This window comes from Gastrolobium bilobum, unplaced genomic scaffold (assembly GCF_033153095.1).
Source record: "Gastrolobium bilobum isolate Gb01-03AN ecotype WA unplaced genomic scaffold, APGP_CSIRO_Gbil_v1 utg6649, whole genome shotgun sequence".
Taxonomy (NCBI): domain Eukaryota; kingdom Viridiplantae; phylum Streptophyta; class Magnoliopsida; order Fabales; family Fabaceae; genus Gastrolobium; species Gastrolobium bilobum.
The window spans coordinates 74,628-218,806 of record NW_026897355.1 but is presented as its reverse complement, the minus strand read 5'-3'; the positions used below and the strand labels follow the sequence as shown (position 1 = coordinate 218,806).

The 144,179-nt window shown below is 33.0% G+C and overlaps 12 protein-coding genes across 21 annotated transcripts; 7 read left to right on the top strand and 5 right to left on the bottom strand.

The window, feature by feature from the left end:
* The first annotated feature begins 11,800 nt into the window (after positions 1-11,800).
* Positions 11,801-15,912, top strand: LOC133306202 (BEL1-like homeodomain protein 1). Of its 4 annotated transcripts, XM_061506492.1 has the most exons (8): positions 11,801-11,985; positions 12,296-12,397; positions 12,499-12,548; positions 12,875-13,002; positions 13,190-14,030; positions 14,155-14,528; positions 14,633-14,693; positions 14,792-15,912. In XM_061506492.1, exons 5-8 carry the CDS (start codon positions 13,221-13,223, stop codon positions 15,605-15,607), a joined length of 2,061 nt encoding a protein of 686 aa, XP_061362476.1. In that variant the 5' UTR covers positions 11,801-11,985; positions 12,296-12,397; positions 12,499-12,548; positions 12,875-13,002; positions 13,190-13,220; the 3' UTR covers positions 15,608-15,912. The 4 variants fall into 4 exon arrangements, with proteins under 4 accessions (XP_061362476.1, XP_061362473.1, XP_061362474.1 ...); XM_061506489.1 differs by lacking the exon at positions 12,296-12,397; XM_061506490.1 differs by lacking the exon at positions 12,296-12,397 and having other exon boundaries at positions 13,111-14,030.
* Positions 15,913-17,972: 2,060 nt separating this feature from the next.
* On the bottom strand, positions 17,973-20,478 carry LOC133306199 (BTB/POZ domain-containing protein At3g05675). Of its 5 annotated transcripts, none has more exons than XM_061506486.1 (3): positions 20,009-20,478; positions 19,569-19,737; positions 17,973-19,469 (listed from the first exon to the last, which is right to left on the bottom strand). In XM_061506486.1, exons 1-3 carry the CDS (start codon positions 20,018-20,020, stop codon positions 18,427-18,429), a joined length of 1,224 nt encoding a protein of 407 aa, XP_061362470.1. In that variant the 5' UTR covers positions 20,021-20,478; the 3' UTR covers positions 17,973-18,426. The 5 variants fall into 5 exon arrangements, with proteins under 5 accessions (XP_061362470.1, XP_061362469.1, XP_061362467.1 ...); XM_061506485.1 differs by having other exon boundaries at positions 17,975-19,737; positions 20,009-20,068; positions 20,293-20,478; XM_061506483.1 differs by having other exon boundaries at positions 17,975-19,737; positions 20,009-20,068; positions 20,324-20,478.
* Positions 20,479-27,747: 7,269 nt separating this feature from the next.
* Positions 27,748-29,033, bottom strand: LOC133306191 (protein ALP1-like). Its single transcript, XM_061506471.1, has 3 exons — positions 28,503-29,033; positions 28,183-28,408; positions 27,748-28,076 (listed from the first exon to the last, which is right to left on the bottom strand). The coding sequence occupies exons 1-3, from the start codon at positions 29,031-29,033 to the stop codon at positions 27,748-27,750; spliced, it is 1,086 nt and encodes a 361-aa protein (XP_061362455.1).
* A 7,288-nt stretch (positions 29,034-36,321) lies between these two features.
* Positions 36,322-36,909, bottom strand: LOC133306190 (probable polyamine transporter At1g31830). The gene has a single exon (XM_061506470.1). The coding sequence runs from the start codon at positions 36,907-36,909 to the stop codon at positions 36,322-36,324; it is 588 nt and encodes a 195-aa protein (XP_061362454.1).
* A 14,320-nt stretch (positions 36,910-51,229) lies between these two features.
* LOC133306189 (E3 ubiquitin-protein ligase PUB22-like) lies at positions 51,230-52,477 on the top strand. Its single transcript, XM_061506469.1, has one exon. It carries the CDS (start codon positions 51,239-51,241, stop codon positions 52,475-52,477), a length of 1,239 nt encoding a protein of 412 aa, XP_061362453.1. The 5' UTR covers positions 51,230-51,238.
* An 8,796-nt stretch (positions 52,478-61,273) lies between these two features.
* LOC133306201 (uncharacterized) lies at positions 61,274-84,412 on the top strand. Its single transcript, XM_061506487.1, has 27 exons — positions 61,274-61,583; positions 61,670-61,764; positions 61,929-62,028; positions 62,558-62,662; positions 62,856-63,018; positions 64,790-64,910; positions 65,104-65,166; positions 65,272-65,352; positions 65,477-65,571; positions 65,690-65,840; positions 66,538-66,624; positions 66,746-66,865; positions 66,944-67,072; positions 67,171-67,268; positions 67,369-67,492; positions 67,703-67,810; positions 71,365-71,506; positions 73,236-73,346; positions 73,469-73,593; positions 77,475-77,660; positions 77,779-77,889; positions 78,463-78,627; positions 78,722-78,880; positions 79,115-79,348; positions 80,138-80,305; positions 83,028-83,140; positions 83,267-84,412. The coding sequence occupies exons 1-27, from the start codon at positions 61,424-61,426 to the stop codon at positions 83,811-83,813; spliced, it is 3,861 nt and encodes a 1,286-aa protein (XP_061362471.1). The 5' UTR covers positions 61,274-61,423; the 3' UTR covers positions 83,814-84,412.
* Positions 84,413-87,550: 3,138 nt separating this feature from the next.
* Positions 87,551-89,028, top strand: LOC133306209 (syntaxin-121-like). Its single transcript, XM_061506499.1, has 2 exons — positions 87,551-88,094; positions 88,595-89,028. Exons 1-2 carry the CDS (start codon positions 87,551-87,553, stop codon positions 89,026-89,028), a joined length of 978 nt encoding a protein of 325 aa, XP_061362483.1.
* Positions 89,029-91,918: 2,890 nt separating this feature from the next.
* On the top strand, positions 91,919-93,659 carry LOC133306207 (syntaxin-121-like). Its single transcript, XM_061506497.1, has 2 exons — positions 91,919-92,438; positions 92,828-93,659. Exons 1-2 carry the CDS (start codon positions 91,919-91,921, stop codon positions 93,181-93,183), a joined length of 876 nt encoding a protein of 291 aa, XP_061362481.1. The 3' UTR covers positions 93,184-93,659.
* Positions 93,660-95,014: 1,355 nt separating this feature from the next.
* On the top strand, positions 95,015-99,216 carry LOC133306204 (uncharacterized). Of its 2 annotated transcripts, none has more exons than XM_061506494.1 (12): positions 95,015-95,060; positions 95,154-95,174; positions 95,267-95,367; positions 95,814-95,871; positions 95,963-96,006; positions 96,099-96,179; positions 96,464-96,534; positions 96,652-96,762; positions 97,276-97,358; positions 97,782-97,998; positions 98,190-98,273; positions 98,661-99,216. In XM_061506494.1, exons 1-12 carry the CDS (start codon positions 95,039-95,041, stop codon positions 98,725-98,727), a joined length of 960 nt encoding a protein of 319 aa, XP_061362478.1. In that variant the 5' UTR covers positions 95,015-95,038; the 3' UTR covers positions 98,728-99,216. The 2 variants fall into 2 exon arrangements, with proteins under 2 accessions (XP_061362478.1, XP_061362479.1); XM_061506495.1 differs by having other exon boundaries at positions 95,039-95,066; positions 95,151-95,174.
* An 882-nt stretch (positions 99,217-100,098) lies between these two features.
* On the bottom strand, positions 100,099-102,605 carry LOC133306203 (33 kDa ribonucleoprotein, chloroplastic). Its single transcript, XM_061506493.1, has 4 exons — positions 102,034-102,605; positions 101,795-101,896; positions 100,587-100,895; positions 100,099-100,478 (listed from the first exon to the last, which is right to left on the bottom strand). The coding sequence occupies exons 1-4, from the start codon at positions 102,445-102,447 to the stop codon at positions 100,350-100,352; spliced, it is 954 nt and encodes a 317-aa protein (XP_061362477.1). The 5' UTR covers positions 102,448-102,605; the 3' UTR covers positions 100,099-100,349.
* Positions 102,606-105,468: 2,863 nt separating this feature from the next.
* On the bottom strand, positions 105,469-114,222 carry LOC133306198 (nuclear transcription factor Y subunit A-10-like). 2 transcript variants are annotated; one of them, XM_061506480.1, is made up of 6 exons: positions 114,035-114,222; positions 113,095-113,425; positions 107,240-107,349; positions 107,080-107,148; positions 106,807-106,947; positions 105,469-106,329 (listed from the first exon to the last, which is right to left on the bottom strand). In XM_061506480.1, the coding sequence occupies exons 2-6, from the start codon at positions 113,354-113,356 to the stop codon at positions 105,925-105,927; spliced, it is 987 nt and encodes a 328-aa protein (XP_061362464.1). In that variant the 5' UTR covers positions 113,357-113,425; positions 114,035-114,222; the 3' UTR covers positions 105,469-105,924. The 2 variants fall into 2 exon arrangements, with proteins under 2 accessions (XP_061362464.1, XP_061362465.1); XM_061506481.1 differs by having other exon boundaries at positions 113,095-113,400.
* A 25,773-nt stretch (positions 114,223-139,995) lies between these two features.
* On the top strand, positions 139,996-141,866 carry LOC133306210 (agamous-like MADS-box protein AGL80). Its single transcript, XM_061506501.1, has one exon. The coding sequence runs from the start codon at positions 140,108-140,110 to the stop codon at positions 141,725-141,727; it is 1,620 nt and encodes a 539-aa protein (XP_061362485.1). The 5' UTR covers positions 139,996-140,107; the 3' UTR covers positions 141,728-141,866.
* Positions 141,867-144,179: the final 2,313 nt, after the last annotated feature.

Sequence of the window (144,179 nt, the reverse complement as noted above, 5' to 3'; positions counted from 1 at the left end):
GAAATTATCTCTATTTAAACCAACTCCAAAATGTCTAATAAAATATATATCTCCTTTACGAATTTTATTCCGAACATGTAAAGAACCTTTCACAGTAGCATGGATCATTCCACCTAACAAAACGCACACATTTAATGAAATAATGAAATTAAATTATATCATTTCACAACAGTTATGCCAAATAGAAACCAAAAGTATTACCTTGTTCATCCAATAGAACCATCTCCATATTATCATCAAAATCTTTTCGATACAAATTAGGAAACTTCCAAGTCCTAACCACCCTAACATTAATCCTCCACACCTCCTAGGTAGGATTAAGATATTTTATAAAATTATGTTTGGAATACATAATGCAGAATAACAGCTAGAGAAGAAGAAGAAGAAAAAAGACATAGAATAGAAGAAATATGTGCACAAAAGCCAATTTTTCAAAGAATGGAGTAATTTTCGGCTAGGGTTTGGGATGGAGCAAAGGGGAAGGATATTCTGACAACCAAGTTGTGTTACTACCAAGTGACTACCAATCAATCTCACCGTTAGATCGATTATGTGGATCCAACGGTTATATTTATTTTCATCTTTGTATGGTCATGATTCCCCATATTTAAAGTGAAAGCATTAAATATGGGAAATCATAATCATACAAAGGTGAAAATAAATATAAAGTATTAAATATGGGGAATCATGACCATACAAAGATGAAAATAAATATAACCGTTGGATCAATATAATCGATCTAACGGTAAGATTGATTGGTAGTCACTTGGTACTAACACAACTTGGTTGTCACAATATCCTTCCCCTGGAGCAAAATTAAAAAAAAAATGTCTCATTTAAATAAGGAAAAAGGGGAACTAAATATGATAGCTAATCAACCCCTATATTAGCGTCACATCGCTTCCCAATTATAGTGGGCAATTTCCTTCTTCTTTTTTATCCAATATATCCAATTGATTGATTTCCCTATTTTTAGTCAATCAATCTAATTAATTAGTTTCCATAATTTTATACAATCAATCTAATTGATTGATTTTCTTAATTTTCTCCATTGTCATCAAATTTAATTTCATGATTATATTTAAATTCAAAATTCCAAATTAGAATTTAAATTGATTATGTTGCACCATGCATCAAGTCTCACTTGCCAATGATGCATATAGTTTAATTTTTTTTTAAACTTGCTTAATATGAAAAGTTTACACTTTTCAAAAAAATCCAAACGTTATATGAATTACACGTGGCAAAACTTTCCACAACAAGCAAGAGGTGGCTACGTTGTTCCAAGAACGTCGAACTCCCGACACCTTCCATGTTAAACCCTAACCCCTTTAGCTTGTTTTTCTTTAGCTTTCTATCGCCCACTTTATTTTATTTTAATTTTTTTAATACTGGCCTTAATTAAAGAAAAACTTGTTAAGTTTTTTTTTTTTTTAAGAAAAAGAATCTAGGGAATATTATATCTGCGATAAAACTCTTCATATTCAATTCAGTATTGGAAAAAGATCAGAAAATATGTCAAAGTTCGAAAATGTGATGGCCACGAAGGGACAACATATATGAATCCAGGATAATTCACTCTTCATAATTGGCTAAAACTATGACGTAATTCACTTTTCATTGCACTAGTAACACTACTTCGGATCACAAAACTAATATCAACTTATATATAATATATGTTGTTTAAAGTGAATTTTGGCTCTAATATTATGTCAAAGGTTAATATAAAATTTTAAAAGAGAAAGTTTGTTAAAATATATATATGATTCAACAACCCTGTGACAACTGACAACTATAAATAAAAAATAATCTAACGTTAGAAGGTTGGAAAATGGGTGACAACAACTCAGGTCGCTCATATAGAATTTAAAATTGGAGAAATTAAATGGGGAAAAAAAGCACTTGACTTTCTTTTCTATTATTTTTTACTTAATAGAAACGAATTAAGGAGCTGTATTCCAAAAAAAAAAGATAAAGGAAATAAATAACTCAGAGAACAAATTGTAAACAGAATGAGCCAACTTTAATTTTTATTTTGCAATTTCGGAAATACTATAATCTCATGTTCTTGTTCTCTGTCTATTTGTTAAGGGTTTAATTTGTTGAAAATAGATAATTGCACTACACACACAAATTGAAAAATAAAAAAGAGAAAGAAAAGAGAAAATAGATATAATAATTTACTCTAGTTCATCTAACATAGGCTACGTCCAATTTGTCTATACTATATTTACTTCACTATCACTCGCTACAAGCCACTCAGTTTACAAGGGAATATAAATAAGATTTAGAAAATCCTAACAACAACTTTTTATGAGTCCAAACCCAAATTACTAAGAAAAAGATAAAATACAATGACTCAGCAATAAGTCATTAAAAAATCAAAGGCCCGCAACAATACTAGGGCCACCCCAGTTGGTTTTCCGCTAACGCCGTCAACAAAGTTTCCTCATCTTAATACTATGAGTCATATCTAATATAATTTTGAGGAATATGTCATCGTTAAATTTAATTTGTTTTCCTAATCTGTCATAGTTGTTATGTACGTAATTAAAGGAATCCAAAATGAAGGAGAGTAGCAGACCATAATTTATTATTAACCAATGTTCCTTGCTTTAGTATGCTCCTCTTCATAAAAGTGTGTTTGAGTATCTCAAGCCATGAGACCATAATCCATTATCAATCAAGGTTCCTCATATTTTGTATGCTTCCTTCAATGGAAGCCTATTTGAGTCCCCCCAACCTTGCCTCTAGCCAAATGGGGCTTTAAAGTCACTCTCAAATGGCGAAGAGAACCCAAAACGGGGAAGACCACATTCATATCCTCAATAAATAAACTGACATTCCAAAATTTTAAGGCATTAGATGTATGGATTCTTTTATTTCTACATTTCTTGCTCAGTCCATTTCAATCCAATTCGGTATTTTATCACTCACCCTTAAAATCCTAATCACAACATCCAAATAATGTAATATTATTTTCGTTTCTCTTTCTTATTTTCCTTTTATTTTCGTTTATCCTAGTCTTAATTATTATAAGGGGGGGGGGGGGGGGGACCATGGAAAATAGAACAACGAAAGTTGTTATAATTACATTATCAGTTTTTTTATTTTTTACACAATTCCTTCCCTACTCTTCGGATGTAGATTTTTTTATTTTATTTTTTATTTTTGGATTACTGAGGAAAATATGCATGTAGAATTATTTGACTGCATATAGTTTTGATTTCCGATGTGTAGGTGTTAATATCACTGCATATAAAATTCTTATCGCATACAATACAGAGTCGATTAATATGGTAAAAAAAAAAATTGTAAACAATTAATATGGTAATTAACTTGCTTTAATACCACAAACTCATAGCAAAACATTCCCGGTGATATGTATATATAAGAATTCAATATTTTTTTTTAAAAAAATAGCTGATGGTTAAAAAAATGTAATTGGTATCCATGTGTATGAATAATTAGACCACACTATTAATTTAGGTGTTTTTTAAACACTATTTTTATTATTTATTTGCTATACTCTCACGGGGCGTGAGGCAACCACTGATTGAATTTGTAGATAAGAGGAGAGAGAAGGAAGGGGAGGGGGAAGCGAAAGCAAATACGAACACAAAGATTTTTTTTCTTTTTTCTTTTAAGTAAGCACAGAAGCACGCGTGCCTCATTGAAAGCCATGTTTATTCCGGAAACAGATTAACCATCTCTTAACTTTATTTTATCTTGTTTTCCGTTTATTTATTTATTTTGTTAGGACGAATCATGCCTTCTGTAATTACTAATTAAGCATAGCCATGCCATTGCTAATTTGCTATTTAGTGAATGCGACGATTGATCTGAAGGCAACAAGCATATGAACAGTAAGCCAATGTCCTTTTATTGTTGTCCTAATGAAAGCACATCACATGTTCTATGAAAAGGCTACATAAGCGGAAGCTGTCCAATACTTGCCTTGTTCCAAGTTTCAATGGGTCATGGGTCCAGCTTTTGAATAAATATCAAAATTTGAAAAAATAAAATAAAATGGAAAGTGCATCCGTATCAAAATTCGTAGAACAAAATGAAAAATTCTGTGAAAATTCGGGCCTTTTTATTGTGTTTTGATTTTTTTGTTTTAAAACTGTTTTGTAAAATAATTATGAAAACAGTTATTTTTTATGGTTTTTTTTATTTTGAAAGTTAAAAACCAAAACAGAAAACAAAAATAACTCATACAAGTTCTCTAAATTTGATTTTAAAAACAAAAAAATAGTTACAATTTTTTAAATATTTTTTACAAAACAAGCCTTACCCAATGAGTTTTTTTATTTTTTTGTTCTGAAAACTAAAAAACTGTTTTAAAAAATAGTAATCAATCAGAGCGGAAATAATCTGTTCTGTACGACTGTAGCTACTCATTCACTTAAAATACAAAGTAATCCCATAGGATTGCACGTGTTTATACAAGTTCAATAAATTTTTAATTTGTGTACCAAAAAATATATATTTAAAAAGTATATATTTAAAAAGATGATATATTTAAAATTAAAAAAGATAATCTGTATAATTATGTTTAAAGAGAATTTAATTTTCAATTTTAAAAAGAAAACTTAAAAAAATAATATATCACTTTCCTAGACAAATTACAATGAAAAATTAAGCCAACACTTTTAAATTAATATATGTTATAAAATAAAAAAATAATGAGAGAGGACGAGAGAGTGACATATTACAAGACTAAGTCAGAGAGAAGACAAAAGAGGCAGATATAATACTGATTTTTATTCCATCAAAAAAACCAATACAAACAATGTCTAAATATAAGATTACAATAGTGGATAAAGGAGTAATGCTCCCTTAATGTGGTAGTTACAAAATCATAATGAGAGATAATTACACCGTTAACATCATCCATAATTGCACTGTTATTGCCAACCGTAACGTTATCCATATTTTACAACAATATATTCTAATTTAATAAATAGGTATGCATGTCTGTTTTTTTTTTTACCCATGTCTGAATCAATGTGGTCTTTGTATCTTTAATTTTTCGTTTTATTTTTTTATTTTGTTGATTCGCTGTTGTGTTGTCTATCATTTATTAAATAAACAGAAGGGTTGAAATGTAATATTTAACTATAGAATATTAGTTATTTTCATAGAAATTTTAAATTTTTAAATTTTTTATTGATGATATAATTTGATTCTGTGAACTCGTTTAAGATAGAAAAAGGTACCAAATTTTTTTAAGATACTTAACAATATATTTATATCTCTTCTATATATATAAGTCACTCCTGTTTTTGTTTTCATCATAACAATGAAGACTTGTACATGTGTTTAAGTAAACCCAATCTTTTTTTCAAAAAAATTTAAATATTGTGGAATCTTTAGTGTAGAGAAAAAATACAACATTCATCGAATGATGAGATTTGACTGTTTTATGATGAGTATAGACAATTATTTCATTCGGGAATTTCAACTTCGTTTTATTTCCCCCGTCTTTCGAATAGCATAATTCTATATTTCTAGTTAGTCGTGTAGAATAGGATTAGAAGAGTACTCCTTAGTCTATCAAAAGAAGAAGAAGAAGAAGAGTACTCCTTAAGAATCCAAAATTAGCAAAAATACTTGTAAAGGGGACAGGGCAAATTTATAACATTTTTGTTGGGATGGTCAAAGAGAAAAGGGATTATTTATGAAGGGGTTAAATTTAAAAATCTGTATTTTTTTTCTTCTAAAAAATTACACGTAAAACCCTCTCAAGTCTCAAACAACGCATAGGTCCGCTCGTAGAAGAGGAAGGCAAGATCAAACCTGTGACAAAGTACACAATACCACAAGTCCATAACGGACCAAAAATTTGTTAGATTATTTTTTTTTGCTAGAATATTATAACAACCAATTAGTATTACTATTAATGTTACTACCAATCAATTTTATCGTTAGATCGATTATGTGGATCCAACGGTTATATTTATTTCCAACTTTATATGGTTATGATTCTTCATATTTAATGTAATAGCATTAAATATGAAAAATCATAATCATACAAAGGTGAAAGTAAATATAAAATATTAAATATGGGGAATCATAACCATACAAAGATAAAAATAAATATAACTGTTGGATCAAAATAATCGATCTAACAGTAAAATTGATTGGTAGTAACATTACTTAGTTGATACAGTATCCTTCCCCTATTTTTTTATATTTTTGTATTAATTGTTGATTTAATTTTAAAAGAGTTGAATTTAGTGCTAGCTTCGTTAATTTTAGAATCATAAATTTATTTTCTTTAACTCATGGAATGAAAATTTTTAAATGATTCAACTTCATTTAAACCACACAGAGTTATCTCAGACTATTAAAATTTATCCTTATATCTTAGACTCATACTCCGAGGGTATGATGGCGAACGACATTGAGTAGAGATACCTCTAGATTACATACCAAAAAAAAATTTATCCTTATAATTACCTCGTTCACTAACTTATACCTGTTTAACTAAACCATCAATGGCTAAAATGACACTAGTTACTAATCGTATCATTTAACTTTTGTCACACTCCTATAAAAATGAGTGGGTTTCTTTAATTTTTTTTCTTCTCTTTATAATGAAACTTATTCATTTTTATGTAAGTATGATAGAAAAAAAAAATTACAATAAAAGTAAAAACATTAAACCCTTTATGAAATTAGAATAACCAACATAGTGTTTAATTTTTCAAGTATTGAAAATTGTTATTGCTTTTGGCGTTTTGAATGTTGCATTTTCATCTACTTTAATCAATTGAGTTGTGTTGGAGCGATTAACTTATTTTTTTTTTCCCAATATTGATTTTAGTATGCTGAGGACAGGGACAGGGTTAGTCCAAATAAATGAATAAACAAAAGGATGAGAGTCATGCCAAAATGATTCAATGAACTTGACACGGCTCTCTATTTCTATAAGCCAGTCGTTCCTCTTGACTTTTGAGTCTTGACGACACCCAAGGCACATCATACCAATCAACCAAACCACAATTTGAGGTTGAATATCAAAACAAAAGGCAATGGGTAGGCAAAAGTTGGGGCATAATAGCCGCCTGCTTTAGAATTACACGACCATACACACAGATACATAAACACTTATTATATATGAGGATCTCCTCCATTAACATCAATAATTAATTCCATTAAAAAAAAGTTAAGGATCTCAAGGGAAATTGTATTTTTTTTTAGTGCAGTTACGTGCTGATATATAGGCATATAAATATGGGTATGTTGTTGGATAAGCCCCTACAACATCCACATATTAATTGGGGCTTATATTATTATATAGATGCTGGTGGCAGCAAGTGGTGTGAGTGGGGTCGAAAGTAGGTATAACGTGGGTCCCATTACTTTTGTAGCAATATTAGAGGTCTTTTATACTCTGTTTTTCACCCTTTCAGCTGCGTCCGAGTGCATACCAAAACCCAATAATAATTGTTGCGTCTTCGGAAGGGTATTCCTTTCATCTAAGAACGGTGAATCACAAAGTAGAGATCACGAAACATGGGTCCACTGCTGAAATACATGCACCACCACCACCTATGTAGCACCGATACCGACACGAGACACGTAACACGATACGACAAGACACTCCGACACGTTAATTCTAAAAAATGTTAGATTTCGACACGTTAGGATACGTTTTGATATTAAATAATATTGTTAATTTATATAGTGTATATTATATTTAATATTCAATAATTTAACAAAATGTAATATAAACTTATAATATTCATAAGTTTTGCAAAGAAACATAAGATATCTCAAATATTTATATTAAAATCAATAAAATGGTAATCGTAAGTCAACGAATCTAATAGTTGAAACTAAAAACTCAACACAACGCAACCTTTGAACTTTTTTTTGAATTTCTATAACGCGTGTTGGAGTGTCGGGGAGTGTCGGAGTGTCCGAGAGTGTCGGGAAGTGTCGGACACGACACATCAGGATTTTTGAAGTGTCGGTGCTTCATAGACCACCACTGACCCCGCTTTGTCCTTGCCCGGTCAACAATCTCACGTGACACACTATATACCATATGCTGCAATGTAGCCGATTTTTTGAATATGCTGACTTAACCCACCTGATAGAGACTAGAAATTTTAAATCCACTTTTAGCACCCCCTTTATTTTTTTCAAAAGAAAAGAAAATCACATTATACTTTTTCTAATTCAAATTTTTGTAGACACGTAGCACTACTTATATTTTTGAGAAATTTGAAGTAGATAATATATAAAAAGACTCTCTTTGGTATTGAATGGCGGTTTTGATGCAACGTGCTAGATCTTAATTATTATGATTGTTGCGTACATATTACTTATTCTTGTATCTATTTCCACATACCGACTTTCACCTTTGAGATCTTTTTTCCCGAACTCTTTTTGACATATACTAACTACATAGAATTGTTTAAGTAGGAAATCTAGGACCTTTTTTCAGTGTTTTCTTCTGTTGTAGTCATTTTCTTCAGAAAAGAAATTGGAATAAGAAAAGGGCGAGACAACCATCAGTAAGCAAAGAGTCCCATTATAACAATATTGAAATAGATAGAGTACACATACAAAGGGACCATACTATGCCACTTACAAAATCCCCTTTTATATTATATATAGTCACACCTCACACCCATAAACATCGACAGTGAGTGAGTTCAGTATCATCAGAGACCCTTGGGGTTTATATGATGTGATGTGTGCCTCTTACCTATTTGGTTAGTTCAAAATCAACAGAATCCAAATCCATTTTAGGGGACAACAGTACGGGGCTTGTACAGGTTTTGCAGCTTCCATGATGTCTATTGTTATGATAAAAACTTGGGTTAAAAATTCAATGTCCTGATTATAACTTAAATTGGGAGATTTTGTAACTAATAATTAATTATATAGTTGTTTAATTACTATATCATGTCTTGCTTCTCGATTGTTTCTCTAGGGAACATCATATTCAAAGCAATTGAATTCCGCGTCACCATCATCATGGTGATAACCTCTACCTTCTAGGATTCTATATATATATAATGGTTTTACTTTTACATATCATATACTATGGAACATGCATCCAATTATATAACACAAGTCATCACTAAATCCAAGGGGGGAATTTGAACCATCTAAGTTACTTTTTCCTTCAATTTATCATTGTGTTACGTTAGAAAACATTAAAAGTTATTAAGTTATATTACAGAGATAATAATGATGGAGCATTGTTATTTAAAAAAAAATTGTGGGATCAGCATCATTATTTCTGTAATATAACCTAATAATTTTTTTATAACATAACATTCATAAAAGCCTTCTTTAACTTTTTCTGAAAAACCATATTTATATTTTTCTTCAGTGTCTCTCTTATGAAAAATTAGTGAATATAAATTGTGGACTTCCGAGGGCGAAGTAAAGCAACCAAATTGAAAAAAAAGCAATTATGGTATAGGCAAATATCTTCAATTGTTGTTCTTTATATTATGATTATGATTAATATTAAAATAGTAAATAATTAACCCGTTTACTAGATTATAATTCCTTCTCTTACATCTGGAACATATTTTATTGAAATTAGAAAATATAAAAAATTAATTTAACTCTAAAACTTAAATTGATGGATGAGGTTACATTAATGATTTTATATATCTCTAATTGAGGGACGGTAAGGATCGAACCCGTGACACGAGATACTAATATTATGTAAAGAATCAATTCAATCCAAAAATTTAAATTAATGGATGAGACTACATTAATAATTATATATATATCAAACAGAAAATGTTTCAATCACATAAGATATTTCATGACCACAAAATAAATCTACTTTTTTTTTTACACTGAAATTTTCATGAACACAAAAATCAATAATTAACATATATAAAATCATATGGATCATAATAAAAGTGTAATTATCTCTAAAAAAGTGTCATTACATATATCAATTGTAAATTTAAATAGCTATGATAAAATTAAAAAAAATTATTCATATATTACATTTCTGCACTATATTATTGCACCTTACCTTTATGGGGGGGGGGGGGAAATATAGTTTTTCTTTTTTCTTTCTTAAAGAAAAGTGTAATGTAAAATCTGATATATACAAAAAAAATTATTGGAAGAATTTCTCCAGTTTAAGAGATTAAAAAAGAAGAAGGAAAATGACCGAAAAGAACCACCTTACCGTCAAGATCATTATGTACTTTTTAAGTACACCCTGAGCTAAAGAGGCTTCTGACATATGAATATTCAAGAGTAACTGAGCATACGCTTTTACTCTCGTGTTTACAAGTGTCCCGGGAGATCTAACGTGCTTTTACTGCCTGTGAAAACTGAAAATATGGTTGTTAATGCAACTTGAGTGAGAACAAAAAGTTCCAATGAGTTTTCATGAAAGAATCCAAGAGAAGTATGAAATAAATACTATTGACATTGATCTCTACGAGAATGACAGCTTGATGATAAAAAGTTCATTCATAGAAAACACCTCAATATACACAGTATACAAATAGTCCCTGCCACTGTTTTGCTTTCTGAATGGATGATACCTACCTGCTATAGCTACATGAATGAATGTCCCCAACTACGAAAAATTGTAGTCCTATTAACATCACAGTCCTTAAATTTATCACTGTTTATTCTTACACAATAATAGTTACTGATGGTGATTGAGAACTTTTAGAGGCTGGGATGTAGAAAATAGCCGTTGCAGTTCAGAATTTTAATAAATATGGTTATTCTGTGTCTTTCCATGCATGTGATGGGATTACCTCAAACAAGCCGGAAAGGGTTGTTTCTAATTATTTATTGGGTCGTGCATTTTCATCTTTGTCGATCTCCATTCATGCTATAGTTATTGAAGAGAGTTATATTGTTTACAAATTATATTATATTTTATGAATAAGATATTTTTTAGTGAAGTCTTATGGATAAGATGTAAAAATATTTGTCAATATAATTTTTCTCCTAGTTATTTAATTTTATCTTTATGCAAAAATAAAATAATTATTGGGTATCGTCAAAAATTATTGACAAAGTAATAAAAAATATTTTGAAATTGGAAAATTTTTATTTTTTGGGATAAGAAAATGAGGGAAGCAATAATTTAAAAAAAAAAAAATAGTAGAAATATTAATATAAATAAATTATTGACCTGCAGTTATTTATTTTATTGATTATTATGATCCGCTGATGTCTGCTAGTATAGGTCTGATGCATGAGAGCTAAGGCGGGACCACTTATTTAGGGGCTTATGATTCGTGTACACATCATACATGCACTTGATTGGGACCGGTTACTTTTCTAGCTCTCTCTTTTTCTTTTCTCTTTTTCTAATTACACTTTTAATCTGCTAAATTTATATACCAAATAGTAATATAGGTGAAATTTAAGAGATAATAAAAAAATAAATTTAAAAGATAACGATTAAAGGGAAATAAAAATGTAATATTTATGGAAAATAATATATTTTGGGGTTTGAAAGCATTAAAGTTGGTGTTACGGTGGTTGGTTCTGCGTTCCTTAGCAATTTAATTGCTTTATCTTGAAACTCAGGCATCCAACCACAAAAAATTCCGAATTAAGTTGATAAGAAAAATATGGAAATTGTGAAAACGACAAGAAGATATTTAATGGATAAATGAGCAATGAGATCCCTCCACCCGCTTCTTGTCCATCATCATCCTCCTTTTCTTTTCTTTTTTCTTTTTCTTTTTTTCTTATTAAACAACCAATTAATTAAGCTTTGTAGAAGGAGACGTTTCCTCGTTTTTCAGCTGTTTGTATCTTCTGACACACCTTGATTGCATTTTCATATATATTTTTATAGATTACTCAGCACAGAACCGTTCTCTCTCTCTCTCTCTCTCTCTCTCTCTTCCCTCAAAAATTCTTTGTTACTCATCACAGGGTGCTTGGCTTGCATCAAATGATTTGAAAAGAGAGGGTCAAATCAAAAGAAGTCCTCCTGTTTTGATCTATTCACAGGTACTTCTGAAAAAAAAAAAAAAAAACACTGAAACAAAGTTAACTTCATTGCTCTCAGAATTACATATATTAAACACTTTTTTTTTTTTTTAAAGAAAATGGTAATGAATGTGTGGATAATGAGGTGAATAAAGATGGGTATCTTTTTCCCAAGTCTTTTTTAACCATCTCTCTCTTCAAGTCCTTTTTTTCCCTTTTGAGTTGGGATGGAATTGCAGAGGATTTGAGTCTGACAGAGAGCTTTCCTCTTTGTGTGTGAAGGGACTGATGAAATCCCAAAGATAGATAGATCACATAAGCACTTTGATAGGTGGGTTTGATGCATCTATGTTTGCCTTTGATGTATCCTTCCTTCTATGTATGTTAGCCATATATAACTGTATTGCTTCGGTGGGTGAGACTAACTGTGCGTGTGCGTGTCTATGTCTCTCTCCCTCCCTCTCTTTGTGTGTCCAAAACCCGTTTCTCATAGGTTTCGGGTCATTATAATTGAAAATCTTCTTTCCTTTGCAGTTCAGAGATGTTCATGAAGCACGTGCGCACTCCAATTTCCCTCACACCAGGTATACTATAGCTTACCCTTATCATTTCACTAACTAAAATATATATAAATAATGAATTCTCTCCTTTTCTTTCTTCCTTCTGTCTCAATCTCTCCCTCTATAATTTATCCCTCTTTCTCTCTTACCATACAATATCTCTTTCTTTATAAAAAGCCTCTTCACTTCATATATTTCCTTTGCTTCTCCTCTTTCAATTTTCAAGTTCATGGGACACGACTATGACAATATAAAACCATGCACAGAAGAAGAACGGATTCCACCTACAACTTAATTTTGCAAACATACATGACATCAAATATTCAGGATGTTGTTCATGGGTTTTGCAGATTCATCATCATTACTTCTTCCACTTCACTGTTTATTTCCTTCTGAGAAGACTATAGCATCAATTATCGAGAGTGATTTGATGGGTTGATCCCAGAAATTATACCCCAGATTCATCACAAGGCTGAAGGTACTGCACAAATAAGCATGTTGTGTAATTTATATGTTGTGTCGGTTTACAAGTACATGTGTTTGTGAGGTGCTTGTTTTGTTTTTGTTTTTTTTTGTTTATTGTTAGGGACATGGGGTTGTGGTATGTCTTGGAATGTGAACTTTGATGAAAGGCTAGCGTAACTAACGTACCAGTCTCTTTTCAGTGAAGTAACAATCTTATTTTACCCGAAACCGATGGCGACGTACTTTCATGGTAATTCGGATATCCAATCAGCTGGTGCCGATGGACTCCAAACTCTTGTCCTCATGAATCCTGGCTACATCCACTATTCTGACGCGCCGCCGCACCAACCACCTTCTCACGCTTCTCACGCCACCGGCAACCTTGTCTTCCTCAATTCTACCGCAGCCTCCGCCGCCACAACTACTAATGTTGCCAGCAACAACTGCTTCACCCCCCACGCGCCACCCACTCACACCCAACAATTCGTGGGCATCCCTCTCCCCGCCGCGTCACAAGAGCTTAACCACCAGTCCATGCATGCGCATCACGACGTCTCTGCCTTGCATGGCTTCATGCCCCGCATGCAGTACAATCTCTGGAACACCATTGACCCCAACTCGGCGGCGCGTGAAGCACCACGCGCCCAGCAGGGTCTGTCTCTGAGCCTCTCCTCCCAGCAAGCAGGGTTCGGGTCTTTCCGGGTTGATCGTGAGGGTCAGGCGCCTGCTATGTCTGGTGGGTCACCGTCCTCGGCTTCTGGGGTTACAAACAATGGTGGTTCGGGGGTTCAGAGCGTTCTTCTGAGCTCAAAGTATTTGAAGGCAGCGCATGAGCTTCTAGACGAGGTGGTGAATGTTAACATTGAACTGGCAAAGAAGAGTGGTGGAGTCACTAAAGTGATTGGAGAATCATCCGCAGCAGCTAGTGGAGACGGTTCAATAGGTGGAGAAGGGAGTGGGAAGCGTAGCTCTGAGCTTTCAACTGCTGAAAGACAAGAAATTCAGATGAAGAAAGCAAAGCTAATCAACATGCTTGATGAGGTATTAATTTGTAATTCACTTCAATTAGTATTTTTTTGTTTTGTGATCTTAATATGGAACACGAGCCTCAGAGCAATGAGTTTGATACTGTTTTTCTTAAATTTTTTGTATTGTTGGTTTGAAGGTGGAGCAAAGGTATAGACAGTACCATCACCAGATGGAGATTGTGGTTTCCTCGTTCGAGCAAGCTGCAGGGATTGGCTCGGCGAGAACTTACACTGCCCTTGCACTGCAAACAATATCTAAGCAGTTTCGGTGTTTGAAAGATGCCATAACAGGTCAAATTCGAGCTGCGAATAAGAGCTTAGGAGAAGATGATTGCTTTGGAGGTAAAATTGAAAGTTCAAGGCTCAAATATGTTGACCATCAACTAAGGCAACAGCGAACTCTCCAACAATTGGGAATGATCCAGCACAATGCTTGGAGACCCCAGAGAGGATTGCCAGAAAGATCTGTTTCTGTTCTTCGTGCTTGGCTCTTTGAACACTTCCTCCACCCGTAAGCACATCCTCAAAAGAACCCCATTTTAAATTTTGATTGTGAGTTCAAACATTCTGGATATTGTCAAATTTGTGCTGAAATTACTGACTTTGGTGCTTCAGTTATCCCAAGGATTCAGACAAGCACATGCTTGCTCATCAAACAGGGCTTACTAGGAGCCAGGTAACTAATATAGTATTAGACTCTTTGCTCTTATGTAAGGTTCTTTTTTCTTCTTAATTTTGGCATTCATCATGTTATTAAGGTTTGGAACGTAACAGGTTTCAAATTGGTTCATAAATGCTCGAGTTCGGCTTTGGAAGCCAATGGTGGAAGAAATGTACTTGGAGGAGATGAAGGAGCATGAAGAGAATGGGTCTGAGGATAAATCAAACAAGAGCAATGAAGATCCTTCTATGAAAATGGCAGCCCCACAAGAGAAAGGTCCTGCCTCTGAAACCGAAGCAAAAAGTTTCAATTCCAAACAAGACGTTTCCAAAAGCCACAACACTCCAATAGTTTCAGTTTCAAGACCATCAACATCACCACTTGGGTCAAATGTTAGAAACCACTCAGGATTCAGCTTCATTGGATCATCAGAACTAGAAGGGATCACACAAGGAAGTCCCAAGAAACCAAGGAACCATGAAATTATGCATTCACCAATTAGTGCCCCTTCAATTAACATTGATGTCAAGCCCAATGCGACAAACAATGAGCAGCTCTCAATGAAATTTGGGGATGAGGGGCAGAGCAGAGATGGCTACTCTTTTATGGGAAACCAAACGAACTTTATTGGTGGTTTTGGACAGTACCCAATTGGTGATATTGGTAGGTTTGACGCAGAGCAATTCACACCAAGGTTTTCAGGTAACGGGGTTTCCCTTACTCTTGGTCTTGACTCATTACCAGGAACACATCAAACATTTCTCCCAAACCAAAACATTCAACTTGGAAGAAGCCTGGACATAAGTGAACCAAACGAGTTTGGTGCCATAAACACTGCCTCTCCTCACTCTACAGCTGCTTATGAGAGTATCAGCATGCAAAACCCAAAGAGGTTTGCTGCACAATTGTTGCCAGACTTTGTGGCCTAAATAAAGAAAGATATTGAAGGGTGAGTAATGTGGTAGCACACTAGCACTCGCTTTTTCCCGGTCGTTCATAATTTCTTCTATTCCCTCTGCTTATGATGGGGAGTACTGAAAATTTGTAGTTTAAAGAAAGAAGGAATTTTACTTTAGTATAGGTTTATACTCTGCATAGAACCATTTGAGTTCTAAGATAGCTTAGGATTTGAGAGTATATGGTTGAGGTTGTATATTATTTTTGTAAGTTCTGAAGGTGGGATAGATGGATTGATGTCATAAATTTTAATTTGGTAAAGATACCAATATATCTTTGATTGAATATATATGTTGTGATATTATCAAAATCCTCCGTTGAAGAAACCAGAACCAATTACCATTTATTTTTGCAAGAACGATCACCCTTGTACGGTGGCTTATTTGAATTCCAAACATAATCTAGAAATATGTAATGAATGAAAGCGAAATATAGAAGGGTTATGTGGTTACAAAATGAAAGTAAAATGTGAAAATGTTACTAGAGATTTTTTTTGCTCTTTTTGTTAAGTTAGGAACGAAAGCAAAATTCTCAATACAAGAATTCTATTTTTAATGGGCCAAAATGATAATTCTTTCATTAATGGATCAAATGATAAACCACAATAAGTAAGCTGACAACAAATCTCAACTCAAAACCGACTGCAAGTTTATGGATCTTTTGTACTTATGTGATCCCCACTTAGTGTAAATCTAGCCTATATAAAACTTACTTCGTTACTGCTCACTCACACGATTATTTCCTAACATTAATCACCAAAATGATGTTCTTTTGACTAATATTGCATTTTTGGCCTATAACACGAGAATTCATGGAACAGTGACTAAAATGTCACTGTTCATCAATTTTTTTATCTAAATGCCACGCGAACAGTCTTATTTTTCAATCTGCCATGGGGGCGAGTTCACTACTCGGTGTAGCGAACTCGGTTTGCTGACGTGTCACGTTTCTAGTGGACACCAAGTTCGCTACCCTATATAGCGACCTTCAAACATTTTTTTTTTTTAATTTGGTACTTGTTATCCACTAGAAATATGACACGTCAGCAAACCGAGTTCGCTACACCGAGTAGCGAACTTGCCCCGTGGCAGATTGAAAAATAAGACTGTTCGCATGACATTTAGATAAAAAAGTTGGTGAACAATAACATTTTGATCACTATTCCAGAATCCATAGGATCAAATTGTTATTAAAGATTTTACTTATTCCTTTACATGTCACTTAAACACAAACATACATAGGACACCCATATGACGAATGTCCAAAATTGGCATACAATAGCACGCGGCTCGAACACGCAGTGGATACCACATAAATTTGTTTTGACCAAACTATATGTTTGTTTGTTTTTGTCCTGCTCCATTCCCTTTTCCCCCAATATTCGTTTCTGCTTTTTGGCTCTTTTTTATTTTTACTCTCTGCATTTTAAGTACCAAAATTATCACCTTTAAATCCACTGTAGCAACATTATTCTCACTGAACTAAAATTTCCAAGCTAAATAAGATTAACTGCCAATCTATTTCCCTAAGCAATCCTTCTGACATGATGCTTTGAAATCTCTCGACTTGGCTACAATTCACTGCAGATTATCACCGCCTATTTCCCTGAGCATTCCTTCCGACGTGATGTTAAATTATCAAATTTAAGATTTGAATTAGCGTATCGCATAGAATTGAGCTTAAAAAGATAAATTTATCTTATCTGTTGTTATAAAATATTTTATTGTATATACCAAATACTGTAGGATTAGAAAGTAATACTTATAATTTATTTTTCGTATAACCCCATCTAATTTAAATTGTGAAATGAAGTTGAGAAAGGTAAAATAACTAAAACATCATATTGTGTTTACCTCCACCTTCCCACGTTTGCCGCTACCATCACACCACCCTTAGTACCTACCGCACAAACCAAAACCACCTTTCAAAAAAATGGTAATTGTGGGTCAATGATTTTTTATTTATTTTTTTGTCACTAGACCATTGAGAGTATTTTTATTATCATCTTATGGAGCTTGGTTCTATCCTCTTATAGAGCAGGAAACCCGAAAGATTTGGGAAATGAAAATATTTTGCTGGTTACACGGTGACACAGAAATTTAAAACTTCATTCACCATAGCAATTACTCAATCCGAGCACCACAAGGAGAGAGTCACAAACTATTCTCAATTTCTATTTTATCTTAAACCTTCATAAGATGCTCCTAAATAATTTTATCTCCTACGTACACATAAAAATATGTACAACCTATATAAGTCCATGTGGAAAGAAAAGAGAAAAAAAAAATATAAATCCCACACATTTTTATGTGTGTAAGAAAAAAAAATTATCTCCTACAACATAAGAAACACTAAACCATTCAGTATTCTACGGTAAATAGTTACACTTTTCTCCTTTCCTGCCAAAAACACTGGACATTATACGCATGCGTTATGTGACGTGGGAAAACCAAGCAGCACCAACTGACTTAAGCTATATCTCCATGTGATTAGAAATGCCCAGGCAAAACCAATCCATTAATATACTTAGGTCAGTTATGCATCATGATTTTGTTCCCTCTGAAACGAATATTTCAAAAATACATTCTATACAGTTCAGTTAGAAGTACAATGTTTTACAAAATCTACACAATGCAATTAATACGAGAATGGAGACAATTAATTTTAGATGCCTTCTACAAAAATTTCCATTCACGTGCAAAAAAGAGAGAATGTTCTCTTCTAGATGCCTTGACAAGGTCGGAATCCTGGATTGGTAGTCTAATATAAAGAAACTAAATTTGTGAAAGCATCAAATTGAGTTGGTCATGGCATGCTCATCCCCCAGCAACGATAGTCTTCTCTTAGCAACCTTGGACCTATAACACCATACTTCAAATGCTTCAGTTAGGTCTGGATACCGGATATACTTATTTTCCAACCATTCAGTTAAAACCTCTGCCTGATCCCCTGATGGTAATGCAAGTATGATAGAAACAAAAGTGGATTCTAGGGATTGCCACAATTCGTCATCTACTTTAAGTACCACATCATTCTCACAATTCATTTTAGCAGAATCAATCAATGGTTTTGTAACCCTCACAAATGGAAGCCACACTTTCAAAACCTGAAGACGTTTGGCAGTTGGCAATATAACAGTACCATACCCAATTGCCTCTAAAACCTTTGATGTCACCTCAATAGCTCGCAACTTTATCTCAATGACTTCAGTTGTAGAACTTCCTTGCTCAAGCACCTTGACAATCTTTTCTGATGCATCAAACCAATAGTCAACAAATTCTCTCATTATTTCCAACTTAATCAATATCTGATAAACCCATGACAAATCAGTCAAATAGGACTGTAACAACTGAATATTCCCTGCCTTAGAAAGTGATTCTGTAGAACCACAGAACAAAGCTATTAATGAATTGTTAAACTTGGAAAACAGGCTGTTCACACATTCTTTTACCTCAACTTTTATGTTGTCATCAGCTGTCAATAAAGGGGCATCATCATCTTCAGTTAGCATGTACTCAATTTGCTCCTGTGCCGAAGATTTAAGATCATCCATTGATGGGGGAGGGGATGATGTAGCAAAGCGGATGGCTGACAGAAAGATATTTATGATAGCTGACTGGGTGACTGGTTGAAGTCTAGCTAGGATAGGCTCGGCTTGTAATCCCATTCGAGGTACAATTTTCAATATCTCCTCTTCCTCGGCTTCTTCCCATGTGACTGCTTCTAAGTAGTTCACACATGCTGTAATAATTTGTGGGCATCCAAGATCAACTGCCACCTTGAGAATGCCAAGGGCATTTCTAACACCATGCCACAAATCATCAACTGAACCATCTATGACAATGTAGAGAAGGCGTATAAGATTTACATGGTAATCAAAATCTGATTCTTGGCAATAGACGTCAACACAGTTACGTGAATCAAGGATCTGACATGTTGGCCAATTCTCAGACAGCCGATCCGCAAAATACTTGCAATTTTTTATAAGAATCCCTGAGTGGCAGTATAGCCAATCATCCCGACCTTCCTGTGTGCGTAGCCTCACCACAACATCACTAGTTGATCTGTTACCAATCGTGCAGGCAATCTTTTCATCTTTATCCTGAATGAAAGAGGATAATGAAATCACAAAGAAGAGAGACTATTTAATAGGTAATAATTGGAAATCCAGAAGAGATGAATTCTGCTATTGTCAATGTTGATTGTTGAGGTATTCCAATTCAAGAATTGAACTTAAATACTTAAAATTGTTCATGAAGCCAATTGAAAGAATTAACAATGTAAAATAAAATAAAATAAAAGCCATATTATTATAACTGAAACATGATGATAGGGTAAAAGAAAAGGGGGAAATGGTGAAAAAACAATCTTACAGTAGCTTCCATTGAAATCAAGACCACTATGAAGCAAGTTTTTTATACATCATATAGTACCTGCAATTATAAAACAAACAATTAGAGTTTGAACCACGGGGAAGTTGCTCAAAACCACATCAGCGAGACAGGTAAGACACACTGGATCTTGCAGCACCAATTATAATGAATAGAGGCTCAGTTAATTGTAAGTGAAGATTAACTGAAATCATTCGAGAAACAAGAAACCGAGATCATTCAAGAATCAAAACAATGAAACAAGAAAGAACATCAAACTATCAAACCTAGAAAAAAGACAGAGTAGGGAGCAATTACGAGATTACGTTGTGTCGTTAAAAATTAAAGAACACCGCTTAGTTGGATGACATGGCGGCTGGTGAGTGTGGAAAGCAGAAACCCTGAGAGTCTGTGGTGAGAGTGGAAGAAGCAACTCAATCCTATTACCGTATTACGGTTTACGGAGGTCACACTCCTAAGTCCTATGTGATATCCTATAGTATTGGCCATTGCCCCTTCTTATCAACGTTAAACGCATCGTTGCACTGCTTTTTATTTTTATTTTTGCCAACTTGACATGGATATCTAGAATTCTACATAGAGTCATAGACCCTCTCTCTCTCTCTCTCTCTTTTAGGGGGCATTTGGTTGGGGGAAATTTTTTGAAATAGTAGGAAAATGAGATAGATAGAGAAATGATTGGAAAGATAGATAAAGTGAGATAGGTAGAAAAATGTAAAAAAAAGTTGTTTGGTGGGGAAAAACTTTACTGAAAAAATTAGGTACCTTTTTAAGAAATGTATGTTTGGTTGGAGGTAAATATAGATGGGAAAACAATGTTCATTTACAAAAATAACCCTCATTTGAAATCTTTTATTTAAATAGGACGGTACCCCACAGCTGTCAAACCCCAACGTCCTCAATACCCCTCAGATGTCAAACCCCAACGTCCCCATCTCTTTCCAACGACCAAAAAAATAAAGGGGGAAAAATAAGTCGAAGTGTGGGGTTGTTCTTTGTCTAGGGTTCCGCCAGAGAACGCAAGGGGGACGTCGAGTTGCTGTTCAAGACTAAGATTAAAGCATACAAGTTGATCCCTCCCAACCAGTACACTTTAGTGATCAGAACCTACCGTGGGAGCGTAACGAAAGAAAGGGGATGATAGATGAGAACCATGGCTGTATAAAAATTGGTCCACCATCGCAAGAGGTATGCTCATCGCTCTTTGATGTCATTTGTTATGGGTATCATCGTTGTTGTGGTCCATAAAATGGTGTTGAATGAATGTATAGAAGGACCGTTATCAGTGATGTTGATTATGTGTTCAACTCATACGAAGGATTGGGTCTGAACACACATTCTATAACTTAACCGTTATAAGTGATTGGCAAGAAATATAGTTGTCAACCATGGTACTTGGTGTTTATGGAGCTAAATGAACAGGGACAGTTCCCTGCAAATAAGTTTTCCACACATTCATATTATTAAAATAACTATCTCATAAGTTATAAATACACACAAGCACGTAACACTGTAATACCATAAAAATTGGTCAGATCATAAGAAGTTAGGAATGAGTTTGTTTGATTAAACTTTTGTTATGTTGAAAATAACTTAACAAATAAATAATAATGAAACTTACATTTGTTACTGTATGTTGTTATGAACCTGTTATTGAAATATTATTGTTGGAAAGTATTTCTTTTAAACAGTTTTGGTTCATAGTATAGAAATATGAGTTGGTTTGTTGCTTGTAAGTTCAACTGAACTCGTGATCTGTGTCCTTCTTTTTACCGCAGTAACCATACATTTTTGTCAAAGTTGGTGGGAGGCATCTTGCTATACAGTACTGTATGAGCATTGACAGAAGAATGGGTGGAAGTGGGTCCGGCATAGGTGGAGGTGAAAGCCTAATATCCAGGCATTCAGCGTCCTCGTCCCCTTCCAGGGTGAAGATGTGCTATTGCGGAGTGCAGGCTGCGTTGCGCATGTCAAATACACAGAGGAATCCGGGCCGACAGTTTCTTCGATGTGCTAATTCCAGGACTCAGCATGATTGCCACTTTTTTGAGTGGTTTGACGAACCAAGTTGCAGTAATTGTCTCAAGTTCGAGAATGTTCTAAAACAACAAAATGTTTTGCTAATTGTAATTGTTATAACATTTGGGATCATCGTGACCACAATGTTGATCATCCGTTGACTTGTATTGTAATGGTTTAGGGTATGTGTTGTCGTATATATTTGTACTAATGTTGTGTGGATTTGTAATTTAGGGTAACCGTCGACCATGATGGCCTTGACGTACCATCTCATCAATATGATATGTACTTTTTGTGTATTAAGAATGTAAGTATTGTATGAAATTTGTTTGTTAGCCATACGAACCATTCGAAGAATTCTGTTGCACTTGTCATGTACACAAGTGGCAGTACAGGTCTGTAAAAGGTTTGTTTCTTCTTCATATCTTGTTACAGGTGTCCCTTTGGGTTTTTTTGTTGTTTGTATAACCTTAATTCAATTTATTGCTTCATTGAGTTTCAGCACATCCCAGAGTCTCATTGAGTTTAGGTTATGATGACTTTTGGGACTTTAAGGACGCTTCAGCTGGAACCAGATTTGGCCCGAATCTGCAAAAACCACTTCTTTTAAGCATACACCAGAAGTAAACGAATGTCTTCTAGTGTGTCTAATTGTCTATCATCAAACTTACAGGAATTTAATTCCCTATCTTGGTGGATCATCTGAAACGTGCTCTCAAATGGCATGTTTGAAATTATTGAATTGTGAGCTGTCCAGTGATGGAGTGAACTATGTTGTAGATGCTCTTTCTACCTTCAAAGGACCATTGAAGTCTCTTTCTGTTGCTGACAACCTCCTTGGCAGGTATGTGTGTAGACAATACTGCAGAACTCTTCTGCACTTAATTCTTTCTCCATTTGTATTTGGATTGTTTTTTCTTATATAGTGAAGTAGCTGAATGTATTGGGAAATTTTTTAGTACACCTATGGAGGCACTTGATGTTGCAGGAGTTGGATTGGTTTCATCTGGTTTCAAAGACATTCAGAAACTAATAAAGGAGGATCTTAAGATGGTGAAAAGTAATGTAAGGTCATGATTAATACTTAAAATTCTGCTATCGCTTTTGTTTAATCTTTCTTTTACAATCATGTGACATGTTTTCCAATTTGAACAGCAAAAATCGTGGTTCGATTGAAACTGCCATGTTTACCCATCAAAGCTCGTCACAGGCTCCAAAACTAGTTGAAGTGAATGGCTCCAGTCATTTTTTCGCAATAGAATCACTGGCCATCATCTGCTCTGCATTAAAGTTTGGAAATGGTATTAACATTTGTTATAGTCTGTTCTATAATTGACTATTATTGGCTCTTACATACTGGCAGGTAGTAACTTTGTGTTCATTTAATTGATTAGTCGCTCAAGCATGCCCACTAAACTCCCATCTGTGGTTACTTGGATGCTAGTAGTGTCACATTATAGTCAGAGGAAGTATTGGCATAGAAACATCAGAATGAAGATTGGTAGTCCATCAGATTGGTAGTCCATCAGATTGGTAGTCCATCACATTATAGTGTCACAATATACTTAGTAGTCCATCAGATGTTGTGCATCCGAACACATACAATCTGTTGTATCAACTATGATCATTGGCATAGAAACAATTGTTTTGGGTTATTTTTATATGAACTTTTTTCATAGTGGTTTAGACAATATACTGCCATTGACTTCCCTTACATTTTACCAATGCAGTTATCATCAGAATTAGAGGCAATTGATAATATATGTGTTGTTATACCAATCCTAAGGAAGACATCCGTGAAGACCCATCATAGCAATCTTACAACAATAGAAGAATCATTAAGTAAGCATAATACGATTTGTCCAGGTGCCGGATTCAACCACAGGATTCCAAAATGGAATTATAATCAGTTTTCAAGAACAATTATGACAAGAGACATTACAGAAACAGAGCATGACAGTATCATTTCTTCATTGGGGTAGATATACACTCACAGTGCAGCAAAGACTTAGTAAAGGTGCAGTGATCCATATCAAAAGCAACCCACGATGAAAGTGGTTTGATATAAGGACAAAAATGGAGTAATAGCAGATGCTTGGAGTCTTGGAGTATGTAAATGGGAAGCAATCTTTGTATTTTTAATTCCAGTATCTGTCTGTAATTTATATTTCATGAGTGTAATGTTCCTGTTCTGTGGAGTCTGTAAATATACTAGTCCAGCTGTTGAGTCTGGAATCTTGTATTATATCAAAATTTTATGAATACAAATGTTTCTGACAATATACTCTTCCACTTGGATATGCTTTGGGTTTTGAACTTGTTTGCTGTTTTAGTGTTGGAGAATATAAGCCTAATTTGTTATAGTTATTACAAATGAGTGTGTGAAGAATGGAGTACTTAGGCCCATGTTGTCAAAAATAGAATTACATTATTACGCCCAAGATTGTCCAAACAAATTAGATCATGACAATTTTTTTGTTATAGTCAACCAACATTAATTTTTTCCTTCTTCCCCTAACTAAACAGTGAAAGAGCCAATGCCATCATAAATATGGTATGACAATCCAATTAAATCACTGTTATAAAGATTATAGTCTGCAGAATTACCAACAACTGAATTTGTCATGCCTAATTCATAAGTGTACAAAATCACATTGTATACAAGGAAACCCACTCCCTAATTACACTGTGGTAACAAAGAACAATACTTTGTTCCTTGATCAAGCTAAGTCAATATTCAGACATGATATTACAAGGTTACATAATTACAGAACAGTAACATCTTAAGAATTACAACTGCAACCAAACACTGCTACCATCCGAATGTCATAGAATCTGTATATGCTGGATCATCATATCTGCATCCTTTTTTGGTCCTGGTGTTGTTCATTAATTTTGAGCTGGTGCAGATCCAAAACCATTACCCTGGAAACCTTTTTCATTAATTCGAATGCTGTTATCCTGCAACCACATTGACAGCAACTGTATCAGCACCACAAATCTGAAAAAGACAAAGATTTAATCATATGATCCCATGAGAAGCTGTTAATATCAACTGGATCAGATGAATAAGAAAAGATGTTCTATGTATATTCATGACTTTGGCAAGTACAATGTAAAGGAAAATGGTAGGACTGGTACCTTATATCTCATAATTCACATTCAGAGCAATCACCAACAAATACACAGTTAATATACTGAGCCTGCATACAAGAAATGGGAAGAACATTCAGAATATTATATGTTAATGATTCCAATTATAGGCTTGTACTACTTCATAGCACATATTTCATCCATCAAAGGCAGAACAATATTATTACCTACCTGCAGAAACTTATAAGTTGTACACTAGTGTTTTGATTTTTGATCATTTTAAAAAACAAACCATCAAAGCCAAACTCGAAAATGGTGGATTGACTCCAATGTCAGATAACAGAACCCTATAAGAAAAACATCAAAAGCATGCACATCTATCATGATCACTTACAATTAGTTCCACCATATCTCATAAACCGATATACCAATATGCCACATCACAACCCTATTTAAGAGTGTCTGCATAAAAAATTAATTTCTGACAAATAACCTGAGAACTTCAGCTAATGGATCTACCTCTTCTCATTATTGACATCAACTAAAAAGATTATAAAAACTTTACTGATTTGTGTTGTCCCATTCAGATTTAGAGGTGTAGTAACCACATTTAGCATTATGGGTAGCAGATTAATTGATAGTCACAAAACATATCAGAATCATGGCCTTCACACACCAGTTCCTTCCATCAGGTACCAGCTTCATTACAATAAACAGCTTGTCACCTGCATAAAAATTAGAAAACAGACAAATTACATTATAGACATATGGGGTTACTAGCAGGGGGTATCACTCACAACAGTAATAAGTACAAATATGTTCAGTTCATAAACCTGTGATGTCTATTGGTACACTTACCATACATATCAGTTATTGTCACCTTAGTACAAAAATGCTGAGTTGGTAACCTCATGTAGCAGATCATTTGAAATGTTTCAAATTCCATACATGACACTGGATCCAGATCCAAAACAACCAATTTTCCATATTATATGTTGTGCAATGTCAGTCCATAATTTGCTGTCATTCGTTAGAGGTAGCCAAAAGTATTAACACTTTACCAAGTCTAAACCTGTCCATGCCAAAAAGTAGCCTAACCAAGCCATGCGCTATATATAGTTAAAGGCCATCAAAAAACAATGACATCAATCTATAGGGAATTACTCAGCAAGTCAGCCAGGAGACACTTCCTTTGCTGATCATTGCATTGCATGAAGACATCTGTCAGAGTTGTATCCTTTCCCAACTGCACCGCAAGTTTAACCATCTGTGAATCTGTTAGATCTCCAACTTTTTCCAGTTCTTCCATAATTGACATCCGCCTTTTACTCCCATTAGCTTGATGCTGAAAGCATGAAACAAGCTTGTCTATACCGTCACGGTAGTTTTGATTGATATCTTTCATGACATCAACTATTGGAGCAACCAACGGATCATCTGGTCTGTCACGTTTCTTTCCCTTTTTGGCAGTAGCGGTAGACACATCTGAGGGCGGCACAATTTCTTCAATTGGGACTTCTGGTATCACTGGATCTGGTAACGGTGTGGGTATATAGTTCCCTGTGAGGTCTAGATACTCGTCACATACATTCACACTCTCTGCATTGCATGCCGCATTTGCCTCCATGACATTAACTGATTGTCCCATTGTCTCTGCATTACCTCCTGTTGCTGCATCCTTGCCAAATATGGTTCCCAAAATATCATAGTGGGGGAAAGGCTTGTTGTAAAGGCCCTTTGCAGTTGGGTGAGACTGTGGATAAAAAAGTCATGTTAAACACTGAATATAAAAAAAAATTACAAACGTACAAGGTGACATAATTGAAACACAAAACTTCAAATTATAGCACCTTAACCCAGTCATCAAATATTCCCTTCTCCACGTCAATCATTTTCTTCGAGTCATTCCACCCGAACCCACTTCCACCAGAACCTCCTGACATTTCATAAATGGCATTGTACTGTTTTTTCAACAATTTGACCCTGGAGGTTATGTGAGGGATGGCTTTAAGTGAACAATCAGGTATCTTGAGATGCATCATCCTCTCAATTGCATTAGAGAAACCTTGTTTGAACCCGTTCTCACCTCTCCACAGATGTGCAATTTCAGTCATACATTCGACCATGATCTTATCTTCCTCGGCAGTCCAAGTGTGATTACGTTTGTTTCTGAAACTCTGGCTTTCATCCGTCATAATGTCGGTGTTCGTAGATTGTACCTGCGATAAACAGTTTCAAAATCATTTCACTAACCATGTCAATAGTGTTCTGCCATAACATTAACACGATTTACATAAGTAACACTGCAATTGCGTAAACACCCCTTAACATAAACAAACGTTAAATCATTAAGTTCAATACACGCCCAATATGTTTGTCAAAGTCTTCATATTACAACATAAACGCAAATAGCATGAAGTGTACATAACGGTACAGTGGAAACAAAAAACAAAATGCAAAATGATTGGTTCATCTCTACATGAAATTCAAACATGATTCCTCCAGGTGTTAAACATGTCATGTGCCATTTGATCCCTGCGCAATGTCCATGCATTAGATGACTCAACATGAGTGATCAAATCAAGTGCTCCCATGTTATCATCAACGTGTTACATATCAACTTCTTCATCGTCCAATGGATCCACTGCCATCTCTCTCCGAATGTGGTTATGAAGCAAACAACATGCACTAATAATCCTGCATTGAGTTTTAACGGGATAAAAGGACTTCGATCGGACAATAGCCCACCGCCCCTTAAGCATCCCGAAGCAACGTTCAATGACATTTCTTGCAGAGGAATGTTTCATATTAAAAAATTCTTGGGCTGTCCTTGGTTGGGCACCGTGCCTCCATTCACTAAGATGATATCGTTGTCCTCTATATGGCGTAAGGAAACCTTCCCCATTCATGTAACCAGCATCACCTAGGTAATAGTATCCTACATCACAAGTTACAGTTAACTTATATCAAAACATGTAATACAGTAAGTAAAATAAATGACCCACAATAAATTATCATGGCAATATATGAGTCATAGTGCATACCTTTAGGAACCTTCATACCGTCTGGACGACTTATGACATCTCTTAGAACCCTAGAATCTGCAGCTGATCCCTCCCAACCAGGCAAGACGAAAATAAACTGACCATCTTGAGAACAAACCCCTAAAACATTAGTTGCTATGTCACCCTTTCGAGTCCGGTATCTGGCCTTGTCCCCCTGTAAGGGGTTAATCTTTATGTGTGTCCCATCAAGTGCTCCCAAACAATTCTATAATTCAATTTATAATATTAGTAACACGGAGACACGATTGGTGACGGACATGTATAGCATGAATTATGAGTCACGTGGACTAGTAAATTACCTTGAACCATTTCCACTTATCATCGGTCGAGTTTTCCATGATTGGCTCTGGTCGTTTTAGAAGAACATCATGACAACGTAACACTGCAAGCAAAACATTAGAGAACTGTCTACTAATGGTTTCACCCGATCTCATGAATTGTCTTTTAATTATCCTGTTCTTCACATCATGTGCCAATATGTGAAGAAATATTGCAACCATCTCCTCTACACCCATATGGCTCGTCGGTTGAAGTTTACCAACAGTTTTAAGCAACCCACACAAGCTATGAAAACACCTCCTGTCCATCCTTGTATTCTCTATACACGTCGTGTCACTAATGTGAACAATCCTAAGGAAATTGACTTCCCTTACTCTAGCCCTCCCACGATGGTCTACTGACACTCTCCTGCGTCTATTTCTCCGGTTTTCAGCAATGCGTAACAAAACAGCACATATACTGACAAACATGTTAGTCAGTTGATGAAAAAACTCCAAATGAGTAATGAGCACGAGTATGACATTAAACTCCATTCCATTGTCGATGGCCATTATCTAACACGTCAAGGACAAAAAATTTAAGTTAAGTAATTACCAAAAAAAAGAAATATCTTACTCATCGAATAACAGATAATGAACATTCTTCTAATATTAAAATCAATAAAATGAATTTAAAATCCAATGACTCTCAAAAGCAGATAAGTTAACAATGTTATATTATATCTCTCTAAATATTAACATTGTTATATTATCAAGTTCGCAACCTTTACATCCAATTGACTATCAAAAGCATAAAGTTAATAAAGAATTCAGAAACAAATAAACCTAATTTTTTAATGACTTGTTTTTGTAAAAATGCAGTTTTGGTTATAACATCTAATAATCCAACTATTTTTCAATAATTTCCCGACTGCACATAACAAGGCGACCAAGAGCATTTAGATCTGAAAGAAAATAGTTCATGTTTTATTTGTCAGTATACATACAGTTGAAAAAAGACTTTTATTTTAAAGCAACAAAATGTAAACATATAAACAATTATTTATAATCTCTAAGATTTTATATGACGTATAAAGAGTAAACCCTATAAGCATAAACACCCCAAAACCGCTAAAATATTTACGACTTATAGAAAAAGACAAAGTTAACATGTCAAATATAATTAACAACTCATGCTTTCATGTAGGACCTGTAAAAAAAAATGCTAGTTAACCTAGTGAAGTTAAATAACTTCATATCAATTTCGAACCTTTTCCCCTCACATGCTATTTCATTTTGTATACAAGCCTTTTTGACTTATTTTCCACTACGATGCAAAAAAGTTCATTTGGCATGCTGTAATCCATCATCATAAATACTGTGCTATTTGAAGCATTGTCTTACAAACATAAAATTAGTTTAATTTAATAGACCAAGAGAAGTTTCCAAAGTATGGAAAAAAAGTATGAACAGTTCATTATTGATTGTTTGGTTGTTCCTGATAACAGGGAAACATTCTCCTTTAAACTAGAGTCATAATAATAAATCAACCATTTATAGAATATTGTGGAATCACCTAAGTTGGGATCTGTTTGCACATATTTCAGCTTAACAAACCAAAGCTAACTCTTTGTCCTAGCCAAATCATCACAGAGTAATTTGAAAAAAAATTAAAACATATAAAACAAGATGGTAAGGGAAAGATGATATCATGATAGTAATTCAAGCAATCAGAGAATGTTCTAATTTTCCTTTTTTAATCGAAACAAATCAGAGAGAGGGGGAAAAAAGGGAACAAAAGATAGTACATTTGTTAAAAGCCAAACAAGTTCCTAACTTATTAACCTTTTTAATATCTTTTCCACTTCCTTATCTTATTATCCATTTCCATTTGTCATTCTCTTTCTCCCTTTCTCACCCTCACTACCCTACCCCACCCGTCGACAACAGAAACAATCAAATCTATGCACTGCAACTAATACTTAAAATTGATTGAATGCTTAAAACCCCCATCACACCCTTTAAGAAACTCTAATTAATTACCCTTATCTCTTGCATTCACTGAGCCAACCCTCCATCTCAATATGCTAATATTTTTTTTGTTTTCCAAGCCTTGAAATTTATTGTCCTATATATATATATATATATATATATATATATATATATATATATATATATATATTGCACAACACAAAACAAAACTTAGTAGGAGGAAAATTTACATAACTGAAGCCAAAACAGGATGACATACACATACTTGTTTGGTTTGTGGGAAAGCTTGTGATAGGCAAGGATGGAACTATTCCCAGCACAACCAGACTTCTCCTGAAGACAAATCAGCCCTCCAAACAGCAAACCCACTTCAAGTTGCAGGAGAAGTACTACAACAGAATTCGGACATGGACTTGGGGTTTTGGAACAGAGGTTTGGACTCTAGCCCAACTCCTTATCATCATCATCATCAATGTCCAAAAAGGATACTTGCTTTGATCATGACCTCGACCAACTCCTTATCATCATCATCCTTCACATTCCAAAACAGTAATACCAATCCCTTTTACTTCCACAACCAACCACTTTTCCACCACCACCAACAACAACAACCACATATCCAAAGCCTAAGCCAAGAACTTGGTTTTGTGAGACCCATCCAAGGAATCCCAGTATACCAAAACCCTCCTCCAATGCCATTCTCTCAACACCAACATCAACATCATCACAACGTCATAAATTTTTAATATTATTAACATAACTTTCAACACCTACTTCCCCTAAACCCAAACCGATCCAAATCATTTTAAAAAAGGTTGAATGTCACAAGGGTCCATAAAATAAGCGTATGAATATATTTTATAGAAATGGATCAATTATAGGACATGACAAAATTAAAATTTTAACTTCTACGTAAGAGTTCAACAAATAACATATACATGCGGCTAACATCACTTACTTGATCTGGACAATGAACTTCAAGTGATGGAGAAGTATGATGCAGCTAACACAAGCATGTACCGAAACAGACAGGACAACTCCAAAAATATGACTGAACGAGCTTCAACTGATGTGGTTCTGCTGAGTTACTCCTTTGCAAAACGGTAGAGCAGATACAAACGTAAATTACAATGAATAATCTCACAAAAAGCTCTATAATTGGTCAAGCAGTCTCATTTTTAATTGGATTTTTATTAACCCAAAAATTTGACAATACGAATTCTCCTACTAGTTCATATATACAAAAACACACATATCATATATTAACACAAAGATCTGCATGTGTAGAACAAAATTCTCAATTCAAATAGATAACAAAAAATACTTCATGAAAAATTTCAAATAAAAGGCACCCAAATAATCTACATGAGAATAAGCCTTGTGGGGAAGAAAGTTGTCCACTTTAGACTAACCCCTTTCGATCTATTGCCCCTACGGTTAAAGATACAGGGAAAGCTTTTGATTTAAAAACCTGTAAAATGGTTTAGGCCAGAAATTAATGTTTACCCGTGAAGAACTATTACAAGAAGAAACATGTTTGACTCCTATGGAGGTGGTTTGTCATAACCTTCTTTCCGTTCTTCCTTTTTGTCCTGTTAATATTTTTACAACTTTGGACATAAAGAGGATGAACATAACTCTACAGAGTAATCTAGCTGAGTGGAAGATAAGCTTTGGGTTTTTCATTTTGATAAACGATTTACGAATCATCAACAGATCATATTCCATAAACAAATAGAAGCTGGGTGAGGTCGATAGTCATGGAAAGCAAACCTTCTGCCGACAACCACCTTGCTTTCTTTCAGTCGCTACTTGCAGGAAGGTGCTCTAAGGAAGAGAACCTACTGCGCCCTAAGCTCCTGACCACACACCGAAGTTTGCCATCGTATCATCTATGTTAACTTTTGAAAGGGTATATTGGTTACAAAAAAATAGCACAAACAGTGGTTTACCCGTGTTTTTACAAAAACCCATGTACGAAATAGCTTTTCAAACAGTACCGAAACATGTTCTTTTACATTTAAATTGAGAAAGCTATGCATTTTGAATAACCACCTTTTTGTGAGAATCTCTTCTACCAAACATATGTATTCTGGAATCCTTCACTCAGTTGCCTAGGAAAATTGAGGAAAGACCCCAACCAAACGCCCCCTTATAGTAAATGTAGACTTCAAATTATCCCATCAGTTTTTTAAAATTTTCATTTCATTATACATAATTACAGGAGTTAAATGTTTCAAATAGGAAGATCCTTGAGGTAGTGTTTTATCGGATTTTTTTGTTTAGATTTTCATTCATTTGAGTATGGCATTTCATATTGTCCTTGTTTGATAGGAGAAATATAAAAAAAATTTAATGTTTCTCTTTTTCTCGTTCTTTCATAATCATATGCAAAGAGAAAAAAAAAACACGATTGAACAGTAAAATAAGGTATTTGCAGAAAATCAGCTAAATGAGAACGTGACTATTTTTCTCGTAAAATTTTGGTCAATCAAATAATTTTTTTTTAATTTTCTTACTAAATTCACTTTTCTACCATATTACTAATAATTACATTTATTTAGTAAAAAAAATATCTTCTCTACCAAATGCCACTAAAAAAGAACAGTACTACTAGTATGAGATTTAGGATCCCTTTCACACGCCATATTAAATATAATACAGAATAAAATAATATAATATGTTGTGTAAGTTTATTTACTAAACTCGCCTTATAATATATAACTTAATCAAGGCTTAAAAGTAGCATTGAGCATAATTGGATTTTGATGGATAAGTTCACCTAAAACTTTCCCTTTCCAAAAAAATAATAATAATAATAATTTTCCCTTTCCAAACCTACAGACATCATTATCTAATAAAAGAGGGTTAATTTTTTTTATATATATTACGTAAAGGGTTTTATAAGAGTTATGTTGTAAGAAAAGTGATTGTATAAAGTTATAGAGATTCGTTTTGCGTGTCGTAATTTTCTTTTTTTTTCTTTTTTCTTCAAAAAATGTGGACCCCACAAAATATTATATGTGTAAGAAAATTTATTGTGTCATGTTAAATGACAAATGTAAACCCCTTATATAAAAAAGAAGATTTTTCTCCTGTACATTTATCGAAATTCTCATTCCTTGTTTTTTTTTTTAAAAAATTTGGTGGGTTCTGCTACGTGATATTTGTACAACAGAAAAAATTTCTCTAAATATAATATGAGAAAAGATGAATCCATAAAATAAAATGAACAACTTATTTTCTGATTCATAATGTCTTATTAGAGTGCCACCATGTGAAGATCAAGATGACTAGTGGCAGCAAAGAAGTGAACCTGAAGAAGTTCTTTGAGGACGTGAAAGTAGTGAAGGAGGAGCTGAGAGAGATGGAGGGACTGGCCATGCCATGAACCTCCCCAGGTGTGGACCCGAGTCTTCCTTTGACCACATCCACACCTTTGTGGTCAACAATTAAGTTGATGAAGAAGCTAAAAAACTCCATGGAAAACTTCAACAACTTCCCCTAGCAGATCTCATCAAAGTACATGGAATTTTAAAATAAGCTTTTTAAAAAAAAAAAAAAAATGAAAATGTATTATAAACTACTTTTCGAACACTCGTTAATGGTCCTGAGCGTTGAAAGTGTGAAATAAGATTCATGCAAACAGAAAAGAAGGTGGACTTGGAAGTTGGAACCAATTAATGTGAAGAAAGAATCTATTCAAAGAACGGCCGCCATTTTGGGCCGTAGAATGCTCTAGATCAAATGATTGATCCACATGGTGCACTATTTTTATTTTTATTTTACATTTTTTTTTTACTACCCGGTCTCCTATTTTCGTATCCTTTTTTAAGCTTGAGAAGGATTCTGACAAAATGTTGATTTGAGATAAATTTTCACCATTCTGTAATATCGTTGAGTGAGTGATACACTCACTAGAATTAGAAAGACATGATTTATTTAATTATTTTTTCTTTACACACTTTTTTATTTTTAATGTCACATGAGTTAATGTATTTACAATTTTAGTAAAAATGTATGTACTACATAGGTCTTGAAAATTTCCCTGTTCATTTGGCTTTGATTACTTGATGTTTTTTATAAATTTTAAAATGATTCTTGATTTATTTCAAATTACTTATCAATTTGAAAAAAAAAATCATTATTTATTTATTTTGTCCTTATATATTTCATGTTATTTTTATAAGTGGAAGGAGAAAAAATATTAATAGATTAAAAATATAGTTTGGTCAAATGCAATTATATTTCTTCAAATTTTAAAATATTTATTGAATTGATTAATTGTTGTGAAAAACTTTAAAGGACAATTATTTTAAAACAGATAAAATAAGTGAAATATATAAATAATGCTGGCTAGTAACATACTCTTTCCCATACCATCTATTATTGGGTAAACTTTTAAGATTTACTAAAACAAAAACAAAAACTCAGGGTTCACTCTTTTTTAGTGAGATCCACCTAGCAATTCTCAAATATCGGCGGCAATCGTGAAAAAACTTCATGTTTTAATATAATTTTTTTTTAGCATATGTGTAGTCTCTTTTCATGAGTTTGATTTTGATATAAGATTAGTATATAATTTTTACACAAACATTATATTCTATGTTGGCCCTGTTTTAAAAGTTTAACATTTTAAATAGCTATTATCGGCCGATCCATCAACCGATCCGATTCAAACATTGATGATTAACCCTTATTTCACTGGTATCCATTTTTTTTCTTAAATCGGTTTAATTTTGAAAATTTGTATAAAATATTTGACATATAACAACCACGAGGAATCAAACCTTGTTCATACGGCTGGACAATGTAGCATTACATTTAGGCTACACTTAATTATTTGTTAAAATGCATCTTTTAATATATTTATTACATAATAATTTAGTATAAATTTAGTTTAACTAGTTGAATAAGTGTTTATTGACTCAGTATCTCAGCCAAGTCAATAATCGGTTCGAATTTAATAATATTGCAATATATCATGATTAATTAATATATTCATAATCATGAAAAAACTTGTGTGTGTATATATATAAACTAAGTTATACCAGATTAATAATATTTTTATTACTATTAATTTCAAGAAAAAATTAAATCATATAAACTAAAATAATAACTTTTTATATGAAAAAAAACAAAGATCTTAGAAGCATCAAACCTATATGCAAGATAACTTTTACCTTTTTTTCAATCCCGCTCCGTCTTTTGCTATCTCACTTATTGCATGTGTATTGTAATTAAGAACTTGCTTTAGGCATAACAATGCAAAACTTATATGTCACTCGACATAATAGTTTTGAATGACTATAATATTCTTTTTCCTAAAGTAACAAATCATATTTGTAAATTGATATGATATCGAGCTACAAAAAATGTAATTACTACTACGTTGCTTCTTTTATACTCTTCTCAATATTGTAAGGATATATATTGCAAAAAATTTAAGCAGCAACCAACATGGTAGCTTGAAATATTTGAACAATTCTTCTCACCTAATTAATCTAAGAAGCATAAAAGATGCCCAAATTTATTCAACTACCACTACAAAAAAACTGCTCTTTAGCCACATTCAGAAATGTGGCTAAATCACATAAAAAATGCGGCAAACAGAAGCTACCACACTTTTTATAAATGTGGCTAATGATGGCGTAGCAATATTTTAGCCACATTATTTGTTTTACTTAGCCACATTCTAATTCAGTGTGGTAGCATATATTTAGCTACAATTAAAGTTAAATTTGGCACGATTTGAATGTGGCTAAAATAGTTAAAAAAATTTAAAAAAAAATAGCCACACTAAATTGTGGCTACTTTTTTACTTGCTGAAATTTAACGAAAACAGCATTTATTGTAGTTAAACACGGTATTAAATATCTGAGAAGTACCCATCAGTCCACAACTCACGGTTGACGGGAACAACACCCGTACCAATTAGAAGAGGAAAGAAGTAACTCAAAACTACTAGGATTAGAGCAAAAAACAGAGCTTTTGGAAGAGTTTTCTTTGGATTTTCCACTTCTCCAGAAAGAGTACTTATGGAGTCCCAATAATTAAGATTCCAAAATAGAGTATTCAAATACAAATTCCAGTCAACATCATTTAGGTTTGTCACAGCCCATCTTGAAGGTTCTAAGTATGGAATTGCCAACAACCCCATAACCACAAAAGGTAGGAGCGAGAAAATCACTAAACAAACAGCAATCCCTCCCACAATGGTTAAACCCCTATAGTTCAAATAAGTGAGAAGTATTGTCAGACCCCAGGTTGCAACAACTCTAGGTAAGCCACCACCTAATGCAGGGATTCCTGACTTCAGAGAATCAAGAAATAGAACTGGGTATAAAGCATTATCTATCACCCCACTCAGCCACTTCATCCATCCTTGCTGAAACCCCCAATAGGGACCCAAAGCATAGGAAACCCAAACCACATAGCCATTGTTTTCAGGGAACATGGTACCCGTCTCAGCAGTAATCAAAGCTTCAGGTCACTCATCTTTCCCCATTTATCGCCACCTTCCCTTCATTTGCTTTTCCCTCATAAAATGTCTGCTACACATTTATAGGAATATTAGTTCCTCAAATTAGCAATGATACCAAACAAACATCTTCAATATGCTTCTCATGATTGTTAAAACTTACTTAATTTTACTTCATTTTCGATTGTGATCTTCAGTTTATGGATATATTATATATTTATATGAAGTGTAAATGTAATGACACCAATTACCTGGAGGAAATAACACCTGTCTCTGGCTTGTTCCCTAGACTGAGTTTCTTAAATGGGGTCTCGAATTCGTCGAGTAGTTCAAGCTCAAGCAAAGCATCCTCAATAGCCTGAGCCAACTCCTTATCATCATCAGCATTGTGGAAGCAGTCCCTTTTCTTAGCATCAAGAACTACTTTTCCCCATACTGAGTCGCTGTTGCTCAAAGTTGATGCATTTCATATTATCCAAAGACAATATCTACACAAAATCATATTAAGATAACACTAGTAATTTTAAGCTTTCAGAAGGGTGTCAACTCTCATAATAGATGATGCTTATTAATCCATCAATGAAAATATTACAAGGACTCGAGGAGTACCTTCCAAGGCCTGTAGAAAAGTGGCTTTCTAAACTTGGGATTTAAACTTCAAATGTACCTGTCCTTCTCAAATTAGAACCTAGATTCATATGAGTATATGTGCAAGTGTTGATGTTTGGCTAAATTATTTTTTTTATTCCTAAGCATAAGTATACAAGCAAGACATATATAAATTTTTGTTTATTTTGTTCTTATTAGTTAGTCTTAGTCATAATTAATTTTACCTTTTTGGTAAAAATAATTTCTTCTGTGTTGCTTCGCTTGCACTTTTCTTCTCTGTATCAGGAGAAAAGACCAAAGTGTCAATAAATATCAGATAAAGCACCAAAACTAAGTGAAATCAAAATAATAAACGGCAAATTTTGGAAAAGAACTGCATTTTCTTATATGTATTTGAATCAGGTAGATGGTGTGTATTAGTGGGTTTGTTCTGACTCAAGATAAGTTAATGTAAGTTATCTTTGGCACTCAAAAATATTGATTTACTAAAGAAATAAAGTAATTAAACCCTCTTAAAAATTATGATATAAAGGAAATGAACTATTTCTACTAGTCAAAAAGAAAAACTTCAGACAAAAGTCGTAACTGCACCGGGCGCATCACATAATGGGCTTTGGCATTCCCCAACTGTTCAGAATTTCAAACACATCCCTCATCATATATGGAATTCACCATTTAATGACCAAAGTATCCTCAAAAGGAAAGAACTAAACTTATATCACGTTGGCATAAAGTTGATCCAAAGACCTCATTTCAGCTTCAGCATTACTAAGAAATTCCTTCAAAATCTGATCATTACCTAGTAAAAAAAAATCATTTTAGGTAAAGCTAAACATTTGATTACCACTAAAATGTATAGGCAAAGAAGTCTATAATTTAGATAAGTTGCGAATAACCCAAACAAAAGGGTAACTATGCCTGTGGGATACTCCACATCATTGGTAATCCTATATATGAGACTACATAATAGAAACAGATATGCACTAGTCTGTTGCAACTCTAGCTACAGAGTTCCATTGTCATACTATTAAAGCCAACTTAAATTTAAATATCTGTATTGTCATATTCTCGTTCAAAAAAGAAGGTGCTTTCAAATGCACCCTTTGCTAACAGTCTTAATGATCTTATAAATGTGGGCTTCAACAGCTAATTTTTAAAGTGTTTGGATTTTACCTTTTGGGCAAGTCTTTGTCGTGAAAAGAAAACTAAAATCCTGATCCAAGCAGTGTATAAAACAATGTTTTCATAATAGCAGCAATGTAAAAATAACATTCAATGACATATAACTAGAAATAAAAATCATCATCATGAGAGAATGAATGTGCCTGATGAATGGCTAATGCCCCTTACCATGACTGTGAACATCATGACAAAGCGAAAAAATGAAATTATTTTATTTTATTTCATTGTTAGGGCGAAGACCATAGAATAAAAGCCAAACAAAATTAAGTTTGATTTCAAAGTGTTACCAATTTATAGATTTTACTTTTAGAAATCTCCATCTCTTAAATATAATCATATATAACTTAATTCTAAAAATAAAAACGAAAGTAAATGCTGCATTCAAGCTCTGGTTTGTGATTCGGCGATAGAGAAGAAAATCAACAAGAGAAATTGAATCTGAAAAATAAAAGGAAAAAAGAAACAATTAAAAATTAGGTTTTACTAATTATGTTGTGCCTTGTTCAACTTTTTGGATGAAAAATCCTTGAATCTTTCATCGCGATTCTCTGCAGAGTCGAGCAAAGACACATTGGCTCATGTACGACTTCATAGCCAACGACATCCTCGCCGAGTACAAGACTCCATGGTGGACCGCCGCCAAGAAAGTCGATGAGTCCGCCCTTAACCGCCTCATCGAAGCTGTCGACGGCCGCGACGTCGACGCCGTAGACGCTGACGGCAAAACAGCGCTCCTCTTCGTCGCCAGACTAGGCTCGAAACCGTGCGTCCGAATGCTGGCCACCGCAACAACAACGGCGGCCTGGCGGCGCTTCACATGGCGGCAGGGTATGTGAGACCTGGCGTCGCGAAGCTTCTTTTGGAGCTCGGTGCAAATTCTGAGGTGGAGGATGATTGAGGAAGAACGACGCTGGATCTGGCGAGGGAGATTCTGAAGGTGATGCCGAAGGGGAATCTGATGTAGTTCTGTGGAGGATTGGATTGGAGAGTGTGATTAGGGTTTTGGATGAGGCGTATTTTGGAGAAAGGAACGGAAAAAAGCTTAGGGGAGAAGAGAAACAATATAACAAGAAAAAGAAAAAGAAAATAAATGAGAAGCAAAATAAGCAAGAATAAGAAAAGATTTACTGTGAATGGAGTTATTTTGCCACATTAAGTGCGTAGTAAAAATTGATTTTACGACATTAAATTTAAATGTGGTTAAGATAATGTCCCTAGACTCCGTCTTTTTTGTAGTGTACCACGTTGTAAACTCTCGTAAGTTGTGCCTAAATTAATGCATAATTAGTTTAAACATTAGTCGGGCCCTATAATCTAAGAAGTAGTGTTGTAAAACTCGGCCCTACCCGGTCGGATCGACCCGGAATTCGGTAAATCAGTCATCAGACTGGTTCGAATCAAGTATTGGACCAGTTACGCATCGACTCAGTCAAATCCGGTCAAAATCCGAAAAAAAAACTGACCAAACCCAGTCAAAATCGATGATCCGGTGTCCCGGTAACCCAGTCGTGTCATGCATTTTACAAAAAAAAAACAAAAACAAAAAACTGAAATTGTTTTATCTTATCAGAAAAATATGTAGAACTCATTTTAAAAACTTTTTGTAATTTTATTTGCTAATATACTCTTCTACAATGACATCAAATTTTAGTTTCTAATACTGAAGCAATTTGTGTAATAATAAATTAAAGAATGTGACATATGTCATTTTAATGTAGTTGAATTTGAAAAATATGAGTTTAATGTCATTGAGAGGTATGTTTATGGGGATTCTGAGTTACAATTTTAATTGACGTAGTAATAGCATGTATTTTTATTTATTTATGCTTCATGTTTTTTAGCTTATTTAGTGAACCTTATTTAATTAATTTTAGATATGGAGAATATAATTAAATTTATATATTCATATTTATATATATTTTTATATATCTATATATATCCGGGTCAATTGGTCTGACCAATGACCCAGTGACCCAATACCCCGACCGGATCAATGTTCGGATCGGTTTTAGCAACACTGCTAAGAAGCACTATTGTAAAACCTGGCCCGACCCGGCCGGGTCGACCCGGAATCCGATGAATCAGTCACCAGACCAGTTCGGATCAAACATTGGACCGATTATGCATCGATCCGGTCAAAATCCGGACAAAACTGGCCAAACCCAGTCAAAACCGATGACCCGGAGTCCCGCTAACCCAGTCGGGTAATGCATTTTACAAAAAAAAAAATGAAAAAACTAAAATTGTTTCATCTTATCGGAAAAAAATGTAGAACTCATTTTAAAAACTTTTTGTAATTTTATTTACTAGTATACTCTTTTGCAATGACATAAAATTTTAGTTTCCAATACTAAAGCAATTTGGATAATAATAAATTAGAAAATGTGACATATGTCATTTTAATGTAGTTGAATTTGAAAAATATGATTTCAATGTCATTGACATGTATGTTTATGTGGATTCTGAGTTACAATTTAAATTGACATAGTAATAGCGTGTATTTTTGTTTATTTATGCTTCATGTTTTTAGCTTATTTAGTGAACCTTATTTAACTCATTTTAGATATGGAGAATATAATTGAATTTATAAGTTCATATTTTTATATATCTATATATATCCGGGTCAACCGGTCCGACTAATGACCCATCGGTCCGATTAGTGACCCAATAACCCAGTATCCTAAACGGATCAATGTCCGAGTTCGGTTTAACAACACCAATGAAAAGTGATTTGTTTTTTTTTTATTAAGATACAGGAAAAGAAAGACATGAAACTAGCTGCTAACCAATCCGGGGATAGCAACCCCCAACTGGTCTTTCAAAATTAAACTACTACGTTCATCAAGTGGGAATTCAAGCATCTCTGATTCTATGGAGTCCAAACATAAATGGGAGCACTGGAAGCAAGTCAATCTACAACGTGGAAGAAGGGTTGATCGAGGGTACATCATTCTCTAGCCAAGTGGATAGCCAAAGTAGAGTCCCCTTTCAACCAAATGCGTCTATGGCCTCTCCGCATGCTATCTCCAACCCCAGATGCATTCCTCTAAGCTCAGCCAAAATGGAGTTCCGTACCATGACCAGTATATTATTTGAAACCCACTAACCAGGGGTCGCAGCAATCCCTTAGAAAACCTCTGCAAGCGATTCTTTTACCATTGAGAGTGCAGGAGTTTATCTAATAAGAACTTCAATCCTGGGGTTAACAGACAGGTTGGCAGCATTAAACATGGTATCAGCTTGAGCAACCCCATTAACTAAGTTCTTGATGCGGAGAAGAGAGTTGGTAGGAGTAGGGGAGGTCCCATTGAAAACTTGGTTATTTCGATCTAACCAGATAACCCAGCAAATGATCCCAAAAGTGACACTCTTCATTTCGCCAACAGGGTCGTTCCTCTTTGTCTTGAGATTTGATTCAAGCCAAGGAATGAGGGGAGCCAAAAAGGTGAAGTTGCTGGGCAATAAAGACCGTACATTGTCCTCACCAAAAAAAAGACCATACATTGTTTATACAAAGGGCTTTATTTGTAAATATTTTAATTGGTTGATTGTTTCTCAACTAATTTGATTCCCGGCGAGTTCAGGATTAATGCTTTAAACTCCTCCCAAATGTGGTACTGGAGAGATTCGAATACATGCTCTCACCTTCACCTGTTTAACTCTCATGTGCCAACTGAGTTACTACTATTTTTTTATCTCCAACTGCTGTAGACACAATTTCGCGGTGGATCACACTAAAAGAAGAAAAATAAAAATAAAAAGAAATAAACCCACATCTTTTTCAAGTCTGTAAGAAAAATCCTTATCTCGTTTAGAAGAGAATAATAAATCCCTTATACAACAAAATCGGTTAATTTCGTGAATATAATAATTATAGTTTATTAAAAATTAATAATTAATTAATAAATATGACCTAATAAATTATAATTGTTAAATTTATAAAAATCAATAATTAACATTTAATAAAAAAAACTTATTATTTTTATACGATAAGCTAATCATGCTTTTATAAGTTATATCTATATTTTATAGATATACATTAAGTGTAGCGGGAAGGTGATTTAATTTTAAAATTATACAATTTCTTAGTTTAATTAGAATTTTTCGGTATTTAACCGAATGTCAAAAACTGAATGGAGCATATTGTGATCCTTAATTAAAATATATTAAAATTAAGATCGTTTAATCAATTTTATGATCTAATGGGGTGTCAAAATGAATTGATTCGATACCAATTTCACACAACACGAATATATTAACACGAACACGACATAGATTTTTTTGAGTTGATACAATATGAAACGAATAATATATAAATTAGGGATGAAAATGATAATTGATCAAAAAAATTAAAAAAATGGGTCGAAATTAAAATAAAAAATAATAATAAATAATGTTTGCTCGAATTTAAAAAGTGACACAACACGAATCTTGTAGGAGTCATTTTTTTCAATATGAACGCAATATGATTTTTTTTATCAATAAATTTAACAAATTTTTGTATCATATTAGAAATAACTCGCATATCATAACCTATTTTGACGCTCCTTTTGCATGTCCAACAATGTCGTTTGATTGAAAGGGCGAGTGTTCATTTGCCTTGCGTCAGCGAGACCCTGACACGTAGACCACTCCCTCGGTTCCTTGTCCGTGAATAAATTTTTGGTATTACTGTTGTACCTAGATTCAGTGTATTTAATCAATGAGAGCATTACACATCAGAGGAAAAAAAAAACCTGATAGAAAAAACAAAATTTTAACTAACATATAATATTATCATTTGTGAGATATATTAAATTTTTGATTCAGCATTACTATCAAAGATTAATTGCTCGTCCCTCGTGCCATTTGCGCTGCCTATGTCATGCGACGGCTATTTTATACATTTTTTATCCTAAATGATTGCTATTACACTTTAATTTTGTCGTCTATACGTACCATGACAATGCACATCTAAAAGACGTGTCTCAAACATCGTTGCACTTTATTTCATGCACAAAATTTAATAGAATGTTTTATCAAAAAAAAAATAAAAAAATTAATAGAATAAAGTTATTTAAAAAAAATAAATGTAGATATAGTCGAAATAAAATATCTTTTGAGTCTTTAATAAAATTTATGGTACTTATTTTAATTTTTTTTTTAAAATTAAATTTATGATTCCTCTAAAATTTAAAATAAATTCAATTAATCAAAATTATGATTTCTTTAAAATTCAAATAAGAGCCCCACATTGATCCCAAAAAAGATACTTTACTTATATAATTATGTATAAAGTTTTGGTAAATTAATATCAATATATTTTAAATAAAATTAAAATTATATTTTAAATTAAATTATAAATATATTTACTTTTAATTATTCCCACAGAAAATATACTCACTTTGATCAATTTTTCAACCTCACTCTGGATATGTATGAATTTTGAGGTGCTGGACCTGTCACATTCAGTATACAACAACTTGATGCGGGGTCACCAGACTCACCACCACGTGACATATTCGTAGCCGACTATCACCGTCACCGATTTTTTGTTTCCACTTACTTTTCTGGCTTTTTCCTTTTATTTTTTATTTTTTTAGTACCTTTTGCTTTTGAACTTTAACTCCTTTTCCTTCCACCCTCGTTTTGTTCATGTTAATTGCTTCAATGTCGTCACATGAAAGCTGGAACATAACCGGATTAATAATAATAAAAAAGGAAAATATTTTCTCATTTGGAATGATAATTGAATTCTCATGTTATGATCTTTCGATTTACGTGTAAATTTTTTCTTTTTTTTTCTATTTTTAGTAATTGTAGGGTCCACCAGTAGTTGAGTTACAACATGAAAATTGAATTCTTATACAACATGAGAAAATCAAACTCCATAAAAAATTACATTACATCTTTTTCTCACCTTTCTTTTATATTTTTTTATTTAAATAAAAAATGATCAAAATGTGTATTTTTATTAATAAAAAAAAATAAAATACTATACAATAAAAATGACTTATAAATATCACTGTCCACAAGAGAGAGAAAAAGTGGTATGGAAAAATGGGAAATTCTTCAGCATAATGGGAGGAAAATTTTCTCTTCAAAAAATATATTGTTAGCTGGGCGTATATATTGGAAGATTTTAATTTTAATACCTTTAAGAGATTTTTAAATTTTCGATTTATATATTACAGAATATAAATAATTTTATTATATAATGATTGCAATACTATAGCTATGTAAAAAAGTTAATTATATTTTAACTGACATTACTTTTTTTTTTTTTTTTGTAAATAAAGAGGGGCTAAGCCCCAGAAACAGAAAGAAATTACAAATCAGAAACTAGCAAGCTAGACATATTTCTAGCATCAGCAACTATAAGTTCCATCAACTGAGGAGGAGGATCTTTAAAAAATTTGAAATAGAGATTATTAGTCTGCCCAGCTTTAGCTAACCAATGAGCACATTTGTTGTTTTCTCTCTTGGTATGAACAAGATGTCTGCTTTTAACCATAATCTCAATCTACTAGTGACTTGAGAGTCCCTAGGATCGTCATGCTACTCTTTTAACATCTGGATAGCTTGGCTAGAACGACATTCTAACTCTATTCTTTTTAACTGACATTACTTAAAGGTGTAAGTATAACCGTATAAGTACCATTTAAAGGAATTGTATAGTGCTATTTCATATATGTGGGTCATGCTGACTTTACGTCTTATAGTAAAATTAATAATATTTACATATTGTTTCTATTGCGTGATTTTATATTACCTACTATTTTTTAAGGGAAATATATTTCTCATCACAAAAAAATAGACGAGATCCACTAAGAAAAAATATGAATTTCACATATTTTTATATATGTATAAAAAATAAATTTATGGGTTTAATTTCTATTTTTGGCATAGAAATTTTTTTTCTACTGCACTCACATAGAAGTAAGTGAGTCTTATTACTCTCTTTTTTCTTTTGTTTACAATGAGATTTACTTATTTTTACGTGAGTGTGACAAAAAAATTATTTTTGTAATAAAAACAGAAACATTTTTTTAAAAAAATTTATCTCTTAAACGTTAAACCCATTTTTAAATGGTAAAATAAAAAACACATATTGCAATACACAATTTTTGTAAAGCAAAATATGTCTCTTATGTTATATAAAATAATTTTATTTCATATATATATAAAAAATGAATGAAATTTATTTAGTTATTTTCTCCTTAATAAATTTTATCTATTTTTTTATATTTTCCATTAGACAACGTCTTAGCCCTTTTAAATGATATAACTTATGTTATTTCTCTCTCACAAATATGTGAGACCTACACATTTATTTTTTCGTCCAATCTCCTCTCATAATCTATCTTTTTCTCTCACTTGAAAAGTTGGAATGACACAACTTTATATATTTAAAATAAGATATATTGTTATAAAAAAAAAAATAAGATATATATTTTTGCTTTTGTAAAAAGTGTGTAAGTGATGACGTGTAAATATGGAATCCCAAATAAATCTCACATACATCCAAACAGTTAATTCCTCGAGAATATACCAACAGCTGTGGCGATTGAATGAGTCAACAAGACTAATGACGATCATGATCCACATTCGATGCTTTACACACGCGAATTGCATTGGTTACTTTCTACAATGATGGGAATAAATAACTCAAAAACAGGCAAACAAAAAATAAAATAAAAATTAATATATTACTTTTTTAATAAAAATTATGAAAATGTAGTCATTTTAAATGTAATTACAAATACATAGAATTCAAAAACATTTCACATTAGGCATGACATGATGGAGAGAGACATGCCCCACAGGTATTATAAAAAGTTAATAGTTTCATAGTAAAATATTGGAAATCCATAACTTTTGATTTGGGTGTTCAAATTAAGTAAAAAAAAAATTGTTTCTCACAACTTTTTAAGATATATCAAATGACACCTCATTTGGCATATTTTGCCTCTCACAAAAAAGTTCAAATTTACTAGGGGTGTTAAAACGGGTTGACACGACACGAATACATCAACACTAACACGACACGAATTTTTATTCGTGTCAAAATCTTCAACACTGACACGACACAGATTTTTTGCAGGTTGACACGACACGACACGAATAACACGCAAAATAAGGGTCAAAACGGTAATTGACAAAAATAATTTAAAAAAATGGTTCAAAATTAAAAAAAATAATAAAAATAATTAAAAAAAATATGGGTCGACACGAACACAAATACCTCAACACGATCACGACACAAATTTTTTACGTGTCTTTTTTTTCCTAACACGAACACGACACAAATTTTTCTACGGGTCAACCCGAACACGAATTTTTGTGTCGTGTCGCGGGTCAACCCACGTGTCATAACCTATATTGACACCCCTAAAATTTACAACAATGATACTTCATACTATGTGAATGTTTAAACCAATGTTATTAAAATTGAGATCTTAAGTAAAATCGAATAGAGAGTAAAAATTCGAAAAACGTAAAATCGTAATGTAAAAAAATCGTAAAAAATTGTAAAAACGTTTGAAATATTAGTAAAATCATTTTGATAAAAATCATAAAAACGTAAAATCGTAATAATAAATCGAGATTTAAAAAACAATGGTTTAAACCCATATTAATAAAGAGAAAACCACTCTCATGATTAGAAACATTCATAGTAGAGATCTTGTAATTATGGTACCAGTGTTGCAAATTGAAATTATATTTATGGGAGACAGACTTCAATTTAAATAACATCATTCACACTTACAGAGATATGAAATATGCAAATAGAGCACAAGGAAACATATTTTGGAAGAAGAAAAAATTATCAAGTCCCCTACATGAACTTGCCAACACGTTCGTCTCGAAAAGTTATGCGAAATAAAAAAAAAAAAACATAATTTGGGCATAAGAGGCCAAAATTATGGCCTTATGAAATTTTACGATAAAATATCTAATTTTTTTTTACCATATCCCCTTCAAGGAGACCTCATTGTGTAGATGTTGAAAATTTGTGTGGAATAAAAAAGATACCTAACTCGGATACCCATGTCGAAAGTTATGACCTTCCAAAGTTTTATGATTAAACTGCTGACTTTTTGTGCCACGTGTCAGCATCTGGTGAGTCACGCTCCTTGTGGAGTGTGTCTCTCCATCAGGTCACACCTCCCGTATGACGTATTTGAGTGCTATAAATTCGTATTTACATTTAAAATAACTATATTTTCATAAATATTTATTAAAAAAATAATATTTAACTTTTTTTCTCTCATAAACACGAAAATTTCTTCATTGATATTGTTTCACTGAGTTTCCATTACTATTTATTTTTAGTTATAACTTATAATATAATACGTGTCTTATTTTTATTAAATTATTTTCTTATTTGAAAATAAAAAAGTATTTATTAATAATTTGATAAATATAAAATATATATCATATTATGAATGGAAGTAATACCTAAAACTCAATACAACTGTAGCACCTAAGGATGTTTCTTAAAAGTTATTTTTAATTTTTTGTTTTGTTTTTACTGTGATAATTTTATAAATATCAAAATTTATTAATTTATATTTGTAAATAAATTTTAGCTAAAACTCAATACAACTGTAGCACCTAAGGTTCTTAAAAGTTATTTTTAATTTTTTGTTTTGTTTTTACTGTGATAATTTTATAAATATCAAAATTTATTAATTTATATTTGTAAATAAATTTAAATAACGTTATGATAATAATTTCATAATTATGAAACTTTATTAATAGTATTTTTTAAAATTACATTTTTTTATAAAATCAAATCTAATTATATTCAAATAAGTTTTATTGTTTACTTATTTTCAAAGTCAGTTTTTAAAATTTATATTAAAAACATCTTTTGAAAAAAAAAGATTAAAAAATACCCTTACTTTTTCTTGTTTATTTGGACAATCTATTCTTTTGGAGAAGATTATTAATCACAGGCAAAACAATTCGGAAAATATACTGGCTATGCTTTATTCATAGGGTCATCGCTGCTTGCATTAGATTGGTTTTGAATAAAAAATATTTTGATTTAATATTTTTATTTTGATTATTTAATCATCCATTCAGTTTTGATTTTTTTTTAAATCTGATTCAATTTTATTCAATTTGCATCAAATCTCTTTTCAGTTTTTCAAAAAATTAAAATTTCAGCCGTATAAATCATTAGCTATATCAAATGAATCCATATAAAATTTCAAATCACCAAAAAATTTAATTCTTCAAACAAAAAATAAGATAATTTCTTATCAATAACATTCAATATTCCCAGTATATAAAACAACGAGTAACAAAATTTTAAAAATAATAAATACATAATATATTGAATCGATGTCACCAATCAAACCAAAAATCAATCTAATCCAATTAAAATATGCATGTTTTCTTTCAATTTTAAATTTTTTGATTTTCGGTTATCAATTTTTTTTCTTCGATAATCGTAGTTTGAATCAGTTGATAAATACCCATAATTATTCATATGTTTCCCTAAGAGATTACTTGTTATATTATTTATGTATCTATTATCATAAATTTCTTATTGATGATTTGATTATGAAAATACATGAGAATAAATCTTGAGTATTTGTAATATAAAAACATGCTTAAAAAAATAGACCCGTGCTTGGTCAAAGTATCGGCGACAACCGGAACCAAGTTAAGAATTGAGCGAGTAAAGAAGCTGTATGAGGATAACGCAAGACTGACAAGAGGAGAGACACGGCGGCCACACAGCCTATACGACAATGAATCATAGGCCATGAATCATATCATGTCTTAGTTAATCTCAATCAATAAAAACTGAAAAATCTATTCGCGCTTTATACGTGTAATATCATTGGAATAAACATTTTAATTTGTCGGCCTGAGGTCAAATCCAACATTTTATTCAAGAACAATTCTATATATCCTTCTAACGAGTCATTTTGATAATTTCAAATCATTAAATAAATATAATATTAATTATTATTTTTAAAGTATTAAATATATAAGTCTTCGTAATGAATTTTTAAAAATACTGATTAAGAAACATTAAAGGTTTATTAAAAAAAAGAGTTACAAATATTTTTAAATTATAAAATGAATCTTTTGATGATTATAGTAAAATATAAGAAAATAGTATAATTTACAAACCATTTATCAATCTGATAAAGTTTGATTCTGTTCACCAGTTAAACCAAACTAACACATGAAAATATTTATTCTAGTAAATACATAATTTACATATTTGCTCAAGTAAATGCTGAAAAAAAATTAATACGATTAACAATTAAGGAGATATCACTTAGTGCACGCAAAGGTGTATGAGATCACATCCCAATTAATTAAGGATATTAATTATGTTGATTGATTATTTAATTATAAATTATTACTTTTATATTTATGGGATCAAATTACATATTTAGGAGCTATTAATTTTAAATTTATTGTCAATTTGTAAATTATTGATCTTGTATTTTTAAGGATAATTGAGATTCTGATATAATGATGTTAGAGAATGATAGGCAGAAAAAAAAAATAGGTAAAAATGTAAAAGAATCTATCCCTACTTTTGATACTTGGATATTTAGTAAAATCCTTCTCTCTCTCAGTCTCATTCATAATTACAAAGTCATCCATTTATAATTATGGAGTAAATGACCCATAATTTGACCTAAAAGTATAAAATTAATCACTCATAATTATAGAATCAATTAATTATAATGATTAATATCGAATTGCCTAATTGATACCCATAATTAATTGGGATATAATCTTGCAGTAAAGAGGTTTACTTAATTATTATTGATATTAATTATATTTGGGCATTTACTTCAATAAATGCTTCCATTAGAGGTAACGAATAAATCTTTGGTACTACTGCTGTTGCAAAGATTCAGTGCATCCTACTAATGAAAATATTACATGTCAGTTAAATTTTTTTATTTTCTATCAAATTTTTGTCTCTTTCTTCTGATGTGTAGTGCTCTCATATGAGATGCACTGAATCTAGGTACAGCAGTAGTACCAAAGATTTATTCCTTGATAAGGAGACTCACATGGTGATGTGGCACCACGATTTTATTTTATTTTTTAATTTGTATTATGATGGTAAAAAAAAAAAAAAAAAGGTAAGGAAGCATGAATTAAAGAGAGAGAAGAGAATCAAAAATAAAATAAAATACTATGATCACTAAAGCTGTCAAGAACCTGTTCCTGTTTTGTCTAGTTCTTGCTGTCGACTAGGTAAAGTTATATAATCGAGTTGAGGATTTCCATATTGGAAAAGTCATCGCCCATTATTTCCCTCTATCATGAATGGAGGCTCTATTTTTTGCGTGTTTTGACTTTCTCCGCATTTAACACACGGATATGTGTATAAATAAGAAGACCAACCCCGCTCTCAACTCTCAACTTCAAAAGTTTTCAAACCCACCTTACAACTCCTTCAATTCTCTCAACCCTTACTTTCATCATCGTCTCCGCAAGCTACCTAACCTAACTCTTCTTTTCAAATCTAATTTATAAGATCGACATGGATGAGATTGATGTTCCTCCATTCTTTCTCTGCCCCATTTCTTTAGAAATCATGAAGGATCCAGTGACTGTATCCACCGGTATAACCTATGACCGAGAGAATATTGAGAAGTGGCTATTTTCTAAGAAAAACAAGACATGCCCTGTCACCAAACAACCCCTTTCAGATTACGCTGATCTCACCCCAAATCACACCCTTCGGCGATTGGTTCAAGCATGGTGTACCATCAACGCTTCTCACGGCATCGAAAGGATTCCAACTCCTAAACCTCCCGTCAACAAATACCAGATTTCCAAGCTCCTTAAAGATGCTTCTCATTCTCCTTTGATGCAGATTAAGTGTCTCAGAAGGCTTAAATCCATCGCTTCTGGGAGTGAAACAAACAAACGTTGCATGGAAGCTGCAGGTGTTGTTGAATTCTTAGCAACAGTTGTAATGAATAACATCGATTCTGCATCTTTATTGCCCGAATCAGAGGCTAACCCAGGTGACGAAGCCTTAAGCATGCTCCATAATCTTCATGTATCTGAAGCTGGATTGAAGTCTCTCCTCGGCTTCAAAAACGGAGAATTCATTGATTCCTTAACAAGAGTCATGCAAAAGGGGTTCTTTGAGTCAAGAGCTTATGCAGTCTTTTTGTTGAAATCTATGACTGAAGTGGCTGAACCAGTGCAACTATTCCATCTAAGAACTGAGTTTTTTGTTGAATTAGTGCAACTCTTGAAGGACCAGATTTCCCAGAAGGTATCAAAAGCGACACTTCAGACACTAATACAACTCTGTCCTTGGGGGAGGAACAGAATCAAAGCTGTGGAAGCTGGAACTGTTCCTGTTTTGATAGAACTTCTTCTTGATTATAAGGACAGAAAACCTTGTGAAATGATGTTAGTGTTGTTGGAATCTCTGTGCCAGTGTGCTGAGGGACGAGCAGAACTGTTAAGTCATGGAGCAGGGCTTGCCATCGTGTCAAAGAAGATTCTAAGGGTTTCGACGGTGGCAAACGATAGAGCTGTGAGGATTCTGCTTTCGATTTCCAAGTTCTCTGCAACTCCAAGTGTTGTTCAAGAAATGCTGAAACTGGGTGTGGTTGCAAAACTTTGTTTGGTGCTTCAAGTGGATAGTGGAAACAAGGCCAAGGAAAAAGTAAGAGAGATACTCAAATTGCATGCTCGGGCATGGAGGAATTCTCCATGCATACCGAACAGTTTGCGTTCTTCATACCCAGCTTATGTGTGAAATGGGAATTTTGGATCATTCCTCTTTTAAACAAACTACTTTTTCTGTCTTTTCTTATTTTTTCCATGTATAGAATTATTTGGAAAGGAATCTGGAATATTAAGGTGTAGATATGTGTATCAATTATTGCCCATAAAAGGTGCAGATTGGGTAGCAATTTTGGTTTTGACGTGTGTTTCCTGACAATTGAATAGACAATATGTAATGGATTACTGACACAAGAGGTTTCTTTTTCTTTTTTCAATTTTTGGTTTACCCTGACACAGAAGCGTTAGAGTTTCATTCTCTTTTTTCCGCTTTACATTCAATTGCTTGAATTGCTCAAATTAAGTTGAATTTGGCAATAACCAGGTATATAATGTTTGATAGAGTTATGGTTTTTTTTCTTCTTAAAATTATTTTGTAGAATTGTTAATAAAATATATGTTTTTATATATTTTTTATTTTAAAAAATAAAAGTCAAAACACAAAACAAAAACAACTAAAACATAAGACTTATTTGATTGTATTCTAGTTATTTTATTCTTAAAATTATTTTGTAGAATATTTATAGAAATAAATGTTTTCTATTTTTTTGTTTTAAAAGTTAAAAACCAAAACAAAAAACTAAAATAACCCAGATATATTCTTTAAATTTGATTCTAAAAACAAAAAAATGTATAGTTTTAATTTTTTATTTTTTACTAAATAAGCTTACCAAATGAGTTTTTTTTTTTTTTTTTGATATATCCTGGAGGTATCCTCATTCAACCTCCTCCGGTCACCTTGCCCTCGGATTACGGCCCTGTAGGCTAGCCCCTCATTGGAACAGCTAGTGCATTGAGCTTCGCTACTGTCCCAAGCAAACCCTTGGGAGTTCAGTTGCCAACTAAACTCAGTTTTTTTATTCTAAAATTTTAAAAATCATTTTTCAAAACAGATTTCAAACAAACCCATATATTCTTTAAATTTGGTTCTAAAAACAAACAAACAATTATAATTTTTAGAATTATTTTTTATAAAATAGGACTTATCAAATAAGTTTTTTTATTTTTTTATTTTCAAAATCAAAAATCTATTTTTAAAAACAGTATTCAAATTTTGACAATACTTATAAGTTATTCTTCCAAAAAATTTACTTCCATTTAAGTAATTGATTCTAAATCGGAGAAATTTTTTAAGTGTTTCGGAAGCAAGAGAATTTTTTATTTTATACCCTATGATGTAAAATATCAAAGGGAGGTTATACTTAGTTACTTACAATCTATTTTCTCTTACAATTATTTTTATGTTTTTTTATGGTTGTTGGGTCAAAAACAAATCAATAATTACAAAATGACATTAAGTGAGAGCCATTGATTGAATTTTGATCTAACAATCATAAAATGATTGTAAAGAAAAAAAAATTGTAAGTATAATCTCTCCAAAAAAATATAGAATAATATAGAACAATAATTTTGTCTTATTACAGGATCACTTACTAATCCCTCAAGAACTTGTATTTGTAAGAGCTTAAACTATTTATTTATTATTTTTTGGCTTGGCTTGACAGCAACAAAACCATGTTTTTAAATACAGCTGTAAATCAACAAGTATGATACTTGTATAATTCACATTTGATTAAAGAGGTATGCCGCGTGATCAAAGTATTATTTAATTGTGAGAAACGAGAGAAATAATTCTTAACTATTTAATTTGACATAGATAATCAAGAACTACTTAAAATGTTACATAATTTTACGTTCTAACTCATATAGGCGTGATCTAATAATTTAAAGTTGTACTTCATATATAACGCACACCATTTAGGTATGGAATTTTTTTTTTTACATCCGAGTAAATTATCCCACAGGACGTACATGAGTGTAACAATGATGTGTGCACAATTGGTATGCAAATAAAGATGGACTACGTATTTAGGAACTCAAATATCATTTGCTGGGGAAAAACTAATCAACCTTACTATGAGTACACATAGATGTAGAGCCGCATTTTCACATTTTTTATGCGAAATAGTCATTGTTAGGAATGATTATGTTGTGATATGCACTTCAAACTACTTCAGCAAGAAAGATTGCGAAAATTATTATATTTGAATATTTTTGTCAAAAGTGTTTGCAAGTGTCGCTGGACTTTCTTGAATGAATAGTTTTCATTTTCTTCAAAAAAAAATTCGTGATTTATGCCTTCTAGAAAATGAGCTGTTTAGAGTAGGAGCATAATTGTGTATGTGAGTGATGTTCAATCTCATAGACCAAGCTAGTTCCTGAAAAGTTTGACACCTATTGCAATTTGTTAATAAGAAACTTCTTCATCTGTATATGTACAGATATTGACCCAAAAATAGATAGATAAAACAATAAATTAATGCGACGTCCGAAAAAAAAAATGGCATGGAAAGATCAGCCTGATCAATCAGGAATCCGCGCGGGACCTCGATTAATGACAAAAATGTTGGGTGGGTCACGCATATGTGATAGTTTACTAAACTTCATTTATTGCACAATAGATTTCTTATTAGAATTATGATATAATTACTGAATTAATGGTAAAAGATTATATTTTTCATAAAATTACTTTATATTTTATGATTATCGTTTCTGCAGTATTTTTGTACTGAAGAAATAAATAACTGAATTTTTCTTAAGTTGAAATAAATATTGTCCTGTTCATCTTTTAATATCGGAATAGATTTTTTAAATATAATTCCAAATCAATATTGCTCGCCAATTTAGTCAAATCACTTTATAGTATTAGAGTATGAGCTTGCCCATGGTATTGCCTCGCCACCCCTTAATCCCTTATGTTTCGCAGTCTACGACCACTTTACGGCATACATGTTTTTTTTTTTTTGTCGTGGGGGGCAGTATCTTAGGTCATGCATGGGCTTTTATGTCGGTGGGCTCTCTTTTCAAGTAGTCTCAGTTCCTATAAACTTTCAAACTTTGAGTAAAAATAAATAAATTAAAGTTTTCAAAAAAATAAATAATAATAAATTAAAACTCTGTGGTGGAGGGCTCACTACAAAATGTGTGGTTCATGAATTTTGCTATTCAAGTCTTCCCCAATTGTCAGCTACTGTTTATTGGAGGTCAATATACATCCAAGAACGTGAATTTGAATATGATTTTCTGAGTGACCGGCTACCACTTGGGCTAGGTCCAACCAGTTATTTCATACAGTTGATTTGGAATTCAGAGGGTTGTTGAGAGCCCACAATTAATTTTAAACAACTTTAGTTGGTACCCTTATGCTGACCCTTACATAATAAGATTGTAAAAGATTTTAGGTTCAGCACAGAACTATTTAAATCTTATCTTCAAACTAACCTACCTTTCCAGTAAGTCCATGATCTGAAAGTAGGTGACCTATCAAAGGTCCAACTACTTGCAGGGCATAATAGAAATATATACTTCTAGATAATCAACTGATCATCATTCGATCAATAAAACAGAATTGGGATGTTTAGTCTAAAGGAGGGATTACTCAAACAAGAATAGGAATCGGATCAGTGGCTGGTTTGAAAGAACTACAACAGATGCGTCAGTGGAAGTCAGCATCTCTATATATAATTTAACAAATTTAAAATGTTAAAAGATAAATGATTTTTTTTTTTTAATTTTTTTTGTAGAAAGTAAAGTGTCTTTAGTTAATGTAAAGAAATAATTTTTTTTCTTATGTAATTGTAATAGTAATAGTAATGTTTATTGGTTTGAATCATAAGAAAAATTGGCACATCATTTAGCTTGCAGCATATTAGTTGAAATAAATCTCCCAGAATTATAACAAAATGAAATGCAGCAGGCTCTTATAATATGGTTATATTTAACCACCGCAGATGACTGTACACAATTATAAAGACATTAGTTAATGGGGTGATATGTGTGCAGTGATAACATAATTGTAAAAGAGAGATTCAGATATATATGTAGATTTTACTTCTTATTTATAAAGTTTATCTGTGAATGTAGGAGTTCTGAGCTTTATAGTCCATAAGTCCAATTGTACCATCACCCAACTGTCATGTGATTGCCCTTTATTGGGTTTTAGATATATGAACTTTATATATGTCCATAACAATTTGGAATCTTGGATGTTATTGATAGCAAACTCTTATTTTAGTTTTTTTATTATCTATTAATCTATTTTAACTGTTTATGAGTTTTAAGACTTGTTTTAGTTTGAATATTTGAATTATTCAATGGTTTTAACTTTGTATAACTTTATTTTGATATAGCTAGTGATTTGTATGGCTGAAATTTTAGTCTTTTCGAAAAATCGAAAACCGATCAAATCCTAACCGAATAAAATTGGATTGAATTTTAAAAAAAAAATCAAAATCAAATGGATGATTAAATTATCAAACCGAAGAGATTAGATCAGATGATTTTTGCTTCAAAACCGATCCAATCCAAACCGCGAACATCTCCAGTTTCTCATGATGAAGAGTAAGCCAACAAAGCAACCATATATTTCTTACTCTTTGTTCCTACACCTTATGTTCGAAATTGACTTATAACAAATGAATGTTTAATTTGCATAAGCCAAATTCCAACAATATAGAGGATGAACAATTCTCTAGCCAGATCGAAGAAGAGTATTTTAAACCAGAAAGTGTAAACCTAGATTGAAATATAGATATGAAATGTGCTCATCAAGATAAAAGAGTTTGTCAGGTATATATATCTAAGACCAGTGGCGGACTCAGGAATTATTATGATGGGAGGCGAAAAAAATTATATTTACTTATCTATTCAATAACTGTTGTCATTCCAATTCATTTTGGCCAACGTTTCAACATTAAACCAGAATTCAATTAGCTATTAAATTTGTTGTGGAATCGCAAATAAATCAAATTAAAATATAACTGATTCACCATTCGACCACTAAAACTAGTCGGTCTAGTTCAGTTTTTAAAACATTTTTCCATTTTTTTTTGGTAAACAACATTTTTCCATTTTAACTACCTAATTCTAACTGTACCGGTCATAAATAGGTAAAAAGCTTCTAGTAATTATATCAAAATCCAATTTTTCATTCAAAATACTTATAGTAAATCTACATTATGCATGTACTGGTCAAAAGCTTCTTTTTAGACTTCAATACTTCTCTCCTTGTGTTCCTTAAGTTGAAAAATCTCCATTCGTTGATAACTACATCATCCTGTAATTATTTACAATGTTATTACTTTTGTACAACCTAAAGCTTGTCATAACAAGTTATACACTTAAGCAAGTATTGTTTATATATTATGTGTATCTTTCTAGTCTAATGTTGCAACCTGTCCTTGAATTGATTTTTTTATATGCAAAAATTTTAAATATATAATTTTTTAGGAGGGGGCGGGGGCCACCAGTAGCCCCATGTAGGTCCATCCTTGTCTAAGACTATTTGCTTACATATTCAAATTATTTAGTAGTAATTTTGATCCAACCTAAACACAAACTGTATATCAAAAGCAAAACAAGGCAACAATGAAGAGAATCATGCATTATGAAGGCCTGGAAAATCGAAGGGGCTCCAGTTGCCCATTAACAAGTCTGCATCATGAGCTTCAGGTTCAGAAAGTGGAGGTTGGGTGGCTTGCAAGTTGCAAGGCATGGTCTACCATCGTCTCAAAATCGGACCACAACATATCATATGGGGCTGCCTCTTCACAAGGCAATGGTGGCAACTCAAAATTTGTAGTATCAGGACTACTTGTATATTCTTGATGCTTCTAGATTGAGTAGAACCCGCAAAAATACATTTGGACATTACCATCACTGGAATGATCAGATTCTGTGGATTGTTCTTGAAGATGCAAACACCCAGTAAGACTAAGTTCTTCAGGCAAAATAATTTGATTGTGAAAATTAGAATAAACTTGGGTAAGATCAATATTTGGACCATCAGACACTACGTACTGAAGGGTTAGAAGGTGTAGTCCTTCTTGGATCATCAGAGCTCAACTGCGCTATTGGTAGAAGGGTACCATTAATGGATTGTCTCAAGGTCTTGTTATCCTGGCTACATTTCGGGCAGCATTTGATAAGCATTTGATACACAAGTATCCTATATATATATCTGGATATTAAGATTTTGTTTACACGTGCTATTATGGCAGAGATTAAGGAATTAAAAAAAGACATTAAATAAAAACTAATAATATTTAATATCTCAAAATCAGAAAAATAAAACATTTAATTCGTAGATAATTAGAACAATTAATAAGAGTAATAAATATTTCTTAACATGTAAGGTCACACATTAACAACTCTAATATAATAAAATATCCATGATTTCTAATGTCGCACTAAATTCAATGCCTGTGAAAAATATTTACTTAAGAAAACCAATTTAATATTTAAAACATTGGCAAAATAATTTGGTAAAAGTAAAGCCTTATACTAAAATCTGTATCTTATATGTAAAATAACTAATTGCATTAAAAATAAATGTATCATTTTATAAAAGATTTGATATATATTTTATACAAAATTATGTCACTAATTAATGTGTTTAAAATTTGAAATTTTTTTCTTTGAGAGATCTGTGAGTGTTTTGATTATTGGATTCAGACCTAGACTTGTATAAAAACTTATTTAATAAAAAAGCTTCATTTCCAATTCAAAAGCCTGTCAGGCAGACCTACTAACTCTTATCTTTATTTTATATTTTTTATACTAACCTAATTTTCACTCCCATCGTCGCGCCCAGCCCACTCAAGCCATCAAGCAATCGTTCTCTGACTCTGTCATTCTTTTCATCGAAGCCATCTCCAAGCATTTCACCATCGTTTTCGCTTTCGATTTCTGCCGTCTCCGAGCATTTCACCTTTCTCTCTTGTTGAAGGTCTCTTCGTCTCTCTGTGGTCTCTCTTCTGCTGTTGTTAATATATTTTTGCGTAAACTCTGATTTGTTTGCACAGGCGATTTATCGTTTTTCGATTCCTGTTTTGCTGGTGCTATTCATTTTTCATATGTAATAGTTGAAAAATTGATGTATTATTATTATTTTTTTGTTGATTTTTTTAGATTCTTATGATTTTGAATGATTTAGTTTATTAGTTAAGCAGAATTATTAGTACATTAAATTTATAAATCTATGTGAAATTATTACTACTTTTGTTTGTATATTCTATTTGGATAAATTTGTATTGTCTCATTTTTTTTAACAGGTTAAGCAATATTTTTATTTTTTATAAATAAGTCAGGCTATAGCCTATAATTATATTAATAATAGATTACAGATTGACTATAAAATTATTAATGTAACCTCACTTAAAAATTTAAATTATTAAGTAAAGTCTCGTCAACAATTTATATAATTTTCTAACATTTTTTTAAGCACTCAGGTTGGTCCGTTAACTCCCCTACGGAGGAAGGAATATACAAGAAGGCTTTGCAAGTAGGAACTGAATCACGCCTACAGCATCCCACGGCTGCTTGGACAATTTGTGCTGGACAATACAAGTTAGTACTCTAACCCATAGATTTCCCATCAACTTTGGCGTTTCGATAGCAATTGATCCCTGAGAGCAAAGAACAGGAGATTATATTTAGAAAGAATAACGGAAATAATTATGTGCAAGGTTATGCTACACTTTGTGAAGGAATTTTACATTTTAAAATACAAAAAGCAGTGTAATTGTACAGACTACAGTCCTACACGCAACTGAACATTAAGAGTATAGGACCTGTGACATTTCACCACATAAAGATGCCCTTCTTATCTCATCATGAGCCGCTCCCAAAGATAATCATAGTCGTCTGAAATCGTCACCAATGTTGTACAAGTTAAAGACATTAAGCATATTTATAAAGTACATATCAACACAATGAAATAGTGGCGACTGGCGAGGCACCAACATCAGCAGCAGATTCAGCACAACTCACATGTGGATAAAGACTGAAGGACTTATACGGGTATGAATTATGCAAGTCTTCTACTTCTACAGCTGACCCAACCTTTCCTACATAAATCCAAGAAATAATTTGAATATAAGTTTCAAAGAAGTATAAAAAAATTTCCTGATAAATAAATTTTAAACCATCATATTTAATATTATTTTGCACAAACTTCTTTTAAAGTAAATATTTTTATTTGAATACCATTTTTTTTTATTTAAAGTGAATAAATAATTAATGGTGTATTAATAATTAACTTAAATTGCAATCTCCACTTATCAAGATTTACCTACTCTAAAAAAAATCTCATTTTATATGAACATTTTAGCAGTATTAAATTTTAATTTTAAGTATTAAGCGTATGTTGTTAAATTAAATGAAATATTGTCAATATTTGGTATATTAGCCAAGAAGGTTAACAGTACTATAAACAGGAAAAAAATTGTTTACACAATATACAGGAACGTTAACAATGTCTTTATAGCAAAAGAATATTAATTTATATTTTTATCGGTTTTCTAGGTTTGGGTATTATTTTGTTGGGTAAAGTGTGTGTCATTTTAAAGGATGTAAATTTGAGTAATTTTAAGAAAAAGAAAGAGATAGATAAAGGAGGAGAGAGAGTTGACAAAAAAAATAAAGGTGTGGGTCCCACCTCTTTGTGAGAGTGAAAGGATATAAGTTGTGTCATTTAAAAGGATAAACATTTTTCCCTATTTTGTTTCATGCACTCGATGATGACCTGGGCAATTTACCTGAATTAAAGGACAAAAATATTAGTCTCATATTCATATAAGGTGAAAAATACATGAGTTACAAAAAAAAGAAAAAAGAAAAAGAAAGAGTGGGTCAATATTTTTGTATCTGTTTCATTTCATTCAATTAATTTTCGTCTGGACCTCAGAGAGACGACGTCGTGGAAGGCAAAGGGAAACGGTTCCCTCATTCTGGCGACTGTACTCTGGTTCCTTCTCAAATCGCAATCGTCCTCTGACGGCAGAGATCCGATCTGGTAGGCAAATCAGAGAGTGACAGCTAGCAACGAATAACTGGCCGGAGAAAGGAGAATAAGAAGATAATGGATCCGGCGAGGACGCCACTGGGGCAAATGCTATTGGAGGAGATCACTCCTGTTGTGATGGTCCTTTCTACTCCTTCTGTTGAAGAGTCTTGCCTCAAGAACGGCTTCTCCTTCCTTCAGATGCTCACTCCATTCTGCTCCTTCAACAACATCGACGGTAATCTTATCCTCCATTCCTATTTCATCTTCATCCATTAATGCTTCCGATTCGTTACTAGCATTCCTCCTTTTTGCATCTAGCAGTTCCTGTAAGGACCGCCAGTGACCAGCCATATCGCCTTCACAAGTTCAAGTTGCGCTTGTTTTATGCTTCCGATGTTAGGAATCCCGATTTGAAGGTAATTGTTCGCACGATCTTTTACGAATGCTGTGGACATGGCTTACTTCGATGTTTAGATCATGCTTGCTTGAGAGATTTTTAAACTATCTGTACTGCGTAAATAGGTTTATCTTTTAGGATTTATTATGTGGTTCTATTTGTGTATCCGCGCCTTTTTACTAGGTAGCTGAAGAGCAATTGAAGCAAGTTATCACAGAGGCAGGGGAGAAAGTGCTTTCCGAGTTGTGTTCTGATGTACCAGAAATTAATCATGAACTTGAGAGTAAGTGGCATTCACTCTATAGAATCTGTATCCGCCATGGTTTGTTTTAGTGACTATAACTGATACGTATCTCTTCGTTTATATGTAGTTTTATCTATAATCATAGATGAATGAAAACATATTATAGTTCGTGAGTAATTTAGAATGGTATTATATATTTTTGTAATTTGCTTTCTCATATACAAACCTTTATGTGTAAAATAATTTCCTATGATAGTTTAATTTATATTTGCATGCATGTACAAGTACAATTATACATCATATAAATACTATGCTTTTTGAATTGCTTGGACTTGGTAATGAGCTGAACTTGAGTACAGATTTTTAGTTTGATTAAACCTTGGGCGTGGTATATTTTTAAGTTTTTAACGATTTAATTGAACAAGCTTGAGCACCTACTAGTGCTCTGCTAGGCTCCACTTGTTTATGGCCCTAGAATGAGCTGTAAAATTTCTGTTAGTGTGATGTCAAGGTAGTTCAAGTTCTGTCCTTGTCTAAGACTTGGTTTGATCAACAAATACTTTTGTAGGTTCTGAATACAGAAATACACCATCCTGGTTTCAGTTTCTCAATAAAGAGCTTGTTCGTATGGCTTCTTTTTCAGACCATGAAGCTTTTGACCATCCTGTGGCATGTAAGATTTTGGGATTAGTTGGAGCCTTTCTTCTTCTTCTTCTTTGTCTTTTCTTTCTTCATTTTAATTTTCTCTAACAAATATAGTAATATCTTACCTAAGATAATTTGTTTTTGAAATTTTCTTCTACTTTCCTTCTTCAAAGTGTATCTTTTCAGATTTAATTGTCTTTCCTTCTTAAAATAACTTGCAGGTCTTCTAGCTGTTTCTTCAAAGGATGAAAAGCCTATTAACAGATTCGTTGACCTTTTTAATACCAACAAGCTTCCTTCCCTTCTTAATAGTGGTGCAATGGATCCAAAGATTTTGAAGCATTACTTGTTAGTGCATGATAATCAAGATGGCCCTGCAGACAGGTATAAATGTTGTGTCATTCTTGTGTTCGAGAAGCTGTTTATGCATAATAGATACATGTGACACCATACTGGTTTCCACGAAAGTTTTTTCTATTTTGGACATTATTACTTTATGCCATTCTGTGAGGTGTATCTCATATGTCTTGGGAAGGGAGATCTATGTTTTCGTGTGTAATGAAGATTGCTAGGCATGCTTTTTGGAAAAGACCTTTTAGTTGGAAATGAATGGGCATATTTCAGGAGGGGCATTGGGAGTGGGGAGCATTCTTTTGTGTCTGTAAAGAACCAATTCAACCCAAAAGCTTAAGTTGTTGGGTGAGGCTACATTAATGGTTAATGGTTTTATATATCTTTAACATGCTCCCCTCACACGAGAGTCCATTGGAATCGAAGGGTGGACAATGCATCAGGCCTAGCCTACCTGTGCTAAGAAACTCCACAAGATATAATTAATTATTAATAAATGGGGGGCGGTGTGGATCGAACCCGTAACACCGATGCTCTGATACTATGTAAAGAACCAATTCAAACCAAAAGCTTAAACTGTTGGGTGAGGCTACATTAATGGTTTTCTATATCTCTAACAGTGTCCATGTAAAGGAGTATTTGAAGTTTGGATTTTAGATACTTTTGAAAAGTTTTCTTGTGAATCTTTCTTCTACATTATTACCCATTCTCCTAATCATGAGAGATTGCTTTTAGATAAACTGATTTGGAAATTCAAAGCTCCTTCAAAAATATTTTATACGGACATTGGTATTAATGACACAAATGACTTGTTGTTTGTTCACAGGCTTTACATTACTGTCTCTCTTGACATGTGTTATGTGCTGCTCTAATCAGAATCAATTGGACCCCTGTTCTTGCCCTGCAAGGCAGCCAATTTTTTATTGAACAATTTGTTTGGGGTTCTTGGAGAACAATGGGTGTGTCCTACTCTAGAATATTTTCTGTTGGTTATATTTAAAGGTTTTGGCAATAAGGAGGGAGAAATTGTAGCATTGTGCAAAGTTTTCCCTTCTGTGGTGTATTTAGTAGGAGCGTAATGTTTGTATATGGGACTCATGCTCCTATGTCAATAAGATATGTATATGACCTCTCTTTGGTGTCTGTCATTTGTTAATTTGAGGGAGTTGCCATTTCAGACTTGGTTAGAGCTTGGGCAGCTTTGCTGGATTCTTGGCTCTTTTTACCTTGATGTTCTTTGCTTTTCTGCTCTGGAGGATTCCTTATTGTCCGTATAATTGTATCTTCTCATTTTTCTTTCTAATAAATTGCTTTTTTGGGTAAAAATGTAACACCACATTAATATGGAAAACTAATATGCAGTTGGTTTGATTATTTCCTGATTTCTTTTTAAATGAAAATAGAGAAATTGGTTTAGCAATATGTTTGGCTGAGCACAGGGTAAAGCCTATTTTTTGTGATCATTTTAAGAGTGAATTACTCTCACTTGTCTATTTTGTCCTTATTACTCTTAACATTCTTGAAAACTTACAAACTTCTCCTTTGAAGATGAAGTTTTGTATGATGTAGACTTTGTATGAAAATAATTTCAAACTTCAAAACCAGTCTCATTCTGTGAGAATGAAGACTGAAAATGAAAATTGTTTTCTTGAAAAAGAAAAAATACAGAATGAAAACTTGACAGTTGTTTTCTAGAACCTAATGCAACCTTGGGCATTCACTATCCATTATTTTTCTGTGTAGATAGTTTTTAGTAGTATGTAGTGATAGACTTGTTGAGTTTCTTCTTCTTCTTCTTCAGCAGAGCAAGTAAAATATTGACAGAAATGAGGAGTACATTTGGTACAAGTGACTGTTTGTTGCTTTGCATTAATTCTTCCCCAGATGTTGAAATCAAACATCAAAATAATCCTTGGGCTTCATATGTAAGTTTGTTTGAAGAATTTTTCTTTTCTTTTTTAAATAATAAAGTTGATTATCTACTTCATCTTCCTTGTCTTATGCTTTTTCTTTTTTTCTTTTGCATATTGGAACCCATGTTAAAAATAATATAAAATCTTGGTTTCATTTATGTGAATATATGCAACTTAGGCAATAGTCTCTTGAAATTTGTTACAGATATCTGATGCCTCACCTAGTCAAGATCTTGGATGCTTTCTTAGCATTGATGATATCAATGAGGTATATTGCTTTTGACACTGTCAACAATTGTTAGTTTCATTCTATAGGATTTATGCTTAAATTGTAGGTGCATTTTGCTGCCCCATTTTTATTTCCTGAGTACAGGTCAAAGATCTAATGCAAGATTTATCATCTAAGCACATCATTCCAAACATGGAGCTAAAAATTCGTGTGCTCAATCAACAGGTTTTTTATGTTCAGTGCTTTTTTGAGTTGGTGGTTTGAATTTGTTATTTCTGACCCACTATTTATTATTTTGACCTATATTCTGATAGCCCTTTGCCTTGTTTCTGTAATATTTCTTGTTTAGGTTTCTGCAACACGAAAAGGTTTTAAAAACCAAATAAAAAATTTATGGTGGAGAAAAGGGAAAGAAGATGGTGCAGATTCTCTCAGTGGTCCTACGTATGTTACAGAAACACACACACATATACCTGTTATGATAGAATATACATATATGCTATGCATGTAACAATCTGTTTCGGGCATTTTCCTAATATCATTTTGGTTTTCATTGTTGAAGGTATAACTTTAACTCCATTGAATCCCAGATTCGAGTTTTGGGTGACTATGCTTTCATGTTACGAGATTATGAACTTGCCCTGTCAAATTATCGCCTAATTTCCACAGATTACAAGATTGATAAAGCCTGGAAGCGTTATGCTGGTGTGCAGGTAATTTTATGCTTTCAGTTCCAAGTGGAGAGGGCCTTCAGATGGTGCAAGTTTGTTACATGGGTTTAAGTTAGTTTAGGATTTTCTGTGAAGAAGTGCTGGAAGGATGTTAAATTGGATTCGATATATCCCCCAAAATAAGGAATAACTTCCCTTGATAATATGGTACTATTTCAGAAGAATGGTTTAAGTCTATTATTTATTTCCACTCCAGAGGAAGCTTGGTTGCCCTTTTGTATTTTTTTTGGTACTGTGGGACCTGTTCCTTTTCTTAAAATACGGAACTTTGAAAGCCTGGAAATATTGGAGATGAGATACTTTACATGGCTCTCTTAGCTTGTCATCTTAGGGCCAAAGTGATCTGAATGTAACTATATAAGTAAAAGTTACATTGCATTCAGAATTTCAGATGCACATCATACCCTTTGTATTAGTCATTCTTGATGTGCCTATTGATTATTAAAGACATTTTTCAACATTGTAGTTTTATTCCTTATTTATTGACACTTGCCATACCATCCCCTACCTGAAGAGAAAAGTAAAATAATATTAAGAAGAAATCCTCCTGTTTGGAGTGTTTTATTTCCCAGTGGTTGAGTTCATTACTTTTGTTTTTTCCAAGGCCCACATTATACGCTTTCTGATCGTAGAATGTTTTGAAGATGCTCACTATTGGTTTGCCTACTTTATTTTTCAGGAAATGATGGGACTTACGTACTTCATGTTGGATCAATCTAGAAAGGAAGCTGAGTATTGCATGGAAAATGCTTTTAACACATATTTAGTATGTATGGTTTATTTTGGATCATGAGAAAGATCAAGTACTATGTTTTTCAAGAAGATGCTCTGTTATTGCTATATTCCTTTCACATTGCCTTTTTGATTTATAAACTTAATGTGTCCAGAAACTTGGATCATCGGGTCAGCAAAATGCAACACGATGTGGTCTATGGTGGATAGAAATGTTGAAGGCACGAGATCAATATAAGGAGGCAGCTACTGTTTATTTTCGTATTTGTGGTGAGGTAGTGCTTTTTTTCTTATATAAAATAATAGTAATTTGGGAATATCGTTTCCTGCTGTTGACAAATTCCTTGTCTTAGGATATCCTACTTTCTGCTGTGATGCTTGAACAAGCATCATACTGCTACTTGCTGTCTAAACCCTCCATGTTACGCAAATATGGATTTCATCTAGTGCTTTCTGGTGAGCAGTATAAAAAGTGTGATCAGGTATTGGGCTGTCACTAATATGCAGATCTTTCCCCCGTTTAATAATGCATTGCTTTTTCTTACTAATTTTCTGGCCTTCCTGACCTTGTCATGTTCAGATCAAACATGCTATCCGAACATACAGAAGTGCTCTTTCTGTTTTTAGAGGAACTACTTGGAGTTATATCAATGATCATGTTCATTTCCATATAGGACAGTAAGTTTGACTCAGTTCAGCAATATTATATTGTGATTTTTATATCAAAAAGCATAGCATCTACATTCTTTGAACTTATTTATCAAGATGATTGTTTTAGGTGGTATGCTTCCCTTGGAATGTATGATGTGGCTGTCAAGCATATGATGGAAATCTTGGCCTGTAGTCACCAGTCCAAGACAACACAGGAATTATTCCTGGGTGACTTTCTTGAAATTGTGGAGGTGATAGTGCTTCTATTTCATTCAGATTTCATATGTTTAGAACCTAATTGTTTGTATAAAATGTTTATGAACTGCCAATAGTTTGATTTGTTGTAATTCCTGAAATAGTTTGCTTTGCATGACTCTATAATTTCAGTGTTAATATGTATGTTGACTTGGACAGAAGCTAATTAATTTGACATCTTTCTTAATTTTTCATGTATATCATAGAAAACAGGAAGGACATTCGAGGTAACCAAACTTCAATTGCCTGTGATCAACATCTCTTCGCTCAAGGTCATATTTGAAGATTACCGAACTTTTGGATCACTTTCAGCTGTAAGTTGAGTCCAATTCTATGCTTCCCCATCTTTTGGGATTTGAATTTCTCAAAATGTTTTCTGCTTGCTATTTAACTAGCCCTTGTTACTGTTTAACAGACTGACTATGTGCTAGAAGGTGGGGATTATGCTTTAATGATAAATCTGTATGGGTTTGTTGTTGCCATATAATCTATCATCTAATAAGATTTTTCTTTTCTTCTCCCAAACATTTTAGTCTGTTATTCTCTCTTTTGAGAGGTATGTCACTATTACTCTAAATATCTAACTGACCTATGTATGATGCATGTAAGCACCTTGAGTTCACATGGGTACTTGGGTATCACCCTTAAAATGTAAATGAATGTCAAGCAACATGGCGTTCATCTCCCTCTCTCTCTCTCTTTATATATATATATATATATATATATAGGGTAAAGGATTTCTCCAGTCAATGGAGATAAGTTATCTCCGGTGAGCCTAAAATGACGTCGTTTTGGGAGGGGGGGAAATCAAGGTGTTTTTGTAATTTTAATATATTGCAAGGTTATATTATTCTTTATCATTATAATTTTTTAATTTTATAACCCAAAACGATGTCGTTTTGAGCTCACTGGAGATAACTTTATCTCCAGTGACTGCAGAAATACCTTTTCTATATATATATATATATATATGTAAAAAACCAATACAATCCAAAAGTCCCTCTCACACAAATGAAGGGTGGACAATGCATAAGCCTTCCTACCTGAGCTAAGAAATTCTACAATGTTTAATTATTTATTAATAAACAGGAGTGGTGAGGATTAAACTCATGTCCACTTGCTCACAGAAGCTCTGATACTATGTAAAACGCCAATTCAACCCAAAGCTTAAGCTATAAATAGAATATAAAACCATAATATGACCTTCACCTAATAGCTTAAACTTTTAGGTGAAGGCCACATTAATGTTTTATATTATATTTCTCTAATATGTTCCCTTACACAAGAGCTTATTAGGCTTTAAGGGTGGACAATGCACAGACCCACCTTCCTTTGTTAAGAAGATCCACAATATTTAATTATTTATTAATATAGTAGGAGTGGTGGGAATTGAACTCGTAACAGATTGGTCACAAAAACTCAAATACTATGTAAATAATTAATTCAATGTAAAACTTAAACTGTTAGATTAAGGCTATATTAATGATTTTATATTGTATTTCTCTAACTAACTATATATATATATGTATATATATATATATTTATATATATATACACATAGACACGTTTGCACGCGCACACATATATAAAGGGGCATATCAATTGAGAGGAGTGACCTATTGTAAGGGATGAGAAGAATCTCTCACATCCCTTGGATCAAAATTAATGGTTGAGATTAAAACACTGAATTAATGAATTTCATGGCCATGGCATGCAAGGGATCGCACAATCCTATGATTTTCCCCACCATTGATCTGATTCATGTTCGAAAACTCGTTTTGGTGAGATCATCGAGGAAGATTGTAGGATTGGTGGAATTGTATCATCCCACCGTGTTGCAAAAAATCAGAATTTGAAGACCCAACACCCACCTGATTTTAAGACCCAATTTGAATCCCCCCTTCAATTTGAAGCCCTAACCCTATTTGCTTCGTTGTGTTGTTGCTGCAGCTGCATCCCACATCCCTTTTCCCTTTTCCCGTCTCTTCCCTTCGCTAATTGGGGTTTAATGGGGTGTTTTTTTATATATTATTATGTGTGTTTGTGGTTGAATATAATTTTGTATCTGTCTTGATTTTGACTATCGTGCACGTGACCCAATCCTCTCATCACCTCCCTCTCTCTTCCTGGCTTTCTTCTCCATCTCCACACTCTTTTAATGTTGAGATTCGATATGTTTTCTTCCTTTTCTTGTATATCTCCAGCTCTCTTCTTTGTCATTCATTCTAATTAAAATTTCTTTCTAGTGGCAAAGTGATAAGAACTTTGAGGTGCACCACCCCAAAAGCTAGCTCAAAGGGTGGGAGTGCCCAAGGCCCTATAAACCCCACATTTGTTGCCTGTAGAACCAATGTGGGACTCCAAGTCTCATACCTTGCAAATGGGTCATAACATTCCACCACGCTCCGCAGTCGCGGCGCCCACGCGGGCTGGCTTTGTGCTAGTCTTTTACTAGCCCCGGGCGTACACTGCAATACTGGCGTTACCATCCGCGCCACTCGAGTGTAACCGGGAGACACAGTAGAAGGCTCTGATATTATTTGATAAGAACCTTGAGGTGCACCATCCCAAAACTAGCTCAAAGGGTGGGAGTGCCCGCCTTATAAATCCCACATTAGTTGCTCATACAACCAATGTGGGACTCCAAGTTCCATACCTTGCAAATGGGTCCTAAGTCCTAACACAAAGCAAGTACCTATAAATTGAAGAAATGACAACAACAATGTAAAAGTTCACTTTATCCCACAAAAGCAATCATTGTGTGACATTGGTTGTAAGTTCCAGAAACAATGGTAACACTAACAACAGGTCAAAGTTGAAAGCATTAATATGAAAATCACGTTTTCCCCAATTGAATTTTTCAATTTTTGTTGCCAATCCTAGAATTATGCTATGTGAACAGACTTTTGTACCCTTTATCTAACATTACATTAGCTCTTTTGTGAACAACCTTTGTCTAATACGGGGCAACCTCCTTGAGTGGGTAATTATCAATAATTCCTTCTTTTTTTAATTTTATATTCCCCTTGGTTTTCAGATTTAATGTGAATGTTTGTTTCTGTTGTTCTTCGACCTTAGTGAAACACCTTTTCCTTTCCCCTGTCAAGTACTAGTTGTGTTCCATCTTTCAGTTGCTTATTTGTCTGTATCTCTGTGTCAACCACAAAGAGCAACTCAACATGAAAGCTAAAGTTGTAGCATGAAGGAAAGAAAATGGGTTTTGATTATCTAACATTTCCATTAACATTCAAGCCCATTGCACTTGAAAGCATGAACAGACCAATCTCCATCTTGCTGATTTTTATTGTAATGAACTGTACATGATTGTCAGGAGCTCCGGGTCACGTAGACTAAAGAATCATTCTATTTGAAAGGCTCCCGGGTCTGGGCAATCTTTGCTGCTTATTATGGTCTATGCTTGATTTACTGTGAAGTTGGCTCAAGTTTTCTTCAAACAAGTAAACCAAGCTACTCAGTGGGCCATTTATAACTGGCCATTCGCAAATTAATAACCTCAATTTTAACCAAAAAAAATACAAATTTATACCATGTGGACAGTAAGAGTACCCTTTTACGGCACATATCAATTCATTCAGAGGAGATAATGGTAGGTTTCTGTACATGAATCCTTGCTGAGATGATTATTATGAAAAAAATAGAAATTATGCTTTTCCTTATGTTGTTTGCAAGGGAACTGCAATTTTTGCTATAACCTATATATGTGTTTTTAATATTTGTGTTGGTACTTTTCAAATGTTCACGGAAAGCATTTGTTTCATGGATTTTGTGGCACGTAAGCTACAAATAAGTTAATGGCCATAGTTTGATAGCTTAAAGTGTCACTACTCACTGGTAATTAACTTTTCAGGCTAACACTAGAGAAGGCTTGTGGCATTCTTTGGAGGAGGAAATGATACCATCGTTCTCTGCTGCCAAGACTAATTGGTTGGAGTTGCAATCAAAGCTTGTCCCAAGAAAGCACAGTCAATCAAATGTTTGTGTTGCAGGAGGTACGTGGTAGAATTTCATCTGAACTCGATAATTGAATCATTATGTATCATTTTACTTCACTTGAATATCTTTCCAATATTGTCTTCAATCCTGATTTTTGGAGGATATGAAATGTTCATTTTCTGCCATACATTTGCATAATAGTAATACAGTTTTGACTCATTAAAGGAATAATGGTAGATAAGAATTGAGGGCAGAGAAAAAGCAAAAAGGCGTTGAACTTTGGACCACTAAATTGATCAAACCATGATTTTATGATTGATTCTAGCTCTGGGGCTACTGATAGTTGTAGTGAAAACTGCTAGCGATACACGTGTTCTTACAGTTAAGCCATGAGAGCAGGAAGTTGGCTTGCTTCAGAATGCTAATACTTTTTAAATGTATGCTAGTAGATTTTACGAGTTATTGTAAAATACATCATATTTTTTGTTTTCTTATTAGAAAGACTATCCATTGTGTAATATTTTATATTGATTTTGAGTCATCATCTAATAATATAGTTTGAAGTTGCTGAGTGTTTTATATTTCGTTTTTTTTTTTTTGTTTTTTTTTTGGTTCAAAACTATGTATTGTCTTTGCATCCTTGACAGAGTTATGGTTAAGTATTCTGTGAGTTCCAATAATAAGCCATGCATATCTTCAACATTTATTCTGTTATCACGTAGACACATGGAAGATTTTAGCAACGTTGTGATCTGGATTAGACAATCAGGAGTATACTGCTGGAGTGAAACAAGAGGGTTATTTGTGTTGTAATATTTTCATTGTTGCTAACTTAAGTGTTGAAATAGTGTCCGGAAATTTTGGCATGTTGTCAAGGATTGCCTCCACCTCACACTCGCTAGTTGGGTTTAATGGGGAGTGAGGTTTTTTTTTTTTTTAACTTTTGGCATGTAGTCATGGTAATTATGTATTAAAAATAATTGACATATTTTATTATCCTCCATTATTGTAGAAAAGGGACTGACTTGAGGAGAATCATTGATGCCATTCTTTTGGGGAATTAAATTGCACTTGTCAGTTTATGAAGTGACGGATTTTTACTTGAAATTAATTAGAAAATTTGATGACATTTGGACTTTCTTGTGTAAATTTTGTTGATATTAAATATAAAAATGTGATGCAGAGTTGGGTAAAAGGAATTTTGACCTAACCAGGATTGGATTCATTGTAATTTCATTATGTTATGAACCAACTCTCACAAAAGTTTAAGGTTTTGGATTAAAACACATGAATGATTTTATATTTAGCACGCTTCTTCATGCAAGAATCATTATGGCCTGAAGCCTGGATAGTGCATAGATCCATCATATCTTGTGCTGAAATTTAACTTATATTTGGAAGAATGAAGACTAAAAGGTCATGAGTTTGAAAATGGGAAACAACCTCTTTGCAAATATACAAGGGTAAGATTGTGTACAAGGATTGCCATCACCTCTGCCCTCATTAGTTGGGGTTTAATGAAGAGGGATTTTTTTTTTTGGTATGAATGAAGGCAACAATGATCGAACTCTAAACCACATGGTCATAGGCTCCGATACCATATCATGAAACAACTCACCCAAAATCTTAAGCTCTTGGATGAAAACACATGAATGATTTTATATCTAATATATTTTATTTCATTTTCAAAAGTAAATTTATGCAAGGAATCGATGCAAGAGGCTTACTTTTTTTTTTCCCTTGTGCTTTATTGGTGCATTGTTAAACAATGGCACCCATTTGCAGAAGCTGTAAACGTGAATATTGAATTCAAAAACCCTCTACAAATCTCAATTCCCATATCTGGTGTTACACTCATATGCAAGCATTCTGCTAGTACTGATCAAGTTAGTTCGGGTAAGCTATGGGTTTCTGTTTATGTCTTCTACCATTTTTTTATTGCTCTCTTTATCTTTTTAATATTTAATAGTGGTAGCCTTTTTCTTAGGATTGGTAATAGTTTTTCATGGGTTCTACAGATGAAAATGAGTCAAATGTGGAGAATGACAATGAGTTTGACCACTTCAAGGATCTGAGCTCAGACAATGCCTCATTTTTGGTGTCTGAGGTTGATTTCTTACTAGGAGGTGGTGAAACAACCATGGTGAGTTTGCTTTAGAACTTCCTTTCAGTAGAAAAGATCTTGTTTTGACTAAAAATATGCGAATTGAGTTGCATTGTGGATAATCAAGAACTTCTGCATATGCTTCTTAATTTTGACTAGTAATATCAGAATTTAGTTGCATTGTGAAAAATTAAGAAATTCCCCATTTCCATCTTAATTTTGTGCGCTTTTGCAATGAAATTGAAGCTTGAGTAGAATGACACTGGACTTGAGTTCTGGAAGATGTAGATAATTGGTCTTTATAGCGAAGTAGAAGTGAAACTCCCAAATGGTGTATCTCTTTTGTTTAGATCCTCTCCCTTGTGAATAAGGCAGGCTTAAATGTAAATTTGGGGAAAAATAAAATTGATTGTTTTTGCTTTTATATTAAAAAATGAGTTTGGAATTTATATTTAACTGATTAAATGCAGGTACTCTTAGTTTAAAATTGTAAGAATTTTTGCATATCTGTTTTTAAGGGTTTGGAGGAAAGGAGGGCATGATTTTGTGGCTATGCTTGCTGTTTGCAGGGATTGATTCAGAGATGAAATGTTTGATTTCTTTTGGGGTTGTGAATAAAATAAAATTTCTTAATCTTTTCATACTTTTCATTTGGGTTCATCTGCCACCGACCCCAACTAGTTTTGGATAAAGATGTTGTGAATAAAATAAAATAATCAAATTAATATTTGAAGTGCAAAAATTAAGTGAATTCATGCTGTATTTGTTGAAATTAAGTATATCTTCTTAGCCTAGATTTATCTATGGTAGAGTCTACATAAACTTAGTACCAAAACAGAATATATAAACCTTTTTGACCATTATTCTTTCTAAAAATGGTGATCAAAAGAATTTTTTATGTCCCCTTTCTACAATTTTTCTGTGTTAGTAATAATCAAACAATTTATAAGAAGTGAATATATCATCTTAGATCTTTGAATCTATTTTCTGCTGTAATTATAACAGAAATTATATTTCACTTCACATGTAGTACACAAAAGTAGATACCAAGTGTATAAATTATCTAATAAAAGTTAAAGACTTCATAAATGTCATTGATACTTTGCAGTTTGCACAATTCAAATTGTTAGTGAGTATTAAATTTTTATTATTGGTTGGTAATTTGTCTCTACTGTAAAGCTTTTGGTTGTAGTCTAGTGGTGGGATTTTTAAACAGCCGTTTGTGTTTGTAAAGAATCTTGGGATACACCACCCCAAAAACTAGCTCAAAGGGTGGGAGTGCCGTGGTGTTCTGTACCAAAAAAAAAAAAAAAAGGGTGGGAGTGCCCAAGACCTTATAAACTTCACATTAGTTGCACATACAATCAATGTGAGACTATATATCTCAACACGCCCCCTCACACGAGAGCCCATTGGGCTTGAAGAGTGGACAATGCAACAGACCCAGCGTACCTGTGCTAAGAAATGTCACAAGAGAAAGTGGGGGGCGGCGAGACTCTGATACCATGTAAAGAACCTTGGGATACACCACCCCAAAAGCTAGCTCAAGGGGTGGGAGTGCCCAATGCCTTATAAACTCCACATTAGTTGCACATACAACCAATGTGGGACTATATATCTCAACAGTGTTCAACTATTTTTGGATAGGGTTACAAATTTTGCTTCGTTGTTGTGCTCTTTTCAAGGGCTGGTTGTGATATATATTCAAATCAAATGGATTGCAGAGCACTTGGTTTGATGCATGCAATTTTTTTTAATGAACAAAAAAAAAAAACTAATTAAGGGAGAATAGATGAAGAGTATAAGGGGGTGGAAGAAAAGATATCCTCCTAAAAAGGAAAAAATAACGTAAGTATAGGCAAAGAAAAGCCCTTGAAATTGTGTGCATTCTGCTCTAACTAAATACACCAGAGAATACCAAAACTGGCATACTGCCACAAAGTTTTATCCCCCTTTTTCTTTTCCTCACAAAACCTTCAAAATGTGTCATGAGAAACTGCTACAAGGTGGAAAGAAACACCCATTACACTCCAAAAACTCCAGACAGACTATTCTTTAAGAAAGTAGCTGCCTGATAATGCAAAATACAAGAGAATGTCTTTTTTTTTTCTTTAGATAATTATGTGATAAATCTTATACAATATTTTTAAAATGTGTTTTTTGTACCTATTGAAGTGTGGAGAGGCCTGGGGGATGTGGCAATAAAATGGTTGACCAATCTTTTTAATAAGATTCTCCAGACGAATAAGATGCCTGATGTATGGAGGAAAAGTATGATTGTGCCTATCTACAAAAACAAGGGAGATATACAGAATTGTTCAAACTATAGAGGCATTAAGCTAATGAGTCATACTATGAAGCTGTGGGAGAGGGTTATTGAACATCGCTTGAGGAGAGATACCAAGGTTTCTGTAAATCAATTTGGATTTATGCCAGGAAGATGTACCATGGAAGCCATTTTCTTGATGCGACAACTAATGGAAAGATACCGAGAAAAGAAGAAGGACTTGCATATGGTGTTCATAGACCTTGAGAAAGCATACGATAGGGTTCCAAGGAAAGTTTTATGGTGGGTCCTGGAGAAGAAAAAGGTTCCATTAAAGTATGTAAAGGCAATCAAGGATATGTATGATGGGGCTACTACATGTGTAAAAGCTTGTAACGGATCATCAAGTTATTTTCCTATCACGGTAGGTGTACACCAAGGGTCGGCTCTAAGTCCTTACCTATTTGCCTTAGTTATGGATGAACTAACAAAAGATATTCAAGAGGAAGTGCCATGGTGTATGCTTTTTGCAGACGATATTGTGCTTATTGATGAGAGCAAGGAGGGTGTTAATAGAAAACTTGAATTGTGGAGAAGCACATTGGAATCCAGAGGATTCACATTAAGTCGAAGCAAGACTGAGTATCTGAAGTGTGAGTTTTCTCTGGTACAAGATGAGGACCAAGAACCTGTGCATCTAAATGGTCAAGAGGTACCCAAAAAAAATGCTTTTAAATACTTGGGCTCCATTTTACAAAATGGTGGAGAGATTGATGAGGATGTAAATCACAGAATCAGAGCAGGGTGGATGAAATGGCGTAGTGCATCTGCATTTTTGTGTGACCGCAAAATTCCCCTGAAGTTAAAAGGAAAATTCTATAAAACGGCAGTACGACCGGCAATGCTATATGGAGCGGAATGCTGGCCAGCACATAGGCAACATGAGCATAAGATGGGAGTAGCAGAGATGAGGATGTTAAGGTGGATGTGTGGGTACACAAGGATGGATAAGATAAGAAATGAAGATATTCGACGAAAGGTCGGAGTAGTACCGGTAGCCGAGAAGATGAGAGAACATAGATTGAGGTGGTTTGGGCACGTGATGAGAAGACCCATGGATGCTCCTGTAAGAACAGAAGTTTGTTACCAAGAGCTAAACACAAAAAGAGGCAGAGGTAGGCCGAAGCTTACTTGGGGGAAAGTAGTAAAACAAGATTTAATGGAGTGAGATATAGATTGGCGGACAGTATGTCTTAGAAAGGAATGGAGAAAAGCTATAAGTATGGTGGAGGGTTAGACCCGCTGTTATTCCTATGTTCCAGATGGTCCTTTTTTAGTCCTTTTCCCCTTCATTTCCCCCACTTCTTCTTGTCCCTTTCTTTTTTACTTTTATTTATTTATATATACATATATTTTTATTTCATTTTATTTTATTTTATTATTTTATTTGTGTATTTTTATTTATTTATTTATTTATTTATTTATTTTTTATTTTTTTTTACTTTTTTTCAACCGTTTTGTATCTTTCATGTGGGTTCATCTACCACCGACCCCAATTAATTTGGGATAAAGGTGTTGTTGATGTTGATGTTGATGTTTTTTGTATCTAGTTATCAAATTTGCAAAATTGATATTGTCAAGTACCTTTTCCCAGGTTCAACTATCAGTTACTCCCAGGGCAGAGGGTACTCTTGAAATTCTTGGTGTTAGGTGGAAACTGTCAGGTACAATAGTTGGCTTTCACAATTTTGAGTTGAGCCACCCAAAGAAGAATATTGTAAAAGGAAGAAGGAAAGCAAAGCACTTGCCTAATGAGAAATTTAAATTTTTGGTGATAAAGGTGTGTGCTGGTATCCTACTCTCTCTCTTTATTGTCATTTTTCCAAATGAATTTCTCTTCTCCTTCGTGTAGTCTCAAGTTTATACTAAAGAAGCTTTTTTCCCTTCCTAAATCACAGAGCATACCCAAGCTTCAGGGTTCCATTCACCCTTTACCTGGAAAGGCATATGCTGGAGATTTGCGGCAACTTGTTCTGGAATTGAGGAATCCATCAGAGTTTCCTGTTAAGGTACCATGTTTGGAGATAAATTGGTCTAAAATCCAAATAGCAATTACTTCTAGAACACACTAGAACACACACACACACACACACGGTTTACCATTAAACGTGTAATGGTTTACCATTAGACGTGGGGATTGTTACTAATTGGTGCGGTGTGGTGTAATTATGGAGTTGTGGGTTTAGGTGTAATTATGGAGTTGTGGGTTTAGGTGTAATTATGCTGTCTGACATCCCTGTATTGGGTGGAACTTGCTTTCCTCCTGCACTTTCTTGCATGCTATTTTTCTAAACACTTAATACATTTGTGGTTTTGGCATGATAGAAATCAGAGATACAAAGAAAATGATATAAAATCTAAGAAAATGAGAAAAACAGAGAGAAAATGAAGCTTCTCTCAGAAGAAAATATGGGATAAACTTTGTTGAATATGAAAAATCTGACACAATAGCTCGATGATTCAGTATATATAGAATCCTATCACTAACCGAACAAACCACTAATTGAATAGTAACTGACTTTCTAATTAAACTAACTGTACAGTAACAGAACCTAACAGTTTAGACTACTCCAACATGGCAGAATCTTAAAATGAAGATAAGTCATCCTAGATTCCTGATTATGGGGAATCAGGAAAATATGCAGTCAGAGTTTCCTGCTTGCTTGACAAAGAGGACAGATTCAGCACAAAGTGATACACATTCTAATCCTAATATCATGTCTGACACAGTCTTTTTGTTTCCAGAGGTCAGTATTGAATCTTTACAATGTAAGTTGTGTATTAGGAATTTGATCTCAATGCATCTATGGACTTGGTCACATGAATGACACTTCATTTCAGGGCACTTCAGTTCAAGGGGAAACACCTTTCTTGTGGCCTCTTTGGTTTAGAGCTGCTGTTCCGGGTGATATTTCTCTTTACATGAGCATATATTATGAGATGGGAGATATATCAATTGTCATCAAATATCGCACTCTTCGCTTGCATTACAGTGTGCAGGTTAGTAAACGGATACAAACAGTGCAACTTTTTGGGCTTCATTGGTTTTATTTTCTTTCTTTATATTGTAATTTTTTTTACAATGGTGTCTATAAAAAATAATTGAATTATTATGTTCTATGATTTTTCACTGCATTATTTGAGTAAAATTTTTTTTCTGTTAAATGACTCATTTCCATATTTACTAGATATAGACCTAGTTAATTCTCAAGTGCTAAAATTTGGTGATCATAGGTATTACCATCATTGGATGTCTCATTTCAAATCAGTCCTTCTCGATTAAGAATACAAGAATTTCTCGTTCGATTGGATGTTGTTAACAAGACAAACTCAGAAAGTTTCCAAGTTTATCAGTTGTCATCTATTGGGCACCACTGGGAAATCTCATTACTTCAATCTCCTGATACTATTTTTCCTTCACCAATGTTGATGGCTGGCCAAGCAATATCGTGTTTCTTCACGCTAAAGGTCAGTGATATAGTTTTTGATTTTGTGATTCATCAATGTAACATATTTTCGTAATGGCAAACAGGTTTCATTTGGGGGGTGTTATTGAAATGTGAAAAAAAGGATAAGTAATTTGTTAATTGGTATAATATACATATTTTTAATTGATGATGTACTTTAAACAGATAAGTTATAGGGATAATTCCAATTAAGGGCGGGTCACTTGAAACAAAATGTTGGGCTGCATGAATCTTTTAGTGGTTATTTTGTTGTAAAACATGTTATTGATCAAATTGTCTATCACCATTTCTTTTCTCTCCGTATATTAGAGAAAAGAAAATTCCTTTAACTTGTTTTTGTATTGTTTGATCATATTGAACTTAGATAAATCCCAGCTTCTTGAGATTATTTGATTTTATGCGGTTTTATTTGGTAATTTAATCTAATAATCTTGTTTATATAGATTATTTTTCTTTATTGTTCTCTGAAAGACTGTTTCTAATTTTTTTTCCTTCTGAAATAACCTGAAAAAAATAGAATGATTGATTAGTGAAAAACTTAGATGCCGAAGCTCAGGGATGGTCTACGTTTCAATATTTCAGAATCCGCATATTCAAATGCTCAGTTATCTAGCTTGCCTGTTTTCTCGACTTGGTTTCATCTGACAAACCATTTAGTATTATTCTATTATATATCCATTATTTTTGTATGCTTTTGTTCACGATGTGCTGGCCACTTAAGATTTGTTTGTCTGTGTGTGTGTGCACATGATGATTACAGTTCTCTAAATTAGGCTATTTTTTCCTTCAGAACTCAAGGAGATTATCATCATCAGAGGACAGTATATCTACCATTCCTGTCACCGGTGATGTAAGATTGGTTCCCCAAAGCAGTGAGGATTTAGTCTACAATATAAACAGTGCACCTTTGGTCAATTTCCACCATTACGAAAGATTGCAGCAGGAACTGTCACACGAGGTAGACATTTATTTTGTTTTTATATTGTCCAACCAAACTGTATCTTTTTTTTTTTTTCAGTTGAATTTCATATCATTATTTAGGTATTGCCTGGTTGAGTAGGTGAAAGTGGGAAGGTGGAAAGCAGATGATGTGTTAAAAATGATTTTTAGCCAAGTGTGAACATAAATCAATTTTTTTCTCCCCGTGCCTTTATTTTTGGGTACTAAGCAAATGTAAATATATATTCATTGCAAATCTTTTCACCAACTCAACCAAGCACACTTCTACCATTACTATTATTTTCTTAAAATCTGCATTGTACGCAAAGGGATTTTCCTTGCCCATAAATTTTCTTTGGGATAGGATTATATTCTTAGCTTCTCTTTGGTGCTTGGCCCATGGTTGCTTCATGAGTATTGGCACACCGTATTTATAATGGGATGGGGTTGCCCTATTGCAGTCCTAGTTTCTTTGTTTCACTTGTTAAGCACATATTGGGGGAGCTCGAAATTAACAAACTAAGTGAGCTTGACTTTATGTTTCAACACAAAACCTTAAGGCATTCGGTTCATATGCCTTTCCATTTACATGGTACTCGCTTAATCCATTCTTAACATGTGAGACTTTTTCACTCACATTTTAACTCCCAACATTCTTCCCCTCAAGTGTGAGTCTCAAGCCCACCATTTACTCCCCTGCAAGCGGAAGCTTATTCTAGTATTTTATGGGGTTAAACCAAGATTTAACACTTGGCTTCACAACATGGTTGAGAGATAACAAGCCCAAACTGAATCAACCACCGTCTCCAAATACTCACCCTAGCCAAACACATGGCTTGCCCAACTGGGGCCCAGCCAAACAATTGGCTCTAATATCACTATTAAGCAACCAACTCTCCCACAAGTTTAAGTTGTTAGGTGAAAGCAGATGAAAGATTTTATATTATTTTTATGAGGGAGGATCCACTTACCACCACTAAAGTATACCACCTTTACAACCAATATGATTACCGTTGGATTAAAATTAAATCTAATGGCTCACGATTAATCATTATAATCATAATTTTTTATCTTTCATTCTCTCACATCTTCTCTCATCCTCTCACAACTCTCTCTAGGTCTCCCCGTATTTGATCCTTTTTTTTTTTTCATATTTCAAGGTAAAGTTCTTCCGAAATATGAATTGCCATTCCAAAGTACCTAACTGAGATGTATTTCCTTGCACCCATGGGCCATTTTTCCGGCGCCGATGAAGCCCAGAGTGTAGGTATCAGCGGGGATTGGAACGATTTCCATTTTTTTTCTTGTTAAATGGCAGAGAAATCAACCTCAACTCTGGAAGTGTCGTTGTTTATTATGATTTGAGACTACCATTTTTTATCTTTTCCTTATATATTCTCCAAGTAGCTAGCACCTTTATTATTTGCTCAAGAGTTATGACATGAACGTTGTTCATCACCTGGACTTTGATGCTCCAACTCGTGAAAATGCACATCTTTTGCCTGATGACAAAGTACTTTACATGATTCAGCGTATGATTTTTAATTACTTGAAATCGAAACAATAATGTTTCAGTAACCATTGTAGTGAACCGAGGCATTCTAATTAAGGGATTACATGATTCAGCATACGATTTTTAATTACTTGAAATCGAAATAGTAAATCGAGTTGGATGATAAGAATGGAACAACTTTATCTTGAACTATGAAAAAAACGGATTCAGCGTCTGTAAACCCTAGAAAAAAAGGATCAAATACGGAGACCTAGAGAGAGTTGTGAGAGGATGAGAGAAGATGTGAGAGAATGAAAGGTAAAAAATTAGGATTATAATGATTAATCATGAGCCATTAGATTTAATTTTAATCCAACGGTAATCATATTGGTTGTAAAGGTGGTATACTTTAGTGGTGGTAAGTGGATTCTCGCTCTATTTTTATATTATATTTCTAATTGTTTCCTTACTTTTATATTGTCTTGTTTTATTTTTCCTGAACTCTAGGATATTTTATCATCTCCCTATTGTACTTCTCTTATTTTTAATAATAATTTTTTTCCACTGAAAAAAATATTCCTTTAAAATCAGTAGTCTTCTGATTTCATGCTTGGTGTGAGTGCAATACAAAAATTCAATGTAATATCAAAGTTTGCAATTCGCATCCATTAAACTACTGATAAATGACATGAAATTTTTTAAATCAGTTCAAAAATGATACACACGACTTAACTTTGGCAAATTGCTCATTATGAATTTCTTCGTTAAACTTTAACATTGATCAATTTAATACTTAAATTTTTTGAAATCTATTCAATACTTCAATTCAGTAAGCTATCTTTTATTGCTATTTCTTATTTAGCTTACTACATTTTTTTTAAAAAATTATTTGTAGGCCTAATATGAACAATAAGAATAGAGCAAGAAAAGTATCAAAGTTTCAATTAGCTATTAGAACATATTTTTATCTATATTGATTTTTTATTGTATCACTAGATTTCATTTTTTTTCGTTGGATAGCTAACTAGTTAGCTAGATTATGAGAATATTTCATTATTTAATGAATATTTCAGAATGTTCTTAATTTGTTATGACAGCAGCTGGCTTAGTTTCTAGATTAAGGAATTTCAAAATTTTAAGGACAAATTTGATTTCTTGTTCATCATAGAACATTTAGGATTGACTCAATCTATATCATTGTTTCTTCTCTTCTATTACTGACACGAGCTTCATCTGTTTGTAGGATCAGGGTGACTTAAATACTGTTGATTTTGTATTGATCTCTCGGCCACTCAAGAGTAACAACAATCCTGGTTTTTCTGATCCTCCTCATGTTATGTCTCATCATGCGTGTCACTTCAGGCATGTTTCATTACATACATAATGCTTCGGATTTTGATTTTATGATAAATTTGATATATTCATGTGTATGTTATTTACTTGCCTTTTTTGTGGGGTTTTTGTTGATCTTTTTCTGTCTCCTGATAGTACTGCTAGCACGGGCCCTATTTCTTGGCTAGTGGATGGACCTCAAACCTTGCATCATGACTTCTCTGCATCCTTCTGTGAAATAAATCTGAAGATGCTTTTTTACAATTCATCTGGTGTCACTGCTTTTGTGCGCATTGACACTTTAGATTATGCTGGTAATGGTGGTCATACGAACATTGTAAGTGTGGTTCAATCAGCAACTCCTGATAACCAAGCAGGGTGGCATGATGTCGCACCAGTGAATGAACTCAAAGTCACATCAAATGTTCTTGAAAACCAACGAGGTAAGGTACTTTCAATGGAAAGTGTCTCGCCATACATTTGGTCTGGATCAAGCTCAACCGGTCTCCACCTTGAGCCTATGTCCTCGGCAGAAATTCCACTTCAGATCTGTGTGTTCTCTCCGGGGACGTATGACTTGTCAAATTATGTTTTGAATTGGAATCTTCCATCTAAAGGTCAGGGAGACAGTGATGAAAAGAGGCAACATTCAGGCAAGTGCCAGGGCTATAAATACTATCTTACTGTGCTCCAATCCACTTGAGAAGTTGGTAAATGTTTTGCTGCCCATTTATCACTCACGAGAATTTTTGATCTGATTTGTAACTGTGGGCTGTATATATAAAATACGTTTCCATATATTGTTAAGCGTCAATAGGATCAAGGAACCATGTAAAAAGTTCGGTGAAAAAATGGTAGAACGCAAGTTCTTTTTGTCCAAACGATATGACGGTGAAAACATACAACTCATGGAACAGGGCTAGCGCATTTGGACTGGCTAGATTTGAACAGGCTAGCAATTATTTTTTGTAAAGACAATCTCAACAGTTTTTGGTATACAGCGCGTTAACAAAGGATGGAAAGGCATTGTTGAGCACATGTAATCGAATCAGAGTTTTTACCCCTATAGGTGGGATGCACGGTGTAAGCAGCGGAAGAATTGGTTATTGTTCTTTCTCAATTTTCTAGATACGATCGAAAGCAGTTCAGAGTGCTTTAGTTTTAAGACTTGCAGAGCTGTAAGACAGGAAGGCTTGTTACAGTGTAAAAAGTTATTTACAAATTATTTGCGATGATTTGATCAAAGAGTATAAGTTTATTATTACAGTAATGTGATTTTTTTTAGTGTTAATATAAAAAGTTTAACAGTGGATAAACTTTAAGCTGAACTAGGTGTCAGCAAGGTTAGTTGCACTTTTCATGTGTGTTGAAAATTTGCATTGGATGTTGGGTGGACTTGTTTGAGCTTTAATAAGGAAAGGGACATGTATAGTATGTTAATGATATAAGTTCCTTCCAATGTTATTCACACAACTCACATTGTAAAGTGCGTTGTTGTTTTTGACGAAGAAAAAGAACGGATGAAGGAAAAAGAAAGTATTGATTGATGTAATATGAGCTATTGTTTGTAAGTACCATTTTCTAAAAATTAGAAGTTGAGAAAGAAGTGCAGTACTAAAGAAAATGCTTTGTCTTGTTCACTAAGTTGAGGCTGCATAAAGACACGTGAACATTGATTAGAGGTTCAAATTTTGAGTTAGGGTGGGTAGACACTTGGATGAATAAATTGACACCGACTCTATTTTAAGTGTAAAATTGATGCAAGGAGTTGTATGATATTATTTTATTTTTAGAAGTTATTTTTTTCATCTTTTGAATTAAGTACTAAACTTTTTTTTTAAGAGATTTTTGCTTTTTTTTAAATAGAAAATTACAGCTGCGATGGAAATTTTCAAATGTTTTTCTTTTAAAGGAAAAGCACAAATAAACAAGGCATTGACCTTTCGTTTCTTTTTCTTCCTCTTGCACCTATTATTTTTATTTTTAAAAAAGGAAGAAGTTATGGTTGTAAAAATGGCTTATCACGAGTTTAAGAGAAGACAATTGAATGATAAATATGTGATAAGGGTTAAAATATAAGATAGATAGGATATTTTTACTATCAAAAGTTCCTATTATCAAAATTTACTACCACTATAATATAATTATGTATTTCTGGAAATTTATTAAAAGTTATTTTTTTTTTCTTCAGAAATTTTTCAAAGATTATCGGTCGAAAAGTGAGATCCAATGGCTGAAAAGTGATTGTAGATTAATAGTAGGAACATTTGGTAGTAAGAATATTTCACTTCAATATAAAATCTAATAACTTTTTAAAAGTATATACGTAACTTTTAAATGATTATTATCATTTTTGGTTTTTTAATAGAATCTTTCCATATGGTATTGGAAGACTAATGTCATGGAATTGGTTCAGGTGTCGTTCCAAGGCAGAGATATGTCTCAATAGTATTTTTTCTCCACATATATAAATATCATAAACTCAAGACACATGTTTAAGGACAAACAAATTTAAATATTACAAATTAAATAAGAAAATATGAAAAAGTAGCATTTCAAAACTTATTTGAGAATGTATAGCAACCACTCGCGTTCAAAATAGGGTAGGACTGGTCGTACCAAAAAGTAGGATCGTTAGGGGTTCGGTCGCGCCCAAACACGTGGCACAAAATTTTTAATAGTTTTATCGTAAAAATTTGAAAGGTCATAAGTTTTGACTCAGGTATCCGACTCACGTATGACAAATCTCAAAGAGGATTTGGTAAAAAAATTTTCCAAAACAATGCTTCCCTGTTAATTTTCCAAAAAAACCCTAAATCCTAAATTTTCAAAATGGGCTAGGAAGCATTTTGTGCCATGTGTCATCACGCGCGCTCAAATTTGGGCGTGACCTTGCCCATAATGTGTCTACTTTTGACCGCAAACGATGCATCCTATTTTGGTCACAACTGGTTGCTATACATTGGTAAATAAATTTCAAAATATTATTTTTCATATTTTCTTATTTAATTTGTAATATTTAAATTTTTCAACCCATGTTTAAGAGACTCAAAGTTCTTTCACTTGAACCAACACATGTCAGAAAATATTTGTGTATCTTTGATGTAAAATTAAACACACACACACAAAATACTTTTCTTCCGTTGGATGGTTAATTGTTTCTACCCATCTTTTTTTTCTTTCCTACCTTACCTATTTATTTTCAATATTATTTGATCAGAATTTCAAGAGAAAAGAGAAAGAGCAAGATTCTGATCCAATGATATTGAAAATAGGTAGGCAAGAAAAAGAAAGCAGTTAGAATATCCTATTGCAAATATATATAAGAGATAAGATCTTTTGACACCGGTGTCAAATTTTAAAATTTAACACCAAATTCTAATTGTTGATTTTCGCCAATCAATAATTATCATTTATTGGGATTCAAATTTATTAATTAATTATTAATTCTCAATACATGATAACCATTGTTTGACGAAAATCAACAGTTAGGATTTGATGTCAAATTTCAAAGTTTGACACCGGTGTCAAATTTGAAATTTGACACCTCATCTGAGAGTCATTAGATCAAGAAAGATCAACGACTCTAATTTGTAAGCATGTGACACCATTGATCTTTTTTGATCTAATGACCCTCAGATGAGGTGGACAATGGTGTCAAAGAATCCTACCTCATACATATATATATATATATATATATATATATATATATATGGGTCAAGATCATTTTACACCAGTGTAAGTTACACTCTCAATCTTGTCCGTTGATCCCACTTATATCTAAGGGCTCTAATTTTTTAATAATGTGAGCCATTGTATACAAGTGGATCAATGGTCAAGATTGAGTGTAAGACTTCTAACTCTTACACCGGTGTAAGAATATCCTGCCCCTATATATATATATATAGTGAAATAGACTCATGTTACATGATAAAAAAATTCTCTTATGCACGCATAAATTAAAAGTGAGGCACATTCAATATTTTTGTTTGCCCTTTATTCCCTCTTCTCTATTATATGTGTGCATAATAGAATTTTTTTCGTTTTCTTTTTTAAAATATTTCAATCAATTCATCACTTCACAACTAATCTAATTTGGAGCGGATCCCGAATTAAAATTTTAAACCCCGGGTGATTAACATGAGAGTCAATTTTCCATATATATAATTTAATTTTTCTTATGCTGTAGCAGTCCCTGTTCGGACCCCCGGCTCAAACCTGACCCACTCTCTCTTAGATTGGGGTCAGAAATTCGACCCTGCATGCATATTAACCCTCTCACCCCCCAAACCTCGCCCGTTAATTATATTCATGTATCTTAAGATTTGATTCGATTCACTAAACACGATATAAAAAACCGCCCAATCTATACACAATGCATCGTGCTATTCAACAACCTTGCCAAAAACCAAAACCTGTTTCCCCAAGCATTTGTAAACGATGAATGACTTGTTCTCCACCTCCTCCTTCAGCGGGGTCCAAACGTTGCCGTCGCCGGATCACCAAGTCATTGAGATGACCGCCGCCGGCGGAGTGAACCTTGACAACTTCTTCTCAGACGTGGGGGCGATCAAGGAGGAGCTGAAGGAGCTGGAGCGACTCATGCACAGCCTCAAGAGCTCCCACGAGCAAAGCAAGACCCTTCACCATGCCAACGCCGTCAAGGACCTTCGTTCCATCATGGACGCTGATGTGGCACTCGCTCTCAAGAAAGCGAAGCTCCTTAAGCACAAATTGGAGGCACTGAACCGCTCCAATGCCGTTAATCGGAGCCTCCCCGGGTGCGGACCCGGGTCAACCTCGGAGCGGACCCGGACCTCCGTGGTTTACGGGTTGATGAAGAAGCTCAAGGACTCCATGGACAGCTTCAATGACCTCAGGCAGCATATCTCTTCAGAATACCGTGAAACCGTACAAGGCCGATATTTCACCGTCACCGGCGAGAATCTCGACGACAATACCCTTGACCTCTATATTTCTACGGGTAACACTAATTGTGATAGTTTCACATTTTGGGCTTAATTGGGCTTCATTCATATTTTGAAGATATTTTTAAATTTAGAGGGGATTTTCTTATTATAAAAAAAAATTCATTGTCAATCCATCATCTACCTAATCACCACTGATTATTACTTTCTCTTTTTTTCAGAAATTTTTCAGCAATAATTAGATATATACTGAGTTGGTAAGGAATTTTTTTGATAATAAGAATATTTCCCTTTTTACATTTAATCCTCCTGCTAATTAGGTGGAGAAACAAATTATAATATTTATTCATTTTTAGAAAAAGACCGGTTTTTTTTTTTTATTGTTGAGTAGTCTTTTGTCATTGACTCAAAAGATGGGTATTTAGAATTGGAATTTACATACATGTGATGTGAGATTGGTGTATGTGTTTGTGGTGATCCTTTCGTATACCTTTGGTTTGAATCATTTGATGCAAATTTGGAGGTTATGTAAATGTGAGTTTGACTTTTGATGCAGGTGAGAGTGAAACTTTCCTTCAGAAAGCCATTCAGGAGCATGGCAGGGGTAGAATTCTGGACACCATTAATGAGATTCTAGAGAGGCATGATGCTGTGAAAGAGTTGGAGAAGAATCTTAAGGAGTTGCACCAAGTGTTCCTTGACATGGCAGTGATGGTGCAATCTCAAGGTGAGCATTTGGATGACATTGAGAGCCACTTGGCAAGTGCTAACTCGTTTGTGATGAGTGGGACTCAGCAGCTGCAGAGTGCAAGGAATCACCAGAAGAACACCCGGAAATGGACCTGTTATGCTATTATCCTTCTTCTAGTTATCATCTTGTTTGTGGTGCTCTTCACTGTGAGACCATGGCAACTATATTCCAGTGTTGGTAATAATAATGGTAGCCACCCTTCTCCGGTTCAAACACCTCCTCCTCCTCCTGCAGCTTAACCTTGTTAATATTCTTTTTGGTTTCATTTATCTTGAACTTTTATGTTTTGGGATCTGGCAAGGGATTGTGACACATGCAATGCCACATTATTTGAAAGGAGTCCTACAGGTGTGACCAAAGTTTGGAGATTAGTATTTTGGGCATCACATTCTTTTTCTGTAAGTATCTTATGGGTCGGATCAGTAACATTTTTTGACTGATGGTTTATATAGAGGGAAAATTATTTGTCTTTTTAAAGGATTAAAGTTACATCTTTTTTATTTTTAACACTACGTATTTCGGATAGTTATATAGTGTTAAAAATTTAAAAATTTGATTGAATTTTCGTATCGTATAATACCTGTATAATTTCGTATCATATGATATAATATTGTATCCTTCGATAAAAATCTCGTTTTGATACACTTCAAGATATATATTGTTGGCCATGTGAATCATACAGTGTACGAGATAACTATGCTAATAATTAATCAAAGAAACTCGTGGATCTAACTTTTGTGTTCTATATTTCTTTAAGGGGGGGAGTGCGGGTACAAATGTCATTGTCTTGCATGAAACGGCTAGATTTATCTGCTTTTTTTATTTCATTTTGTTTTATATGTGGAGGTTGATTTCTTATACGGTGGTGGTGAAACAACATGAGTTTGTAGTTGTAGCAACTTTGATGAAATAATCCAAGTCATAGACATATATATCCTTTGATACTCTTTAGCGGAAAGATTCATCGTTCTCGTAAAATTGAGAAATTCTAATTTACTCTAATCTTGGTACTCTAATTACATAGAAAAATATAGAGAAATTCATCATGAATTCTCTTCTTCTTAGTCTCGGAAGTCATTTTCACATGGACGGATTTTCTCAAATATATGTGGAAACACCTCTGGCTTACGTGCATGAAAAGTTTAGTTTAATCTGTCCAAATATTTTTAAAAAATTAGTGTCATATTTGATTAATGTCTTCCAATTGAATCTGCGTTTTATCAGTGAGCAAATGTAGTTATTTGATATAAAAATTAAAAAGTCAACGAACATCGTAGTGCATTTCTGAAATTGAAAATTTTGCGCTGTCACCATTAGAATGCAATTCCTTATACTCGATATTCTTTAGAATTATCAAATACCATTTCTTGTTGGTGGAAATTATCTTCCCTTTCCTCTATGCTTGACATATCCATTGCATCATCTCATTCATATTTATGTGTGTGAAAGCAGGGATGAAGAATGCACCACCATTGGTTTTGGAAAGAAAAAAGCGTAGATGCAAATTAATTATAACGCAGATTTTTATTTTCAGTTTTTTTTTTTTGGAGCAAAGGTGGGTACAATTTTTATATTTTTGGAGATTTCTTTATCCGTTAATTGTGATTAATCTATTAATCCAATTAAACCGGACAAGACTATAAAGGTGACAAAACTATTAAATTTTTAACATAATTGCATATACATGATTGGAAGTACTCGAGATCACTTGTTAGGTTATATACAATTTTTAAAATAACCAGTCTAAAAAATTGGAAATTAATCAACTCCAATTCTAAGTCCAATTTCCTTTTGAAATGTCTCGTGAATAGGGATGTAAATGAGTTAAGTTGGCCTACAGGCACCTACGACTTAGCCTATATTAGACCAGGTTTGACCTATTATAAATAGTAAAATATAACAGACATAGGCTTTTAAAAAAATCTATTTAAAAAACAGGCCATTTTTTTGTACATGTCGGACTTGTAAACCCACAGGTCGGCCTATATCATATTTATTTTAAATAAATAAAATTATTATTTTAATAATTTTAAATAGTAAAGTAATATTATTGTAATTATTCTTTTAATTGTTGAATGTTTAATAAACAGACCTAGGCCAAAGTTTTTATTTCTTAAATATAGGTAAAGTCAGACTTGTAATTTGGGACCTAAACAGGTTAACATATCCAGACCTAATATTTTAACACAGACTTAACATATTTAAGACAAAACTTAGCCTAATCTATTTACACCTCTACTCAAACTCAAGTAAGGAACACGAAGTTTCCATGATCTCAAGACATCCACTGCTTTAGCCTCCCCTACTCGTGTTTTAAGTTCTGAACTATAAGCCTCTTTGTGATTCCCTTTTGTCCTCCTTTCTCTTTCGCTCTGCATTCCGATTAATTAATAACTTATAAATTGATTTTAGTCAATAATTAAGTTGTTTTGAACTTATTTTTATAAACAAACATTAATTTACTAAAGTTAGAATAGTTAAAGCAATAATTATTTATATGACAATCTTTTACTCATTATCTTTAATGAGTTTTCAAAATTTTATTCATTGGATTAAGCATATATCTATGTAATAGTTATTTTGTTTATTTATTATAACACTTAAACTCAAACGAGCTAAAAAGATCCATTGGAAGCTTCTTCTTCTTTGGCCGCTACACACCATAGGCCGCATACGAAGACCACATCTCAATTATAGTTTATAACTAATCTTCTCACGTAACCTAACCTTTTTTCTTTCATCTATTTCTGCCAAGTGCCAATCCCACGAACTTTCTAAGGTGCTTCCTCCTTGTATACTTTCTTTCCTTAATTTATAAGAATAAAAAAGAAACAAGAAAAATTCCATTAACCCATTTGACCTGTTAACAATCTCTCTCCTCTCATGTGTCTGCTACAAGTACAAAGGGTTGAATTTGAACAGGTCTCACCCCCACATCCACCTATTCATTTATTTTATTTAAAAAACCATAAACTTTTCATTCAAAACTCAAAAAGTATAAGAAACAGTCTTAAAAATTAAAACACAACCCATTTCATTTGATCATTCACATTCTCAAAGGAACTTGCTTCTTATCTCCAATATCCTCCTCCTCATCTGTGTTAGGGTAAACAAAACGCGAGCGAGAGAATGAACGACTTGTTATCTAGCCCCAACAGCAAAAATCACCAGCATGTGATCGAGATGGCTGAAGGAACCATGAACCTTGAAAAGTTCTTCGAGGAAGTGGAGTCTGTTAAGGAGGAGCTCAAGGAACTAGAGCGCCTCCACCATAGCCTTCGATCCTCCAACGAACAAAGCAAGACCCTTCACAGCGCCAAAGCTGTCAAGGACCTTCGTTCTCGCATGGACTCTGACGTGACTCTCTCTCTCAAGAAAGCCAAGCTGGTTAAAGTCCGGTTGGAGGCCCTCGACCGGTCCAACGAAACCAGCAGGTCCTTGCCCGGTTGCGGACCCGGTTCGTCCTCCGACCGAACCCGGACCTCCGTGGTGAGCGGGTTGAGGAAGAACCTGAAAGATTCCATGGAGAGTTTCAACAACCTTAGGGAGCAGATATCCTCAGAGTACAGAGACACCGTACAACGTAGATACTACACTGTCACCGGTGAAAATCCGGATGACAAAACCGTTGACCTCCTCATCTCTACCGGTAACAATTATTATTATTATTTTTGTTTTTTTGAAATTAACTCAACCCCAATTAAATACGCAAGTTGCGGTGTCTCACAAATTTTAACTCTTTAGCCTGTTACGAGATTAATCTAGAGTGTGACGGATTAGAAATAAAAATATTTAAACTATTCTAAAAAATAATATGTAGAAATCGAATCGAGTTTTTTTTTTAATTTTTATTTATTCACCTCTCTTACTAATCTTGGTACAACAAAGGAAAAAAAAAAAAAAGGATACAGAGGGTAGCATAAATATCATAATTTTTTTCATACGAGTAATCGGTATCGAAAATATTTTCTTCTTTTGATTATTGTTGTGAGATTAAGGTGAAGTGTGAAATTGATGGTACATGTTATGGTGGAACAGGTGAGAGTGAAACATTCTTACAGAAAGCCATACAACAACAAGGTAGAGCGAGCGTGATGGACACGATCCAAGAGATCAAGGAGAGGCATGGTGCGGTGAGAGAGATAGAGAGGAATCTAAAGGAGCTGCATCAGGTGTTCATGGACATGGCAGTGTTGGTGCAAACACAAGGGGAACAATTGGATGACATAGAGAGCCACGTGGCAAGAGCGAATTCGTACGTGAGGGGAGGGACACAGCAGTTGCAGGTCGCTAGGAAGCATCAGAAGAATACCCGTAAATGGAGCTGTATTGCCATCATACTGTTGCTCATTATCATATTGGTTATAGTTCTCCCTATTGTTTTAAGAAACTGATCATCTTGTCAAATATGGTCATTGGTCAGTGGTGGCTAATATGAATCAAATATCAAAACCTTTTAGTCAAAGTCAACTCAAGCCGCCTTGACCTTCGCACGAGAATAATGCTTTTCTTTTTTTGTAATTATTATATATTCTTTTTGGTCGCGTGTTGTGATTTTTCTTGCCGTTGTTTAGTATTTGTTTGAAGATTTTAGAAGCTCGGTTTCTAGAATCAGGGGTTAATTAGATTAAGTTAGGTTAGGTGTTGCTAGCACTGTGGCTGGAGGAGCTAAACCACTTTTCAAGCTATTTTGGGCCTGTTCGAAATAAAGGAGAAGAGAAGAGAAGAGAACGAAGACAATACGGCGGGATGATATTGTAATTATTGTTCATGGAAATGGAAACAAACAAATGTGGGAAGGTCAACAGTTACCATCGGATGCATAATAATATTGGAGGCATGGCATGACCTATGTTTTCGCATACATTTATTATTTTTGGATACATTCTTGTATGTATATTTATTTAAGTTTCTAAAAGTTTCGAAATAGTTTTTTAATGTTGATTTTTAAAATGTTTATAATATGGATGAGTTACGTATATGTTATTTCGAAGGAGTTTATCTAATTATTGTATGTTTCTACCGGACCTTATACACGAAATATGTGTGGGAAGGTCCTTTAACCATTGCTTATTCCTTTCCTTTAGCTTATTTTCTTACAAATTCTCACGCACTAGGCATCTCATAATTTTATGTGTACACATGTCTTAAGTTTCTTTTTTCTTTATAAGTAGAAGTTTAACCAAACATAATTTTATAAAAAAAAATTTATTATAAAATAAGCTTTTTTATAATGAAAAAAAAAACGTAAAAGCAAAAAGTTTTTAAAAAGAGTTTTTTAAAGAATTATGTCAGCTTTTTAGAGTTTTCATATTTCTTTCATAATTTTAACTTTATTTTAAGTTTATATTTATAAATTATACCTTTTACCATAATAATTTATTTTAATAATAAATTATTTCATCTTCCATCCTTTTTTTTTTTGATTACATTCGAATATTTTCACCGCCGACAGCCATGAGACTAATCCCTCGCCCTGAGTCAGCGCACAAAACGATAAAGAGCTGGCCACGAAATGATTTCCTTTCACAAGGGTTGGGGTTCAAACCCCCCAACCACTTGCTTTAAGGGACGAGATGCTGAATCATCACGTCCACCCCACGTAGTTTCATCTTCCATCTTTTAAAATTATTAGAACAACTTTTACCTTTATTTTTTAAGTTTTTTTTTTTTAAACTTCAACTTAAAAGTAGTTTTTAGTTAAACAAAAAAAATAAATCAAACCGGTTCCATGTGAAACCGTGCATGTTAGTCGCTAATGGACAAATTAATTGTCACTCTTTGTTCTAATACTTAACTTTCTCTTTACGTCTTGTTTATCATGTTTCACTAAGAGGATCTATTCCCCAGGCGTACACGAGTGAAAAAAAAACGAGTAGCTTAAGGTTAAAAAACGAGTAAAAAATTTACAGACGCCGAACATAAAAAAAACGCAGATAGTCAAAATTTCTTTTGTTTGAAATTTTTTTATAGAAAGACATGAATGAATTGTTTTTATTTCCTTATGTCATTAATTTATTAATAAACCATAAGTTATGTGAAGGTGTAACATAAGCGAACTTGTGATGACTGATGAGTCATCTAAGCGGGAGGGGATTAATTTAATGCTTGTGTGGAGGCCCATTTAAAATTTGGGCCCAGCCCACAAAACGGACAGGCCCAATTACATTGCTGTCTGTGATGTCGCGGAGCAATGTGTCTTCAGCTTCCAAGGTCACACTCTATTGTTTGTGTTTGAGACAATCAGGCATGGCAGCTATTCGAATGATAGGTAACTAACTAACTTGTTTAATTCACAGTCACCTTTAAGATTGAGCTTCAAACTGAAACTGATATTATGTTTCTCTATCGCAACAATATGCAGATATAGCCGTCAACTTCACAGGTCAGGCATTTAATCAAACACTTGTTTCGTGTATCCTATTCTATTATATTCTATTATATTCTATTGTCTCTCTAATTCAATCAAAAGTGCAGATGGCATGTTTAAGGGAATCTATAACGGCAAGCAATGTCACGTCGCGGATATACCAACGGTTTTGAGCAGAGCTTGGGCTGCTGGTGTCCACCGAATTATTGTATACCCTTTTCCTCTTTCGTAATATATAAATTACTTGGCTATTTGTCGAGGAAGCTTTTAAATCTATAATGTGAAGTTTAATTATGAGTGTTCATTATTGTGCTTTAATTAATAATTGAGAAGATTAAGTGAAATTCAGGCTTGAAAGTTAGTTTATGAAATTATAAGTTGAAACCCTATTATCCTATAAAACTTCAAGCACCAATTAACACGATTTATTCTCCGGTGATTTAAGGCAATGAACATGAATTCTTCTGCTAAAAAAGTTCCAGAGCCTGAAGGGGTGATTCCCTTGTACAGAGGTGGTATAAAATGATAATTCTGCTCAAAATGAAGGCATTTGTTTCTGTTTGTTTGTATAAAGTTATCAAATTGATCCCATAAATGTAAATTGTGTTCTATGTGTGGATGGTTTACGGTCAGGACTTGCTATTTGTGTTGCAGGTAACTGGGGGGTCCCTTGAGGAATCAAGAGAAGCGCTTGCAATTGCAGAAACAGATGGTTTGTCATGTTATTGTCATTTTCTCTATATGACTTTCAAATGCAGATTGTGGCTTTTCAGTAATTTGATGATTTATTGTTTTTTTTATAGGACGACTTTTCTGCACAGTGGGCGTGCATCCAACACGTTGCAAGGTTGCTTTTCTCCTTTAGGAGCTCCTCTTCAGAGCAGTTGTTTGGATGGAATTGTTTGTAAATTGTAACTATGATTTACTGAATTGGTTCAGGAATTTGAGGAGAGTGGAGATCCAGAAAAGCATTTTCAGGCTCTTTTGTCCTTAGCTAATGAGGGAATTCAGAAAGGAAAGGTATGCTTATACTCTAGCGGTAAGATTACTATTAACCATCTCTAATTTAAACTAGATATTTCAGACCTACATAGTTCTGAAATATTAATTGATTTATTTACTAAGTATTTTTGTTAAAAATAGTTGTAGTCCTCCTCCTTTCTAATAAATATTGCTCACCAAACATTGTCACGTTGTATGTTGTTATCTTATAAAATTTCAGAACTTCTATTCTAGTTCTGAAACTATGGCCCAAGTAACCATTTAGAAATAACTGTTATATTTTTCTTTCTCTTCATATCAAGGTGGTTGCAGTTGGAGAATGTGGATTGGACTATGACAGACTTCATTTTTGCCCTGTAGAGATTCAAAAGAAGTATGCAGTCACTGCACCATTGTTGTTCTATATGTGTCACTTTAGCTCTTTTTCTCTTCCTGTTATTGTATAATATATTAAAATCATTAATAATTTTTTTTTTCTTGTGAAAGCAAGGTATTTTGAGAAGCAATTTGAATTAGCATATATAACAAAACTGCCAATGTTTTTGCACATGCGAGCAGCTGCTGCGGATTTCTGTGAAATAGTTGAGAAAAATAAAGACAGGTGTGATTACTGGATCATTCTATTTTGAAATTGTTAGTATTTAAATCATGCTACTTTAATGTGTCTCTTGTTTAGCTTGTCATTCTATTTATTTCGAGAAATGAACATAATTTTAAGGATTAGAAAGTATTGTTGCCACCCTTGGCTATGTTGTTTCTGCTTTCAACTTCAGGAATTATAGGGAAAAACAGATATAAAGGGTTCAAGATCCATCAGAGCAAGCGCATTGGGTGGGTTTGGAGATACTTATGGTTCTTTTCAAACTTTTCATTTGAAGGATTGGAAAAATTACCTTGAGGCCTTGACAGCACATATAATACAAGAATTACTTGCAAATGAGAAATGAATTACCTTGAGGTCATTTCTATCTTATTCCCCCTCATGCCTAATATACAAGCCCATAATTTAAGTATTAAACTATTAACATAAAAGTGAATTCGTTTAATTGCTTGTATTTGATGGCATAATAACTTCAAGGTGTAAATGAACTAAACATTTCTACTTATATGACAGGTTCACAGCTGGAGTCACCCATTCATTTACTGGTAGTATGGACGATTGCATTAAGCTTCTCTCATTTGATAAAATGTACATAGGTAAGTCCATCTTTTCAAGATTTATTATATTCGTTAACCTATTTGGAGTCACCTAGGTATGTCTAATGTTAGACTTTGCCTTTCCAAAAATATAACCACAAGCTTTTGTTGTGCTAATTGCATGTTCCCTGGATAAAAAGATAATAATACTTTAGGAAAGCTTTGTGTTTTGGCATAACTAGTTTTGCTGTTTTGGAACATTTGATATCATAAAAAGACAAAGAAGATAAACCTATAAATGGTGTGTTTGTATATGTAAAGTCTAATTGTGTGTTTCCTTAGAGGCTGTTGGTGTCTTCTCATATCTATTTCCATCTTGTTAACTAGCATAAATTTTTACTTTCAGATATTGGATTCTGATAATTGAATACTAAAATTCTAGTTAAATCCCATGAACGGGACACATCTTTGGTACTGTGACAGGCATAAATGGGTGCTCTCTGAAGACAACTGAGAACCTTGATGTCGTGAAGGATATTCCTATTGAGAGAATGATGATTGAGACAGACTCACCATACTGCGAAATCAAGAATACTCATGCAGGAATTGGTTTTGTTAAATCTACATGGCCTTCTAAGAAGAAAGAGAAGTACGATCAAGAGTGCATTGTCAAAGGTCGCAATGAACCTTGTTTAGTTAGGTAAATCGGATGGTTTTGCTTATCTTGGGTTGCGAACTTCCAATTTTGCTAAAATTTAAACCCATGATATGATCTGTTCATTTTTGCCTTCATTTTTTTAATAAAACTGTCCTAGACTGGATGAGTTCAACTTTAATTGTAGATTTATTCCTCTTCTTCAAATAATATGAGTCATATGACTAATTTTCCAGGCAAGTTCTTGAGGTGGTTGCTGGCTGTAAAGGTATCATTGACGTGGGTAACCTCAGCAGAACAGTGTACCACAACACTTGCAGGTAGCATAGCTTGTCTCTGGAATTTCCATAACTAATGGAAGTGATCACTTGTGGAATTATTGATCTTATTTATTTGTAGGAAAAACACAAGAAAGGTAAACTCTGTGATTATTAAAATACCCAATGCACAATTTTTCTGAAAAATAAACAAATTTGAACTTAGATGGAATTAATTGCCTTGTTATTAGATGGTTAGAGTTTTGATTGATTGAATGTGTATCTATAATAAATGAGTTGAATGGCATGCTACGTACCTAATTTGCTGGTGACTTGCTGGCATAAGGATTGACTCTTTTGGTAATTCTATTGCGCGTGCATGTGTGTCTCTGTGTCTGTGTATTGCATACCTAATCTGTATTCTGGAGCTCCAACAACATCACTTTGCAGGGTTTTTTTCCCGCATGACTTGGATTCTGCAGCTGATGCTCTTCTAGCAGGCGTTGATTCTTCGTAAACAGACTTATTGGTGGTTTGGCTCTTATGTTTCTTTTTATTCGGAGCTGTTCAGTTGCCCATTTCCTCTATGTTTGAGAAAGCTTACATGGTGTCCTTGAATTGAAACTGAGATTGTCTGTCGGTTCCCTTTTCGGGAAATGATAAATCAAGAAGTGATTTCCAGAAGGCAGTCTGGCGAGTGTTTGAGTCACAGATTATTGCATTCTATTTTCATGAGCTTATAATGTAAAATACTACTGTGATACAGCCAAAAGGTTCCAATAGGCGGGGATGGTTTTATTTATGGTGTCATGACTCGACGTAAATCAACCCAAAGTGCCTTCGAAAATTGCTGCTGCTTTTTGTTTTGTTTTTGTTTTTTAAACTGTCGGCCTGAGTTCAAGGCTAAGGTTAGGTTAGACAGTATCACTCGTAACGTGTGGCTTCCTGCCTCTTATCATGCTTTGTTTGAAAATGTTATTCGATTAACTCAATGTTATAAAGCCTGTTGTTGACAACGGACATTGATATAAAAGCGTGATTTTAAGTTCCGCCTCTTATCTTTTAGTTTTTATGTTTCTCTTTTTTTGTCACTTTAAAAAGATATATTTCGTTCAAGTTGATTATACTTCTCACCTTTGATTACCACCTCTATTGCCATCGGATCAAATTTAGATCCAACTCTTACAACTTCTCGCCCATCTACTTCATTAATCCAACGCTAAAAGAAATCTAACAGTAATGAAATTGATAACAAGATATGGTAAGTATAATTTGCCTCAATTTCTCTATTGCATTATTCACCCCAAAAATGTTGATAGTTATTTTATTAGAGATTAATATAAATCATTAAAAAGATCCTCACCTAACACTTTAAGATTAAATTTTGGGTTGAAATGGTTCTTTACATGGTATCAGAGCTTGAGTGACTACAAGATCACAAGTTCGATCCTCACCGCCTCCTACTCTAAAGTTGAATTAAAACAAAAAGCACAAAAAAGTAACCAAAGATTGAACATGTGCAATATCCACACTTCAAGTTCAAAGGGCTCTTGTGTGAGAGAGTGTGTTAGAGATTAATATAAATCATTAAAAAAGCCCTCACCTAACACTTTAAGGTTTTGGATTGAAATGGTTCTTTACACATTTGGTTAAATTTGGTTGGACTAACTATCAAACTGGGTCGAGAGAAAATTATGTGCATGGTAATCACGATATAAAGCGACTTGAATTATTTTTTGCCAACAGGCAGGTTCTCTAGTTGAGGTATTATATTGACTTTTAAAATGGCTTTAAGCTAAGCTGCATAACGTTGTGGATTTGTGGTTCTGATCCGTGTTCTCTTCGCTTCCACCGCTCAGCACAAGGTTAGCACTACAAAAAATCCTCACTTGAATATATTATTAGTCCATCAGACTCTGAAAGCTTGTCTTTCACAATAACAACTTATATAATTAACACCGAGCCTTTATAGATATGTTCAATATTTGTTCAGTAACAGATATATCTCACAACTGCCTGAAAGTCTAGCTAGTTTATCCCAGTTTGACTAGTAATTGCCATGAACCGAGACAAGATGAACCTTAGGAGAAAAGCTGAATGATAAGCATTTAACGGGCAAAATTTGATGAATCATATTGCTCATGTGCTGGCACTAGACAGCAGTTCCGAGCTATTAACATTACTTCCTGTATTTTCCTCAATCACTGGTGGTGATGAAGGCGTCCTTGGTGCAGCCAAATTCAATCGCAAGGGTCGACCTTGAACCTCCTGAAAACATTACATTTACAAAGAATGTGGTTATATTATATAGCTACATTGAGATATCATAAGATGAACTTGAAGTCAGCAATAGTAATCTACCAAAATTGTTCTTACCACACCGTTCATAACGTTCAAAGCAGCCTCTGCATCCTCAGCAGTTTGGAAAGATACAAAGCCATAACCACGGGATCTTCCACTGTCCTTCTCATAGATGATCTTGGCACTCAATAAGCCTGGCTGTTCAACAAAAGCATCTCTAAGATCCCTTGAGGTTAGTCCCCAGCCAAGGTTTCCAGCATAGATCTTATGAGGGCTGTCTACAAAGCCTTTGTAGTCGTTCCTTACTTTTGGCCCCATTACTAACCTTTCACCTCCTTTGGGCACCTCTGGGAAGTTTACCTTAACAGTCCTACCACCAACTTGCTGTTCACCATCACAGTCATTAACATAAGTATTGAACTTTCCATACAGGCAACTATCAATTGCGATGAGAATTTAGATTAGAAAGCTCTGCTTGTGACATTAGAGTATACTTCTTTATAAGATATCTCTTAGATCACAAGACCAACTAAAAAAATAAAGAAAGAAAGAAAGATATCAGCTGGATGAATAAATTACCACCCAAAATGATAAAAAGGCAAGGCAAACTAAAATTGGCTCCATCACTAGTTTATAACCAAGTTTTAATAATGCACAAAGTTATTCTGGTTGTGTCCACTCTCAGCTTCATCATCTATAATAAATAATGCTAGCATCTTGACACAGACAGTTTAAAAATAGTCACTATCCATTAAATCTCGACTAGCGAGGGTAGTAATAAGGGAAATCCTTATACGCAGAAGAGTAGCTTTACCACTGCAGCTCGCCCTCTCTTTTTTCTTGACACAGACGGTAATCTATTTTCATTTAGAAAATAAGAAAAGGAAACTGATGGAACTTTCAAATAACTTCCCGGTAACAAACATTGTTTTGCCATATTACATTAATAGATACTAGATAGATAAATGTTAGCATAAATAGTAGGAAAATGAAATAGCACCCTACTTTGCAACCTGGATTCTTTCATTTTCAATGAATAATGAAACATTTGCCCATAAATGATCATCATAATTCATAAGGACTTCATCATCCTTGGATAAATCAGTAATGGAATAACAGAACATACTCTTGGGAATAGCTAACACTGCTTAGATCAGTGGCAGTGGCACAAAATCCATTAACAGAATAGAACAACAGCTCTTTCTGACAGAAAGGAACTCCTTATTACTACGAAGGTAGCACGAATGAATCAAATCATGTAATAGCTAACGTAGGAGACTTACAGAGCCATCAAACATTCGAATTGCTTCTTTAGCTTCATCAACACTCCCCATTGTAACAAATGCAAATCCTCTGCTCCTATCAGTTACACGATCATACACGATCTTATAGCATTCAATCAAACAAAACAAGCTAGAATTAGATTAATATAAAATCCCAAAAACAAGCACAAAAAGTGAAAAGGGAATTAAACAAAATAGCCACACACAAAAAGATGTAAAATTAAAGAAAAAGAAGAAACCTGAACAGAGACCACAGTGCCAGCTTCAGCAAAGAGCTCAGACAATTGAGAAGAAGTAATTGAATAAGGCAAGTTTCCAACATAGAGCCTCCCATCATCGTTTGAATCCGATACCTTCTGCTCTTCCTCTTGTTGTGGTTTATCAAATGTTTCAGGTTCTGGGTCGTCTTGTTGGGACACTGTGATGTCTTGAGACACTTCAAATCCATCGAAGGCAGTGGAATGTGGACGAAGACGGTGAAGTGAAAGAGGGGAAAGAGTGAAACTTTGGGACTTGAGGTTGAGATTGAGGGGTTTCAGGGATATGGGTCTTTGAGGGAAGTTGCTGGTGAGTGAAATGGAAAAGTGAGTCAAGGAGAGGTTGCAGATAGTATTGAAGGTAGAAGAGGAAACAGAAGGTGTAGCAGCAGCCATGGAGAATGAGGGAAGGTTAACAGTTGCAGAGTTGAGAAGTGAAATGGGTGTGAAAGGGAGATATAATGAGTGAGGCTACCATTGTTGAGTTGGTGCTTTCCAATTGAAATGTGACAAGGATAAGGTTTTCTTGCTTACGGTTGCAACCATGTCCAAATGTTACTCAAATACCAAAGAAAAAATCATCATTTTCATTTGCATACTGTGTTTATATTAAAAACAAGGGAAAAAAGCTTGTTACCTTACTTAGTAATACAACTTTTTTTTTTAATGTTGATCGAAATAATGTTATTTTGAAGTTGAAAAATTAAAAAATTAAAATGATAAAGATTATTATAACCCTGAAATAAATTAAAATTACAAAAATACCATAGTTTCTGTCCCAAAACGATATCGTTTCGATGAACATTAGATAAAATTATCTAAAGTAACTTTAGAAAAAACAAACCCTAAAAACAATACGAAAGAAATAAATGATACTTTGCTTAAAAATTTTTATACATTTACTTTTATATGAAAGTAATAGAGAAAAAATTTCTGCAACAAAAGTATAAATATTTTTTCCTTCTCCTTAATATTTAATCAACTTTTCAAATCATACACTATTCTAGTATATCATAATATATCTAAACAATAATATAATTATTTTATTCAATCTCACTTTGTTTTATTCTATTTCATTCATTATTAAATATTTTCATGCAATTATAAGAAAAGTTTAAAGCAAAACATCTGCGTTACTTATTAAACAATATTCAATATAATTTATTAAATTAATTTAATTATTTAAAGGAATAAAATTTATATTTTAATATAATAAGTATTTATATTTTATTTAATTTTTATTTTCCTAAGTAAATTCATTCATTAACAAATAAATTTCATAACGATATATATATTAAAAAAATGCAATTTTGAGTTACTTGGTATTGTAAAAAATTTAATTTTTTTTTTATAAATAGTTAGTTCAGTTTATTAAAATTTAAACTTTAGATTTTTATGAGGAGTTTGGGTGCTCATTGAAAGAGGAAACTTAATTTGAACCCAAACTGGTAGATTAACCTTCATCCTTACATGCTGGATGTCAATTTTAAGAGTTGCTGATTCTCTTTGGCATCGTCTTATTAGTTATTGTTCAAAACTTGCTTGTGCTTCCTGCTAGTTCACTTTCTAGACAAATATCTTCTGACTGTATTTCCTTTGTGCAGGTCGATGAATTGTCTCTTATGGTATCTTCTGATGCGATGCAATTGGCGGTTAGCTCATCTCTGTGAAGTTAGGGTGTCATTAAATCGAGCTCAATTGCTCAAACTCAGTCTAATATTTTGATGGAGTTATTTTTCTAAACACAGACTTAGCCTTATTGTGCTCCAACCCAATTTATTTATGGCATAACCAATGATAAGATCGAAACCAAATTAACTTAATATTTAGACAAAGGTTCACTTTTTATGCGGTTAGTGTAGATAAGTTATCTGTCATAAGTCCAATACGACATCATTTTAGGGCAGAAATCATGGTGTTTTTGTAATTTTAATTTATTTCAGGGTTATTATAGTGTTTATAATTATAATTTTTTAATATTTCAATTTCAAAAAGACATCCTTTTGAGAGTAAATGCAGATAACTTATATGCAGTAACTGCAGAAATATTTTTCTCTTAGACAAACTATATAAATATGTATAATCAAGTCATGCAAATTTAAAAATAAATAAATAAAATGAAATAATATTTTATAATATTATTTAAACATAAATTATAACAATATAAAAATATTATCATGTTATGTAAAAAAATATGGGGTTTGATTTTCTCATGTTGCATGAGAATTGAATTCTTATATACACAACTAGTGGTGGGCCCCACATTTATTAAAAAGAAAAAAAAAACTTTATACATAAATTAAAAGATCACAACATGAGAATTGAATCCTTGTGCAATATGAAAAAATATTTTTACAAAAATATTGATATGAGTGAATTTCATAGTTGGTAATCCAACACTAGAAAAATACATCAAGTCTATTTCGAAAGCCCAAATCCAGTCCAATCACTATTTTAACTGGAATGGGTTATTGGGACGGAACGAATTATAACACATTACCTGGCATTTTTTACTCATGGAAGTCTGAACTTCAAGGCTTTCTCTTTTAGAAGGGCTACAAATACACGTCTATAGGCCATTAATCACTCCAAACTTTTCTTGTACAATATTAATCGATCTGAGGAATTTTAAGAAGGGGAAATCATTTTCTTATATTTTAGGAGAAAGCACTCTCCTATTTCTCTCACATAAAAAAATGATCCATTTTTTTTATTTTTTTTAAAATTATTGAACCTCACTTCATTTGTGTCAGCATAAGGGATTTTTTTAATATGCTCTATGACCACAATCTTATTTGATAGTCCTTTATCAAAAAAGAAAATATTTTCTTCTATTTATATCCTGTCTTTTTTCTAAATTCCCTTTCAATCCTTTTTTCCTCTTATTTTTGAAAAAGAAGTACAAGCTCCGCATAAGAGAGAACTTCTCTCTTATGTAGAGAAATAAAACACTTTAACAATACCTTCATTTTTTCGAATCAATGACCAAAGCCCACCAGAATATGACATGAACTCTATTTATTTATGGAAACAAATTACATAATTCTTGACAACCCATCCCCGATTGAACATATGGGATAGATAATTCTTGATAATCAGTTAATGGGTTGATGCACTGACAAATTCAGTGTAACTTCCATTCATTGTATTTTATGACACGTGAATAAAAAAACATCACATAATCTAGTCGGCTGTCATTTAATTTTTCCTTTTTCAAATGATATAATATTTTTTGTCTCAAAATAAATGATAGTTGCATTGAATCTTCAGTACATCAGTTGCACTAAAGATTTATTCCAGGATGTGGTTATCAGCTAGTTACACCAAATAAAATTTGCAGCATCAGTTGGAATTATTTGCAGTACTTGCTATTTTCCAAATGCAAAAAAGATAATAAAATTTTAACGTTACCCAAGAGGGGAAAACCACACCACTGCTTTATTTTTCTAACAAAGATCACAGGCTAAAGTTATATGATACATTGATCCAGAAAGTCAGGAATCCAGAATAAAAACACACCGTCTAGTCATTATTACAAGCACACGTAACTAGAATTTCATGCTTTTATTTTCACACTAAGACAGACACATAATTGTCTTCTGCATTAGGATACCAAGTCATTAGCTTGTACGATGCCAAAGACAGTCCTGTGCAGAAAGACAAAGACAGTACTAAAGGTTACATTGAGCCAAGGATGAATTGCCTACTCATGAGCCAAGGATGGATTGCCATGAAACCAGATGTTGGATATAACCTCCACAACGAAACTAGTAACAGTAAACACAAGAAACTGAAACTGAGCTTCTTCATCTGGTCACATCAAGGACAGGGTTTGGTGCAACATTGCACCAAGCCCACTTGATTCTTTGCCAATCAAACATTAAGGTTGCAGCAGTTCCCTGATGCTGCAACCCATTTGGTGGGAATGACGATACCACGCCCACCATCTAACATGTCTGCCAGAGAGTGGACAGCAGATCCAAGATGATTGACAGCAAAGCTGTCAAGACCTCCACGTGAATACATGCTAGTCACCTCTGACCCAGAAATGTTTGGACTACTACCATTCTCCTTTGACGAATTTAAGGTTCCAACCTCAGATTGAAGGACTTCAGAACTCTGCGAGCCACTGAACTGCAATTGTACACCACCAGATTTTTTCACTTTGCTTTCACTTTTACCATTTCCATTAACAAAACTCTTTGTGTTCAAGAAACGACCCCCGCATCCTCTTGGTCGACGCATTGCATGGAGATGGCGTGACTCATGCATATAGGGCTGTAAGACAAAAACAAAAAACCCAAATAGCTATTAAAAAAAGGCGAAAAGGATACAATACTATTTCACAAGTAGTCAAAGTCTGTAATCAGCAAAGAAAGTGAGTGATTTATCCTTTGACTTAACAAAGGAATGCTCATGTTGATGTTTAATATTAGCACTATTCTTGGTTCTCTTCTGAATTTAAGAATTAAGCATAATTTTGCCGAAGCACGGATCTTTGAATACACAATGCCTTAATGATAAAATTTATAATTACATGATACAAATTTCAATTGGTCGAGCCTTGGAGCAGGTTGCTTCCTACATTGCTTTACAATCTGACAGTGATAATGTACCATTTTCCATATAAATTTGGTCAGACCATCCTATCACTACTACATTGTTTCAAGGCCAGTGAAGTTGAAGCCACATAATATTCATTTGTTTAAAGATGAAAAAAAAAAAAGTTTGGGATAACCATATGACGAATCATACCTTGCGACGTTTTGTCAATTTCTGGTCAAGTACAGCTTTGGCGCGGGACTGCCTACGTCTTATGATTCCATGGTACTGCTTAGCATTTACGTAGATTGGTCCATCATCAGATGTCATGTTAAGTGGCAGCATTATACGTCCCTAAATTGTTGCAGATGATACATACATGAATTAATAAATAATGAGAGGTTCACAAGATCACCAAATGATAACTAAAAGCAAAAGCATAGCATGTTTATATGGATTAAGAAGCTTGCTGAAGTAAAGACGAACCGAAATCTGAGGTCCATAAGTTGAGAAGAGCCCATAAAACTGATCCGTATAAGGATATTTGGCACAGATCTACAAAGGGAAAGATACCAAGCATAAGCAAAATATGTCCACAAAGAAAATATTAAAACATCAAATTGGTTTTTTCCGAGAGAAGTTTTACCATAGGCTGACTAAATCCTAGCTCAAAACGAGTGTAGGTATCAGTAGGTGATGACTGCAGTGATATGGTTGTCTGAGGCTTTTGTGCATCACCTGACATTTTACAATCATCTGAAGAAGAAACGTCTAAAAGGTTACCCACACGATACTTGATGTGTCAAGTGCAGCAAAAACTGTTATATAGGGCAAAACACAAAGGCTCCCTGATTTTACAAGGGTAAGGGAAAGGATGAATTGTAGGGAGCATTATCCTTGCATTTTTTTTTGTAGCAAAGAGGTGGTTTCCTAGACTTGAATTCGTGACCTTTCGGTCACAAAAGAACAACTTTACCAATTAGTTGCTCTCAAAGTGCAGCACCATCACTTCAAAAAATTGGGGGGAAAATATAATAGCTTTACTTTAATAATTTAATGCATAAAACAATTCTACTGAAGTTTGTGACATAATTTTAGATTCAGACCTTATAACTAGAAAAATCCATTCCAAGTGTGTTTGAAGGGAGCAAATGGGCTTAAATGGATAATATCATTTTATCTGTCTTACAATTTGATAACCATCACTTTAATGATCACAATCTTTACGGAAATTTGGAAGACAATATGAAAGTTTGAGTGAATATGATAAAGCAACCATCTCAACCTAACAACTCAAGTTGTTAAGTGAAGGCTTATCAATGATTTTATATTATCTCTCTCTAACACAACCTTTCACGCAAAAGCCCTTTGGGCTTGAAGCGTGAACAATGCATCAGGCTCGTAGTTGTACTGACTTAATTTCACTATAAAATAGGGGGTGGTGAGGATTGAACTCATGACCCCGTGGTCACAAAGGTTTTGATACAATGATAAAGCAATCATCTTAACCCAACAGCTCAAGTTGTTAAGTGAAGGCCCACTATAGCTTTATATTATATCTCTACGTAGAGAAACAAGAGATGAAAGGATATTGGAATAAATAAATGTGTGAAATAGCACAACGGAGTTTATATTATATATAGAACTATTGAGTATATACAACCTGAAATACATGATGTGTTACTAAGCCTATACTACTTATGCTATATACACAACGCTTCCCCTCAAACTGGAGCATATAAATCATAAGCATCAAGCTTGTTACATATATACTCTATTCGAGAACCCCTCAAAAACTTTGTAAATACATACGCTAATTGGTCATTAGAGGGTACAAAACTAGTCTTAATTTCACCAGCAAGGACTTTCTCGCGAACAAAGTGATAATCTATCTTGATATGCTTGGTTCTTTCATGAAACACTGGATTAAAACAAATATGAAGTGCTGCTTGGTTATCACAAATGAGGGTTGTTGGTCCAGTGTCTCCAAACTTAAGCTCTCTAAGAAGTTGCTTAAGCCAGATGAGCTCGCAAGTAGTAGTAGCCATAGAGCGATACTCTGATTCAGCACTTGACTGGCAACTACATTCTGCTTCTTACTTTTCCAAGAAATCAAGTTGCCTCCAACTAAGACACAATATCCAGTAGTAGATCTTCTATCAGTAGGACAACCGGCCCAATCAGCATCAGAGTATCCGACAACTTTAACATGACCTTTATCTTTATATTCAAGGTCTTTTTCCTGGAAATGCCTTGATATACTTGAGAATACGAATGACGGCATTCCAATGTTCTTGACATGGAGAATTAAGAAACTGACTTACCACACCAACTGCAAATGAAATGTCAGGGCGAATGACTGTGAGGTAGCTCAGTTTTCCAACTAATCTTCTATACCTTTCATGATCTAAAAAGAGCTCCCCCTGATTCAGTAGAAGCTTGATACTTTGATCTATAGGAGTATCAACAGACTTAGAATTTAACAAAACAATTTTTTCAAGAATATCCAGAGCATATTTCCTCTGAGATATCACAATTCCATCTTTAGATAGGGCCACCTCGATTCCCAAGAAATATCAAAGTTTCCCAAGATCCTTGGTCTGAAAATGATGGCATAAATGTTGCTTCAACTAACTAATCTCATGATTATCACTACCTGTGATGACAATATTATCAACATACACCACCAAGTAGATAAACCCGTAAGCTGAATGACGATAAAAGAGAAGAATGATCACCCAACTCCGAGTCATACCAAATTGTTAAACAACAATGCTAAATTTTCCAAACCAAGCTCGTGGAGATTGCTTGAGACCATATAGAGACTTGCGGAGATGACAAACAAGACCCGACTCCACCTGAGCAACAAACTCAGGAGGTTGCTCCATATAAACTTCTTTTGCAAGATCACCAGGAAGAAAAACATTCTTAATATCAAGTTGATAGAGAGGCCAGTGGCGGATAGCAACCATGACAATAAAGAGGCGAACAGAAGACACCTTTACCACAGGGAAAAAAATGTCACCATAATCCAGTCCAAACACTTGAGTGAAACCCTTCGCCACCAAACGGCCTTTAAGATGATCCACTTTACCATCGGAACCAACCCATAAACCCAGTGGTAGCCAACAACAGATTTCCCCGACAGAAGAGGGACCAAATCCCATGTGCTATTGTGCCGAAGAGCACTCATTTCTTCAATCATAGCTTGTCTCCATCCAGAATGTGAAAGTGCTTCACCTGTAGTCTTAGGAATAGACACAAAAGACAAAGAGGAAAAAGATGCAAAATATGATGGAGAAAGACGATGGTAACTAATATTAACTGAATACCTGGCCGGAGGGCGGATATCACAGGTACCTTTACAGAGAGCAATGGGAAGGCAGCTAATTGAAGGTGGGACTGAGCCGAGAGAGGAGATGCAGTCGAATGTGAGCCCACAAAAAAATCTGGAGAAACCGGAAGTAGGGAAACAGGTTGCAACTCATCAGGAGAAGAGGTGACTGAAGGAGAGTCAAACACAGGGACCGAGAAAGACGAAAGGTCTTCAAAGGAGGCGACAGGGAGAGATGACTGAACAGAACCAGAGTCCACAGTAGTAGTAGTAGTTGAGTTAAAAAATGGGACTGATTCGAAGAAAACATTTGTCGAGATAAAGTGTCGACATAAAGTCAGAGAGTAGCAACGATAACTCTTGAGACCGAGGATAACCCAGAAAAACACATTTATGAGACTTGAGAGCTAGTGTATCCAAGTCGAGACCGAGATGATGAACAAAACACTTAGAACCAAAGACGTGTTGTCAAAGGATATAAAGGTTGATGAGGGAACAAAACAAAGTAAGGTACCTGATGAGAAAAAACAGAAGAAGGCATGTGATTAATGAGATAGCATGCGATGAGAACAACATAACCCCAAAACTTGTAAGGAACATTGTCATCAATTAACAATGGGCGAGCAGTCTCAACAAGGTGACGGTTCTTAACTTGGTTACACCATTTTGTTGAGGTGTATGAGGACAAGATATTTGAAGAAGAATGCTATGAGAAGAAAAGAATTGTTGAAATTGATGAGATAAATACTCACAAGCATTATCATTACGAAAAGTACGAATAGAAATACCAAACTGAGTTTTGATGTCATTATAGAATAACTGAAAAATAGAGAATAACTTAGAACGATTTTTCATTAAAAATAACCAAGTACATCTAAAATAATCATCAATAAATGTAAAGAACCAATTCAACCCAAAAACTTAAGCTGGTGGATGAGGCTATATTAATGGTTTTATATATCTCTAACACGCCCCCTCATATGAGAGCCCATTAGGCATGAAGGGTGGATAATGCACAGGCCCACCTACCTGTGCTAAGAAATTCCACAAGAGAAAGTAGGGGGGCGGTGAGGATCGAACTTGTGACCTTGTAATCATTGAGGCTATAATACCATGTAGAGAAACGAGACAAAAGGAATATTGGAATAAATCCACGTGGTTAATAGCACAACGGAGGTTATATTATATATAAAACTACTGAGTATATACAACCTGAAATACATGTCGTGGGACTAAGCCTATACTACTTCTACTATATATACAACACTCTCTAAAAGAATATATCCTGCTGATGCAGTCTCCATTCTGAAGACTATCATTTGTTAGCAATTTTCAAGTTTGAATCCACCGCAGCTAAATCCATTAACTTCCTCCTGAAGTATCTTAACTAATAAAATAAGACAAAGCAAAAGTGCCTCGTGAGGTCCCTGTGGGAAACGGTTTCCTCAAAATTCAAGTCTATTTTAGTACTGAAATGCGCTCCACTTAAGTTTTTTCTTAAGTTAATGATTTAGTCCTTATAGGTTCACTCAAAATTCAATTTAGTCCCTGTAATTTAAAACCATTTGAAAAAGTCCCTATAGTTTTCAAACAATGCAAAATGGTTCCTAATAGTTGGATTTGTTTCTGTAAAGAACCAATTCAACCAAAAGCTTAAGCTAATGGGTGAGGGCTTTTTAATGGTTTATACTATTCTCTAACACGTTCTCTCACACGAGAGCCCACTGGGTTTGAAAGGTAGACAATGCACAGGCCCACCTACCTGTGTTAAGAAAATTCCACAAGAGAAAGTGGGGGCGATGAGGATCGAACCCGGGACACGAGGCTCTGATATCATGTAAAGAACTAATTCAACCCAAAAGCTTAAGCTAATGGGTGAGGGCTTTTTAATGGTTTATACTATTCTCTAACACGTTCTCTCACACGAGAGCCCACTGGGCTTGAAAGGTAGACAATGCACAGGCCCACCTACCTGTGTTAAGAAAATTCCACAAGAGAAAGTGGGGGCGATGAGGATCGAACCCGGGACACGAGGCTCTGATATCATGTAAAGAACCAATTCAACCCAAAAACTTAAGCTAATGGGTGAGGGTTTTTTAATGGTTTATACTATTCTCTAACACACACTCTCACGCAAGAGCCCATTGGGCTTGAAGCGTGGATATTGCACAGACCCAATTTTTGGTTTACTTTTTGTGCTTTTTATTTAATTCTACAAGGGAGGATCGAACTCGTGACCTTATAGTCACTGAAGCTCTAATACCATGTAAAGAACTACTTTAACCCAAAACTTTAAGGTGTTAGGTAAGGGTCTTTTTAATGATTTATATTTTTTTCTAACAGTTTCCAATTTAAGATGAAACTATAGGAATCTAATAGGGTCCATTTTAAAGGGTTTTAAGTGTGGGCACTAAAATGAGTTTGGAGTCAAACTATAGGGATCAAATAACTAATTTAACCTTTTCATTTCTTTGGGGGAGGGGGTAAAGCCTCCACTTCAATATTCTCAATGAAAGCGTTTTTTAGCTTACTTTCTTCAATACAAGTCCGCAAGCACAACATAATCACACTCTAATGTCAGTAAATCAACATGATGGATCAACTTGAAGTCTTTAGATCTTTCATATGTATACTTCATTTTCTTGTGGTGATGGAAACCCTTCTGAACAACAAGCTCCATTGTTGGCATATATTTCTTCTCTCAACCAAGAATATGTCTTAAAAACAAAAACTGGCCCTCGTGTCAAAGCTATTTAACCATGTTCCGTTCATGAAAGCAAAAAGAAACTAAGAGTTCACCAGAGAAAGATATGCTGCAAATTAGTTTCTAGCTATCCAAAGTTTAATTAAAAAGAGTATTGTTTGCTTTATCTTTGATTTCCCAAACTATGCGCAGCTACACTAATATCTGCAGCTTCCCTCCACTTAGATTTTCCCAGACTGAATTATTGCATCACGCACTTGTTTCTTTATCATAAGCCACCTCACATGATATCCATCTCCCAAGACATTACGGCAAAAAGATGCAGTAACTAACTTTTGTGATATCTGTGTGTTATAGTCACAACTCTCTAACAGTTCATATCAATTACTTTTTTTGGTGTAAACGCAATTAACTAAATTATACAACTCAAATAAATAGATACATCCAAAATCATATTAAATACCTGGAAAGATGGTAAACTGAGTTGTGTGTCCTTTACCCAACACTTGTTCAGCTCCTCTTGCCGATTGCTTACTGGCAGCAAGTTGGTCTACACAGGAAGGCAGCTCCAATGAAAAGGGCTTTATTTGGCCACAAGACTCCCCATAAACGGATTGAGATCCAAAAGCATTCCACCAGGGTGCTGAAGTTACAGATGACAACTGCCCAACAAAATTGTGGGCAATTCCTTCATGTTCTTTAAGATAAGCAGTTTGCATCGCCATAAGCACCCTCCAAAATTATCCAAAAGTTGATTTCTAAGTTAATCCTGTTGCAGAAAAGTATACCACTTCCTGTAAGCAAAGATGGAAAAACAATTACCAATACAAGTGAAATAATAAGGTTGAGGGCCAGAAACCATATACAGTATTAAAAGAACAAAATTTTCAAAACTGAAAAAGAAAAAAGAAAAAGGGGAGAACTAGCATAAATAGTATGTTCTACCTCAGATTTTTATCCAGTTTTAAGCTTAAGCGTCAGAAAAGAGGAGCGGAATTGAAAAATATACATCACAACAAAATTCCAATTTCCATAACTTATCAATAATCAATAATAATACAAACAAAAAAGTTTAAGATTATTCTAGAAAGCCTAAGCAATAAAAACTGAAGACTTTAAAGCTTCAAACTGAGACACAAAAGGCGAAGTAGGGAACAAAAGTTAGATGGGAATTACAATCAAGAAAGGCACAACCCAACAACAATCCCAACAGAAAAATACAAACAGGTGAAACAGAAATGAGCATACATACGAAATACAAAAACCCATGTACTTTAACCAAGTACAACACTAGCAGAACCAGAAGAAACATTTAACAAAAAAAAAACAGTCAAGCTCGATAGAGTTGATAAAACCTGTTAACTCAAAGAAGAAGAAGAAAGAAAGAAAGTGAGAGCACTCACACTTGGGACTTAGAGGTAGAAGCACAAGAAGAAGGAGTAGCAGCATCGAATCCTACGAAACCCCATTAGGTTGGAGCCATGTCGGTACAATATGAAGCAAAAACACACACAAACACACAAGGAGAGAGAAAGAGAGAGAGGAGAGGAGAGAGAAAGCACAAGTAAAGAAGAAGAGGAGCGACGAATGCGTACAAATGTAATGGAAATACACCAATAAGCGTTTGCTTTCATGCATAGCAAGGACCCTCCACCTCATTTTAGTACTATGTGTCCCATTTATTATTATTTTTTTATGTTCTAAATGAATCATAACCACCGTTCTCCCTCTTTCTCTCTCTCTCTCTCTTTCTTTCTATCACCTCCTTTATATCTCTAACATGTAATTTAATAGTCCAAAAATTGGCACTAATTCTTTTCAACTATTCCAATGTACACACAATTCTTGCTTTTTCTGCCTCTTTTTGCTCATTTTTTTAGTTTCTCAAACCAAATATAGGAAGGTGCAAGAAATAAGTTTGGGATGGGGGCCAATGCTGTTAACCTGCACCCATCTATTTGTGGCAATGTCCCTTAAACTGTTTTCTAATTTTATATTCTTACTATAATGCAAGTGGAATTAAGTGGGTTCTTAATGATAAGTTTTAGATATTTGAGTTGTGGTCCTGTGTTTGCATCTCTACATGCTTAGCTCTAGGATGGATGAGTTGGCTTCGACCCATTAGGAACATTATCACCTTAATTAGTCGTTTTTTCTATTGAGAAATTTGGTTATTCAAGAAAATTGTCTACATCTGACATTTCTACATAAGTGGTTGTTTCCAACTCTTAAAACCGTTCATGCCCCTTTGAAAACTAAATTGACATAACTTACTTTAAGTTATCTATCGCTTTCTTATGTTATATATATATATTGTTGTTTTAAGACAATAAAATATGGGGTTTCTAGTCTTCACTTTCATTTTAGTTTTAAGTTAGCTGTAGTGTCCTGTTTTTCCTTATAAAGAAAATGATATTGTGGTGTGTACTCTAGAGAAAACCATGATTAACTATTCATTTATTTTGAGTTTCCTTCATACCGACACTGTTATTTTTTTATTGATATTTTTGGATTAAAATTTTCATAATTAGCTTAACTGGTAATGGAGAAACGGTTACGTAATATTATAGGAGTAATTAACTTGTGAAAGAGAGGATTGCATTAGAGCCTAAACCTCCAATATACTTGCATTACTTATGGAGATCATTAATTAAATTTTAACTTTCAAAGGATAAGGTGTTTTCTTTTATATGAAATTTACAATTTACATTAGGGGATACACATCTCATGACCAGAGAATAACACAAAATTCAATGCGGGTTTATATTGGAATTAGAACGTTGGATCCTTAAACTAGGTCACACTCACAGAATCATTCTACTAATTGGTACAGATTTAGTATCTGGATTTTTATTCCTAAAAAGTTTGTTTTTTTTTTTAAATAAAAGTTTTTTTGAGAATTTTTAGATGTTTGAATAACAATTTTCAAAAAATTAAAATTTAAAATAAAAACTAAAATGCTGCTTTTTTGTAACCAGTAGATGGTTGCTTTTGAAAAAAGTAGAAATTAAAAGATAATATAATTTTATTTATTTATGAAAAAAATATAATATAAATTTTTAAAATATAATTTTAACCTCATCCTATAATATCTATTTTATCTCTCTTCGTCCCACGATTATACTATTTTATCTCTTCTTTATTGTAATTTTATATATAAAAAGTGTTTTTTTATTTTAACATCCAAATAATTTTTCTTTATGTAAAAGTGATTTTCATATCATACATCCAAATATAAAATAATTTTACCTTTTAAAAAAAATTCTTTTAAACAAAGCAATGCATAAAAAGTCATTTTTTTAAAAATTCGTCCAAACGAACCCTTACAGTAATCAAATAGTGCCAATTTATGTACCAAAAAAAAAAAAAATAGTGCCAATTTAAACTAAAACTCCTGACTAGGATCAATCACAAGTCAATATTTTAGCCCTTTGGAATCTATATAGTAACTGCATTAAATGCAATTCTAAATGCCTTCACGCTTCAACTTTGAGTTGTTTTATAGCCGGCATAGACCTTAATTAAAGTGCTACAATACAGGAAGGGAAAAAAAAATGGTTTAAAAGACTTTGGAGTTGGCTCTACGAGCCTTTTGAATTTTAGTGGTATATGTAGATTCTGCTCCCTTCACCTTACACTATTGAGCTTCATTCTCATTAGCTGGCTAAATTGTTTTTAAGATCTATTACTGTAAGCATTTGTATCTTTTTACATTATATATTATTTTCCGTTTTATAAGTATAAAAAAAAGAAAACACACACACACAAAATTAATAGATCCTATACATATAATAATGAATTTTCTTATAATTATTTTTGTGTCTTTCTTTCTCATAAAAATTTAAAAAAAAAAAAAAAAATTCACCAAAGTATCAAAATCCATGAGAAAAATATTCCCTAATTAAGGCAGATCTCCAAGTTAACTTTTACTTAGGAGAACCCTTTCGTGGCACCATCCGTTCCTTTTCAATCATCTTTTTTTGGGATAAGAACCTTGTCAACTAATAATTAAGGAAATGAATTTTCTCATTTAACATGATCATGTCATGTGTAAGAATTTTAGTCATACAAAAGAAAATCAACGATTATGATTATGTAACTACCTATCTTTAATTTTTTTTCTCTTCCTCTATCACCATTGATCTACCTTTGTATGGTTATGATTTCTTAACATGATATGATCACGTTAATTAACACATGAGAGGATTCACTCCCAATAATTATACATTGTATAAATGAGAAACCGTGTATAATTATTAACCACTAACTGAAAAGAAATAAATAAAAAGGAATCGAAAAGGAGGGGAAAAATCAGAGAAAAAGGTAGAGGAAGGACCACACATTAATATCCATGCGTTGGTTTTGTTTCTAATTATTATTATTATTTTGTCCTCGTTATCAAAAAGATATCCTCTTCTTTCACTACGCTCTCTTCTGTTTCTTATTTGTCTTTTTGTTGTTGCTGGAGATAAATATGAACATCAAACTGCTAACAGAGACGGAAAAAATATTTTTATGCTGTTTATTCCCCTAACATAATTTCTAAAGGTAAAATTTTATGTAGCTTGTTTGAAGTATGGTTAAATAATAGAGATTTTGATCTTTATTTTCAATGCTGCGGTTGATTGCCTTATTAATTATAAAATTAATAATATTTCAAATAGTATTCTATGTAGTTTTGTTTGTACATAGACTTGATTCCTACTCTTGCCCTGTTTCTTTTCTACGATGAAGGGTCATTTTCTTTAATTTAAAATTTTAGTAAGAGAAGGATCCAAGGCGTCACCAGGAAGATATAAAAAGTGCTGTTGGGGTTTAGGCTTTCGAATTAGCTCCCCATCTCCAAATTATATAAGATTTCATAGTTAGGTTCATACTTCATATCATTCACACTATAACATATGTCCCACATTTCGTCATTGTTCCATCTTCACAGGGTAGGTAACGCTTTTTATTGATATATATATATATATATATATATATATATATATATATATATATATATAGGGAGGGATCATTTGACTCCAGAGTAAGATTTAAAAGTCTTACTCCTCATCTCAGCCTTTGATTTCCGTTCATCCAACGGTTATCATTTAATAAGTTACAACAATTAATTAATTATTAATTTCAATTAAATGATAACTATTGGATGAACGGAAATCAAGGGCTGAGATGAGGAGTAAGACTTTTAAATCTTACTCTGGAGTCAAATGATCCCTCCCTATATATATATATATATATATATATTAGTTCTAGTTGATATATATTAAAGATGAGACGCCTTCCTATGGAATTTACCAAAGAGGTCGGATCTATGTGGAAAATCAAGAGGACTAAGTAACTTAGGATGTATTTGTATTTGTATCTGTTCTGTTTTTTAATTTTTAAAAAATATTTTAAATTATTTAACAAAACAGAAAATATTCAAACAAACAAAAATTGTTTAATAATTTTTATTTTGAGAAAATGTTTTTTGAAAGCTTGAAATACTTTAATGGTGTTTGGCAATATAATGACTCCGGTGACGACGGCACCACTAGCATTGATGGTAGTTCCAGCGATATTAATGGCAATGATAATTTGAAATGAAAACAGAAAAATCATAAAAAAAATTAAGAAAAAAAAAACAGGGGTTTGCATTTATCATTTAACATGACACAACAAAATTTCCTACACATACAATATTTTGTGGGGCCCACACTTTTTGAAGAAAAAAAAAATTACGCCATGCACACAAAACGAATATCTATAATATTACACAATCACTTTTCCTACAACATAACTCTTATAAAATCCAAAAAAATAACTAAAATGTGTTTTTGCTTTTATATTCTAAAAACAAAATGAATAAGTTTTAAAAATGAATATTTTATTTTAAATGAAGCCATTACATTATATTATATTATATTAAATAAGGAAGAAGTTACTATGATGTAATTAATTTAATAATAATTCATATATTATCATCTTATTAGTTGTTATTGAATTATCATTATATTGTTAAATTGTTTACATTATAGTGACTTCTTGCATATATAATTAATGACTTCTTGTTTATTTAATATAACGTAATATAGTGTAAAGGCATGAAGTCATTAAAGAAGCACGAAGTTACTATGATGTGAATAATTTATTTAATAATTTATTGCTTACTTAATAATAATATAGTGTAATATAATAAAGGCATTTAAAAAATAAAATTATTTTGTATAAGTATTTAAAAAATAATTTTAAGTAAAAATTAGTATTTTGACTTTTTTCATAAATAAGATAGAAAGAGGTTATACTTATACTTACAAACTATTTTTCTTTATAATCATTTTCTTTATTAGAAGATCAAAATCAAATCAATAGTGATAAAATAACATCAAATGAGAGTGTTGATTTGATTTCGATGAAGATATATAGGCGAATTATGCGTTTATATTAAGTGAGCAAGAAGTTATTAAATAAATTATTTACATCATAGTAACTTCGTGCTTCTTTAATGACTTCATGCCTTTAGACTGAACTCAGCGCAAATTTTCCCCCCAATATTCTTCAACAAGTGCTTCTGCCCTCGCAAGTACTAATCCGGATCCACCTTTTTGAAAGCCTATACTTCCAAAATTAGACTATAAAAAAAAGTAATTCAAAAATTAAATCGAACCGAACTTGATTAATATATCAAAAAATAAAAAATTGTATGTACGAAAAATCTAATTTTGAGAAGTGGGTTTTCTTTAAATGGAATTGAAATTGAAGGTACGATACTAACATAACTGTTGAGCCGGCGAACAAAGCTAGAGTATCAAATTATAGATGCAGTGTTAGTGGAAAAGGAAGCAACCGCCTTTTTCACTTTTAAGCTGAAAAATTCACCAAACAGTTATAACTTTGTTTTTTAGTATATTTTTTTTAAACTTTAGTTTTATTAATGACTTTTAGGCTAAATAAAAGTTGGGTAAACAAACTTTAAAAGATTAAAAAAATATTTGAGGGGTTGAAAACAATATTATTAAATTCAGACTCACTCTTCTATCAATGAATTACTAATTCAATCAGTTAAACAGTATTTATAATGTAATACTATATAATAATAAATTTATAAAATTATATATAATACAAAGTGTTGGTATATCATTAAGCATAACTCATTCTATCAAGTCACAATTTTATAACTATTCTGAGTTATTCACAGAACCGATCCGTTAATTAGCTAGACCGAATCCGTTGATGGTTCAGTAAGTTCGGTTTAATCTTAGCAACAATGGTTAAAAAGTTAATTCAAACATTAAATCGAGCTTTTTAATTACGTCAACAATATTCATTTGGTACATTTAAATTATGGGTCCCTTTTTTTCATTTTACAAAAATTTCTACAATTATTTTTTAATTACGTACTTTCGAAAGTATATAGTTATAATATTAAAATTATTTTTATTAACTATATATTTTCAGGATTACATTATTAAAAAATTATTGCTAATTTTCTTTTGATTATATACTTTCAGGAATAGATAATTAAAAAATGATTGTACAAATTCTTAGAAGATGAGAAACACATTTCCTTTAAATTATACTAAGTTACTTTCATTATTATTTAGGATACATCATGTGGGAACCACCGGTTGTTGTCGTGTTGATGTAAAAGGGACAATCAAGTTGGCAGCACAATATTGTTAATTATTTGTATGTTCTGAGAATTTAACAGAGCAATGTAATTATTAATTACAAGTCAATGACTTAGTTGAAACAATTTTGACCCTTAGATGTGCGTGTAAAAACAAAGTAAGTAGTAAGAAGAACGGACAAAATTGGATTCGATTCGAAGACAAGGTCGACCAGATCGAGAGGACCGGTTTGGACTTATCAGCGGAGTTGATCCGTAGAAAATTCCTAGTTAAAAATAATAATCCGGAAATAACCGCTGAAAATTTTGTTAGAAAAATCTTGTCAACAAAAAATTCTATTGATTGAGTAGAAGCTGTGTGAGATTTACTTATTATGATTTTTTTTTTCTTTCATTAATTATGAAGATGATGAATGGAATAAACTTTTGACGGGGGGAATAAATTATTTATCACTGAAAACAATTATTGTTGATAGATAAAAAATATTAGTGATAAAAATTTCAAGCGGAATATGATAAAAAGTTGTAGTAATAAAGACGGATTTTTTTTTTCTTTATAACGAGGCAGAAATGAAGGAGATAAAAAGGAACGAAAAAGTATTGTGCTCTTGAAAAAAATAGAAAATTATATTTACAAATTATAATATGTACTAAGAATAATAGATTCCAGTACATAGAATATGATCTCTAATACAAGTGTATAGTTTGTAAAAAAAATTATAAATATAATTCTATCCTTTAAAAAAAAAACAAATGCGCATTTTTATAAGATAACTTTTCTGACATAGAGAAGACTTATTGTGAAAAGTTGGAGATTCAGTAAGATGAATAATGAGTATGTTTTTGGAGATAGTGAATGACAGTATTTAGTATCCTTATGAAGATTAAAAAAAAAAAAGATAGAAAAACTATAAGCTCAACATCCAAGAGGTTGGTGTAATTGAGAGGACAAAAATGGCCTTGCAATTGAGTAGTACTAGAAATTAATGTGTATCTACTTGTATTCGTTTAATGAGTTTTGGAAAGCAATAGAAGAAAAAATGAATTTGAATGAATTTATGATTGATATGTCAATTGTGTTAAATTATGGTGAGTTGAACAGTTTCTCTTCTTATTATTTATAATATAACGAGAACTAAAATTGAGACTATCTACTGAATAATCAATATAAGAAAATCGAAAATGTCAGTATATAAAAAAAAGTTTATTTTTGCCTTATGGTTTTATATCGAAATATTGCACTCGTCTTCAAAGATTTTTATATTCGTCATCTCCTGATAACTAAATATAATACCTAATGTATGCAACAAATTCACAATTATACCTTTTTTATGATGATTATTCTATTTCACAAGGAGCATTGCATATTTTTTTGTCAAATCGTTACAAAGTTGTGCGGGTAGATATATAGAGGTAAGATCTTTTGACACCGGTGTCAAATTTGAAATTTGACATCTCATCTGAGAATCTTTATATCAAAAAAGATCAATGGTGTCACATGCTTACAAATCAAAGTCGTTGATCTTTTTTGATCTAACAGTTCTCAGATGAGGTGTCAAATTTCAAATTTCACACCGGTGTCAAAGGATCCTGCCTCATATAGAGGGAGGATCCTGCCTCATATATATATATATATATACATATATATATATATATATATATATACATATATATATATATATATATATATATATATATGGTATAATCTGGAGGTATCCCCATTCAACCTTTTCCGGTCACCTTGCACTCGGAGTATGGCCATGTAGGCTAGCACTTATTGGAACAGCGGGTGCATTGAGCTTCCCTACCGGAGGAAGGATGAGACTAATCTCTCATTCAAGGAGGGAGGCACATCCTCTGACCCTCAAAGATTTGCCAAGAATTTGCTTGAGGCAGGGTTTGAACCCCTGACTCAAGCAAACCCTTAAAAGCTCAGTTACCAACTGAGCTACCCTGGGAGATTGTAGATCTATATTTAACTCGCTTTAATTTAGAAAAAAAAATATATATATATATATATATATATATATATATATATATATATATATATATATCACTGCACTGTTAGTTATTGTTGTTCGAATTTTTTTTCCAGTTTGGAGTATATATATAGATACTGCCTCAAATGCACGAACACGCTGAATTTTATAAAAATTGCGTGTCGATTTTGGGACATGTGGTCAATTTTTTGACACTTTTCGACACATTTTTCCCCACACACAGTCAACTTTTTTCGACACGCGATCAACGTTCCGACACGCATTCGATACTTTTTTTTTAGGTCTTAATTTTAATTTATTAACTAAACATAAAGATAATAATTTATAAATCAATTTTTTTCTGTTATGAAATTTGACATGAAAAATTAACAAGGTACAAAAATTATTTTTGTTTATATTTATGTTATAAAATTTGGATATTTGATTGGTTATATAACTTATTATGAGCTGTTATATGTATTAAATATAAATTATATTATATATATTAAAAATATTATTTAATATTAAAATGTGTCCCAACATGTCAAAATATGACATTTTTTAGAATTAATGTATCAACGTGTCGTATCGTTTCGTATTCCATATCCCGTATATAACATAGGATACTTTGTACGGGGTATATTCCATATTCTTATCTTTTTACATAATACCTCAACTCAAAATGATATCTCGTTAACTTTGAATGCACTAGTCAATGTTTGTCAATAAAGTTATGGCAAGATAAAGTAGAATTTGGACATGTGTTAAAGAGACTGCATACAGTATAAGATTCAACCCTACAACCTGAACATGACCAAAGGAATATTCATCAATTCAGTTATTAGAGCAATTAATTAACTTAGCTCAGACTATAAAGAGAAAAAGTTTCAACTCTACATTCCTACAGTCTATATAGACCCCTATATATCCTGCCATGACCATATATCCTCGTATAATGTTTTTTTGCCTATCCATTTATAGAAGTTTTTAAGACTCGTTACAGATTTAATCTCTTACTTAGTTGAGAAATGAAAGTGGTGCAGTTTCTAATCTAAAACAATCTAGTAAATATGGTTTATCATGGATGGGACCCCAATATATACGGCCAGTCTCTCCATCCCATCCATCCTTTACAATTTATTGTCCTTTCTCCTTCTCCCTTAGGTTATAAACATTTTGGGGTTTATGTTTATGTTTTATGTTTATAAACCTTTTGCTGCGTGGTGACCCAAAAGCACAATGGCCATCCAAGTGGAAATCTAATGTAAGGGCACGTAGAAAAAAGAGGTGGGTTTTGTATTTTGGCTATTAGATTTGCATTCCACATGGGATATGGAGCCACAACTATTGCACTTGCTAAAAGATTAGCACATACACTACCACTATCGGGTTCATGTGGGACATGCCAAGGGAGCTTTTCTTGCTTTTTGCGTTAAAAATAAAAAACAAAAGCAAGTTGTGGTGTAGAGAAAGAGACCTCCATTCCTAAAAGTTGGTTAGCATCGCCCTGTGGTTTCTATTGAAGTGTGCTTGCTGATTAAGTTTTTGTTTGTACGTTTCATATGTCCGTACACATGAATGTTGAACCTTTTTTTCCTTTACAAAAGTAATATTTTTTTCTCAACTGATAATGATCAAATAAAGAATCTATAAACAAATTTAATCTTTTGTGATGAAAATAGTTGCGGTATACTATTCTTATTTACATATAGAAGCTCTATTACAAAAAAAAAAAATACCCCAGGAAATAAGTAAATGAAGGTGTATATACTTTAAATGAATTTTTTTGAGATTAATGTTTCTCATATTGTATGAGATAAAATTATCTCCTACACATACATAAAAGTGTATGGAGCCATGTGAAGAGAAAAAAATATATGAATAACACATACTTTTATATATTTTTAGGAGATAAAATCATCATTTACATACAATATGTATACAGTATCATTTCATTATAATCAATTTTATATTATATTTTTTTTGTACTTACAGTTTGATTTCGTTACTTTTTTTCTTAGAAATGATTTCGTTACTTATGTCAAGTAAAATATGTCTCCTAGATATGTACTAAGAATAACAACTATTCACTAAATGATGGTAGCTCAGTTGATAATAGGAGAGTTAAGTAAGTGGAAAAAAGAGAGTTTAGATTCGATTCTCACATATCACTTTTGAAAACACAACGAGTAAGTAGCAATCCCACTATAGAGAAAAATGTTATTATCGTTCCTTTTTTGAACAAATCATAAAATTCTACATTTTGTTAAGAATTTGTATGACTTTTTGAAATATAAAGACTAAAATCGCTACTGAGATAATGATCCACATAAAAGAGCTGCATAACCAAATATCGTCATACTTACATATCTCTATATTTGACATGTCCTGCATTTCGGATTAGTCTTATAATCGACTCAAAAAGTGAAAACTTACGAGAATATTAAAAGGAGCCAACTCACCTCAAAGAGATAATTAGGATTGAGTTAATTTAAAAAAAAAAAACTATTCAAACCAAAATCTCCTCGATGAACATTGATTTAAAGTTAATTAAGAAGATAAAAATATATATTTTGGACTGCCATAATTCTAAAAGCTAACTCTAACTTTTTTGTTTAGGTTTTTTGGCAAGTCACGCTAACTGTAAATTTAAAGGTGACGTCTCTACTAAAAGCAAAAACAAAGTTGATGTATGTGTAGGTCTTTTTAACCTGGTGTAGTTTATTCAATGCGTGATTGAAAATTAAGTAGAGCACTAGCCACTAAGTCACCTAAAACTGACTAAGATTTTCTAAGGATCAATTTAGGAGTTGATTGAGGGGTTAACTTTACAAATTTTAATACATTTAAATAATTTTAATTTTAAAAAATAACTGTTTTGTTTCTTAATTTTTTGAAGTTAAGAATGACATTTTTTTCATATAATAAAATTTTTATCAAATGTTTTTCGCAAAGAAAAAAAAATTGATTCAGTGTTAAAACTTTACAACTTTTTTTTTTGGTAGTTAAAGATTCTAGCTTGGTTTCGCAAAGATTGGGAAGTCAATTTTCAATTTGTTTCCCGTGAATACAATAAATGCGTTCACTAGCTTGCTGGAACATGAAGAAGATCGAAAGTTAAGGAATAAGTTTATAGACTTGTTCCCTCCCGGCAATATTGTTAAAATCGAGATTTTAAGTAAAATCGGAAGAGGATTAAAAAATCGTAAAACGTAAAATTATAATATTAAAAAATCTTAAAAGCGTAAAAGCGTTTAGAATATTGGTAAAATAATTTTGATGAAAAAAATCGTAAAAACATAAAATTGTAATGATAAATCAAGATTTTAACAACCATGCCTCCAGAATTACAAGAAAATTTACGAAGATGATTTAGCTAAAGTTTCAAGCTTTAGTTTTAATATCCCTTAAAAAAAAATTTGGTAATCAACATCCCTTAATTTTAGTTTTGTTTGTTGTGTTATGGGCTAGCTCTTTAACTACCAAAAAAGAAAAGAAAAAAATTGATTCAGTGTTAAAAATTTTCTTTTGATACAAGTGATTAAACAAAAATTACTCAAGAGTTTTAGGAATTTTCACTTAAAAACATTTAATTAAATTCTATCCCAAGATAATAACAGCATGCACAAAATAAGATATAAGTAAAAAAATAATTAATCACGACTTGATATAATATAGTATCAAATAAATAAAGTAAGATCAAATTTTAAAAATAATCAATACGTTAAATATATTAAACATATTTTTTTCTGGTACATTGTCAGGAGGTATCCCCAATCAACCTTCTCCGAGCACCATGCCCTCGGGGTACGGCCCGTTTGGGCTAGCCCCTCATTGTAACAGTGGGTGCACTAAGTTTCGCAACCGGAGAAAAGACGAGACTAATCCTCCAACCGAAGATTTTTGGCTTATCCTCTGGCCCCCAAAGATTTTCCAAGAAACTGCTTGAGGCAAGGTTTGATCCCTGCACCAAGCAATCCCTTGGGAGTTTAGCTGCCAACTGAGCTACCCTCTGTGGTTTATTAAACATATTTAGTTATGTATGAACAAAAATTATTTTATACCCGTATAAATTACCTAAAAGACCTTCTTCTTTTTTTATCTGTAAGTTGATGATTTTTATATGGGGTTTGTATTTATCATGCAACTTGATACAAATTTTTTTTCTACATACACAATATTTTATAGGGCCCACATTTTTTAAAGCAAAAAAAAAAAATTTAAGACACGAAAAACGAATCTTTATAATAACATAAGTCTTACAAAACCCTTTCTATATATATTCCCGAAACTTGTCTGAGATTGTTAAGTAAATCAAGATGTATCTTCTCTTTTCTTGTACGGATTCGAGTTTTCTGTTTTTCTTTTTCTTCATCATAGTATATTTAAATGCATTATTATGAGAATAACTCTTTTATTTTGTTGTGACTAAAAGTCTTTTTCAATAATTGTCTTTTTTTAAAAAAAAAAAATTCTTTGGTTCTCTCATTAAACACGACCTATTGACCATCGTCCCCAACCTATATTATTTAGTTACCAATCAAGTTAACTAGGTTAATTAATGAGTTCAATTTCCTGAGTGCAATATTTTCATTTTGTGTTATATCATCCCATTTCTATTATAGCTTATTTTCCTACAATTATTTGTAGTAAAAAAAAATATCAAGTTAATTGTATAGACTTTACCAATAAAATTAATAGCAAGTATTTGAACCTAGCAAGTTAATGACAGATTTTTTTTATTTTTTTATGAAACTGACTTGAACTCAAAAGTGATTTTTGTTCCATCAGTTTCTTATTTAGTCACCAAAAAAAGAGATGACTGTTGAAAATAGTACAAGGGAGCCCAAAACCTTTTACAAATGATTATTCCATCAATGGATCAAATGATAAACCACAATAAGTGGGCTAACACCACATCTCAACCCAAAAATCAAAATCTCAAGGCTATAGAACTATGAGTCTTTTGCACTTATATAGTCCTCACTTGGTCTATGTTTAGCCAAACCTCTTACTTTGATACTAAAGTTGATAATGGTATGGGAGATCCCAAAATCTTAAGGCTATAGATTTATGAGTCTTCTGTGCATATATGGTCTTCAAATGGTCTATGTTTAATTACTGTGGCACTTCACTACATCACTACTCATATTTTAATATTTTCAACCATGAATGATAATTTGTGGTTTTAAACCTATAATTAAAATCAAATGATGGTAGCTCAATTGATGCAAAGGAGCTGAACATGTGGAGGTGAGGTGAGAGCATGTGTTCGATCCTCTCCAATATCATCTTTGGGAGGAGTTTAAAGCCTTAATCTTAGACAAACCCCGAACATATTTGCCTCCCGTGAATGATACATGTGGTTTGTCAAAAAAACAAAAAAAACTATAATTAAAATGTTAATATATATAGTTAGGAAAAAACTACTCTTATGTTACATGTGATAACTTTCTCTCCTACACACCATTCGATAACTGTGTCACATTTTTCTTTTCTTTTATTTTTATTTTTCAGGTGGTGGAGTCCACAAATTTATCTCTATAACATGAGATAATTTATCTCCTTTAATATGAGATGAATAAAACTCGTAGAGTAAAATACATAGCATAGAAGGGATAAACCTTTCGCTACACTCAATACCTTGTGTAGTATTTTATAGACGAGAAAGGGTAAAAATAGTTGCTTTCCCTTTCCCTTTCTACTGAAACCTGAAAGTGTGAAAAGCATCGGGCTTAATGCCCTCCTTCTATACCCAAAAAAAAATAAAAAAATTCTGAAAAGCACACTTCAATTTTATTTTATTTTTCCAGACCGTGGCCTCTAGGCTCTTGGATATTCATTAGTCTAGGTTTTATACCGAATCTAGCTAGTTGACTGAGATCTTAGACATGCATGTGCGAGGCTCAAATTATCGAGCTCCATGAATATCAGTTGGAGAGAAAAGTGAATGTCTTTAACTTTTTTTTTTTTTTCCTTTTTTAGTAAAGAACTTTTTTTAAAAAAACAATGCATGAATGCCTTTAAGGTCAAACTAGACGATAATATATCAACACACTAGCAAATGTATTATGCCATAGTGGGTTTGGTATATACCTAGTCACTTGGTTCTAAGAATGAGATGGGTAGAGTTTGGATTCATGAATATTGTATAGAAGGCTGGAACCGCAAAGCAACAATAAGTTAAGTTGATTTTGGACATTGGGCACGAATTATATAAGAGAAAGCTTGAATTGGGCTGGCGAATGCTGAAACAAATTCAATGTACGTACGAGCGTGCTACGCCGGGATTACGACATGATCCATAGGATAATTATATGTGGAGCTTGGAGTGGTGACATCCTCAAATCTTACAGTGCAAAAGAAAGGGTTATTATATATGGTGGAAAACACCCAATTCATAGAACAGCAATGCTTTTGTCAAAAAAAGTATATTAATTGGTTACAATAACATGGCATACAGCATTCTGTTTATTAGCCAACTTTTTTAAATTAAAATCGAAAAAAAAAAATCATATAGTTTTCACGCCAGCTCATTAGTGAAAATTTAATAAATTATTATTCTTTCTTGAATCTTAACTTGTCTCTTAATTAATAGAATTATGGACAACTAGTTAGTTTTGCCGAGGGGAAATAAATGATCATCAATTAAGCAACGATGCTTGTAGTATTCAATACGTTTTTGAATAAAGGTCACTTCGACTAAGTGAAAGTAACGGACCGGGTGTTTATTATATAAGTAAAGTGGTTACAAAAGATAATGTTAACATTAAAAAAAAATTGAAAATTTATTTTATTATCTACATCTTTATTACCTCTTTAAATTGGTGCAAAGGTTAAGCCGTATACAGTAACGCCATAATAAATTGATAAAATTTTTCTCAAATTAATAATATCTAATGTGATTCCAGGTGAATAAGTGTTGCGATTGCAGTAAGTATATCGTTCGTTTCAAGTAATTAAAGTGGAAGTAAAGTATTGTCCCTCGAGGATTGATGCACCAAGTATTATTATAACTAGTCCCCTTAATTTGAAAAATTCAGTTTGGTTTAGAAAATTGATTTTTAATTAAAATAAAAGTAATTAAAATTAAATGCAATGGAAATTAAGAACATTCAAGAATAATCAAGAACGCAAAAAGAGATGCGATTAAAGAACGGTAAGAAACTGTAGTCAAGATACACTTCACATTAGATCCTCCTAGAGTAGTTTAAATTAAATTCAATAATAATTCATCTCAGATATTTCAAACAATTCATCTTCTAAAAATAGTTGGTTAAATCCTAATGTCTTAGTGAATTTAACCCTTTACTCTAATTAGAATCATAATGTTCTAGTAATTCCTCCTCGAATAGGCATTAAACACAATGAATTATGAAGTCTACAACTCAAACAAGTCTATGTCTAGATCATGCAAGAATTGATATTTTATCTCTGTCAGGATTAAAACCTCAATATGTCTATTGTGAGCTCTAACCCTCAAATCCCTATAATAGTGATCAATTCATACAAGGATATAGAAATTCATGCAAGGTAAAACACAAATAATTGAAACAATTTATTAAAGAAACAATTTAAACCACAAATAGTATTCACGTCGGATCCATTATCCTAACTACAAAAGAAAACTAGCCAGACATAGCTAGCTTAAACAACACAAAGAAATAAAAAATAAGAAGAAGAAGTCATGAAGAAGAAGAAGAAGAGTCAATGTTGCTCAATCTCCTTCGAGCTCATCTCTCTCTGAAATCTTCAACTTTGGTATCCGGTGTTCTCTTCCTTCCTCTATGTCCTCTTTTGTTTCCAAGAGTTGCCTTTTTATAGTGATGAAACCACATATTTTAATTTCTCATAATATCTTCATTGGAATCTTCACGAGAATCTCCAATCATATCTTTAATCTAATCCATCAAATCCTTCCTTTTAAATTTAAAGGAAAAATTTTCTTAAAAATATTCAAAGAAAGATTCAATAAGATCTTTAATGATTCAGAGATCCAAAACAAATCCACTTGAGCTCTCCAATTTATCTCTTTATTGAGTTGAAAATTACTACAAAATATAAGAATTTTTATGAGAATATTATTGAGAATAAAATAACAATTTAATTATAATTCTCATAACTTTTAATTACTTTTAAATCAATATCATGCTCATATTAACCCATAATATATAGTAAATTGGAGACTCATCACTAAGAAAAAGTGAAAAACTATGTCTTGATCAACAAGTGTACTTGATACAATCATAAAAGACAGCTTGAAGATGTTAAACAATCATTATGTAATTAAGGTTTCTAAGCTATGTTCTAACAAGATGATTGAATATATGCATCCATCGTATGAGACTAAAAGCTTGAGTTAGGATGATTGAACCTTTTGCGGAGTGACGTGCGTTTCATAGGAAATCATACGGAAGGATATTGGGTTTCTCCATTGACAAAGCTATAAAAGTAAAGGGGTGCAAGAGTTATTCAAGCTGATAGAGAATGTTGTTCCTCTTGAACTCTTGGACCATTGTTTAGAACCAGAGCTACTCCAGGAATTAAAGGGACTAGATAAACGTTAATTCTAACAGGGTTCAAAAATGTTTTTAACTTTCAGCTGAAGGACATGATTGAGCATTTGAGCCCTTTAATTTCGAAGTGGCCAGCCTAATGGGGTTATGACACGTGGTTGATTCCCATAAGTGAGAGCGTTCGAATGCGTACTAGTCAAACACAAACAGCGAGTTCTTATATAGTAAGGCAGTTGGAATTAACATGAGTAGAGGAATTCAGGGCAGTGAAACACAAGCATACGCATAAGGGAATAGACCTCGAAACAGTTTTTAATTAATTCTCAAAAATTAGTTTTTATTTTTTTAATTGAAATAAAATTAATTGTGATTTTTAAAAATAAATAAATTTCAAATGCCTCTCTTTCCTTGCCATTCGAGCGTGTTGTGACACACGTCCTTACAATGATTAATATAAAACACAACTAAACTAACAATAAAGTAAAACAAGTCCTAAATAGAAGAGAATAAATTAACATTGTTATCCGCGTCTCTACCAATAACATACTGATTCAAAGCAAGAGACAGATTTGTTGGGAAGATTCATGCTGTTGAACATCCAATGGAAGTCGTGGTCATCTAAAGCCACTCAAATGTTTGCACGCATGCGTCCAAAATTAACATCTTTTTGGACATGGAAAGGTGGTGGACATTATGACAAATCAACATCTATCTCTTTGAAGAAACTTCAGAGTTCAAAGTTCAAAGCTTTAATTAAGGTACAACAAACGTTATAGAAAGTGCAAAATTAAAAAGAAAATACATCATCATATAATTATGTATGAACATATTATTTAAGAAAAATTTAACTATTAGAACAATTAATCATAAAATGTTGCTCGGTTGCTAAATTAAATCCTATAATATAGATTTTGCATAAAGTAAATGAAGATTTCCTCGGAATCGAAATTATGGAAGGACAAAGAATTTGGGAAGGAAACTTATCAAACGGTGTGTTTGCTAATGTTTATATATCAAGTTTAATAGATTTAACGTGTAATATTTCAGGGTAAAATTAATCTTATGTTGCATAAGTTAGTGTATCTCATGTTGTGAAACAAAATCAAGATGGAATTCACTAAAAAATAAAAAAATCAAGATGAGACCCAGTTTGATCTTGTTTCAGATACACCATTTTATGTAACATAAAATTAATTTTATCCAATATTTTATTTGGATTTTCGAGAGCTAGCAAACTTGCTTCCCTTATTTAAATCAGGACCAAAATAAATCTACGTATTGAATTTCGGATAAATTTACAATTTAAGACAAGTGCTAATCATCTTCGATATTAAATTAGGGAAAAGTTCCATGCTTTACTATGTGTTTCTACACGGTGAAGGATGATTAAGGGGGGAAAAAGTACCATGGATTTAAATGAAAATTGGGATTGCCACTAAGCTTTTAGCAAGTGGATTAGTGTTTCGGAATCTTCGTCGTCTTTCCCACCTAGGGTGATTACTGATTAGACGTTATACAATTTTATTGCTGTTATAATAAAGATTCTCTTTTAGAATATCGAGCTTTTAAAATGCGTTAGAATCTTCTCCAGCAATAAGTCGTACTTTCTTATTTCTTCTGATCCATGGTGGCACTACCGCAGAAAAAGTGGGGAGATATATCATTACGTTCGTGAACTCTAATACATAGGACACTAACATTATTAATAATAATTTGTGCGTTCGTGGGTTAGGCAAACTATGTATTAGTGGATTTTATTTGTTTATTGAAGTAGCCAAGTTTATCTGAGTATGTTTTGATTATTTAAGCTATTTCACGACAGGTTTATCCTGTAGCAGAAATAAAAATAAAAAGCAAATACAAAATTAACTCGTTTTGAAAGAGATGATTTCATTGTTTATTTATCATAATTTTATTTATTATAAGGGATTTGATAATGAGTGTAAATAAGAAATATTTAATATTATATATTAAAATTTTATTTTTTGTTTTCAATTTTTTATCATTTAACATTAGAAGTGTAAATGAGTCAGATGATTTATCAGAAGTGTATGTCAAGTTAGGTCTGGTCTAATATATTCAATAGAATAGAAGAGACTTGAACTTAAAAAAAAAATTATTTAGAAAATATGTTATAGACCTACTTGTACATAGTCTGACCTATTAGTCTTCAAGTCAGCATATATTGTATTATTTATTTTAATTAAAATAAAAAAATTATTATTTATAATATTTTAATTAGTAAATATATATATATATTTATATTTATATTTATTTAGAGCAAAGTTTAGTACGACTCAACCCATTTATACGCTCCAACATTATTTTTGTTTTTGTTTTCCCAATGAACCTAGCAAATAAATGGAGGGATCATTACAATACCATTAATGCGTACTCTTCATCTTGAGCTTGGGCCTAACAAAGATTTAATAGGACACACATGGAAGCCCATTATCAACAAATGGACCTAGAAGGACGTCCGTCTCCACGACTTTCCTTTGGTGATCCTATAAAAGTCGCAGAAAATGCATCCTATGATTTATGACTATAGCATAATAAGGTTATTATTAGTTCAAGAAAAAAAATGCTGTTGACACAATCATTAGACTATATGGATATAATTTGATGAGAATATGCTTTAGAACAACCACTTAAAAAAGCAAGTAAGCAACCATGGTAATAATTTTATCTAGTTTTAACTGTAAGATGGGTATGATCAAGCGTAATTTATTTGGAACACCGATTGAGCAATCATTCATGCATGCTATCTGTCAATCATGAACAATTTATTTTCAACCCAGAGGAATCTTCATGCTACCTGAAATCTTTCACTTAAATATAATAAAATATCAACGATGAATTTGAATAACTTGTTGGGTGCCGAGCTCAACATTATATTCTAACCAAAAATCAATAAGGCATCAAGGTTTATTGATGTTTTCACTTATATATTATTTAGTTAGTTTATTCTTGCCGATTCAAGATTTTGTTATTCACATTTAAATTTTTAACCACAAGTCTTAACAATAAACAAAATCAGAATTCTAAAGTGCATTTGCTGCTCGTTTGTTCAATTACATCTTCAACGAATGCAATTTGAATGCTTTTTCTAACTCTTGGAAGATGCATTTCCATAAAAAATAGAAATTTCCACAAAAAAAAAAAAAAGGAAGATGCCCTGGCAGCTTTTTTTGGCTAAGATATTGGTAAATCTCACAATTTTTTTTTAAACATTGTGGCATTAAAATGAGAAAAATAAATCAAGGTTTTTAAATAAATAAATAAAACTGCTAAGGAGTTAGGGTAGCGCGAAGGTTCCTCTATGACAATAAACTTCCATAACTATATAGGGTATGTGTAGAAGATGAGAAGGGAAATGAATTAAGGGTACGCGGCATTTTATAGGATTCTCGGAAACTGAATTTTTCTAAATTTTAAATTTTCAAATATTATTGTAAATTGAATATTTTTATCATATTTTTAAAAATTGATATTCTCGGATAAATTTTTTTTTTCCTCTACTAAACGTCCCTTAAAAGAAAATGATGGACAAAAAAGTTACCCAATAATTTTTTTTCTTTGTTAGAATATTTTTAAAATTTTGAAAACCTTGACAGATAAAAAGATTTAAAACCTTTTAAATAAGGACAAATTTAAACCTTTCATCGAAAATTTAAACCTTGATAGTCCTATCCTATTAACAAAACTGTACACCTCATTTCTAATGAATCCCGCCATTTCATTTTATTTCTCCACGAATTCTGTTTCCCTTTTCAGAGTTTTCTGAGTATTCATCGTTCTCATTTGTCAATGCAAATTTGCACCTGTTTTGTTTTACTTATGTTCTGCAACATTTGCTGTAAAGAACGCGCGTGAGAAGCTGTTTTTGGCATTATTTCAAGGTTCGTTATTTTTCGATGATGTTTAGGTTATTTTGGTAGTTCTTGAACCATAGATTTACTATGTTTTAATTGTATCGATGTCCGTTTAATACTAATATTCCTCGTTTCAAGTAATTAATATCTGTTTTTTTTTTTTTTTTTTATGAATTTATTTTAGAAGGAGATTTACATTGAATTGACGTGAAGAGGTTCGAATTTCCACCGTAATGTGAATAATCATCCCTATCCGTGTAGATGCCAAATACCAGTTGAGTGGTATCTCATATCTATTTCTCTGGGACTGAGGCGTTATTAGACTGGTAGAGTTTGATTAACTCATCTTTATTATTATTCTTTCAAATGAGCTGAAGAGGATGACTATGCATCCAGTGACTAATAGAGTGAAGGTTTTAATGATTAATAATTGGTTTTTGGGAAAGAATTTAATTCAATCTGGATTTTCTCCTTCTCGTACTTTTCACGTGGGTTTATTTGCCACCTATTCAACTACTCTGGGATAAAGGTATTGTTGACGTTGGATTCTCTCTTTATGTGAGCTGATTATTGAGGAAGTCACGTGAGATTTTCTTTTCTAAGTTTGATATTGATTTTGGGTGACTAATGCATAAGCTGCTGCTTATTTGTTGATACAATATCTTTCCAAATGAGGCTAGATTTTGTTTTCATATCATCTTGGCAAATTGGCTTTTGGTTTCTGGGTTCCAATGAAATGAAGCTTTAGTCTGTAGTGATATACTGGTGCTTGTGGATTTTTTCGGTTTATTCCTCAAACTGTGTTCAGATCAACATTTGGGTAAAGGGGTCTTTCATTCTCTTGCAAGAGTTTTAAGAACTTCCGGGGTTAATAGTTTGTTATTTGTAAGTCCTATCTCAATTTCTTTTCTACACTTCTCTTCTTTATTGGTGTTCCGGGTTTATACACCCGAGTAGGTCCGATGAGTTCAAGCCTAGGAGCTCAACCTAATCAGAGGCCCAAGACCCTCTTACTCAGATCTGTATTCCAACTAACGTTATAGGCCAAGAATCCGGATTATGGGACCATAGGCCATAGCCTGGATCGTGAATTTAAACCCACGATCCTTTCTCACTCACCTAGGACCACGATACCTATAACTGCCTGGTAGTACCACGTTTGTTGCAACTCCCACGACTTTCTTCTATAACCGCTCAGAACAAGTACTATAAATACATATACAATAACAAAGGAAAGACACTTCAGATATCTCTCATTTACCCATTCATACATAGCTGATACATTCCCTTAATCTCATACACCGAACCTTACTCTCTATCAACTTACCCTTAACATTTTCCCATTACCTTTTACCATAGTTGGTGTTCACTCGGAACAATTGGATATACTACATTTTTTTTGGTAAAATGATTATCCCCTTAAAAGTTTGTTTGTACTAACTTTAAAACTTCATAACTTACATGTACAACAATCAAGTATATGTTTTAATCCCTTGAGTACGTCCCTTGAAGATTCAAAAAATTTGCAACTGTTAATAGTTTCATTGAAATTGCCGATAAAGGGGTTAACTAACCACTACGCTTGTAATAATATTTTACTCAAAAGATGCATCGAAAGGATATATCATGTACAATTTTTTTTTTTTCCAAAGTATTCAAGGGGAATGTAGTGAATGTTTGCAACTTTAGGGGGTAAAGTAAAGATTTTGAAGTTAGTGTACCAAAGTTGATTTGGATGAAAACTTTAAAGGGGTGAAGAGGAATTTACCTTCTTCTTTTTTTTAAAAAAATAAATAAAAATAAAACTAATGAGCTTTGGAAATTTATAAGGGGTGAAGAGGAATTTACCTTCTATTTTGAAGTAAGTTCTTTTTAAACTTGGCTATTTATATCTTTGTCATCATGCTCAGTATGCATCTTAGATCTGTTTCCATGATTGGAACGAAGAATATGTACAGTTTCTTCTCCTTCCCTCTTTATTGTGTTTGCAGTTTATTGATAGTGGCATCTCTATTTTCTATCTTTTGTAACTTACCTTCACGAATTCTTTTTTGAATCATTATAATTTCACTTCATAAATTCTCTTTTGAACTGTTATTTTGCTGAATCTAATATCAAATTGACTTATATATACATGACCTTCAGGGAGTAGGTGCACTTCAAGGTGTAAAGCGGTGGGCAACCATTTTATGTACGTTGTTTAGCATATGAATTTAGGCATTCTTCTCTTTACTATTATCTCAACCTTACTTCAATTGCTTCATACAACTAAATCCCCTTAATTTATATGAACTATGCTTTGGTATTAATTTATTGTTTCAATATAGACCTTGCAACTCTCGTTAAGCAATATGGCTCCTTCAATGAATTTTATCTATTTGTGGATTGTAAGAAGAACTAGACATGTGCGCAAGAAGGTTTACATCTTTGGTTATATAGGAGTTAGACATGTCTGCTGCAACCTTATTTACAAAAATATATATTACTTTGTTATATTTATCAATCTTTAACACCTAATTATGGCCAATTTGACCTTTATGATTCTTTATCTCATTTCTTCTAGACTAATTTTCCCCTTGCTTTTGCATGACCTTTATTTGTATCACGAATGATAACTCCTTTATTATTGAAGTTATCACAATTGGTGGTTGTAGCTTATTTTTTGACTGATATCGTATATATCACTAATTTACAGAGAAAGATAAACACTAGTAATAAAGGAGGTTCTTCTTTCTCTTCCTCTCCAGTCCTCTCTCTCTTGCTCTCAGTTCACTGTGTCACCCAATCTTTTATTAAGCAGGTGAGAAAATGGGCCGGTGACCATGATGATGGAGTTGGTGGCACTAACAGCGCTGCCACCGTATTACACTCTGCTGTGTGATCACATCAGCTGTATGTAAATGTACATGTCTCCACCCAATCAATGCATGGCTTTCAAAACTGTCTAACAATAACTACTGTAATAACACACAACTAAAGGAAAATTTGAATTTGGGTATGCTTGGTATGCAGCCTAGTTGTGTACCAGTTACATGCTTCAAGCAATATAAAAATCACTCTCCCTAAAATGCCATTTACTCACCCTTTGTATTTTTGCAAATAAGTTGTTTCCCAAGTATACTTGTAAAGAACCAATTTAACCCAAAAGCTTGGGTGAAACTACATTAATGATTTTATATATCTCAACACGCTCCTCACACGAGAGCCCACTGGACTAGAAGGGTGGACAATGCACATGCCCACCTATTATGCGAAGAAAGAAATTCCACTTGAAAGAAAATGGAGAGTGGTGAGGATCAAACGCGCTACACCGAAGCTCTGATACCATGTAAAGAACCAATTCAATCCAAAAGCTTAAGCTATTGGGTGAGGCTACATTAATAATTTTATATATCTCAACAATACTCAACAATTACACCTACTTATTCAATACTATACTTTTATTCTACCTGTTGAAAATAAAAAAGGTTCTAACAATTCATTCTCCGTCTATCAAAAAAGATAGGCATATATATGAGCTACAAAAAGTTCATGTGCCTCTTTATCTCAAAAATAGGAAGACCTAACCAACCAACGGTTCCATCTCCATTGTCTATTGATCCTGTTTTAAACAAGACCCTTCTTGCCGGATAATCACCCATGTAATCATAAAAAAGCTAATTTTTCTGGAATCAGACCAAGCTTCTCCTTAGACTCATTATCTTAAGGAATCTATTTACTCTAATATTATCTTAAGCAATGGTGTTATTTATAAACTATTAAAAATGCCCTCGTTTAATAGTTTAAGATTTTGGGTTGAAATAATTCTTTACTTGGTGTTAGAGTTTCGGTGACCACAAGGTCGAGTTCAATCTTCATCACCCTCACTTTCTAGTGAAATTAAATAAGCATAAGGTAAACAAAAAAATTGAGCTTGTGCAATGTCTACACTTCAAACCTAAAAAGCTCTTGTGTGGTGGATGTGTTAGAGAATAATATAAATCATTAAAAAGTCTGAAATAACATTGCTCTGGATTCCTTTCGAGAAATTATATGCAATCTTAGAGTAACGTATATATCGTTTTCTGTATCATTTTTCTTCATCTTTGAAACTGCGTTTTCTGTATCATTTATTGTTATACATATTGACTTTTTGGGCCATGGTTGTTTTAAAAAGCTTTATTTAAGCATACAACACGTACAATGATTTACAAAGTTTACATGGCGGCTACATTAAATGGCACCGCATTAAACATACATTTTATTCCAGGACCATATGATAGTCTCTCCATATGAGAGATTGATGCTAATATACATTATCACTTCATTTTTAACTTTTACCAAAATAAGTTTTCCTGAAATTAACCTGGTGCGGCGCGAAGCTATTTTGAGTCTAGTCGCTTGCTCTAACAGTATACTTTTTCATAATCAGAAGCAAATGAGATTTTTTTTTTTTTAAATGTTGCAAGGTTTTTCTTACACCCTTTTAAGTGAGACTAATCCTTATTATTTTAGGTAGCCCTTTTTACCAGTATTGTAATGTAGATTTGAACTCTTTACATTAAGGAAATTCTTTAATTATTAAACTCAAACTTATTTAGTATTTTAATCACCTTTTTGGATGAAGAAAATATAATCTTAGAAATTTGTTAAGCTTGATCTTTTTGGGTCCACCTAGCGGTGCTAATTCCAGAATATTATAGAAAAACCATTAATAAAAAAAGAAATCAGTCTTCTAGAATTTCCATTTCAAACGTTTTACCCCAATGAAAGTTTCATTTACAGCTTTACTCAAATTAATATAGGGTTTTACTATTCTTCTATCAAAGAAGACAACATTTTTTTCCTTCATATTAAAAAATAATGTGGGATCCATTTAATTTTTCTTTTTCTTTTTTGTTTTGATGAGTCCCATTGTTAGTTTGTGAGTGGAGCTGGATAAATTTTTTTTCTTAATAAATCCCATTAATATATTAAAAAGGAACAAATAGCATCGAAAATTGTCAAGATTTGAATTCAACAAGAGCATTGATATCAATTAACTTCTGCGCATCTGACAAAACCAAAATACGATGCATCTTAATATTATTTATAAGATGCATTAACTGAACAACATATTTTATTAATATCCTCTATTTTTTAATATTTTTTATTAATATCATACACGGTCTCCTTAAAAATTCAAACTTAATTTTTCTGATCAAGACTTAAATGAAGTTAAATTTAATAATATAAAAAGTATTAAAGAAGAAAGGGTTAAAAGACGGTTACTGACATTTATCTATTTTATAATATGGTCCTCAGTGCCTTTGTTCAATCAATTACACAATTAACAAAAAAAAAAAAAAAATGTCACATAACTTATTACCGTTCCATTTTCCCCTTTACTTCTCCGTTCATACCAATCTTATCTTGTCTTGAATTAAGAGAAGAAGAAGACAGAGAAAGTGAGAGAACCACCCCATCAACGCCATTTCCTTTTTCTCCAATTCAAACACTGTTCAATTGAGCAAAAATGGAGTCTGAGACAGAAGAAAGAAGAGAGGTGAGTGAACCACCGTTACCCCTTGTTCCTTCCATAACCGAAGCAGCAGCAGCAGAAGCGCCACCACTACCCTTGACTAAAAGGAAGATAACATCTGAATTGATTCAAGATTACGGAACAAGAAGATCTGTGTACAGAAAAAGACGTGAAGGGTTGTTGAAGAAGATGAAGGAGATAACCACCCTTTGTGGTATCGATGCATGTATTATCATCTATGGTCCCGGTGATGACGTACCTATGATGTGGCCATCAGCTGAAGTTACTAAACAACTACTAATTAGGTATCGTGGTCTTCCAGAGATGGATCGATTCAGAAACGTTGTTACTCAATGGAGTTATATGCAGGAGAAGACAAGAAAGATGGAAGCTGAACTTAAAAGGATCAACGAGAGGAACAACGAGAGAGAAATGCTTATTTTCATACATGAAATTTATAAGGAGGGTAAGCCTTTATCTGCTTTTCATGTTAGAGATTTGGAGCGTTTGCTTGCTTATGTTCAGGGAAAAATGAAGAATGCTCAAAAGAGAATTGGTCATGTTGTTCAACCCTCGTTGCCTGCTTCTAGTTCTTTACCTTTGGTACCTGTCTCTTGTTCTTCTCTACCGAATATGGTTGTGGAGGAACAAGTTCCGGAGCAACAACCAACCTTAAATTTGGTGAATATTGGAGTTGCCCAGATGAACAATGTTTTTGATAGTAGTAACATGAATCTACAACCACGTACATATGTTGGTAATGTTGATACGGTGCTCCCTCAGGGTAATTTTAGTGGTTTCAATAGTACAAGTGATTCGGGGATTTTGCCTCCGGGCTATTTTGGAGGTCTCATTAATGGGGATAATGATTACTTAAGAATGTTGTCTCAAAGTAATTTTGTCGGTTTTAATGCAGAGAGTCATCACTCAGGGTTAGAGGTGCTGCCTCAAGCTACTTTTGGAGGGTTCAATGTGGATAATGATCACTTATTGTCTCAAGGTAATTTTGGCGGCTTCAGTGAAGTAAGTGTTCCTTCAGGGTTAGAGGCGTTACCTCAAGGAAATTTTGGAGATTTAAATGGGTTAAGTGATCACTTAAATGTGTTGCCTCAAGGTAACTTTGGCCATTTCAATGAAGAAAGTGTTCCTACAGGGTTAGAGCCGTTGCCTCAAGCAAATTTTGGAGATTTAAATGTGTTAAGTGATGACTTAAGTGTGTTGCCTCAAGGTAACTTTGGCAGTTTCAATGCTGAAAGTGATTACTTCGGGTTAGGAGTGTTGCCACAAGGTAATTTTGGAGATAACTCTGGATCATTACCTCAAGGCAATTTTTTTGGTCTTGATGATCAAAGGGATCATTCATGGATGTTGCCTGAACTCAGTTTTGGAGGTCAAAATGTTGAAAGTGACTTGGGGATGTCTTTGCCTCCGGGAAATTTTATAGGCTTCAATGGTGAAAGTTGTTCAGGGAATTTGCATGGAAGCTTCACTGGTACTGAAATTGGAAATAATGACTTGTGGAATTCTTATGGCCATTTTGGAAGCACAATTAGTGAAAGTGATATGAGGCTGGGCAACAACATCTCAGAAGGCAACATTGATCGTGGTTTTTAAATGCTGTTTCTTTCTTGTTAGAATTTTCTTTTGACAAACTTGTGTGATCCAGCTTCTTTCAATAACTTTGTGTTTCAAATTAACAATGTGTGGAACAGGTTTGACTGATAATATTTTATTCAAGTAAAGGTTATTATTGAGGTTATTATTGTGTCTATGTTTGGTACAAAGATAAATTTATTGCTCATCAATAGCAGTGTCTGTCCTGTTTCTGTTTCTCATTTATTTATAAATGTGCTAATCTTTTCAGACTAGCTTACTTTCTCTTAAAAATTTAAAAGGGCCTTTACTCTATTTTTTTTTTTTTTTTTAATCTGAACAATCATTAAATAGGGAGGAAAAGTTTTTGAAAATTATTAAATAAACTAATCGAATGTTCAAACACAAAGTAAAAATTTGTTTTTTTTAATACATCGCTTACATGATGATATTGTACAAATATTTTACTAAGAATGTATAATTTATTTGAAATTTCACAATTAATTATTCAAACCATTGATAATTAAATCATACAATAAACTGCTACAACAAAAGCGGTTGTCCTCTTAGATGATTAATGCAGAAATGAGAAATATATAAACTTATTATGTTATTTTTTATTTAATATTTTTATTTTTCTTAATAAGTATTTGATAACACTCATCACTAAATTCTTTTATATAATAATGAAGATTATGTTAACATACTTATTAAAATTTACTTAAGTAAATTTATACTACCAAAGCAAGTCAAATAATAATTTATAAAGGGTTTAATGTTTGTCATTTAAAAAGATGGTCTTTTTATATGAATGTAGTGTATTTTTTTAAATTTTAAATTACAAAATTTTTCCTCCACTCTCTCTTCCATAACTTGTTCCTTTATCTCTCTTAAAAAGATATAAGTGTGTATCTTTTTTTTTTTTTGGAGTTACCCAACCCTAATTATCTCTTTGAGACGAGTTGGCTCCCTCCGGTATCCCCACGAGCTTCGACTCTTTGAGCCGGCTATGGGACTAATCCGGAGTGCGGGGAACAGTGATGGCTAAAGGTTCAGCCCCCTCCCCAAGAATGCATTCAGCGGGAATCGAACACATATCCAATCCCACTAACTCAGCGCCAAGTTACCAACTGAGCTGCACCCATTAGGTTAAGTGTGTATCCTTTTAAAGGACATACACTTTTCACATTTATAAAATATACTTTTCTTCCACAATTTCACTGTGTTTTTCACATTTCTGTATTCTTGTCCCATCTATGCAGAGCGCAGTGCGCAGGCGATACAGCTGGCGATGTTATGTGATATTGATTGTGGTAATATTCTTTCTAGAGGTGTTAAAAAAAGTTCCTGGACGAGCATGTAAAATATTATATTTGATCTTAATTTATTAGGATTTTTTTTAGTTTTAATCCTCAAATTCTTATAATTTAATTAACTGGGTTAAGGCTGATTCGCGATCTAAACTTTTTCTTTTATTGAATTTTTTATTATTTAAAAAATTTAAAATTATATAAATTTAAATATTTATAAATATAAAATAAATTATAAACATAACATAAATAAAAAATTATTGTAAATTTGATGAAAAATATTAAAGAAAGTGAAATGTGAAAGAAAAGAAAATGAATTGTAGAAAACAAATAAAAGAAATAATAAGATAAGAACAAATATGAGCTCTTGATGGTAAGAAAATATTATTATATTCTAAATTCACCAAGTATCATTTTTTCATCTAAAATATGTCCTTATATAGGACTCTAAACATAATTAGGAAAATAATTATAATTCAATACACCATTTGTGTGATGATTGCAGAATACATCAAAGTTCATGAAAAATAAAGAGACACATGTTATGAACAAGGTAAAAAACAATTCACAATATTTTATCACACTCCCCTTCAACAAACCATTAGTGTGACAGTTATAAAGTACATCAAAGGTCAAGAAAAATAAAGAGTCATGTGTTATGAATCATGTGAAAGGTAGTTCATAATTCATGTATAATATCATCTATAATATTTTAAAACACTTCTCCTTGAATGTATTCAACAATTCAATACACCATTAGTGTGATAGTAGTAACATGCATCTAAAGTCATGAAAAATAAAGAGATACATGCTATGAACCATGTGAAAGTTCATCCATAATATTTTACAACAAAAATAAAATTTTCAGAAATGACATGTTTCAACAGAGATTTTTATCTGCGCATATATAAAATTAAAATTTTCAATTGACATCTAAGCATGTTATATATCCAAATTTATATTGAAACATATTGTATACACAATGCACCTTAGTAATTTTGTGGATAATAATAACTAAATTTTTTTTTGAAAATGTAGTAGTTGAAGAAAGCAATGGTTTTACTTTCAAAAATATAGTATTCTAAGAGCAATTATTCAATACTGGTATTAAGATTAGGGGTGTGCATGGGTCAGGTCGGGTCAGGTTTTTGTGCCGACCCGAC

Coding starts and splice junctions, on each gene's coding strand:
- LOC133306202 (XM_061506489.1), top strand. CDS start 13,221: ATGGCGACGTACTTTCATGGTAATTCGGATATCCAATCAGCTGGTGCC. Junction 14,529..14,632: donor TTTGAACACTTCCTCCACCC/GTAAGCACATCC, acceptor TTGGTGCTTCAG/TTATCCCAAGGATTCAGACA. Junction 14,694..14,791: donor CAGGGCTTACTAGGAGCCAG/GTAACTAATATA, acceptor GGAACGTAACAG/GTTTCAAATTGGTTCATAAA.
- LOC133306191 (XM_061506471.1), bottom strand. CDS start 29,033: ATGGCCATCGACAATGGAATGGAGTTTAATGTCATACTCGTGCTCATT. Junction 28,409..28,502: donor ATAAGTGGAAATGGTTCAAG/GTAATTTACTAG, acceptor ATTGAATTATAG/AATTGTTTGGGAGCACTTGA. Junction 28,077..28,182: donor CGGTATGAAGGTTCCTAAAG/GTATGCACTATG, acceptor CTTGTGATGTAG/GATACTATTACCTAGGTGAT.
- LOC133306190 (XM_061506470.1), bottom strand. CDS start 36,909: ATGTTCCCTGAAAACAATGGCTATGTGGTTTGGGTTTCCTATGCTTTG.
- LOC133306189 (XM_061506469.1), top strand. CDS start 51,239: ATGGATGAGATTGATGTTCCTCCATTCTTTCTCTGCCCCATTTCTTTA.
- LOC133306201 (XM_061506487.1), top strand. CDS start 61,424: ATGGATCCGGCGAGGACGCCACTGGGGCAAATGCTATTGGAGGAGATC. Junction 61,584..61,669: donor CTCCTTCAACAACATCGACG/GTAATCTTATCC, acceptor TGCATCTAGCAG/TTCCTGTAAGGACCGCCAGT. Junction 77,890..78,462: donor CATCAGAGTTTCCTGTTAAG/GTACCATGTTTG, acceptor CCAACATGGCAG/AATCTTAAAATGAAGATAAG.
- LOC133306209 (XM_061506499.1), top strand. CDS start 87,551: ATGAATGACTTGTTCTCCACCTCCTCCTTCAGCGGGGTCCAAACGTTG. Junction 88,095..88,594: donor TGACCTCTATATTTCTACGG/GTAACACTAATT, acceptor CTTTTGATGCAG/GTGAGAGTGAAACTTTCCTT.
- LOC133306207 (XM_061506497.1), top strand. CDS start 91,919: ATGAACGACTTGTTATCTAGCCCCAACAGCAAAAATCACCAGCATGTG. Junction 92,439..92,827: donor TGACCTCCTCATCTCTACCG/GTAACAATTATT, acceptor ATGGTGGAACAG/GTGAGAGTGAAACATTCTTA.
- LOC133306204 (XM_061506495.1), top strand. CDS start 95,039: ATGGCAGCTATTCGAATGATAGGTAACT. Junction 96,007..96,098: donor TGCATCCAACACGTTGCAAG/GTTGCTTTTCTC, acceptor GAATTGGTTCAG/GAATTTGAGGAGAGTGGAGA. Junction 97,999..98,189: donor AATGAACCTTGTTTAGTTAG/GTAAATCGGATG, acceptor CTAATTTTCCAG/GCAAGTTCTTGAGGTGGTTG.
- LOC133306203 (XM_061506493.1), bottom strand. CDS start 102,447: ATGGCTGCTGCTACACCTTCTGTTTCCTCTTCTACCTTCAATACTATC. Junction 101,897..102,033: donor GCACTGTGGTCTCTGTTCAG/GTTTCTTCTTTT, acceptor GAATGCTATAAG/ATCGTGTATGATCGTGTAAC. Junction 100,896..101,794: donor TTCGAATGTTTGATGGCTCT/GTAAGTCTCCTA, acceptor GATGGTGAACAG/CAAGTTGGTGGTAGGACTGT.
- LOC133306198 (XM_061506480.1), bottom strand. CDS start 113,356: ATGGCGATGCAAACTGCTTATCTTAAAGAACATGAAGGAATTGCCCAC. Junction 107,350..113,094: donor TCAGTTTACCATCTTTCCAG/GTATTTAATATG, acceptor TTTCTTCTTCAG/ATGATTGTAAAATGTCAGGT. Junction 106,948..107,079: donor CTTATGGACCTCAGATTTCG/GTTCGTCTTTAC, acceptor GCAACAATTTAG/GGACGTATAATGCTGCCACT.
- LOC133306210 (XM_061506501.1), top strand. CDS start 140,108: ATGGAGTCTGAGACAGAAGAAAGAAGAGAGGTGAGTGAACCACCGTTA.